The 117651-nt window shown below is 42.4% G+C and overlaps 7 protein-coding genes and 1 non-coding gene across 11 annotated transcripts; 4 read left to right on the top strand and 4 right to left on the bottom strand.

The window, feature by feature from the left end:
- The first annotated feature begins 1663 nt into the window (after positions 1-1663).
- On the top strand, positions 1664-8454 carry LOC138613061 (methionine aminopeptidase 2-like). 2 transcript variants are annotated; one of them, XM_069686636.1, is made up of 11 exons: positions 1664-1838; positions 2591-2704; positions 2920-2982; positions 3596-3698; positions 3993-4154; positions 4418-4599; positions 4918-5012; positions 6150-6246; positions 6326-6429; positions 7538-7653; positions 7826-8454. In XM_069686636.1, the coding sequence occupies exons 1-11, from the start codon at positions 1664-1666 to the stop codon at positions 8076-8078; spliced, it is 1464 nt and encodes a 487-aa protein (XP_069542737.1). In that variant the 3' UTR covers positions 8079-8454. The 2 variants fall into 2 exon arrangements, with proteins under 2 accessions (XP_069542737.1, XP_069542738.1); XM_069686637.1 differs by having other exon boundaries at positions 1694-1838; positions 3999-4154.
- A 437-nt stretch (positions 8455-8891) lies between these two features.
- Positions 8892-19225, bottom strand: LOC138613065 (netrin-4-like). The gene is made up of 10 exons (XM_069686641.1): positions 19165-19225; positions 18374-18930; positions 15697-15969; positions 14581-14707; positions 14158-14346; positions 13164-13371; positions 12925-13037; positions 12713-12781; positions 10815-10988; positions 8892-10381 (listed from the first exon to the last, which is right to left on the bottom strand). The coding sequence occupies exons 1-10, from the start codon at positions 19223-19225 to the stop codon at positions 10239-10241; spliced, it is 1914 nt and encodes a 637-aa protein (XP_069542742.1). The 3' UTR covers positions 8892-10238.
- Positions 19226-28042: 8817 nt separating this feature from the next.
- Positions 28043-28131, top strand: trnay-gua (transfer RNA tyrosine (anticodon GUA)). Its single transcript is given in 2 exon segments — positions 28043-28079; positions 28096-28131. It is a non-coding gene; the product is annotated as a tRNA-Tyr (tRNA).
- Positions 28132-29832: 1701 nt separating this feature from the next.
- hal (histidine ammonia-lyase) lies at positions 29833-35908 on the bottom strand. The gene is made up of 20 exons (XM_069687010.1): positions 35662-35908; positions 35435-35495; positions 35185-35212; positions 35033-35107; positions 34876-34948; positions 34711-34777; positions 34586-34623; positions 34354-34479; positions 34074-34213; positions 33848-33895; positions 33555-33702; positions 33351-33446; positions 32699-32757; positions 32479-32559; positions 32232-32297; positions 31981-32146; positions 31647-31781; positions 30279-30387; positions 30082-30151; positions 29833-29964 (listed from the first exon to the last, which is right to left on the bottom strand). Exons 1-20 carry the CDS (start codon positions 35906-35908, stop codon positions 29833-29835), a joined length of 1965 nt encoding a protein of 654 aa, XP_069543111.1.
- A 2037-nt stretch (positions 35909-37945) lies between these two features.
- On the top strand, positions 37946-45394 carry LOC138612414 (ETS domain-containing protein Elk-3-like). Its single transcript, XM_069685633.1, has 5 exons — positions 37946-38255; positions 40514-40722; positions 41086-41868; positions 43520-43642; positions 44456-45394. The coding sequence occupies exons 2-5, from the start codon at positions 40516-40518 to the stop codon at positions 44552-44554; spliced, it is 1212 nt and encodes a 403-aa protein (XP_069541734.1). The 5' UTR covers positions 37946-38255; positions 40514-40515; the 3' UTR covers positions 44555-45394.
- Positions 45305-81245, bottom strand: LOC138612413 (cyclin-dependent kinase 17-like). 2 transcript variants are annotated; one of them, XM_069685632.1, is made up of 18 exons: positions 81056-81245; positions 68843-68991; positions 64334-64498; positions 63349-63482; positions 58211-58336; positions 52962-53018; positions 52692-52806; positions 50499-50593; positions 50222-50284; positions 49714-49837; positions 49334-49454; positions 48914-49011; positions 48640-48745; positions 48482-48532; positions 48219-48261; positions 47944-48034; positions 47693-47770; positions 45305-46542 (listed from the first exon to the last, which is right to left on the bottom strand). In XM_069685632.1, exons 2-18 carry the CDS (start codon positions 68967-68969, stop codon positions 46505-46507), a joined length of 1632 nt encoding a protein of 543 aa, XP_069541733.1. In that variant the 5' UTR covers positions 68970-68991; positions 81056-81245; the 3' UTR covers positions 45305-46504. The 2 variants fall into 2 exon arrangements, with proteins under 2 accessions (XP_069541733.1, XP_069541732.1); XM_069685631.1 differs by lacking the exon at positions 48482-48532 and having other exon boundaries at positions 81056-81128.
- A 2673-nt stretch (positions 81246-83918) lies between these two features.
- On the top strand, positions 83919-89611 carry ucmab (upper zone of growth plate and cartilage matrix associated b). Its single transcript, XM_069687110.1, has 5 exons — positions 83919-83976; positions 84085-84147; positions 84230-84325; positions 89297-89395; positions 89489-89611. Exons 1-5 carry the CDS (start codon positions 83919-83921, stop codon positions 89584-89586), a joined length of 414 nt encoding a protein of 137 aa, XP_069543211.1. The 3' UTR covers positions 89587-89611.
- A 1519-nt stretch (positions 89612-91130) lies between these two features.
- Positions 91131-117256, bottom strand: camk1db (calcium/calmodulin-dependent protein kinase 1Db). Of its 2 annotated transcripts, XM_069686715.1 has the most exons (12): positions 117055-117256; positions 116773-116909; positions 106124-106255; positions 103695-103769; positions 101303-101441; positions 100356-100482; positions 100020-100095; positions 97934-98046; positions 95357-95435; positions 94568-94655; positions 94264-94426; positions 91131-93054 (listed from the first exon to the last, which is right to left on the bottom strand). In XM_069686715.1, the coding sequence occupies exons 2-12, from the start codon at positions 116856-116858 to the stop codon at positions 92906-92908; spliced, it is 1227 nt and encodes a 408-aa protein (XP_069542816.1). In that variant the 5' UTR covers positions 116859-116909; positions 117055-117256; the 3' UTR covers positions 91131-92905. The 2 variants fall into 2 exon arrangements, with proteins under 2 accessions (XP_069542816.1, XP_069542815.1); XM_069686714.1 differs by having other exon boundaries at positions 116773-117256.
- Positions 117257-117651: the final 395 nt, after the last annotated feature.

Here is a 117651-nt window from a genome sequence, read left to right as displayed (position 1 = left end):
TTTTTAAGTGCACTGCCCCTGCAGTCAGCTCGTGCCATGAGTAATTGAGAATATTTACCATCCCGTGAGGTATCCGCCCCTCCTCAGTCCACTTATGTTGTGAGAGTAGTAGAGACAGTTCGTTTAATAAGTGAGGGGCTGCTCGCTTGTAGGCGTCCAGTGGATTGGAGTCTGGTATGTTCGAGGAGGTCTCGGGTTTACATGTTTCAGGTGACAGCCTCTGAGGGAGCTCATCACTTTCACCTTCTGTGATGTCATGTTGTGGACTATAATGAGAAATATAGAAAATTAATTAGACTTTATAAAAACTTAAAAATAAATGAATTTGTAGCAGTAAAAAATTAGAATTACCTTTGCAAATTATCTTCCAATTGCACCTCTTCATTAACAAAATGCAGAATATTGCTTCGTGTTCCTTTAATTTGGGTTCGTTTTGTTGGCTACAAAGTGGTAAATTACATTATTAGTTAATGCCCTCCTGTTTCTTTTACACTACAATAGGGATGCACGATGTTGGATTTTTTGCCGATATCCGAGATGCCAATATTTTCCAACCCTTTTTACCGATATGCCGATATTTTCCAACCGTTTTTGCAGATTTAGATATATTAGGCTAATTTTTTTCCACCTAATTGCAGAGAACATCAAGTCTCCCCTGTAGTGGAATTGGTATCATGCCTACTCTTGGCCATGCACACTCGCACAGAGTTAATGTCGTAGCATTACCTCAAGCATTTTTAGGGAATCATCGAGCATTTAGGCATAATTAAAGTTGTTTTAACAGCAGAAAAGTGACATATCTGCCAATGTCAATATGTCATTTTCAAGCCATAATCTGCAGATACCGATAATGTGCCGATAATATCGTGCATGCCTACACTACAGTAAGCATCACGAATCATTCGCTAACCTGATCAAAGAAATACAAAGGAGCAATCCTGGATGGAGAGGTCATTATTTCCTTTGATAAAATCCAGTTGTACTTCTTCTAAAAACTCCGCACATTTAGAGAAAAAACCCAGAAAACGTACTAGCAACAAAATATCAACAAAACCAAAGCTTTGTGCTTTAAATTTCCCCTTTCCCTGTGTTTACATGCCCCTGTCCGATCAGTGTGTTGGGCTTGTTGCTGGGTTACACAGTTCTATACTCCCGTCTGTAAACACTCGCGATATGGACCGTTACAGATCTGCATCATATATGAATGCGAACTAATACACAACAAAAAATTACTCACAATAATACAGTGTGGATAGTTTGGGACTAAAGTAACACACAAGGAGGAGTGACACACAAGTTTAACTGCAGTCACAGGTGTGCGACAGGTAACCGGAGACTCACTCAGTGACTGGATGTTCAGTGAAAGTGATGATTCCAGCATTCAATGCAGCTTTTACAGGCCGTGTATCAGGACATGAAGGCAACACAAGCACGCACAGAGAGAGTGCAGTGGGATTGTGCTGCTCTACTGTTACAGTTTGTCCTCAAATGAAGAAAAATATCTGTTTAGAGTTTAAAGTTTTCCTGCTCAAAAAGAGAGAGGAGGATCGTCTTCCTCTCCTCGGGTCAAGTCGTTACACAGAGATCGCCTAATAGCTCATTATTGGCTCAGCTTCCTCCAGCACACTTTTCTGCTCTGACCACTGGAGGCTCCCAGCAGCTTATGCGTCACTTCACCTCTCAGTCGCTGATCATGGCGGAGCTACAGCTACAGCATGAAGTGCAGCCTCAACTTCTTAATGGGGACGACTTGAACGAGGAGCGAGAGGATGCAGACGCGTCAGAATCAGTGAAGAAGAAGAGAAGAAAGAAGAAGAGGAATAAGACCACCGCACAAGGTAAGAGGCATCACTTTACGATCAGAGAAGCGTTGAGGAAAAATAGCGTTAAATTGTCTCCTCTAGTGTCACTCGAGATCGAGCACGAGCGGTAGAAATATGCGGGACAGGAGACTTTTCAACCTGTCAGAGGATATTCCCGTCCAGATGTCCCAACTCTGCCGCTGCACCTGAGGGGGCTCATCTGGAAACGGGACAGTCTTACAAAAACAGACATCAAAACTGATTGAAAGCTTTCATTTGAAGACATGAGTGGAATAAAAATGTAGTTTTACTCCAGATTAAATATGTTCTATCCTATAAATCCCCCTAAGCTGCATGAAATTATGTAATGGAAGTATGAACAGTTTTAGTGAGATAAGATGACAGCCACTCATGCAAAAAAAATAACATCAGGATAATTGCAGCCTTACTGCCTCAAAATGTTGAAAATAAAAGCCCCAAAAAAGGCTGAGTTGTTGAAGCTGTCTTAAGTTAATTGTGGACCACACAGCTGTGTCTTTGAAGGGCTAAATGTCATAATGCTGCATGGTACATATGCCCTTGAGGATATTGACTCCTAAGGTATAGAAAGAAATTATGCACACACTCTGCCAAGTTGAGACCACAGTGGATGGTGCACTTTCTTGAAATGACTCTCTCCACCTCAGATAATTTACTCACTCTGCTTGTGTGTGTATGTGTGTGTCTTTGCGTGCGTGCATGTGCGTGTTCACCTGCACATGCATGCACGAGGGTGTGTGACTTTGCAGCAGGGACAAACGAGGCTGAGGGGGATGGAGAAGCCGGAGGTGTTGGTGATGTGACAAAACAGTTGGAGCAGCAAACGCTGGAGGACAAAGAGAAGGAGGAGGATGGAGAAGAAGGTAACTCCTCACCACCACCACCACCATCATCTTCTGCAGTGGTGACTGTGTTGAACTTTAAGCTACCCTGAAAGCGCACGGCGGAATTCAGCCTGTCATATCTGCAATGTGATATCTGATTTTCAGTAGCACACTGGGAATCGTGCCCAAGCCTCCAGTGCTGTCGATATTTCTCACTTTGCAAACTGTATTGAAACTAATGATGCTTTCAACAGATGGAGAAGAGGGAGAGAACTCAGCTGGAAAAAAGAAGAAGAAGAAGAAAAAGAAGAAAGGATGTAAGGCATTCCTTTTTCTTGGTGCAGCAAACGCACCTTTTACAGCCTACAACAGATTACTCTCTGCATCCACAGAGACAAATTACAACCCATGACATTTTCTTTACATACTTAGTTTTGTGTTTGAATTTGAACACTAAATTGAGTGCCTCGGAATCACCTTAAATCATCCGTTTAATACAGCCTGTGCAGTTTGACTGGGTTAATTAGTGTCATGTTGGTTACATAATGCAGCGCTGACACAGAGGTGTAGAACAAAATGCACCAGGACCTTACACGTCCAGCAGACAGCACAAAGTAAACGCCATCATACTTATCACAATCACATCTCAGTAATGCAGCAGAAGAACCGAGTGTTACTGTGTTTAGGGAGGGAATTGAACTCAAACTGTGCTGTCTTTATGTAATTATAACTCACTCTATGATACTTTGAGTGCTCTATATTGTAATTCAATGAGTTTCTTTTACTCAAGGGTGTCTAACTTAATTAGATCTGTAAGTCAGGAGCTGCACTGCATTCTCTAGCTGAGTTAAAATATTAATGTCTTTAACATCAGGAGGATAACTTGTGTTTTCTTTCCTCTGCTTCTCCTCCTCTCTATCTGGGCCACAGTGAAGGGACAGACTGACCCTCCCTCAGTCCCTATTTGTGAGCTCTATCCCAGCGGAGACTTTCCAAAGGGAGAGGAGTGTGAATATCCACCATCGAAAGACGGGTGTGTGACCTCCACATCGTCCCTCACACTCAGCAGTAGTCTTCCTCTGTGTGACAGGCTTAGTTTTTATTCAGGTCTCTCTTCATGTTGGACAACGTAATGAGCTGCGGTGTTTACCGTGTGGTGTAAATAAATCCGTTTTGTCAGATTTGGCTTCAGTTGAAAAGTATCAACAGCACTTTCACCTGTGCTGTGTTCCTACAAGAGAGTGTCATATCCTCACAGCAAACATTTGCATAATGAGAAAATAATGAGTGCCTCCTCTCTGCGGTGTGCCTGTCTCCCTCCTGCCAGGCGCAGTGCAGCGTGGCGGACCACCAGCGAAGAGAAGCGGGCGCTGGACAGGGCCAACGAGGAGATGTGGAGCGATTTCAGGCAGGCGGCCGAGGCGCATCGGCAGGTCCGCTCCTACGTCAGGAGCTGGATCCAACCAGGGATGACCATGATTGACATCTGGTGAGACGTGCACTGAAATATTGTCCTTGAGCCCCTTTTCCCTGACTTTTATCATTGCTGCTCACACCGACATGAGCTCACACGAATCTGAAATTGATACGACTTCAGCATTTCTTTGTCCCAGCAAGAGACTGGTTTAAATGATGAAAGAAAGCAGAGCTGCTTTGTGGTTTCATCCTCTTCTGGACGCCAAATCTGCCCTGAAAACAGACTCATTGTTTCTGTCATCCTTTGTCCCTCGTGCTGCTTTCTGCTTCTGGCAGTGAGAAGCTGGAGGACTGCTCCAGGAGGCTCATCAAAGAGAACGGCCTGAAGGCAGGCCTGGCCTTCCCCACCGGCTGCTCCATCAACCACTGTGCCGCCCACTACACCCCCAACGCAGGAGACCCCACTGTGCTGCGCTACGACGACATCTGCAAGATCGACTTTGGAACACACATCAACGGTCAGAGCTCGCTAATAACTTTTTAAATGCTTTCTGGAGTTATGCTGTGCCATTTCACTCTTGGCATTTATTAGGAGACGGTGAAATTTATGATTACATTTTAATTCCTACTGCCTGGAATAAACTGGTCTTGTAAGTTAATTAAGTTCCACTTTTTAAAGATTAATACAGGCTGAATATTTCTGTGAAATAATCACCTCACAGGAACTGATGGAGGGCTTCTGTCCGTGGCCTCTGTTCCTCTGGGAATACAAAAGCCTGAGTAAGTAAGAAAGGACAGAAAATGTTATGCATAACCAAACTTTTTTGGTCTTTCAGGTCGAATTATAGACTGTGCCTTCACCGTCACCTTCAATCCAAAGTTTGACAGGCTGCTGGAGGCTGTGAGAGATGCAACTAACACCGGCATTAAGGTAGTATCATATCTGGATTGCAATTTATTATGATTATAAAACCTCGAAAGAAGAATATATTAAGATCAATATTAAAGTAAGGTCATTATAAAGTGATGATGAATTTGTATTAATGAGACTAAGAACCTTAGTGAATACAAAATAGAGAATTTTATGGGCTGGATATGTGCACAAATTTAAGCCTAAAGGGCAAACATGAAGAAAAGAGGAAACACACAGAAGAGATGAGCTATATGTTTTAAAACCAGTGGACCCCTTAGCTTTGATAAGTGACCTTTACACACACACACACACACACACACAAAGCATAAAAACATGTCATGACACTGACAATTATTGAGTTATTATGTTTTAAAGAAATAACTTAAAGTGCAACTCAAATGATCAGGAGGCTTGAGAGTTTAAATACAAAAATGTAACCAATAGCTTTTGTACCTCTGGTTCTTTCTATCTATTAGCAGCACGTCCGTAAGTTAAGTTACTTTAAAGCTTATAGATTAAAGGAACAATCTGGAAAAAGCCGCTGTCAGTCAAAGCTGGTGTTCTCTGTGATCGATAGAAGCAATAATATTTGAAATTGGTGCCATAGCTGTGGAGAAAGTTGTACAAACAGCTCGAGGAACGGCCCAGCGAGAGACGCTGGAGAGAAATACTACCGTTTTCCAGTCAAGGACATTCATCGCTGCAGGCGACGGCTCAGAGCGGTACAGAATCCAAAATACGACGAGAATATACCGGTGGATTGTCTAAAAAATCTTCAGGTCTGCAGTCTACATTTCAAACCTGACGATTTTGAACGAGACATGACATCAGAGGCGGGCGTCCTAGAGAGAGGAAGTGTAGTTTAGCAAGCTCCCCAGAATACGTAAAACGCGCCATCTGGCGGAGGTTTTCCAGGGCCCATTGGAGAAGCGGATAGCGTCCTCCAAAGTTCCCAGAACGAAATAGCATTTTTTCCTACCATAATGGCACTAGCTCCCCATAATAGCATGATAGGACTGAGGTTGAAAATCGGGAAAACTGGCCCTTTAAGTACATCACAAAATAGGTGACAAACCCTCCCTCGTATCCAGACTGTCTGTTAGTGAGAAATGTGATGCTGTATACTGATGTGAGTGTAAACAATCTCTGCCCCAGTTTGCAGGGATTGATGTGCGCCTGTGCGATGTTGGTGAGACCATTCAGGAGGTCATGGAGTCTTATGAAGTGGAGATAGATGGGAAAACATATCAAGGTAATGTGAGGTCATTAATCTTCTTCTCTCCGTGCACAGGCGCAGTGCTACTTCCTGTTTACCTCTGTTGTCTTTACAGTGAAGCCAATCAGGAATCTCAACGGCCACTCCATCGGACAGTACAGGATACACTCAGGGAAGACGGTCCCTATTGTGAAAGGAGGAGAGGCCACGAGGATGGAGGTTTGTGCAGCTGCATCGACTCAGCTTTAAATATTATTTCACCCAAATGTGGATGTGAGCAGATTGTGGAGCAGGAAAACAACACTGCAGCCTCATTTTACCAGAGAGTCTGAAATTAAACCTTTATTAGCTGCTCGACCTTGCGTATAAATAAACCCTTTTTAATTCTTGAGTGTAATTGGAAGAACACGCTGCTGGTTAGGGTTACGACGGGGTGTGGAGAAGTGTTCCAAGTGAGCGCTCTAACAGCATCTTAGTCACCCTCGTCAGCACTTTAATTACACCTTTTAATGGAATTACCAGCCGCATCGAGAGCAACACGTGTTCAAACTCTCCGGCTCCTCGTTTCGGCAGAAAAAGCACTGAATTGTGGGTTTCCAGAGTTCATTAACGGGCTGCGGCTTCACAGGAGGAGAAACATGGCTTTGCACTGTCTTACATTCCTGCTGAAAACACAGAGATCAATGGCTTCCTCACACCCGCACAGCTGCAGCACATGACTGTATTTGGACAGAACTGAGCAATTTAATTGGCAAGTTGCTGCGTCGAGCTTTTCACCTGAGTGAGAGGTGGGGTGAGGGGGGGTGCTGCTGATGAGGCAGATTTGCGTGTTGTATTTTTAGCTGAAGTGTGTTGGTGTAACGGGGCCATTACCCTCTTTGTGATCAGAGAGCGCACGGCTGGAGTGGCAGCTGGGCGTGCGACGGGGCTGCTAGCACTTTGACTGATTATCGGTGCAGCGAGAGAGGGTGTCGCAGTGTTATCAGCTAATACCACAGGGACTCTAACAACAGCCGCGCGCTGATAGAGACACAAGAAGCCAATGAAACTCGGCTAATCAACTCGCACGAGGCGCCGCTCCAGAAAGGACACTACTGTCCTTAATAGACTGCACATGAATATGTCAGCCGCTGGCATCCTGAGCTTTTTGTTAAATTTACTCTCAGTCCCTCTGGAGTGTTTGTGTCCTTTCAATAACATCAAACACACGCAGCCCTTCATAGAGGTGTTCACATACAGTTTGATGCCATGACTTTCTCTAGTACATAATATTTTATATTTTACATCAACATAAAATAAAACGGTGTCTTTTTGTGCTGCCTTTCAGGAAGGTGAAGCATATGCCATTGAGACATTTGGCAGCACAGGAAGAGGTGCCGTGCACGATGACATGGAGTGCTCGCATTACATGAAAAACTTCAATGTTGGACACGTACCGATAAGGTGAGCTCTGCTGTTTCCATTGTATTCCTTCATTGTAAAAACTGATTCAGAAGCTTAACTAGAGGCTGATTTGCTCCTCATATTCTGCAGATCAATCCTAACAAAAGCAACTCATGTCTGCGTGTTAGTTAAAATGTCTCCACTTGCTGCCTCCATGTCGTCTATACTGCAGACTTCCAAGGGCTAAACATCTGCTGAACGTGATCAATGAGAACTTTGGCACTCTGGCATTCTGCCGCCGCTGGCTGGACCGCCTTGGCGAGAGCAAGTACCTGATGGCGTTGAAGAACCTGTGCGACCTTGGCATCATTGACCCGTACCCGCCTCTCTGCGACATCAAGGGCAGCTACACGGCCCAGTACGAGCACACCATCCTACTCAGGCCCACCTGCAAGGAGGTTGTGAGCCGGGGGGACGACTACTGAGCATGCGCCGTAACTCGAGGCGACACCAGGAGGAGCATGACAGCTCTGAGACAACAAACCTCTGCAGACTGATAGCAACTTATGCAATATTTCTCTGACCTACATTTCCACTGCTTCAGTACCTTTAGGTGATTCTTTTAGCAAGAGCAAAAGACTAGTGTCATGGCAGTAGCTTAATAGTGTTTTTTTCCAAAAGGATCAAGCCAATAATCAAAAGACATATCTTAATGTAGTGTTGTCATTTTAGTACGATATATTTATGTGCTGCTTTTAGGAAATATGCAAAAGAAATATATGCAAAAGGATCATGCAAAAAAGATTTTGGCGAAGAGCTTGCCTAGCAATGCTCTGCTTTATTGCCTTGTTAAGACCTTGAGAGGAGAAATAAGTGCAATGAAATATTTATATTTCTATATTTCTTTGCTCTATTTTAATTTGAGGCAGTTTTATAAGAAATAAATTGTTATAAATCTTGCTTTGTTTGCTGTGTATTTATATTTATAAAGACTTAAGAGCTCAGCACTTACATGACCGCTAACTGATGATGTAGGGGTGCATTTCTCTCCTTTTACCAAAGGAGGGCGGTACTTAAACACGGGTCACACATCAGTCAGGCTCCTCCACAAGTGAAGACGTTACAGTACGACACATCGGGCTATTCATAGCCTCGTGCCTCAGCATAATGGCACCGTGGAATGAAATCGATGTTTCCCATAAGCATTAAGAACGAGCACGGTGACATGTAGTTAGAGCAGTTTAGATTAGAAAAGAACATACAGGACACACAGGAAGAGCTTTACATATCACACTGACAGCACAGGACATTCTTGCACCCTAAATCACCGCTTTGTCCTTTACAAGGAAAAAAAAATCCGGCCCATTCTCTCTTATTTTGGTAAAGTCTTTGGGACAAGGACACGGGGCGGTGATGTCACAGTTGAGGAATGCATCATGTCTTCTCGCAGAGTTTGTCCTTCTCCTTGGAGACAGCGGACCCGGACTATTCTTAACTGAGCCCGGCTCAAAAACTGGCCCACGGACTCTGTATCTGATCTGTGATGTCAGTGAGCACCCGGGCTTTTAATACGTATTTATTTTGGGGCAGCAGGAGTCAACGGCCAAAAAGAGAAGCATATGTTCAGAGTTTGTGCTTCCTTTCTCTCTCAAACACACACACACACTCCCACAGGGTCAGACTCAGACCGTCCTCTTATAGAAGCAGGTCGTACGAGGACAGCAGAAAATCCTCACAGAATCAAGTCTGACAACACCGACAATGATCCTGTCTTGAAACCGAACCAGCTGTAAGAGAACAGTCAATCCCGAGTGTTTTAGCCGCTCGCGTGCACTCCACACACTCCAGAGAGGTTAGAGCGGTGTGTGTTTTGCTCTTGTCAGACAGCGAGCAGGCGAGTGTGTGCCGGGGAGAGCGGAGCGGCTCAGATTAGCCCTCCTGATTCCTTTAATGTTTTTTTCATCCTCCTCTCTCATCCCGGGGTTTCTTGTTCTGACCTGCACAGTCCCACACTCCCTGCCAAGGACATCAAGCATATGCACACACACACACACACACACACGCACACACATTCCGACTTTGACTCATTCATGATTTATCTCCAATATCTGTGAGAAGACAAGGATGATTCAGTCTGCGCCTTTGCAAGAAATAAACAGCTCTTAAATGAAATAGATACAGCAGGATGTGAGTGTATTTTGGCTCATCAACTTTGACAGCCAGGAAATAAAAGATAATTGAGCATTTAACACCCATTCCTTGATGGTTTATAAATAACCTGGAAAGAGTTATGAGCTGAGGCATTTCAAACAGTAACACATTAATGAAAGTCACGCATAAAGTTCGTCCTTGTCCGGATTCAAGTCTCATAACTGGAACTTTAAGTGACTGTAGCTCTAGTGAGGTCTCTGCTAACAGTTTGTGCTTATTTCTACAAAAGGTAATCAACCACCGCAGCTTTGCAGTGTCGTAGATAGTCTCTTAGAACTGTCGAGTCCACTTTGGCAGGAAGAGAAACAGTGATATTCCTGCAGCAGGCATGAGGTTTAGCTTTCATTACAGCGTCCAAGCAATGCCTGATTCCAACAGTCCCTCTGTTTATTGTCTTCCTCCTCCTCCTCCTCATCGCGGATCTTGGCGATGCTCTACCAGTGACCGCAGTCTTTTCTTAAGATGTGGAGGAGTTTGCGTCCCAGGCTCGGCTTCCAGGGTTTAACCAGGCTCTTTGTGTTGACGATCAGCCGGCCCGTCCTCCAGTCCTCATGACCGGCCACGACGTACTCAGATCCTAGAGGAGAAAGAGGAGAACATAGGACTTATTGAGTATTAAGTCTATTTAGAAATGTCACTAAAATACACAGCGCTGGAGGAAGACACTGAATAGAGAAGCTTATGTAAAAAGAACGCACATCATTATATAACCATAATAAACCGGTTAAATACTGTGCTGCTGTGGCTGGCTTGAATGGAAGTTGCCAGAAATGATTATTGGGAAAGTGTTGGAAGTGAAAAAGTCTCATAAACGAGAGGTGGCTTTAATCTCTAAGCTGTAAATGCCCGTTTTAAATGAGTGATGCCAGGACGTTGGCACACACTCAAGCCTCTGTGAGCAGCGACAAAGATCCTCTATTCAGCACAAAGCTGGCAGTTTGTTCACTCGAGAGCTGGCTGATTATAAGCTGCTGCATCGGGAGCGATAAAGTTTCTCATTGGAAGCTGACCTGGGTTGAGGATGGGACAGGTACAGCCCTGTGTGGTCCAGGACTCTGGGTAAAGGGTGACGGTTCCCTTCTGGAGCTTCATCTGAGGGCTCTGGTGAAAGACCTTCTTGACCTTGACCTCAACCTCTGCATGGGAGCCTTTATCGTGGGCTGACATCACCCTCACCACCAGCACTGCAAGGCAACACAACCAGGCATTCAATGAATTAGCAGCAATTAAGTACAAAATACAATCATCAGTATGACCTTCAACTAATAAGCTTTTTGCCTTTATTTATAGGACATGTTGGGAAATGTTGGGAGTAGAAAGTGGGGGGTGACATGCACTAAATGCCCAGCGGATCAGGAGTCGAGCCTGTGATCAGTGCGAAGAGGGCTGTAGCCTCTGTATATGGGGTGCCTGCTCTCCCAACTGAGCTAAACCAGCGCCCCAACTTTTAATCTTTTGCACCATATGTGTTTTTACCGATCCAAATCAGTTGACTGGTCAGGAGGAGAATTACTCTTAGCATTTCAAAGGGGACATATTTTAGCTATGCAATCAATTTTCTATTATTCTAATGTGCCTTTGAATCCTGTTGGTAAAGTTTGTTTCGTTTTAAAACTTGTATACATATTTTTGCCATTCAAAGGTCAGACCTTAGCCACGATTGGCTGACAGTATTTGGAGTGACCGAGTAGCCCCTCCCCCACGTGTGCAATCCCACCTGGGGGAGCGGCTGCACTGTCACTCCAAAGTTGTAGAAAACATGGCTGCTATAGGATCGGTTATTCGGCCATACGTTATACGAGCCAGAATCGCCGGGAGGTATCGGAATGGTAAGCTGAAATCCTGATGATGACTTGACTACAAGCTAGTGCAAGAAGGCCGCCTGAGGTGAATGACGGTGAATGACGATTGGTCGATTTCAGCGAAAGCAAGGTTCTACGTAGAAACCTGCAGCTTTGCTGAACGGCTCGTTTCAGAGGCGACCTATTTGAAACAATAGGTGAAAAACTCCCGCACACTGTCTCGCTTGTTGCTGATTATATTTATTTGATATCATCAACGTTTCGGTCGTACCGACCTTCATCAGGTTATATAACCTGATTTTTAACCTGTTTTTCACCTTTTGTTCCAAGACTGCACCTCCCTCCGACACACCTGTCACAATTCAGGTGTGCACAGGTTTCTTAAGAGGCTACCTTTTTAAAAATGTAATTCTGGAAAAACACTGAATTATGCAGTTTTTCACTGTGAACAATAAACACCCCAAAATGTGAAACCCATGGTAAATATGAGAACATCCATTTAAAAGATATGGCCCCTTAAGGCAGTTGTATTATGTCCTCTATGGCCCGAAACAAGGGTCCAATCCAAAGAAAATAAGGGCCTTAAATAGACAGGGAGAAATGAAAAGTAATAAAAAGTGCAACATGGGAATTGTAGGATGCAGTTTGAGCCATGGTACAGACTAAAAGTGCACATGTCTTGGCCTCTGCTGAACAGATTTTGACCATTATTTTTCTCAAAACTTGGGGAGTGCAAAACAAAATTTCACTAGCACTTTGACAACCAGTGGAAAGTAGTAGTAAACGTTTTGTTTGTGTAATTTTTGCATTTATTTTTCTGGCACATAAGCAAGAGGATGCAGTTGATGAGATAAACATCACCTCTAACGTTTTCATACAAATCTACTGATCTCCTGGTAGCAGGAACACGGCAAGTAAATGTGCGAGCAAAGCTACGACTGCTGAATGTAAAGGAAGTAAACATGGATATTAACAAGTTCTAAAAATGTCAAAAAAATCAGCCTAGGCACGTTATAAGAGAGAGATAATGCATTTTACCCATTTGATGAGCCTCAAGGAAACACATGATGGCCTTAAGAACAAAAACTTTGTCCACCAGCACTTACCGTAGTCATACTCTGCAGCACAGAAGAGTTTAGGGCTGCCGAGCGTTACCTCCACACACTCACATTTCTCTGCAAAATAAGAAACATTATGAATAAGACTCGCGTTAATCACTTCCTCATGATGAAGTAATTGAAAGGTCAAAACAGCTGCGTGTATTGAAGTGGCTTGATGAGAGTGCAGGGTGTTAAGAGTAATATGACCTGTGACTCACCAGAGTGGTGCAGTGCAGAGAAAAGCTCCTCTACCCTAAAGAGTGCCATCTCACTATTATTGCTGCTGAGTCCCATGTGACCAGCGGCTGTATAGAAGACCTCCACATCCGAGCTGTGCCGCAGAGGTAAAACCAGTCAGGGGCTCAGTGTTAATCACCCAGAATGCACTCTGTCTCTACACCATGCATCACTTTAAGCACACATACATATGGATATGGTATAAAGTCCTGGCTCTCACCCAGAGACGCAGTCGCCGGTGTAGGGGTCACAATCCCCTGTGCAGTCACATGGACGGCAGCCGTATTCATGAAGCCCCCAGTATCCCAGCATGCAGCTGTCACAGCGGGGGCCTCCGACACCGGGCTTACAAGCGCACTCCCCACTGCTGGGGTTACAGAGAGGGTTCCCACCTGAGAGCACAGAGCCTACAGGGTGGCAGGAACAGGCTGCAGAGGAGACAGAACAAGAGCAGCGCATGTTAACATTTCTGTTTGTAAGCCAAAAGACGGGTGACCTTTTCTGGCAGAGCACTCGGCGTACATTATGAACCTGCGTGTATGCTGAGGACAAACACACTTGTGAAGGCACGAGCAAGCACATTTTTTACACGGAGAACTCCCGTGGCAATATGAAAGTTAAACGTGTTTTATCATCCTCCTGTAACAAGCGACAAGCTGGGAGTTTGTACTCGACATGCTCGAAGCAGCTGCAGCAAAAACAAACAGTAAATCACTCTCTCTCTCTCTCTCCGCTGTCAGAGCGGCAGCCCGATGCTCCTCTGTGATGACAGATGGACTTTTTGTTACAGACTCTCTTCATCCGTTTCCAAAAACGGCATGTTTGGTCTTAAAAATGCTGTAGCATGCCTGGCGGGGGCAAAGGGCAAGAATGGGAAAAATGCGCTCGCATGGTCCATGGGAAATTCCTCCATTGTTTGCAATTACAGTCACATTCCAAAACAGTCTCCGTCATTCCCGCTAAGGAGCGAGCTACAGTCATCTCACTTTCTCATCACTGGCAGCGCAGAGACTCAGAAGGGTGCTGGGGGAAATACCTTATCAAGAAGATCAATCGGGAGGGTAAAAAAAATTCTGATCTCACTAGCTGTACTCAATATATCAAAGGCTTTCCTTCTTAATTGGAATTCCCTGCTGGCATCCACACACACACAGAGGTATAGTTTATCGACTAAAGAAGCTACGCTCAGAATAAAAGGAGAGTAAGGGCCTTACGTCTGCAGGAGTCAGGGGCGGTTTTCGGACGGCTCGTGTCTCTGAAGAAGCCCTTCTTACAGTTCTGGCAGTGACGGCCCTCCGTGCTGTGGCGGCAGTCATCACACACGCCTCCGCTCCGCCGTCCCGTCGCGAGCCACAATCCACGACTGAAGTGGCAGCTCTTGGCGTGACCGTTACACTTGCACTCTAGGTTTAGACGAAACAGAGTCAGAGTGTGAAATGTTGGACATAAGAGGCCTTAAGTGATAACAGTGACAACTCACACAGCAGCTGACATAAAAAAGAGGAACTGCCCCTGTGATCCATCAGGCACGAGCGTCTAAAGGTTACATGTGATTTATGAGGCTGAATTCATTCTGGAGATAAGTCTACACGCTGTGTGTCCTACTCTGCATTTGACTCTCTTGCCCCATCACTCACTCTGGCACTCATGCGGCGTCCCTGTGATGCCGTTGGCAGCCTGCCAGGGCCGGTCATTGTAGAGAGGAGCGCAGCGCTCGCAGTGGTCACCGGCTGTGTTATGTCTGCAGACACACTTGCCATGGACCTGCCGGGCAAACAGCACAGACGGGAAATTAGTCGGAAATTTGTTGTATCTGGATTTATGCTAACATTGTTGATTCATATATTTTTGACAGAGACTTAATTGTATCCTTCTTGAACTGTTCATTGTTTCAAGAGGTTTATCCCCCTGCACAGGTTGTATAATTAACCACCTCTTTGTCATGACCTCATCTGATGACCTCAAATCACTTGATCTTAGTGTGCACTTGTTTTCGCAGAGAATTGTATGATTTGATTCGTTTAATCCTGCATTTTTCTGTATCTCAACATCACTGCAAATGAGGGAAACCACATGTTTTTTGAGGCTTAAATAAAGGCTTAGCCTATTGGTGTAAATAAGGGTGTGGTGATCATTTTAAAAACAATTTGGCTTTCTGAAAATCCAGCTTGGATTTAAAAATGATCCACTTAAATAAAATTGTAGTCTGTAGACGGTGCGTCAGCGTGAACTTGGATGCTGATTTCCAGCAGCCGAGCACCCACATGTGATGTTGGTAAATACCACTTAAGCATGGCAACATACCAACATCTACATGCACAATCACAGTGGTTACACCTCTGGTCTACACCCTCTCAGAGTTAAACAATTGCTTCTATTCTCCATTTACAGTAAAGACAATACAATGACAGAGACTTAAGCATTATGCTGAATACCATAATTAGGGTTTCCACCTCCTTAAATCCCTGTAATGGTAGGTAAAGCTGTTGCCTAATATCCAGTCTTCACTGCACTTCACTGTTCAGCTTCAGCAGCACATACCAGCAAACAGCTGAGTAACGAGGGAGCGGTGGGAACAAAACCACAAACCTTCTACTCCTCACCGTGTAAACAATTAAAAAAAGAAGACAAAATGGAGCAAAAACATCTCAGTAAGTTTTCACAACAGACAAAACTGTGCACCAGCTTTTCCATGTCAGATCATTGTGCACCTGAAAGCTGTGTGTACATAAAACAAGCTCAAATTCACTCACAATGTTGTTGGTCTTCTGTAGGCTGGGTTTGTAGCCCGTTGCTGGCACACAGTGCTCAGCATGTCCGTTGCAAAGGCAGCTGCCTTTCACGATAAAATCATAGATGGCATAATGCTGCGTGGGGAGGCTGGCGACGGCAGGCTGTTTGGCCTGGCAGGGGCACGGCTGGTGCTGCAGGAGGCGCACCCTCAGGTTGGTGATCATGAGCTGGTCCTGGGCTGCAGGTCCGTACGGGTCCACGGAGTTCCAGGGCGACAAGGCTCGATAGATCACCTGGAGGGACGACATACAAAAAAAATCTCTTTAAAATGTGTTGTCAGCTTTAAAAAGCCTCTCAAACAAGTGAGAAAATGGAAATTAGAGACACTGATAGACCAAGACTGAAACATACACTGTGTCTGTTTCTCTTTTTTCTTCAGGCTTCAATCTGGTTCCCCTTTCATGCTCGTCAAACCGCTGCTTTTCTAAGATATCAGACAAGCCTCTACCTCATTCAGTTTGTTTCAGTGTTGGTCAGATACACCCTCTCTGCCTGTATTTCACCGCATAATAAAATCAGGGATGAATACTTTTGCAAGACGCAACAAGGATTAGGATTTATATGGAAATAAGACTGAAAGTAGGAAGCATGAGTTAATAAATTCTAGGACTTAAAACTTTAATCTTGACAAGCATTCAAATTAATACATCCATTTTACTTTTCAGTCAAAACATCATAGCAGTTCAGTGTTAGTGTACAATCTCCAAAATGTCCTTCAACATCTTTCTAACTAAATTAATTAGACTCTTAACTGATGTACAGCATCATTTGTACTGTATTGTTGGAGCTATCTGGCACTATAATTTCCTTCGGGATTAAGAAAGTTCTATCTTGTCTTATCTTAACATTATTTCCAACAGCCCACATGTAAGCTTAACTGAGTTCATTGTTATCGTCTACAATCCATATTTAATACATCTTGCATTGTGTGAGACTAAATGCTGTTTCATAAGGGATATATTTATAGGTTTATTGGTACTGTGCAGATGTAAACAGACAAAGAACACTTTGTTTTTACAAACATGCTACACACACAAAGGCCCGAGGACATGCACAAATGGGATCCGATGGGCATGCATTAAGGGAGAGATGTCAGAGTGAGGGGGCTGCACATGGACATGCACCCCGAGCATTGGGGGATTCGGTGCTTTGCTCAAGGACGCCTCAACACTGCCCAGGAAAGGAACTGGCACCTCTCCAGCCACCAGCCCCAATTCCCTGCTTGGTCCGTACCGGGACTTGGACCTGCTACCCCCACGCTTCCCAAGCCAAGTCCCTACAGACTGAGCTACCGTCTACCCCACTGCACCTGACAATTAAGCTATTTCTGACCTATAATAAGACATTCACTTATGGTGGCCATATACTGCACACAGAGAGTTTAAACAAAACATATGTTTGAAGTGTTTTTTTATTGCTGAAACTCTTGAGACTATAATTATATAAAGAGTGAGGGGCTTACACAGATAGCTGACGTACTGTAACAAGACACATACTTGAAACAAATACACTGCAATTATGAGCTCAGTCAAAGCCATATATTCATTCAGACGTTCAGCCAGAACCTCCCAACGTGGTCTGAGCCTATTCGGGTCTGTTTTACACCGTTTATTCACAGTTATATCTGTGTGAATGGACGGTCAGCTCATGAATTAAACATAGCGGGCTAACTGGCTCAGACCTCCCTGTGATGATGCAGCAGGTCAGAGAAGAAAAAAAACGCTTTGAGGGAACATCAGAGGGAAAGAGTGAACATTGATATTCAGGCCGTGCATGTCGAAGCAGTTTGCGGCTCAGAAAGCTGGCCTGACAAAAAAGGGTCTCCCAGCTGATCAGAGGAGATCAGTTTACAAAGCCTGGTCAACTGTTTGCTCAGTGTGTTGTGTGATATCAGCTTATAGAGCATCCTGCTGCCAATACATGGACAACAAGAGCAGAGCAGATGGTGAGTGTTGTCGCTGTGAAGAGAGGGGGAGAGTGTTTTGATGTGGTCACTCTCAGATGTCAGAGATGATATAATAATTTAATAATGTAAACTTTGTTTTGTCCTTCAAAGCCTCCTCTGAACAACTCATTATCATATCAGTGTATAATAAAGGTTTAACAAAGTGAGGATTAGGGCCGGGAGTGAATTCTATTGAATGAAATTATGACAGAATGATCATATCATTTAATTGACTTTCAAGTTCTGTTATATATGGCTTATATATTGCTCTTTGCCTGCATTTGCAACATTAGGATATAAATCTGTATAAAAACCAGAAACAATATAAATGAGGTGTTAAATTCCGTCATTTCAAAGAAGATATCCGGAATATATATACATAGATCCAGATGCACATTGATCTGAAAGGTGTTACATCTCATAATACCAGACACAACACCCATGGGTGGATGTACAGAGGGGCATGGAGGGACAGCTAGCTTGATAATGCTACCTCCCGGTATGTTTGCTTTGCTGATATACTGTATATTCCAATTAGGTAATATACCTTTTTAGTCATGTTTTAGTTGTTATATAATGTAATTTTTTTTTTTAGCATAAGTAGTTTGTAATCAAATAAATCCATTGTGGAATTCACTTCCGGTTCCTTTGCCACCCCATGTAAACATTTTTGGACCAGCCCGTGCACTCACCTCTCCTCTGGTACACGGCAAAGCTCCTGAATACTTTGAGGTGCAGGTGGCTCCACTCTCCAGGCCTGGCGTCCCCTCTGCCAGGCCAAACACCTCCTCGCAGTCTCGGGCAAAGTACCTGAGGGCCTTCCAGGTGTGCCCATGGTCCTGGGAGCGCTCGAGCACCATGACAGCGGGGCGGGGGGAGCGGAACACGAGGATGAGGTGCGTGAGGAAAAACGCTGTCTCCAGGTCGAGCTGGAGCGTCTCCTCCTTCACCGCCTCCGCAGACTGCCACCAAGTGTCCGGGTAGCGGAAAGGAGAGTCGCTCATGGCGGAAGGAGGGTGCGCCTGGCTGGGGACGGCGGAGTTGCACTTGCTGCATTTTGCTGCCCGGCAGGACCCCCTGCTGCGGGAGGCAGAAGTCTCTTTGTAAAAGCAGAAAGGCTCCGAGGAGTTGGAACCACACACCGACTGGGTGCTCAGCACTCTGCCCTGGGCCAGGTTGCCCATGCGGGGGTTGCAAGCTCGTCCGGAGCAGCGACTTTCAGCTTGTGGAGCTTTGTGTTTAGACGTTTCTGGTAAGAGAAATGTTAGAAACAGAACATTTGCAGTTATAATCTACTTTGTATTCTCAATAGACAATGTAACTAAGATTCCCGCTTTCTAAACCGTTTCTTGAAATGTGTGCAAAATGTGCGCTGTAAGGCACGTGGATAAACATCTCTCCACAATAGCAATGTTTGGTTTGTTCATGTAACTTTATAGAAAGCGCGTGCGGAAAAATCTCAGTCACACAAGTTCAAACTCACCGGCTGGAACAGGAGAGGATGCGCAAACAGGGATGAAGACAAGTAAAGTCCACAGTCTCATAGTGAAGGAGTTGTTCTAACACTACTTCTACATAGAGTCACCTGTTGTAAATTCCACAGAAGAAGGCACGCGCCCTCAACAGCTTGCTCTAATGCTCACGCGTGAATAAACCAACATGTTGCCTTTCCATATAAAACAATTACTCTCCAACGGTCGCGAAGCAGATACACAAACGCACAACACACTGTAACGTGAGCGTGTTTCTGTTTGTTATGGTGTAGAAATGTCTCTGGAATTAACTCGTATTATCTGACAGCTCTGCAGTCATTATCCGTGAATTATTCCATCCCACGCACTTCAGGGTTCAACTTGTTGTGGGGCGTTCACTGACATTTGGGAACATAAAGACGCTAGCCCCGCCCACTTCTTGTTTCTTCCCAGACCCCTCCCACCATAACTCCTGAAATCAGTTTTCTAAAGTAGACAGAATCTGAAAACAATCTCAATATAAAATCTATATTTTAAAGCCGACGTATTTCAGGAAATGTTAATAAACCAAGCTTTTACTTTTACATTACTTTGCTTTAAATGAACACAAAATGAGAGGCTACCTTATAGATATGGATATTTTTATTTCCAAGAAACTAATCAATGCATATTTTTCCACTGATCAGAATTACTTTTTCTCTACATCACTCATTAAGGACCAATCATGAATGAAGCTCCTTGTCATCAGATTAAGAAAGACATTGGTCGAAAACAATAAAAGTAACATTCAAATAGTTCTAAGAACCAACCAGGTGCTGACCGACAAGTAGTTCTTTGTGTTGCATTCCTGCCACACATCAGTACTTATTTCTAACTGCCACTCATTAAGCACGCTTTACCTGCCTCCTCAGACAGACAACAGCCCTGCACCTGAGGGGTCACACAACCCTTGACCCCAATAATCATCCTGCTGCACGCCATTTTCTTTAAACTTTAACGATGACATCACCTCATAGAGATGTGTCAAGAAAAAAAATGGGTGTATGATATTACAGGTAGCTTTGCCAGTGGCTAAGATACATCATAATCACTGGATAGCATGTGAAAGTTTTTAAATGGTGGAGTCGACGGGACAAAGACAGGACAGGATGAGTGAAGATGAAAGGGAACAGTGTAATTGAGAATATACATCATACCTGTGAAAACATGAGGTCAGGAGTAATCTGCTCTCACTGTGAATAAGGCCTGTCATATGAATCATCCTCTCATATGTGTGCGTGTTAATGTTAAAGAAAAGTGCGTGTAAGGGGGGGTAAGCATTCCCAGTCTCTTCCCTAAGGCATCCCGGCCCTGACGGATCAGGACATTCCTGGAATACTGCGACTCTCGTCACAGTGATGGCCTCCTCTGTTTAAAGGGGAAAGGGTTCATGTTTGTGTGTTTTTAGATTTGCATGGGTTATTTCGGTTGTCTCCAGATGATATGCGGGGGCAAGGGGCGATGCACCTTGAGCTGTTCCCTTTGTACATCACTTGCATGTTTTCCGATCCTTAAATCCCAGGAGTCACCATGAAAAATGCTGCAGGAAGGATGTCTAATCTCGGCCAGTCTGTGGTGTATTCCCCCGGCTGGATGAAAGCGACGCTCATTACAGACAGATTCCTTTGTTCTCTTTAACTCCAGCTGTTTGTTGTTTTCCTCAGTTCCACAGCTTGATATCTACCGAGCCATATCATAAAAGGAATTGTCTGTTTTGGGCGGTAAGCTTGGTTGCTTTCTTGTCAAGGTTTCGATCACAAGATTGATGCCACTCTTATTTCTGTATGGTAAATAGGATATATATAGACAGCAGCTGGTTAACTTAGCTTAGCATAAAGACCAGAAACTGGAGGAAACAGCTGGACAGAAAGTCTACAAAACCTACCCCCATCGCTTAGTCTCACAAATGAACACATTTTGTCTTGTTTTTATCTCTACAAAATGCAACATTACCATTGAGGTTGCCAGCAACCAGCTGAGACTCCAGGAGGTCACTGCACCTAGCCAAGAAACATATTGCAGGTGGCAATGGTGCACACTTGGGCACACTGTGATCTAGGCCAATCTGCCTTTCATGAAGGAGATCACTGTTCATGTCACACGGCAAACCAAAGACATATCGAAGAACAAAGTCAACATTGATGTTTTATTTCAGTCTAAATAAGTCTGAACATGACGTTTTGGTGCTTGAACTGAACTAAACTGATTAAGAGAGGCAAATGAACTAAAATCCTGAAATATTTTGGTTTAATAAAAAAAATGAGGAGTTGGGCTGAGTCGCAAAATATGGGCTACTTGTATTTCTAAACCTTGGAAAACCAATAATCTGACTAGATTTGTGTTGCTGGACATAATTTAGTCTTAATCTATATGTCAATATATTTTAGCATTATTTCGTTATATATTCCAGTGATACGTTACAATAGTCAACTTGAGAAGTCTGGTAAAAATCATATTAGGCCAGGAGCCAGGTCCAGCCCTCAGGATGTTTTTTGTTCCCTTTTTTCCACTTTTATTTTGTGTTAGCTGATACCTTTGGCCACCACAAGATGATAACAACCACTCCCGCCCCTTTTTTTAAAGATGCTTTTGGCTACATGATGTCAATGCACATTTAAAGGTACTACAATTGCATAAATAGTCTTACGAGCATGAACTTGGCAGAGAGTCTCCTGAAACTTATGGGAAAGTAGCAAAAGAGGATTTAGGAGCTTGCTGCCATTGTATTTTGAAATATTACCCACATCTTCAAAAACTCTGATTTTCAGAACATTTTGTTAAAAATCACTGTTTCACATGTATGTAAAAAAAAAACTTCAAAGTTCATAAGCTTCAATTGAAGCCCAAGATGATCTTTCTGTCTTCGAAATTACTCTTGCTGTGACCAAAATACTTCCTTGTACCTCGAATCAGAAGGAACAGAATTGTCAGTTACCAACCTTCCAGATGAAGGAAAGCATATCTCTTGCAACGTTTTCATCTGTACTGCTACTACTGCTATCTGAAGTTAAGAACATAAAACAGTAAACGCTGAATACTACATTAGGAAAAAAATCCCTAACTGAATTAGAAATATTTTATGTTGTATATATACAGACAGCTTGTCCCCCCTCCCAAAACCTCAGGGTTTAGGTAAAGAAAAAATAGGTCAATACGCAACGTTTTGGTCACTGTTTTGCTAGCTTATTCAACCCATATGCACAATGTGTAAGGTCCTGACCCCAAGTGAAACACCGTGTTTTTAGGGAACCCACTCGGACAGGGTCGGGCCAGCTGTTTTCCCATCTTTATACAAAGCTAAGCCAACCAACTTCAGATTACAGTCAGAGGGGTTAATTCAATAACACGTAAATGAATGGGAATAAAATACCCCTCTTATTTTAATGACCACCCTGCCTGCCACAGTCTGGTGCTGGACCTCCACACAAAGTGCTGCTGCTGGTGGCCTCGTCATGTTATGACCCAATAAGATGACAGACGTGGGGCCATTCCACCGCCGCTGGCCTGCTTTATTTCCAGACTGTAAAAGGATATGGTTCCCTCCCCCCTCATGCTGCCATGACACCTAGTACCTTCAGCTCACTGAACCGTCTCAACCCTTGCAAGTAATCTGTCTGCTCTCCTGTAAAAGCCAGACGGGAAGCCAGACACGCTCCAGGCGAGGAGGGAAGGTGCCGTGCCCACAGGCCAGGCATCAAACAAACACCCTCACTGTCACTGGTTTCCTTCTCTTTGCCTCCATGTTTATGACGTTTATCTCCGCTATCTGTCTACTTCTTCCTAGCCATAACACTGCGCTCATTCACATTTCATCACATGGTTTAATCTCAAGTGACAAAAAAAAGGAAACAGGGTCTGTGTTATGTAAATATTAGTCCTTACTCTTCCCATGATGTAGCTCATTTGGCATTTGTGCTGGAAGTTATCCATAAAATACTTTGACTGTAAAAGAGAAAAAGCCTCCCCTGCCCCTCCTCACACATTTTCCTCATCCTCCCGTCCTTCTCCATCCAGACACTTAAGGTTATATTCTATATTTTACATCACCTTTTGACACGCTCTCTTATTAAAACATTACAGACTCAACAGATGACTGAGCACAAGCCTGATGTGAAGAGTGGACAGAGGCGAGAGGAAGTGTGGGAGTTAAACCTTCATAAAAGCCAGACAGACAGGATGTGCCCCATTTTTCGGTTTTAGTGGTTTAGGAGGGGAACGGAAAGTTAACAGAGAGCTGTACCTGTGAGCTGTGTCATGTCACATAAAACATACAGTATCATTAACAAAAAAAGGAAATAATGTTTTTTTTTCTAACACAGCTGAGAGTTTTTATCTGTCTCTTATGTATGACAACAGAACAGGAATATTACAGATTATACAACAGTTAGTTCTGACCAAGGAATCTGATTGGACAAGAGGCATTCCATGGGTGGCAATATAGAGTACAGCATGACTTGGACTTTTCCACAGAGTATATCACTCCGCCTCAGCCAGGTGTTCTGAATACTGTTAATTAACATTACAGCAGACTGTGTATGTCTACATTAATCAAGCTGGTACCTCAGAATTGGTTGTTGATTATTACTGTTTACTATTTGCTGGTTGTTTAACTGTTGTATAACTGTTAAACAAGCTGTTTAACAGTTATACAACGATAACTGTGATTATCTGCGGCCTATAACCGAATCACAGCCGTGATGATATTCAGTACATCACTCCCTCTCATATGATATTACTTAATCATGATTACATAACATTATAGCGGAAGGACCTCTGATGGCATTCGCTGTATCCTTATAGCATATTATAAAATGACATAACTATACTGTTAACTTTAAGGTTAATATGGCTCTTGTCCAATCAGATTACTTGGTTGGAACTATCTGTTGTATAATCTGTAATACTCCTGTTCTGTTGTAATACATAAGAGACAGATAAGAACTCTCAGCTGTGTTTGAAAAAATATTAACCTTAATATATGGTGTGTTTATCATTGTGTGCTTTATCATTTGTATGTTTGGGTGTGTAAAGAGGAGTGGGGAAGTTAAGGGTGTGCACTTCTGTGGCCTTTATCTGGAATGGAAAGTGCCGGACAAATACATTTGGACTGATTATTTGTCACCACTCATACAATAGTGGAGAGCACCTCCATGTTTTACATTAGGAATAATTATATGGAGCTTTACATTCTATTTTTCTTTTTCGTGTGTGTCTAATTGAGGTCTACTGTAATAGAGTGGTCGAGCTCCTTTTCATTGTGGACAGAGGCAAGGTCATTCTACTCCTGTTGATGAGAGAGGTCTAGTATGTCTATGGCATTTAAGATTTTAAGGACTGCAGAATATGAACTGGTTGACCTGTAAACAATCTTTTTTTTAATTGTTTGTTTTTTCAGAATATTTATTTGATTATTGTTGTGTCATGTTTTTTTTCTTGCGTAAAAGGTGTCCCCTTTTCATGGTTTGTTTTTCTTTACTTGTTTTGTTGCACTAGAGGTAAATTTTAATATTTCTGTTTGACAACTTTCTAGTGCAATTATTGTGCTTATTTTTTGCTTATGTTGAAAATTCAATGAAAAAGGAAATAAAAATCTGATGCTTCCAGCAAATACATAAAAAAACATTAATCAGTCAAGGAAAAGATAATGTAATTGAATATTTATATATATTTTTTATTAAGAAACTGGTCAAAGTGCTTGACATTATCAGCTCAATTCACATTCATGATTTTATTTTCGTTGTGCGGGGCTCATTACGAAAGACATTCCATTGTACCTCTTTCAAAAAGCCACCGTCACATGGGATGATCCATTAGCATTTGACCGTTTAGGTGACCTTGGACGGCAGATTGATGACCTCTGGGAGTTGTTAATCATGGAGATGTCTTTTGGCTGTTCCCAGCTGAAACCTTTCATAGAAAAAATAGTTCCATTACTTCGGTAAAGTTACGCCTACGGTGCAATTAAGTTGTCATATAATACACTTTAAATGAATTGGGAAAAAGCTATAAAACATTTTAAAGTTGGTGTTTGAATGAGGAAAAACCTTGGTGTTTGTGTTGTGAAGCCTTCTATCAACGATAATGATTGATGGTGACATGATCCACCCTTCAAACTCTGCCATGCATTATGAGAGGAATGTCCGATGCTCCATGTCTGATCCCATGTTTTGTTACGTAATGTATGTTGGAGCAGCTACACAAGTAACACATTACCCTGCCGTCTAACAGAATATAACATGAATATATCTTCATTTTGGATGAGTGGGGATGTACACAGAAGCAGCCTGACAGCAGGTCTATTTATCATTACAGGCCTTTAATATACCTCACCGAGAGCAACTATTGCTGTCACTTTTCTATTGCTGTCATAGTTTACTATGGTAAACTAGCAATACTAAGATGTGCAATATGTCATAGGGTTACCATTATGGATGCAATAATGGGTAAGCAAAATTTTAATGTAATTTAGTTGTACATTTTTGTGGGGCTTATTTTAGCTATTATTTATAGTAGGTATGTTGATTCAAGGAGACTTTTTTCATTTCTTAAAATGAAGGAATATTGCCACCTAGTGGTTAAAGTTTGAATTAGGATCACAGAAGTGTGATTTAGTTTAGAAAACTACTGTAGTACAGAATATTGCATTCACTATTAAAGCGGACAGAAATGACCTTTTTCATAAAAATTCATTATTGAGGTTTTAGTCAAATTAAACAAATACAAGTCATGCTCAAGCTGCCCATATTCAGTTTGTTGTGTAGTTCTGAGTGCTTATATTTCTGATTGTTCATAAACATGAACCTGTCATGTTTATGTTCATTACTAATAAACTTATACTAAGCAGATCTCATTATTTCGCCATGTTTCTTATTGTCCTAACAGTATCTGATACCATGAGATCCTCAGTAATGCTGCATTGCTAAAAAGTACAACAAATGTGTGACTTCACAGCTAACCAGCAATAATATTTTGACCACAGTAGCTAACAGCATGGCAGAAACCGACACCAAAGCGCTTTCTGCACACAAGAGATAACCCTGCTGCAAATGTAACAGCAACAGTACTATTTCCTGTTGTTAAAGGCACTGTAAGAGATGGCAGTGACGATAAGAGGAGCTAAACTGCCCTTTTTCAGTTGCTTAACAACTACTCAAATGTCTTCAAGGTGTTCAGCTGATGCCTAATGGCAAAATTACTTCCTTTGAAAAAACATCTGTAATTACTGCTTTTAAAACCATCCTGGAATGATCTATTGGTTATTTTTTGTTGATTACACTTACAGTACCTCCCACATGATGTTGTTATGCATCAACTGTGATAGTCAATCATACCTGTCTCCTATCATAACTGTCTCCATCAATAAAGATGCAAACTTGCATAATTGTTCCATTCTTTTGACCCATGATATAGAGCTAGCTGCTGTCTGTTTTTTGACTGTTTTTGTTAAGTATTGCAGAAAAAGATTGGCAAAACTTGTACTGTTAAATCAAATAAAGTAATAGCTAACTCGGCAGGTAAAACCTATTGCAGTGGGAGGGGCGCAGATAAACCCATCATTAACGACAGCGGAGGTGCTTTTCTTCCCCAGAGGAAAGTATGATAAACACGTAAAAATTCGTGAAGTTGATGTTAATTACCCCAAGAACTTACAATGACACCTGTTTGTGTCTGTGTACAAGGAGGGACAGAGGTACGTTTTGCTGCCCATCTATGTACTAGTTTCCTGAACTCTAACTAGACTTGTTACTTTGTTAAAATTGTGATGGAAGGGGTCTGTATTTTTATATAAAACTGTTTTCCAGTCTTTGTCTTGTTTGTCTTTATGTTTTTGAGGCATAGCGTCGTGCATACTTTTACCTGACAAGAAGAAAAGGTAGCGCTAGCTAGCTCACATGATCGGCACTCACCTAGCTATAACATTTACAACGCTTTTAGGACCGGGTGTTTTAAAGTGTGTTAGTCAACACCTTGTAACTGAGGGACATTTAAATTAGTTTCCAAGAGTTTGAGTCGACTCAGTGCAAACTTTACTTTAATTGAAAGCTAACGTGAATGACTTTAGTTAGCTAGCTAGCTAGCGTAAGTTAGCTAAATGTCATTAGCTAGCATACGGCCGCACCTCCGTCATGTAGCTATTAACTATGTTAAGAGGCTAACGGTGAATACAGAGTTTAGTAACCAAATATATTGTACAACATATTTAACGAAATAGAATTTGTATAGAGTATCGACCCTCTCGACTATACCGTCCCTTCGACGAGCCTCCAATCGCGTCCTCCCAATTTCAGCTTTGAAAGCCAATTGCGTCACGGGGATTTCAGAATTTTCATTTTTTTCCAACCAATGGCGCTCAGGGGATTTCAGCCGCACCTCCGTCATGTAGCTGTTAACTATGCTAAGAGGCTAACGGTGAGTACAGAGTTTAGTAACCAAATATATTGTACAACATATTTAACGAAATAGAATTTGTATAGAGTATTGACCCTCTCAACTATACCGTCCCTTCGACGAGCCTCCAATCGCGTCCTCCCAATTTCAGCTTTGAAAGCCAATTGCGTCACGGGGATTTCAGAATTTTCATCTTTTTCCAACCAATGGCGCTTCGACGAGCCTCCAATCGCGTCCTCCCAATTTCAGCTTTGAAAGCCAATTGCGTGACGGGGATTTCAGAATTTTCATCTTTTTCCAACCAATGGCGCTCAAGGGATTTCAGCCGCACCTCCGACATGTAGCTGTTAACTATGCTAAGAGGCTAACGGTTAGTACAGAGTTTAGTTACCAAATATATTGTACAACATATTTAACGAAATAGAATTTGTATAGACTATCGTCCCTGCTGTCTGTATCGTCCCTTCGATAGCTCAGTTGGTAGAGCGGAGGACTGTAGTGGCGTCAATGCTGATATCCTTAGGTCGCTGGTTCGAATCCGGCTCGAAGGAGACATGTTTTTTTTTTTTTTCCTTCGGACCACTGACCCGCTTGACACCGTGCCGTCGGCTCCATAGCGCCTCCTATTCGTCAACGTTTGTATCGTCTCGTTTTTTCTGTAAACGTCAGTGCTTCGCTCTTTCTGCTTCTTGTCCTGGCTGCTCAATACATTTTCCGGCCATATGTATCGATAAACGACTACTTGTCTAACTATTGAAAATGTACAATGGCGTTTGTATATGAATGTAGTGTTTATACATTTCAAATGTCACAAATTAAAAAATAATTTCCATCACCACAAGGTTTGTATAGTCTGCCTCCGCGACTCTGTATGGGTTTATTGGTTCGTAATATGGGCGCATACATATGTTTGTGTGTGTGTTTTTGGAAACACATTTTTAAACGAGTTTGAGCAGAAAACTGAATTCATCTGTTGTTGTGTTTGAGGTTATGTCGGGAAGAGGCACAAATTGCAACAATACAAATGAACCTGTGGTCATCTGTCGTTTTCATCAGGTTGAACTATTTCTGTGCACAACAGACTTCTGCCCTTGTGCTATTATCTGTCATGAGCTGTTTGTTTAACCTTTGAATTTGTTGACCAAAGCTGCCTTTAGCAGGTCTGTGACATTAACCACTTTATCTTCTCAGGGTTTTTTCTTTGCAGCACCTCAGGGGGGCAGAGTGGCTCCTCAGCCTGGACAGGTATGTGCTGTTTTACTGTGGGAAGAATGTAAGCCCCAAAACTCACCTTTTGTTTTTGTTTACACTGAATGTTGAGTGTAATTTAGACACTGGGCTGAAAAAACATAGCTTTTGGTAAATGAATGTCCTCCCAATAATACAACTGGATGTTATCACAGGCTTATATTCAATGTTTTATTGTTCTGATAGTCGCTTATCTGTTAATAAGCAAAAAGGGCAACTTTCACTTATTCTGTCATGTTGTAGCTGCATGGTATTGTACATTTAACTTATATAATATTAATTAACATCTTAATGGCAGTGAACAGTGATAGAGGAGATCATATCTCTACTACTACTATCAGTCCTTCAACCACTGCTGCTACTAAAGGTAATCATAATAGTAACATAAGGTAATAACAAAATAGAAATAAGCTAGTGTATCATTCGGTAAAGTTTAAACCACTAACATGCCCTAAATATATAGACAACAGAAATAGTTAGCAGAAAGCGAGGAATGCCACTTTAAAGATTAAATTTTGGGAAGTCTAAGTTGGAAATGTATTTATGACAATCATTTAATATGTAATTGAATTACACCAGAAGAAACAACATTGAAGTAAGGTATAGTTTGTGCTACATCATTAAAAATATTGATATCCAACGGGCACAGTGGCTGAGGTAGTCATGTGGCAATAAAAACTAAATTAGGCACGTTTTAAAGGGACGACAAAGGTTTAGATAAATACAATCTTGGTGCACAGGTGTAGCACACGTTTAATACCTCACAATTAGAGAAATATATAATAAAGTAAACCCAATTCTGAAATTAACCAAGATATCCTGAAGGATTATAAAAATATCAGAAATTTCAGTGTTAATTTCATCCACAGTGGTCAAATGAACGTTGCATCTTCAAATCAATCTTTGATCTTCTGACTTATTTCGGTTGGTTTCCAGTCAAATCCACAAAAGTCTTAATAAGGCTGTTTTTAATTTTAGTAATTGCAAAAAAAACGGACATGCTTTCACTCATGACGGACTCGCTTCCTAGGGGATGCTGGAGGATCCAGAGAGAAGGCTGTAGGAGAGATGGGACGGGACTCTGGGATGTACTCTGTCTGATACTTGTCAATATAAGGTTTGGCCACGTTCCACACCTGTAGGTAAAAATAAACATTCAATAAAAAACATCACAGATTTCCATCCTTGATCAGACACTTTTAACAGTCACAGTAAATAGTAAGTTGGCTTCCTTCACCAGATTTTGCACTTGCCTTCTGGTCGAGTAGAAGGCGGTGAACAGCTTCAATGTCCGGAGACATGAATCTGTCTTTAATCCACGGCCTGTTAATGGCAGAGCGGTTGAGAGTCAGAGCCAGTCAGAGGTGGAACAGGGGATAAATATTAACTTTCCTGCACATAATTTCAGTAGACAGAAGTTTTGTACCTTGGCCACATCTGTTTGACTTACCTGACCACACTGCGCACAAGTTCATAGACCTTCTCCAGCGGAGTGGTGGTACGAAGTGGGCGGAGGAACTCAATGCCCTGACAGGCCGCCAGCAGCTCTATAGCAAGAACTGATCACAGAAAACATCAATAAGATCTTTTTTGTAGTTCATTGGCTGTAAAAGATAACAATTTTTAAATGAACTTCTTGTTAGATTAGATTAGAACTTTTTCTGGTGATATTTCAGTCTGAATATTAAAACAAGGGACATGTGATTTTTTTTACTTTGGCGTGTTAAATGTCAATCCGGTGATTGATGTAAGGATACATACTGATCACATCTGAATGGATGTGAGAAGTTGGACTAAATCTTAGGTGTCCTTGACATTGAATAATAAGCTTATCCAAACACGAAACGTTTTATGAATGCTTCAGCACTCCTCTGAGTTTAGTCAAAAGTTTTAAACAGTGTTTCCCTCATGGCAAATACACGTAAGCGTTAAAAAGGTCATAGAAATCAATATGTCTAAAACATGAAACACGTCACTTATCTAATTCTTGTGCAAATTGTTGATTGATGATGCTTTACTTTTGCAACATGTCAGTGTATTAAAATATTCTAATATTTAAAAACTCTCAACAGAATATCACGTAAACTACAAACATGTCCATCTATCGTCTGTTGTACTCAATAAAACCCACACTACTCCTTAAATACCATGAAGGACCCACCACCATTATAAACAGACAGAAACAGACACTCTGGTTTTAAGGGCCTCTGTCCTCTTTAAAGCAGTTTGTGCCTAACACAACCTACCTAACACCTATTGCAGCTATCATTATTGGTATTTAATTGTAATTCCTTTAACAGAAAAAATAATAAAGAAAACATTTTAACTTTAATTCATTTAGTTATACTTTAATGTAGTTTTATGTTTAACTGCAATATCCTCTCTACCAGCTTTGATTCACAACCATGCAAATCTTTGCTGTTGCAGTTTAACCAGCATTGGTTTACACTGGCATCATTTCCAACACTTACCTTTGCACTTTTTTTTGGCACCTGTAACTGGACATTGCTTCCTGTTGCTTTGAAGCTTACTTAAAATTAGGTTATCAGATCTTTTTTGTTTATTATTGAAAAACTAGGAGTTTGTGTAACTACTCATCTCTTATCCTTTTTTTGTGTGTTTGTCATTTTGGCCTTTTGACTTAACAAATTATTTAATGCCAGTGTGAAGAACTTCATTGAAGTCTTACTGTACCTACATCAGAAAAACATGTTTGCTTTAATTAAATTTGGGTTATGTAATCAGTGCATCAGTGTGTTTAGCATTTTGATGCCTGTATTTGCACCTTTACATTAAAATTCATACTCAAAGGTTTTACCTTGTTCCACATGCTCCACGACCCTCAGGGCCTTCCTAGCAGCCCAGCCTCCCATGGACACGTGGTCCTCTGTGGCAGCACTGGTGGACAACGAGTCCACAGAGGACGGATGACACAAAACTTTGTTCTCTGAAACTACACAAATTAAGATGAGAGTCAGACTCATGCTAAAATATTGAGGAAAAACTAGCTTGCATATGGATTAAGCAAAATTCATAGCACCATATTTTATTGTTTAAAAACATTTTACCTGGAATTCAATATGCAATATTAACACCTATTTGATTCGACCTACAAATGCTCCACTTGTCATGTTATTTGTTTGCACACTAACCCAGGGCAGCAGCGGTGCAGTGAGCAATCATGAAGCCTGAGTTGAGTCCTCCCTCGTTGACAAGGAAGGCTGGCAGCTCACTCAGCGAGGGGTTACACAACCTCTCGGTCCTTCTCTCGCTGATAGATGCCAGCTCATGGACGGCAATCGCTAAAAAGTCCAGAGCCTAAGAGAAAGCAAAGTGTTAAATAAAGGGAGGACAAAATCTACAACAAATACAAGACGTTTTAATGAGTCACAAACATACACACCTTCGCTGGGTATTCACCGTGGAAATTCCCACCTGAAATGGTCTCACCTCTTTCAGCGAATACCATCTTGTATGGCCGTTAAGAAAAGTAAATCAAGTCTGATATCAAATAAAATCCTGTTTACAGTTTCCAGAAGAATCTAGAATTTGTTTGAACAAATTTCCAATTTTCAGCGCTGACAAAATTGGCACATCTAGATTCAGGAAAACAGTCAGGTTGGTGTCATATTTAAACCAAGGAAGGATACAGGATTGTCAGTGGCACTGTTGATTTCTGTATTGATGATGTTCTGCACAAATTTTATTGTGTCATTGGTGACTCCATGAACCTGTGCACAGAAACATATACTCAGAAACATCAGAGTAATACTGAAGCACTTGTGTGAAAGCGTAAGAATTGAGGTATAATAAAGTCTTAAAGGGGAAATCTGTGATTTGGGATGTATAAATAAATGAGCCTGAGGTTACCTGAGGACAGCAGCGCATGGTGTAGGCATCCTGTACTCTGTCGCAGAACCGGTGGCTCTCTGGAAAATCATACCAACACCACATGAACCTCGTTAAGTAGTACATGTTTAAGGGCGCTCAATATTACCAAAAGTTATACTTTATTTATCCCCCAAGGGAAGTACAGCCTCTTAATTTGACCATTTCTAACTATTTATGAGCTGTGGGCAGCCGCAGTGCCGTGATCCAGCTCTGAGACCTGTGATTAAGGGCAGTGGTAAAAATATTCCTTATTAGATGTTTGTGTAATAGATGGGAGGAACGTGTAGACACAGGCTTGGAGGCGACAGTGCTGCCCAGATGTTAGAGTAGAGCTGAAACGGCATTTTATGGTATCTAGCGTCTGTTTGTGGCCAATTCCTGAGTGAAATGCTGGCAGGACATAATGTTGGGAGGAACTTGATTCTAATGTTGAAAAGTGGGTGAACACCTGCAGACATTGACATCCCAGCTGTTGCTAGCGAGCTAGCTAATGAGTGAATGAATCTGAGCTCTCTGCTACTTAAAGATGAAGACTGATTCATCAATAGATGTCTAAATATTATGACTTTGGGATGTTTAACTAAAACTGTGTGTAATTATTATGTAATATTGTCTGGGCCTGTCCTCTGACCTGCGATCTGGGATGGATGGTGATCAGAGTCCAGCAGCGAGCGGAAGCGCTGGGCCACCTCTATCTGTCCCGGGTGGGGACGCAGCGTGTGGATGTCTGCGGGAGGAGACTAGAAAGTTAGGATGGATGGGACAAATGCAGGAGCTTCAAGTTTGAGGTAAATATGTCCATCTCGGTTTGTGATTCTTTATTGCTGCTGCTCACCGCTGTCAAAGGCCTTGGTGGTTCCCTTCAGGACCTCCAGGGTCAGAGCAGCAATGATGTCCGCCTGCCGAGCTATCGCCTGGGCTCGCTCGACGGCCTCCGCCCCCAGGGAGGTGATCATCTGGGTCCCGTTGATCAGAGCAAGACCCTGCAAGGGAAACAATGACGATAAGATAGATAAACACTCTTCCTGCTCTTCTAAATTGTGTACCTGTGATGGCACAATGCGCTCCCAGTGAACCCTCGGTCAGGGAGATCAAATATGAGGGAGCAGGCTTGTTTTTAAACATTACCTCTTTAGGCTTCAGTGATATTGGCTTCAGTCCATGGGCCTCCAGGACCTGGCCACAGATGAAAGCAGAAAAAACATGTAAAAGGTCAAGGGTCATCAAAAAGCAAACATGTTGTCCTATTGGACCTTGCAACCTTTCGCTCTGTCAAGCAAAAGGCACATTTCCTGCAGCATTGAGCCAGTTATTGTTGTACAACCACAGAAAAGTCTTATGTATAAGATCTTACGTATTTGGCGTCTGCCCATCCGCTCTTTGGAGACCACATTTTCCCCTCTCCCATCAGCCCCAGGGCCAGGTGAGAGAGGGGTGCCAGGTCTCCACTGGCACCCACTGTTCCCTTCTCTGGGACGAAGGAGAGGCAGGAAGCTGCAGGTGAAAAGTGAGTTAGAGATGAAGATTAGTTTTATGACAGTCAGCTTCCACTTTACTGATCCCAAGAGAAAGTTATCAGCAGTGGACTGCAGCTGATATCCAGGTCAGCTCAGGTGAAGAGGCTGGTGGTTTACCGTTGAAGGCTTGGATCATGGCATGAAGGGTTTCCAGGGAAATTCCGCTGTGCCCTTTGGCCAGAACATTGATCCTGAGAGCGAGCAGCATGCGGGTTCTTTCCGGGCTCAGCGGGTTTCCCACACCTAAACACCAAGTCGTAAAAACTGTTATAAAAGCAGCAACCTAAAACACCGGTGCACTGAAATGTCTGGACTAGACTTGTAGTTGAGCTTTTCAGAGTTGTAATACCTGCTGAGTGTGAGCGCACCAAGTTCTCCTGCAGCTCCCTGTGGAACAAGACGTGCATGGCCATCAGTCAGCACATATTAATAACTCTTAAGTTGGCAAAGATTAAAAAAATGTTTTGTCTTTACTTGAGCTTGCTGACAGGAATGACTGTTCGGGCAAATTTGCCAAAACCAGTTGTGATTCCATAGACAACTTGAGGAGGGGGAGATACAGAGAGCAGGAATATGAAGAATCAAGTGTTTTGCAGTAGAATATAATTAAAAGATCTTTATTCCGAAATGTGTCCTAACCTTTGTTCTCTTTGACAATGGTGTCCAAAAGCTCTCTGGCTTGCACAACTTTTTTTTCTGCCTCCAGACTCAGCTGAAAATGTTGGGAATGATTATGTTAAGTCAAAGATTACCACAGAGCAGCAATGACAACCAAAACAATTTGGTCGATCATTACCTTTATCTTGTAGAGTCCCCTTCCCAAGTTGACCAGATCTGTCGATGACAGGCTGTTACCGTCCAGGCAGATATACTGCACATGGAGACTGGTGTTACAAGCGGTCAGCACAGCATGTTTGAAATGTTAACATTGAATTGTAAAACACTTACGTCTCCGGGTTCTTTGTATGCTGCTGTACTTTTTCATAAAGTTTAATTAAGGACAACAAAATACAGTGTTACCCTATATGTAATTACTTTATTACAGAATCAATAAAACCTTCATATATAGTCTTAAATCTCTGGGTTTGGTTTTAAGCTTTCATGCTTTCACACAATAATGTAACATAAGTGTTTTTTTTCATTACCAACTACCCACTATAATTATCATGGCACATATAGTGAACAGGTTTAAGGATACAGATGAGAAACTCCAGGCTCACAGGGGATAAAGTCAGGGGACATGGTATCACCTGCAATAGCTGTAAGTACAGGACAAAAATACACATTGTTAACATTTCCTCTTTATGTAAATATAACTTCATTAAGTGTCCCGTAACTAACATAAAGCAATACTGTGAAACATCTCCACCGTCCCCAAAATGTGATGCCCCCATTTCTTATATTTTAAATGCACTGGGTCATTACCAAGCTCGACAAAGTCATTATCCTCCAGTACATCCTCGATGGTGTCATCCGCGTCCAACAGACCCAAACCCTGGCACCTGCGCACAACAAAGCGAGTGTCTTTAACCGCCACAATGCCGCCGTTGTCCGGTTTGTTCTTAATGTAACGTTTGAGAGCTTCATATCCGAGCCACTGGATGCTGTTGCTGGTGTCCCGGCAGGGCACCGCCAGCCACTCATCTCGGATGTGGATGGTATAACGAGGCATTGCGCTTCAGCGGGACTCTGCTGCAGTGAGCGCTGCTCGCCGCTCTCCAAGTGACCACCTTCAGGCGCCTGAAGTTCAGCCGCCAATCAGGCGCAGCGGCCCGGAGGCACGCCTTTCGGTGAAACACCTCAGAGGACCACTGACCCCCACTGGTCGCTCACACAGATGAATTTTTGGACCGATTGACCCAAATGTGTTCCCGTGTGAGGTGTGATGAATGAAGTCTGCTTTTCACGTTGACCACTAACTTTTAAAACACTTGTTGACTGGAAGACTGTGTTTACTGAAAGTGTAACAGCTGAAACAAGTATTGTTTGAATACAAACGACGAAATGAAGACAATTGTATCCATAAAAAGACTTCATAAATAATCTTTTAACTACAAGTTAATTGGAAAGAACATTGATGCGTTCTCTTGCAGTCAGTCATTACAAAAGCAGGTAAATGTTATTGCAGGTGGACTTAGTATTAAGATCATTTGTAACTCTTTGCACTTTGTTCATTTAAAATAATATTAAATTGTTGCACCCTTACCACTTACCATTATGACACAAATACATCTGATCATTATTTAAAAATTAACAATTTTATCTTAACTGTATTTAAATTCATTATAACCAACTATTCCAATTGATCAGACAATGTTATTTGTAAAAACAACTTAAGTTTCCGAGTAGATAAAAACACTTTGTTAGCAGACAAGTGTCCTGCCAACAATGTTACCCTGACTTCAACCCCATACTAAACCTTAACTAATCCCGGATTACTCTGCTAGATTAGATTTCCTTTGTCAGATTTCCCTGAAATTAGTCTTAGATCAACATAACAAAACAGAACTTTATTAATAATACACTTCACAGAGGTACTGTGGGTCCTCAGATACTTGCTGTGTGTGTTACATTAGATCCTCTGTGAGCTCATTCTGTGATTTAACGAACTGACCGCCTAAAGAAAAGGGTTGAATATTTGTTCAGTCTAATCTGTCGGACCAAATAATTTCAATAGCAAAGGCTGATATTATCACATAAATATGAGAAGGACCTAAATGTAACCATCTCATGGTTTCCCTTCGGTCCAAGCGGTCTAATGTGTACCATGAATTGGCAAGGTACAATACCTGCTTAGGGATGTTGTTGATTGTCTGTTTTTTTTCTTCCGGTTCATCCCAAACCTTAAATACAGACCAAATAATCTTAACACAGGATATTAACAGTAGCATCTTAAAGCTCATACCTAAACAACTTATCATCTTATGCTACACTTCCAAGTTTGACCGGCCATGTATATCATAGTTCTTCGGCCCTGCATTGTAATACTAAAAGGGCTATTAATTCGACATGCAACAACTTAAGGTAACAGTGATTTATCATTCTATTTTGACAAAATATCCAAAATACCTTGTCAAATACATGCACTTCCCGAATGTACATTTTTTATTTAATATATTTATTGATTTTCATTTTTTCCTAAATTTAAATCACTCAAAATACATACATGCATAAAAAAATCGATTAAAGTTCTACTAATATATTAGAATATTAATAACAATTCAAATAAATGTAAATAAATATAGTACAAAAAAAGTTTAAAAAAAAAAGTCATTTCCGCATTGGACAAATTCTTACCAATTTTTTTTAACAATTCATGAACATAGTTGTAGGTATTTATGTAGTCTATGAATATATCTATAATAACATATAATGTATATTTAATTTCTTTAATGTTTTAATTTCTTTTAAAGTCTGTTTGTTTCCTCTTGGTCTATTTCTTGTGCTCTTCTGCTGCTGTGAAATGTTCTTTATAAATCATACTAGACCTGAGCTGACCTGGATATCATAGAACTAGTTGGTTAACTTTACCCTGTTGCAGGTTTAAACTTATTCACTGCTCCGTAACCGCAAAAAAACCATCACGATTGTGAAACAACAGCTACACAACTTTCGCCTGTGACTGGAAGTGTTTTGAGTAACAAGGCGCACATGAACGCACCACAGTAGGCTGCGGTGTGATGATGTCAGTTTAAGGGCTGTAGGAGTTTCTGTATCTGCATGTGTGCCGACACAGTAGGCCTACTGCTGGCCGTCAGCGGGCAGGCAGAGGAGAAGAGGAGGGGAGGAAAAGTGTGTTTACACAGACGGCAAACTGCCTGGGGAATCGTAGGGGAGAGGAAGTCAGCCGGCTCTGTGTCTGCCTGCTCCAACTTCCTGCTCAGAAAAAGAAAAAGCCCAGGATCCTATTTCAGTCCAGCACAACGGTGTAGAGCAGAAGTAAGCATGGAAAAACAAGGAATCACACAAGCTTCACCGTAAAGTTTCACGGAGGGAAAACAACGAGGCAGACGTCGCAGGTAACGTAAATAATCTGACATCTTTGTATGAACGGCGCTTTGTTGGCTTGTAGAAGCTGAAGTACCGCTCGGATAAGAGTATTTGAGACTGTATATTCACACTTAACATGAATTCTCTTTGCTGTTAAGTTTTTGTCTCGTGTTAATCTCTTCCTATCGAGTGTATTAAAAAGTTTTAATCAAGAATAGTTAGAGTTTTAGACACATTTGTGCCGTCTTCCGGTCCGAGCAACATCTTGAAAATGAGTCAGTGGGGCAGAGTAGTGATCCAGACCTCTGTGCGTAACAGTTAGTGCAACTTTAAACTCCCGGATACAAATGTAGCCTTCCTGTAAAAGAGGCAAACAAAAGACGAGTAAAGCAAGAACAGCCTCAGAGTCCATGTCCGCTGTTTGGAGATGCTTTTTCTTATGGGCCCATGTTGAATTTTCCACCGTCTGCGAACAGGAAGAGAGCAGATTTAGTCATGGCTAAGTAATGTCTGCACACACACTCCATCTAATCTCATTAGGAGTTTCCGTTCAGCCAACACACTGGATCGCTTTGTGCGCACGGCGAGACTTCTCAGTCTGAGCATCCGCAACAGGAGTCCTGATCCCCGACCAAAACCACCACAATGTCCGGGAATATTCCTGGAAGGAGTTGTACTTTATCTGTAGGGCTGATATTAGGGATTTTATCATTTTGTGGAAGGCCTTTCACTGTTATCTTCATAAAATGAATCAGCATTGAGGTTATTATGATTTTATTACACTTATTGATGTATAAACTCTGTAAGGAAACTGCTCTGTACTTTAGTGGACCTCTGCAGCATGTTGCAAAGGTGAATGTTTATGAGTCACACTGGCCTAATTGTACAGTAGACCTGTCAGCTCAGCCGCTCTTTATGGGCCAGCTTTACTTTTGCTTCAAAGTGTTTAAGAGACTATCTGAAGTCTGGGTTCAGAGTGGGTTAAAGGGTGGAGCTGTGAAAAGGAGACAATGATTTGATCTTTGGACTCTCTCTGTCTCGCTTTGGGATTTTGATGGGAAGTGTGGCAGGACCGGGGGAAACGCTCCCCTGCTGTGGGATCCCCTCTCCTCACCATTTGTCCTTGGAAGTAGAATAGGAGGAAGTCCTGAGTCTGACAGGTTTGTAGTTTCACATGGCAGATAGAAAGCTCAGGGGAGAGCGAGTGTCGGAAATGAGTTCAGCCCTCTCTCTTCTTCGGACGGAGATATGTAGAGGTTTAAAGGCCAGAGTGGTGTCTTTGTTTTTTAGCATCAGGGTCCTCCCAACCATAGATCAGAATAGTATGTAGGTACCCAAGATTTACCTTACTTTGAGGATATGTTTCTTTTAGACATACTTTTTATACAACAATTCTGAATAAATGAGTCTAAAATTTGGCCAAACTGAAACAGCAAATATCTAAAAAGTTATTGAGGCATTTTGAAACTTGATGCTAGTGACTTGCTAGTGATTTGGCGGGGCTTAAACTCACCGACTGAAGCTAATTATTGTTTTTTTTTAATCTATTAATCTGTTACAGGTTTTTGAAATGTCAGGAAATAGTAAACAAACAAACTGAACAACTGAGACAAACTGAAAAAAGTAGCTAAATCTCACATTCACTACAAATTGTTTTGCATTTCAGTTTCATAAATGACTTAACTATTATCATCTAGATGTTATTATCTATCATTTGGCTACTAAATGAATCCCCTCAGCGTCACCCCCTCACACTACGGCTGTATGATCTCCTCCGAGGCAGACAGGAGCTCCGCGGCCGCACATTCCTCTATTAAAGGAATAACCCTCCCCGGCCCGTCATACTTCCTGTGGAGAGAGGGCCAGGTTGAACCGCAGCATATTTCTGGCTTGAGCTGTTGTTCCTCCTTATACTTTTTTTTTTTTCGCTGCTGCTGCTACATTACACTTCAGTCTTTAACACTGTTCTATTCATCACCGGCCTGCTCTTCCTTACACCACATGTTACAGCTCAGACAGGCCGTTCCCTCCTCTTGAACTAACCTAGTTTAGTGTGTATGCAGTGAAGCCCATTGAAAAGAGAGAAAACCGCCTTTAAGCATCTTGCAGGTTTATGTATCTGTAGTGCTTTTTCTACGTCAGCTGACCTCTCTGAATGTGGGCGTTCCCGGCTACAGGAAGAACACCTCAGACTTCATCATATGACATATTTAAAAATAACCATCAAGGGCTCTGACGTCAAATTTAACAGTCAAATGTTTGGTTCCCTCCTCTCACTCTCCTGCAGTTATGGACAGTGCCATCACTCTGTGGCAGTTCCTGCTGCAGCTGCTGCTCGACCAGAGTCACAAACACCTGATCTGCTGGACGTCCACAGACGGAGAATTCAAGCTGCTGAAGTCGGAGGAAGTGGCCAAGCTGTGGGGGCTGCGCAAGAACAAGACCAACATGAACTACGACAAGCTGAGCAGAGCGCTGCGCTACTACTACGACAAGGTGAGGCGTGCAGGGTTTATGTGCAGGAGCTGGTCTGACGAGTCCTGTGGCAGATTTTATAATTTATGAGAGGACCTGGAGGCACGTGAATGGAGTGAAAAAACACGACAAATTCTTTGTTGTTCTTCTTATTCAAGCCACAACCTCCACTGATAGGCACTTCCACTTCCTCTTTCTATTCAAGCACACAGTAGAAATGGCTGTGATGTAGCTCTCAGTTGTTTCAGTATTTAGCGTACTCTGGAAATGAAGTGCCGTCATCATCCTGGATAATCAATATGTGTTATTATTTTCTAGAATGATACCAGTCAGAGTAAATGTATGAAGTGTTCTCAAGGTTAATGCTGTTTGTCTCTTGTGCAGAACATCATCAAGAAGGTGATTGGCCAGAAATTTGTCTACAAGTTTGTGTCCTTCCCTGAGATCCTGAAGATGGACCCGCAGGCGGTGGAGATGGGCCTGGCCTCTGGAAGGTTCCCCCTCCAGGAAGGAGAGGTCTCTGAGCTGGAGGTGGAAGATGAGGAGGAAGAGGAAGGGGAGGAGGAGGCCCAGAGGAGGACCCTGGCAGCCCTGGGTGCACAGCAGTGTCGGAACGACTACCTCCGCTCCGGTCTCTACTCCTCCTTCAGCATCGGCTCCCTGCAGGGCCAGCCCGAGCTGCTGCGCGCCCTGCGGGAGCGCCAGGAGGAGCCGCGCTCCGTCATCCGCTTTGGCACCAACGCCAATGAACGGAGCCCCCCTCCTTCTGCAAAGCCTGAGTCCTACGTCACCTCCCACCTGTCCAGACTTCACTCCCCGTCTTCTCCCCACACCAAATCCTCCCAGTCCGGACGAAGCTGGAGCCCCGCAGCCGACGAGGAGGAGGAGGACTCTGACCAGAGCGCTCAGCCCCTCAACCTCTCCTCTGGGCACAGGGAGCGAGCCCTGCAGCCTGCGGAGAAGAGGAGCAGCAGCAGCAGCATTAGAAGTAGCTCCAGTAGTAGTAGTAGTAACGGAGATGGACTCCCATCAAAAAACAAAAAGCCCAAAGCTCTGGAGATCTCCGCCCCGTCCCTGCTCCTCGCAGGGACCGACATCGGCTCCATCGCCCTCAACAGCCCCGCGCTGCCGTCTGGCTCCCTCACTCCAGCCTTCTTCACTGCACAGGTGATTAACCTGAACACAAAGTACTATCATTTCCTCTGAGCAGCACAGTGCAGATAATAGTGCTTAGTGTTTAAGTGTGCCTTCCCGCATTCAAGAGAGTGTCCTTCATTTAGAGACTCTAAATTATGATTGGAGCACTTTGAGGTACTTGTTATGTACGATATGATGAATGCTCTTTACGACTGTTAGCTGAGACGTTCCCCTGACACTTGAGACCTCTCCAAAACCTGCTTCATCTCTTTCTAGTCGAGACATGTTTACACACCCCAAAGCTTCCCTCTGACACATTTTTACAAGTTCTGTTGTTTCTGCTCTCAGTCATTTTAAGGTAGACTATAAGAGACTACGTGCCGGCCACAGCTGAAGTACAGTGAGCCTAATAATAATCAAACTTCACAGAGAAAGACTAATTCTGTGATGATATCCCTTTCCGTGCCCTCTGAGCGCTGGCCTGGCCGGCCGCAGGGAGATGATGGGATTTAAACAGAGTCTGATGTCAGTGTCCTTAAAGAGACATCCGACACAGCCTGGCATGTACTGGTGGAAAGTCTACAGCTTTATTTATTTAAGTCGCCGAAGAAACAGACAGAGTGAATGTACGAAAAAGGTAAATTGTTATTATTTTAAGGGGGAAAATGTGCTCATGCGCTCGTGTCATAAGGGAGACTTTACATAGGTTTGGACAAATGCAAATTTAGACTCATTAAGTGAGTCACTGTCTGTGTTTGGTTTGGGATTTAACCTTGTAAATAACTTCAGTAAGCAGTTCTGTCGGGTAGAAGCCAAAATTACTGCCAGATTGTGCTGAAAATAACAGGCCTGCTGGAATCATTTCTATATTCAAATTAAAGTTTCAGAAATCAAAGCGCTTGTAGTGAAAAGTTGCGCATGCGACGTACAGTAAATTCAGTAGCTGCTTGTATGACACAAGTGAGCCACATTCATCCAGCCGTGATATTTAGGTTTGTTTTGATCTTTGCCATCACCCCCACAGGCTCCGCTCCGAGCATCCACGGGTGTTTAATAATCTATTTACAAAGGCGAGCGCCTCTGCCACATCACAGGCTTCCACACATCCAGAACGGCATTAATGCAGCGCTCACACTGTCTGTTTATGAGGGGCCAAGGAGAGAGATCACAGGAAAACAAGCGATTTACAGAAATCTTCTGCGAGTCCAGCCTACGAGAGGGGGGAAGAGGCCCTAAGTGATGCCATATGCTCCAATAATTCCATTAATAATGGGAGCGAGGCCGAGTCCCTCCGCAACACTGGCTCACTTCTCTGAGGTGACACAGGGGAAAGTAAGGGGGGGGGGAGGGGGAGAGAAGACCAGGGGAGAGAGGCAGAAATTGATTTCATATGTTTTCCCTCCCCTTCCCTGTTTCTCCCCCCCCAATCAACAACATCCCCCACCGTCCACCTCCTCCTCTCCTCTGCACGTCACCCCTGTATTCTCGGGGAGAAACCGCAGACTTCCTTCCTGCTCCGTCAGTTTGTTTTTCCAAACGCCAATACTCGTCCATTTACCATTTCAGCATGTTTCGCATTACCAAAAACCCTCAGAGCAACGCTCTGCGACCGATGTTGTCTCCACTATTTTCCTCTTATTTACACGAAATCTCCCCCACTCTGTGTTTTTCCTCCTCGCAGACTCCCTCCGGTCTGCTGCTGGCTCACAGTCCGCTGTTGTCAGGCATTCACTTCTGGAGCAGCCTGAGCCCCGTCGCTCCGCTCAGCCCCGCCCGGCTGCAGGGCCACAGCTCCCTCTTCCAGGTAAGAAACACACGCAGGTGTGAGCGCAAAGAGGGACAAAAAAAAAAGCTGCAGATGAGAACAGAGGGTGTGCACAACAGGTTTTTTGTTTACTAGTTGTGTTTGAGAGCAGATGAGGAAGTTGTGCAGGTGAAATTTAATGCTGCAAAAGCCCCGTTCTTCTACGTTTTTTTAAGGGAGATCTTTCAAAGAGATCAGGTTGAACCAGTTTATAAACATTTACAAAAGGTAATTCATTTGTTTTTCGTACCCAATATGACTAAAATGTACATTCTTAACACACATCCGTCTACATCTTCTAGATTTAGTTTTCCTGCAGGTTTGCACTTCACAGAAATGATATTTAAATCTTAAAAAAAAATGTTTTTGAGGTCTGCTGAAGTAGAAGACACAAACGCGGTTGTGAAACTGGTTGAGACTTAGTAAGCAGAGGTGTCCTGTTTCAGCGCTCATGAGAGGGAGAGGAAATCCTGTGAATACTTCCTGTTTGAGCCCAGGGGAGCCGGTCTGAACAGGGTGGACTGGTTTGAGAGCTGCTCCTCACTTGCGAAACACACACACACACACACCACACCCCCTTTACAGTGCATACACACACACATGCATACACCATACCGGATTCTTTGTGCACAAATACTGTCGACTTCTCCTTCTGCAGTGGAGGTACAGGGGACAGAGAAGGAAGAGGCACAATGAATAAAAAAACAGGAAACCAGAGCGGTGACAATGCTGCAGTTCCTCACCGGAAAGCAGCTTTCAGAGCACCTCCGTCCCCTCCTCGCTAACTCTCAGCCCCTCTCTCTTCCTCCGCAGTTCCCGAGTCTAATCAACGGACACATGCCCGTCCCCCTGCCCAACCTGGAAGGAACACCCTCCTCTCTGCTCCTGTCCCCCACCACCCACAAATCCTGATCCAGGATCTGCGAAAGAAAAAAAAAAAACATCTTCATCCATCTCACGTGAAAGTTTCTCTTCATTCTCATCATCTGCAGCAGCGTCTGTATTTTTTTACATTTAGCTTCAGAAAAGTCCTACGAGACGAGTGTGTGACCTCACTTTTGTTTTTGCACTTGAGTTGCTTCAGATTTCAGTGGTTGAAAGCACTTGGTTAAAGCCATACGATGAGCCGCGATGTCTGTGAGACGCCTGTGGCTCTTGTGATAAAGTACAGCACATTTCCACATGACCCTGTCCACCGTGGACAGTAGTGACGTGTAGCTAGCCGCTAAAGACTAGCCGGAAGCTCGCTCTGCAGAGAGAGCCGGGGTTGTTTTAATCATGTAAAAAAATCTTTCTCTTCTTAAATGTTCATAAAAATGTGAAACTGATTGTTTCACTCGTGTTGTATTGTATGTATTGTATGCACTATGCTTCTCAGATAGTACCGGCTGTGCCTTGTTTCTCTTTGTCTTTTTTTTCTAAATCTTTTAATGAAGACGAGATTTCAAATCAATGAAAAACCTTTGTAACACTTGTAATGTTCTCTTTTTTTATACTGGACTTGGTATACAGTTTGTATTCTGTATAATTTTGTATTGTGAAGAATGTCTGTCATTTTCAATAAACAAAGCATTGAATGCTTGAATAAATGCTTTAAATTAATTGTACAGTTGCTACAACAATGTAGAAGAAGAAGAAGAAAAACAGTTCATGTCGTTTCTGTTTAAACTTTAAATTTTATTTTCTTTACTCTGGAAAAAAAGCTCAAATATGGGAGGGTATCTGCAATGAAATCCCACACCAATAACAATTATCCACAAATAAAGTTAAAGAATATCATACAAAACATCTGTTGTAACACTGTTAAATAGACTTTGACTCAGTATCATGTTCACTAGGGGCAGGACTATAGCTAGTGCTCCCTGAAATAGGAGTTCAGTGGCTGTGTGCTTCCTCATACAACAGAGCAGGCATGCAACACAAAGATGGAGGCAATCCAGAAAAAGAACATCTTTACAGCTGATGGGGAGAGGGGGAATGGCAGAAAGGAGATGCAGGAAGGCAGAGTCTCGTTTCCAACACCGGGGATTCACTTCGCACCTCGCCCGTGTAACAGACTGCGGCAGATTACGTGTCAGATTGAGGTGGAAAAGGATGAGAAGGTTGTTCACGGCAGTTTAATCTCTTCTGAAGAATTTAGGAGGCGTAACTAATCCTGTAATGCCCTTGTTAATAATCCTACATTGCCTTTTCCTTCCCCCTGCATTTGTTCATTGGTCACGACAAGAGACCACAGCATCCTGGAATGATACGCCAGCATCTGACAAGAACGCACTTGCTCTCGTAACGGCCTCCAGTTAGGATAAAATGATATCACAGAAAAACCTTCAGAGCAAATGGTCGCAAACGATGGGTGCAGCTGAGAGCAGCGCCGCGGCATCGGAGACAGAAAATCAAACCCCCTTTGACTTGCTACAGAATCGTCCTTCTGCGTGTCTCGCACACCCACACACCGAGGAGCTTTGAGGTGCACTTTTGTTATGAAAATGGAAATAATGACAAAAAATATCACGTAAAATATCACCACTTCAAAAAGAAAAGAAATTAAAAATCTATACACATTGCATGTACTCATTAAAGTGACCGAGCCAGTTAGAATTCTAGACAGTAGTTGTATTTAGCAGCAAATTCTCTTCTCAATAAATATAGATGTACAGTATATAAACGTCTCTTTTGGGCCCGCTTCAGGCCAAACCTGGAGAGAAGGGGGTCGGTCGCACTGTGGACGAGTTTCCCAACGAGTTTCTGGGGAGTGATGATGATGATGCTGCGCGCCAACATCCGTCTCAGGTTACCGATCCATCGGCGAGACTGTACAGCGAGGAGATCCTTCCCAAATAAAAAAAATACAGTCCAGAGAATCTAAAACAGCATGCTTTGTCTTCTGCTCTTTCCGTTGCCTGAGGGGAGACAAAGAAGAAGCAGAGTTTATTCTGTTCAGTTTAAAGTGGGAGATTTAAGATTACAATTAGATTCAGTTTAATTCAGTGATCTACACCTGGGGCTGTAAATTGAGCCCCTTTTTCTAGCCCTTTATTTGTTCACAGTTTGGCACTCAGACACCATTAAAGTGTGCTGAATTAGCATTTAGCAGTTCTTCTTCAGACGTAAAATAAAAGTAATAATCTCAAAGATTTTCATTTTAAAGAAATGTCCGTTAAGTCACAATCACGAAGGTGATTGAGCCGATGGCCAACTGATGAAAGCCTTTACATTTGCAGTATTACAGACTGGCTGTCTGTGGGGACTTGTACAGAAAAAAATCACAAGCGGCGCCCAGTTAGTGATGCGTTTTCCATCACCCAGCAGTGGTTGGTCGGCCAGAGAGGGTAGGCGGAGCTAAGCGGCTGCTTTTCCGCTCTCTGCAAGTGTTGCGAGTAAACAGTAATCTATTATGGCTGAACAAACAAAGAAAAGATCGATGTCTACAGATACAACTTCAAAAATAAGTGAAAATTCAAAGAAAAAGAAACAAATTCGAAGCTCAGATGAAGCAAACAGTCTGAAAAGGAAAGCGACCGTCAGCGAGGAAAATCAAGAGTTACAACCGGAGCCAACCGTGGACGTCACACATGCGACACTGTCTGGATATCTGGGAAGTGTGCTCCCGTAATTACCGTTTATTGCCATAAACTGAAATCTTCGAGATTACAACTTTATATAATGGTAATTCCTAAGCAAGCTCTGTACATAAAGAATCATCTCTTTTCTATATATCTAAGCAGATTTATAGATGTTTTTCACTTAATAAACATCTAATTTAATCTATTATAAATAACATGATATAAATATTAGTATCATCTCTGTGCGTTTCTACTTTTGACATAAAATGTTTTTAAGCTGCTGCTGCAACTGTTGAAATATCAGTGAACAGGCGAGAACAGTCCAAACTACAATAGCTACTTCCTGTTCCTGTTTGTTGAGAATGTCTGTCCCTTTCACCTCATGCTGTACTTTTACCACAGCTTTTCTTCCTTCGGCCCAAAACTTCCCTGCACCTCACAGCTTGAAATACTCTTTCTCCAAGACAAAACACACATTATTCCTCACCTGACTCGGGGTACGACGAGTTCCGGTAGCCCGGATCTCTTTGCAGCTGGACCTCCTTCAGTGTGAATATGGATATGTCTGCCAGACAGAAAAAGAGTCAGTCAGTGCAGCAGACATCACATCTTGCCAGGAGAATAGCGTCTTTGTTATGAGGCTGTAACTGATCCTCACTGTACACTGCAATATCCTTCGAGCTGTACCTAGAGGAGCCTGCCAAGTCTGCATTACTGCGCTGCCATTTCATTACTCACTCTCTGGCAGTGTGTGCACGCGTGGCCCCAGGCTCCTGAAGTACGGCTGTCTCATTGCTTCATCAGCAGAGGTCCTCTTTTTCGACTCGTACTGAAGTTTGGGGGAAGAAAAAGAAACACATTAAAGAACGCAAAAAAAAACTGGGTCAGCAATGAGAATGTGTCGCCGCGCCTTGATGCACTTCTTTCCAAAAATACAGTCCGAACATAGCTGCAATATGTGTCGCGCTGCTTTTAACATCCCAATCATGCCGGGCAGATTTAGTGAGACTCACTTTTAGGAATGACATCAGCAGGTCGATGCCATCGGTGTCCAACCTGGAGAGAAAAGGGAGGGGGAGAGGGGGAGGTCAGCAGAGGTGGGGGTGACGCACAGATGCTGGTGAGTGTAAGGAAGGAAACTCGGTCAACTATTCCACAGGATTTCCTTACAGGAAGTGACACAGCGCACACACTTGCACACTAACTAAACAAGCCAATAATGTCTGACTCTAAAACCTAAAAAGCTCTACATACAGACGCAGCTCTCGTCTTATACCTGGGTCTGTTTTCAAACAAATTCTCACTTCCATCTTCAGTGATAAGCGGGCTAACAAGAGAGGGAAGGGGGGGAGTTTTAGATACCGGAAAGGAGTGTAAAAGATGTTCAAATATATAAATTAAAGTGATAGTAGTAGAAGATGTTCCCTGTCTTACCTGGGTGCGTGGTTGATAAGTGGCTGGGCCTTGTACTTGGGGAACTTGTAGGACTTGAACTCGTCGATGGAGGATATTCCAGGCCAGCTGTCCTCTGAGGGAGTGCCTGTGGAGGGACATTCAGTCGGTCCAGTTACACTCGGGGTTTACAGGGCAGCTGAAGCTGCTTTTTCACGCTGCAGCAGGGGGGCTACATGCCAGGGTTAATGCGATTAAAGGATCATATTATAAAAAAAGTTTGAGTGCATCCCTGTCAGCAGGGGGCAGTACTGACCTAGCAGCCTGAAGATGAGGTGCAGCTCGTCCTCCACTGTGGAGCCTGGGAACAGGGGTCTGCCGGCAGCCATCTCGTAGAATATACAGCCCACACCCCTGACGGAAGACACGCACAGGAGGGATCAGGTCTGACAGTCAACTCAACAGGTTTTCTGTCTGATCTACCACTAACGTCTGGGGTTAAACTCCTTGAGTGGAGCCTCAATGAATAAAATATCAAAGGAGGAGCAGCAGGGGAGTTTGAAGCTCAAGAGAAACCATTCAGTTAAACACAAAAAACACCTTCTTTCTGCCTGAGGATTAAATTTGCCTCTTCATCTTCACAGCGCTACAGAGAAACATAATGACGAGAGGAGCCAGGGGTCCACTCAGTGTTTCCCGCAGTTGTAATCACCCCCGTAGAGAGAAACCCACTCACCACATGTCTATCTGCGTGGAGTACTCGGAGGAGCCCAGCAGCACGTCGGGAGGCCGATACCAGAGTGTTACCACCTCGTTAGAGTATGTTTTAGTGGGCACAGACTTGGCCCTCGCCAGGCCTGTGGAGCACAAACATGTGAAATTAAAACAGATCCAAAAGACACATTTGGCAGAAAGTCATGAAGACTCATCTGAAGGATTTTACTCCAAAATGCCAAAGACTGAAATGTGGCTTTATTGTATCACAGTCTTTGAGAAATAAAAAGGATTCTGCATTAACAGGTGTTACTCAGCTGGTAGAGATTTTATTTCAAGACAAAAAGGACGTTTAATCGAACACAGATGAACAATTGAAGCAAGTAGTGTTTTTGTTTTTACCAAAGTCGGCCAGTTTGAGTTCCCCTCTGTCGTTTATGAGCAGATTCTGGGGCTTCAGGTCTCGGTGGAGAACTTTCCGCCTGTGACAGTACGCCAAGCCTCGCAAGATCTGGTACAGAAAGATCTGAGGAGAGAGATATTCATCGAGAATAGAGAATAATTTTAGACTATTTTATGCAATTAATCAAAACCAAGCTACAATGTAGATGTGGAAGTATAAAAAACATGAAGTCACAGAAGCACAATATTTACATTCTCCTTCTTATTAGCCTAAGTTGAGTTTCAGTCCTCCTCAAAGGCACATTTAACCAAATGTACACAAATGTACACAAAGTGGTCAGGTAAGAAGAAGAAGGTTGAGACAACACATTTCAGTTTCCCCACACTTGTCTCCACTCCACCACCAGGGGGCACACTAACAGTGCAGCTAGTGTTGACACCAGCAACCACAGAGCCGTGACAGTTGATGAAGTTGGCCCGGGCCAGCAGGCTGCCTGCGGAGGCTCACCTTGACATTCTGCATGCTCAGGATGTTCCCGCAGTCGTCCATGTACTGCTTCAGGTCTTTGTCCTAGATGAAGGAGAGAGGGGAGAATTAGAGGAGTAGTGAGGCTCACAGGCTCACAAACTGTTGCAGTTGAACAGTTGTGCTGCCGTATTATCATCCTCATCTCTGCAGAGGGTCATGAATAATAATGAGGTGAAATATATTCATTTTAGCATCTGTGCACAGAAAAACAGGTGAGTAACGCAGGATGAGATAGCAGAGGGTCTGCTGGACTCACCAGGTACTCGAACACCAGCGTGAGCGACTTGTCTGTGTGGATGATGTCGTGCAGCGTCACAATGTTGGCGTGTTTCAGGTCCTTCAGTAACGACACTACAGGAAAAGAAAGAGGAGACAGCTGTCACACTGACGGAGTGATTATACTTTAGGCCTCTCGGTATCCACCAATCAAGACATCAGTGTTATTTTTATAAAGCTCATTATAAAACACAAAGAAACCCGTGTAGACGTTTGTGATCAGACTACAAAATCAACAAATCCAGAGTATTGTAAGAAAACCAAAAACCAAGGACAAGCAGAGCACAAGATACCGCACTGCAAACATAACTAATAATGCTTTCATGTCGTTGGTCTTTCGTTTTCACTCCAAAACCACAACATTACTCATGGAGAAGTTTCTGCCACCTGCAAAAGTTATGATGCACTAAAAAAGAAACACGGGTTGAATTCTAACCTAAATCTGGTTCCATTTTCTGGGAAAAGTACTTTAGGTATTTGTTTTTCTTGCTTTTTGTAAGAGTAAACTGGATTTACTTTTCGACTGTCACAGTTTCTTGCATTTACTTTTCATACTAAAACACAGTTAACAACTCAAGTGTGCGACAGGGCTGCCCCGAATACCTTTTTTTGGACGCAATTTGTCGATTATATTTGAAGCTTCGCTACGACGACGGGGGTATGACGAGTAGATGAGAGGGATAGCATTAAATTGGTAGCGATGCTTTCTGAAAGTTACAGCCTCGTTAGAACAGATGAATGTTCATAATGATCAATGTTAGGTTATTATTAGAGCCCGACCGATACAAGATTTTTGGGGCTGATGCTGATTCCGATATTAGGGGGAAAAAATTCTGATATCAAACCAGCCGATACACATATACAGTACGTATATATGATATATATATATACAAAAAAAGAGATGCAGTCTGCCAGCGATAGGGACCTCTTTTCCCATCATGCCTGCTGCCTAGTGCTGACTGAGTAGTTAAGTTAAGTTGCTGTTTTATTTTTCAAAATGCAAATAATAATTTCTGTTAGTGTTTTTAATGTGTCTGTTTAGAACGTATGTTGGTAATTGTTATTTTTGTGCTGGTTTATAGTTGTAACCATGAGTGACGTGGCTGTTACATTTCTTGACTCCAGCTGTATTTTGTTTAAAAAGCTTTGGGTCTGGACCACGCGATGAAAAATAAGCTCTGTCATACTGACACAGCCTTACACTCATCCAGGCATCTCTTTATGTTTTACATTTTGCTGAAATGTATAGAATAATATCGGAGCATATCAGAGGATATGTTGGCCGACATGCCAGTACCTGCTGATGAAATCGGCTGACCAATATATCCGGCTCTACTTATTATTTCAATAAGCTTATTCTTATTTACTGGGCTAATTCTTACTTTGGAGGGCTTCAAAAGGAATTACCATGGCAACGATTGAGGCTGCGAAGTATTCGGGTCAGCCCTGTTTTTTTTTTATTGTTTTCCACAGGTGAAGCATCAAGTGCAGATTATCGCCCTCACATTATAACCACATCATGAGCAAGATTCCCTCAAACTAACAAAGCATGCGACACATCTACCTCCCACGCTCTGCATGCAGAAATGACTTATTTCTGCATGAAAGAAATATTTTTTTTAATGGTTAGAATTTGTTGGCTTTTAAAGCTCCTGTGAGTCTTTGCTGGTTATGAAACAGACTGAAATTAATTCAGATTACTTACAAAAGCAAACCAGACCATCAGCGACAAGATTGATTATTTCTCTATAGTTATTTTCAATGCCTGAAACCTCTGGCAGGGGGAAGCGATTAACTGCACGCTGAAGTAGGGCTTTGTCCACAGGGGGCGCCAGAATCAACACAAACAGAAAGTTCCTCACGGGGGCTTTAAACTTTAAGATGACATACTTTAAGTAGGAACTTCTACTTTAACACAATGTCAGGAAAAGGAAAGATCAAAGATCAGAAGGTGAATGAGTTCTGCTTTTTAGAAATGCCTGGACTTCCTAGGAAAGAGTGACATAATTCTGGGGAGTTCTAAGTTTTAAATCACGGGGAAATCCTTTAACCACACTAACAGCTGAACTGACTGAACAGCTGGTTATTATAAAACACGAGAGTCCACATTAAATCCTTCTGGGAGCACTTGTGAGTAACAAATGAGGTTCATGGTGCATTGCTGAATAGATACCTTCTCTGATAGCCGTGCACGGAGCCCCCTCCTCATGCTCCAGTCTGATCTCCTTCAGTGCCACCAGGTTGTCTGTCAGCTTACTCCTCCCTTTAAAGACTGTAGCGTACGTGCCCTGGAGGAGCAGGAGAGAGGAGAGGTGTCAGAAGCTGCGACACAGTCAGACTGTGAGGGGTTAAACGTAAACTGTATGTGTTATATCACTCAGTATGAGAGCAGAAGCACCTGTGAAGAAGTCAAGGTCAACAGGAAACACACACTCCAACATACCTCCCCCAGTTTGTCCAGTTTGATGTAGGTCTCCAGCTTCCCAAATCCAATTTCTGACTGGAGGAGAGAAAAGGACAAGCGGCATTAATGAGGGTGTTGTTCTTATTAGCACTGACAAGCTTACAGACACTACAGCAAATCCTTATGACGGCCACGCAGCAGAGGAGGGGGCATGTAAGGAGGTCACACACCCCCAACCACCATCAGGGCTAATCTGTTGTGACAACCGACCGCTGCCTTTTGGCTTCTACCGTGTGTTTGTTTACAGGAGTGCTTTATTTTGAAATCAGGTTAATCACACGGGGGAAACTCTAATGCGCTTTAAATCAGGGGGTCAAATCGCTGGCTGCGACCTTTTCTTTGAAGAAAAATATGAAAGATTGCACAGTAACACTTTGTATGAAGACCACATCTATAGTTCGTTATAGGGGCATTCAAAGAGAATTATAATGCATTCATAATGCTTTATGACTCCACTCATAAACACACAGATGCTTTCTGATGCACTAAATCAACAGTCATAAAACATTATAGATGTGAGTTGAAGGGTCTTACAGTGTGGATGCATTATAACTCACTATGAATGCCCCTATAATGACCTATAGATGTGGTCTTCATAGAGAGTGTTACCGGTAAATTTACTTTAGTTGTATGTTGTCATTCACAACCACTCACTTACAAGAAGCTCGCCTACAAACTGCTTCATGACTAACAGACAATGCTCTATAAAAGGCCGACTCAGAAGGTGTGATGTGACGTGGTGTGACACTCGTGTCATCTCGAGTCCTGAGGAAAGTTTCTGTAGCAGCTAGTACACGGCTCGACAGCAACAGCTGCCATTTTAAGAATTTGGCAGTTCTTCGCCTTGGGGTGTCATCAGTGGCAAACAACAATATGAAGTGTGATAAATAAACAAATACAAAACATATTAACAACACCTGTTTCTCTCTGAATCCAAAATAAAAATCCATAAAATTCTTTTTTCTCCAACCATAAATTGACACCAACTATTCCAGTTGAAAGGGTCACTGATCGCAAGTTTGGGCTTCATCTGATCGCATCAAAGTGGTTTGAAATGACGACCATTATACCCAGGGCTCCATCCAAAAGGTAATACTTTCACTAGTTTAATGAAAAGTGTGGCTTGTTTATATATAAACAAAATCAAGTTTATATCATTTTTACTTCTGCTAGAGTTGCTCCTTGTCATCTTGTCTTTTATTAATGTTTGTACTGGATTATTGGAGCTGTCTGGCAGCTAAAGTTCTACTTTATCTTATAATTTCTCTTATTTTTTGCAATCAATTCAGACATTTGCGATGTGAATATTCTGAATGCTCATGTTGCTTTGACAATGAAATTGCGATTTATTGTGCAGCCCAACTTTAAACATAAAAAGTGACAGCAAACAGCAAAACTTTCAACCCAAATATTTTTAGGATATGTCAAATGAGTGGTTAGCGTCACATGAATAATGTGAACTTGGATGAACAAGCCAACGATGAGTTTCTAAATTCATTTTGAGGATCTGTGAAGAATATGACAACAGCTGCACTATGCTGGTATTTTGTATACTTGTGCAATAAGTAGCCATGGCGACAGTGCGACAACATTGACGTTACTTTACTTGTGTAATAGATTTAATATCGGTGCAATGTGCAACAACTATTATTCTATTAATCTATCAACTATTGAGTCATCTAATTCTGTCCTCTCTCTCTTATAGTAAGCGAGAGCAACGCTGTAATTTCCCTCTGCAATCGATACTTATGATTCTGATTCTTCTGAATTGAGGGTGGAAAAGTTAGCAAAACACTTTCTCATTAAATTCTTTTAAATATTAGATATCTATATAGATATCAGATTTGTTCACTTACTGTATTACAGCTTTAAAACATTAAAACATAAATTGATAGTTGGTCTGCCAGAGAGGGTAGGCGGAGCTAAGCGGCTGCTTTTCCGCTCTCTGCACGTGTTGCGAGTAAACAGTAATCTACTATGGCTGAACAAACAAAGAAAAGATCGATGACTACAGATACAACTTCAAAAATTAGTGAAAATCCGTGGACACATGTGACACTGTCTGGATATCTGGGAAGTGGGCTCCCACATTACTTCCTCCAAAGAGAATGAAACTGAGATAACTTTAATTACTCAAATTAAAAGGTGACTAAAATGGAAACCGTATTTTCAGTCCAATAATAAGAACCGGAGTGTGCATGCAAATACATTTGACTTGGTGAAGCATTCATACTTTTTCTCTGTTCTGCTTTTGACAGATGCACATTCAAAGTAAAACCACAAGCCAATTACTGAGGCTGCTGACAGCGTGAACGCATGACAGGCCGAGGGGATGAGATTAGACCCAGGTCTCAGGCCAAGGTGTGAGCTCTCTCACTCTCTCACTTCTGTTTCATGCTGCCTTTAAATAAAACACTAACTCTCGCTGCTATCTCTCTGTTATGTAGCCTCTCTCTGCTGACCTTCCTGTGTCTGTTTCTCTCCATCTCTGCCTGAAACTCATTTCAGAAGGGCTCGCTCTGACGTGGGCAGAGAGTGCTGTACATTTACATAAGCCAGTTTGGAGATTTTAGCACTTTATTGCTTTTACAGGGACATATTGTAGTTTCTGTTCTACTACATTTATCTGAGAGACGTGGATATTAGCCACATTATTGCTGCAGAATTAGGGGTAATAAGGTAAGAACCAGAGAGCAGGATGTGCTGGAATTCAGTATCAAAGTTATCCAGTGAGAGTGTAGTTATGTGAACGACCATTCATAGACTGCAAAAAGGAAGTCTTACTGGCTAATTCAACATTCTCAACATTCATCATACTCCTCCTCTTCTTAGCTTTGTCCTGAGACAAACATCTGGCTCTTTAGCAGCTTAATATTCACCACTTTCTCCAGCTGGTCACTAAATTTGTCTTTGTGCTGGTCCCTGCCGGGCGGGTCGTGTTCAGTGGGTTAATTAGTGCTTGAGGACTGAAAAGAGCTCCCGGCTGTGGGGTGAAACAACGCTAATGACAGCAGAGTTTAAGACATTAAAACGCTCTGTGGAGCTGAAGGGAAACTGTGGAGGCAGCTAAATATATGCAGTCCAGGACAAATTTACTTACGGGGACAATAAAGCGTTGTATCATATCGTGTCGTATCGTATCCTGACGTATGATCTTGTGTCGTATCGTGTCGTATCCTGACGTATTTTATCATTTGTTATCGTGTCGTATCGTGTCATGTCGTATGGTAACCTGTCGTATCGTATAATGTCGTGTCGTATCGTATGGTAACGTGCCGTATCATATTGTATCATGTCCTATCGTACCGAGGCGTATCCTGTCGTGTTGTGTCGTATCATGTCGTATCCTATCCTGTCGTATCGAGGCGTATCCTGTCGTGTTGTATCGTATCATGTCCTATCGTACCGAGGTGTATCCTGTCGGGTTGTGTCGTATCATGTCCTATCGTACCGAGGCGTATCCTGTCGTGTTGTGTCGTATCATGTCGTATCCTATCCTGTCGTACCGAGGCGTATCCTGTCGTGTTGTATCGTATCATGTCGTATCATGTCCTATCGTACCGAGGTGTATCCTGTCGTGTTGTATCGTATCATGTCGTATCATGTCCTATCGTACCGAGGCGTATCCTGTCGTGTTGTATCGTATCATGTCGTATCATGTCCTATCGTACCGAGGTGTATCCTGTCGGGTTGTGTCGTATCATGTCGTATCATGTCCTATCGTATCGAGGCGTATCCTGTCGGGTTGTGTCGTATCATGTCGTATCATGTCCTATCGTATCGAGGCGTATCCTGTCGGGTTGTGTCGTATCATGTCGTATCATGTCCTATCGTACCGAGGCGTATCCTGTCGTGTTGTGTCGTATCATGTCGTATCCTATCCTGTCGTACCGAGGCGTATCCTGTCGTGTTGTATCGTATCATGTCGTATCATGTCCTATCGTACCGAGGCGTATCCTGTCGTGTTGTGTCGTATCATGTCGTATCCTATCCTGTCGTACCGAGGCGTATCCTGTCGTGTTGTGTCGTATCATGTCGTATCCTATCCTGTCGTACCGAGGCGTATCCTGTCGTGTTGTATCGTATCATGTCGTATCATGTCCTATCGTACCGAGGCGTATCCTGTCGTGTTGTATCGTATCATGTCGTATCATGTCCTATCGTACCGAGGTGTATCCTGTCGGGTTGTGTCGTATCATGTCGTATCATGTCCTATCGTATCGAGGCGTATCCTGTCGGGTTGTGTCGTATCATGTCGTATCATGTCCTATCGTATCGAGGCGTATCCTGTCGGGTTGTGTCGTATCATGTCGTATCATGTCCTATCGTATCGAGGCGTATCCTGTCGGGTTGTGTCGTATCATGTCGTATCATGTCCTATCGTATCGAGGCGTATCCTGTCGGGTTGTGTCGTATCATGTCGTATCATGTCCTATCGTATCGAGGCGTATCCTGTCGGGTTGTGTCGTATCATGTCGTATCATGTCCTGTCGTATCGAGGCGTATCCTGTCGTGTTGTATCGTATCATGTCGTATCCTGTCCTGTCGTACCGAGGCGTATCCTGTCGTGTTGTATCGTATCATGTCGTATCATGTCCTATCGTACCGAGGTGTATCCTGTCGGGTTGTGTCGTATCATGTCGTATCATGTCCTATCGTATCGAGGCGTATCCTGTCGGGTTGTGTCGTATCATGTCGTATCATGTCCTATCGTATCGAGGCGTATCCTGTCGGGTTGTGTCGTATCATGTCGTATCATGTCCTATCGTACCGAGGTGTATCCTGTCGGGTTGTGTCGTATCATGTCGTATCATGTCCTATCGTATCGAGGCGTATCCTGTCGGGTTGTGTCGTATCATGTCGTATCATGTCCTATCGTATCGAGGCGTATCCTGTCGGGTTGTATCGAAACACAGTCAGATGATAATTCTCTGTGGGTTCATAACTAAAAGGGACTCCTTTGACATTAGAAGTCAGTTGATCCTTTGTAAATTTGAAAACAATGTGTATTTTTGCAGCTTTATGTAAAGAAATTAGAGCTTACATTTCCTGACATTATAAGGATAATTGCTTCCCCTGTGGAGGTAGCAGAGAATCAGCACATTCAAACACATCAGCAGGTGCACCGGCTGTACACTTTGTATGCATTATCCATTTGACAGCTCCTATCTCCCTCTTCTACCTATCACACACTCTGTCCCTCTCCTCCTCCTCTCTCTCCGTCTCACCAGTGAAGCTCTGCGGGAGCGTCGGCTCAGCGGTTGGTCGAAGGGCGGGCTGCTCAGCTGCAGCTTCTCCAGGTAACCGTCAGGTATCCGGATGTCGGCCGGCAGGGAGAGACGTTTGTTTAGGTCCTGCACACAAACACACAAACACACAAGTTGTTAAAAACAACCGAAAACTAATTTAAACAAGCGTCAACATGGTGCAAAACCCCGAAAAAACAGGAATGAACCCTCCGCAAAGAGCATAAGCTCTGAATAAATACCAATGATTGTCAACAAAATGGCAGAAACCCAAAGTAAACAAGGAGCATGTGTAAGAAGCAGCCAGCTTTAGGCCCAACAGAGAGGGCAGTGTGTGTGTGTGTGTGTGTTTGAACACACGTGTAGCAGCATACAGTTGTATGGAGCAGACTTGTGTACATAACAGAGGCTGCCTCTGGATTCCTTTAAGAGTTCGGGGTTAAAGTCTCTGCAGAGTAACAAAGGATTAAAGCATGATCCTGATGATTGTTACATAAAACACACGCTTTCAGAACAACGTCTGGATTCTTCCCATCATGCATTTCCTCTATTTGTTAGATTACTGTTAATCCTCTCTCTCTCTCTCTCTGCGTTAAATCTACTTCCACTCCCTCTGAGGTAACACTGGACACTCAGTGACACCGCTCCCCCCCTCCCTCTGAACCACCAACACACAACAATATGTAACTTTGAATGTTTCCACATTTCAACAACAGGCTCATTGATAAATCAGTAACTGAAGGTGATTGACATGTGGACGGGTGAACCGACCCTTCAGCCTTTCATCCAAACAACAACAGTGACTCAGCTTAAAGCTGAGAGATGTATATATACGGCCAGTTTTACAGGAAGTGACGTTTTTATTACAACTTGAGAACATAAAAGATGCTGTAGATCGCATCTAGTTAATAAAATATTAATATAAGGATGTAATTATAGCTTATGCAACTGAATTTTTGATGCATAAACACATATTTTAGTTAATTTCATCAAAAGAATAACTGATTTAAAGCAAATAAAGAGGTGTGCTTTTTACCTGATCTATATATATATTATCTCATTGTATTCTGCTGTGAAGCTGAAATTATTTGATATAGAATAATAATCAATAAGGGGCTGCAATAAGACATTTTATTTCTCCACTTTGGCTTTCTCACCCCGCTGTGGCTTTTACATAACAAATTGGCCCACATGCACGCACACACGCACGCACGCACGCACGCACGCACACACACACGCACACGCGCGCCTACTGAAACACGTATGCACTGCTGTTTCATAATCTATGATGAATATTCTTTTTTCTCCTTTTCCACTGTTTTTATTTTTGGTTTGTCTGTCGTTCGTTTTATTTGACTTTTTGTAAAGTGCTTTCAAGTGTCTTCTGTTGCCTCGTCTTCATGTTGATCAAATGTACTGCACTACTTAAACATAGTTTTCAATATTTTAGTATTATTATAATTTTATATTTTTTGCCTTGACATTTTGTCGTTACAATTTCAGAAAATAGTTTTCATGATAATTTCCATGAGCCTGTAGCTGAAGCAGCCAGTTCTCACATTGGAAAAGGTTAAATCAATTACATAACGATTCTCTGACGATTAAGGCTGCATGATATGGGACTATTTTTTTATTTTATTTTGTAAGATTATTTTTTTAGGCTTTTTCCTTTTTTTGATAGGACAGCTGAGGAGAGCTGTGGGGAGGAGAGAGTGGGGGAGGACATGCATGATCGGCAGACCAGGAGTCCAATCTCAATCAGTGCGTGGAGGGCTGTGGTCTCTGTACATGGGACGCCTGCTCCACCAACTGAGCCAAACCAGCGCCCTGTATTGGGACTATTCTGACAGATATTTTGACTTTGATATGATTCACAATTAGTGGAAATTATAACTTTGCATCTCTATTCTATTTTCACACAATGAACACTATTCAGCTTCTGATGATGTGACAGTTATTGGGATATAAAGCAAGCAAACATGTTTTCTTACATCTGAAAAAGGAGATCCCCTCTCACCCATATTTCCTGTCTCTCTTACTCTCTCTTGTCAAATAAAGGCAGAATGCCAAATAAAATAATCTTTACAATCAATAAATAAACTTGTATAAATTGCAGCCAGGCTGATGATGTAAACATTTTTGCCTGTCGTTCCTGTGTGCTGTGTCAGGATTGGCGGTTTGTCCCCAGAGCAAGCGATGCCATCCATCACCTGACCTTTGCCCCGGCTCCGCCCCCCCCTCCTGGTGTCCAATCAACCCGTCCTAATCTGTTACAACAGGGGCCCATCTGGACCGTATTACAGTAATCCTTGTGATGTAATCCCAAAACAGCACTGCCTCCTCCTCTCCCGTGAGAGACGCTCAATCCACTACCTGACCACAGACGGAGGGATTTCCTCACTCCTCCTCCGACGCTTCCTCCTCCTCCTCCTCTTCTTTCTCTTCTCCTTTTTTTAGTGTCCCGTCCCACAGAGATTTAATAGTTAGATTACTTTATCAACAAAAAACCCTTCTGTCAGTCCCATTGCTAATACCTGACTTGCACAATGCACTTTTGTTAGACAGTGAGAGGAAGTGAGGAGAGCACTGCTTGCACACTCGATACACAGGGAGAGGTGACTCTGTGGGGGAAGCCCTGAATGGAGTAAGCTTCAAGGTGCTTCAAGTTTAAGGGGGTTTTTGTGTGTGTGTGTGTGTGTGTGTGTGTGTGTGTGTGTGTGTGCAGCCTTGCAAGCTTTGTTTGTCTCTGTGCTCGTTAAATGCCCAGAGATTCTGCAATCAAACCAACCAAGAAACAGCGTCAGAGGGAGGGAAGTGTCTGTTCCTCAATCATAAGACCTTCCCTCGCATGATCACACAGCAGGTACTGTAGTGACAACATCAACCACACATCAAAACACACAGTCAGTAGAGTTTAAAAGCACTTGTCTGAGTGTTTTTGTGAATGTTGGAGACTCATTTCAGTGCTTTTTATGGAATTAAGAACCAAAAAAATGGTTTCTCACATCTTTAGCTGATCAGATGTTATGTTTTGATTGTGTTTATGAGTTTCAAACTGTATTTCATTGTACAGTGGGTGTCACTATAAAAAAGATCACTTCAACACCAATAAAAAGCTGCTGATTTGATTGTAGGACTTTGGAAATGTAGATTCTGAAAGAGTGAAAAATTACAAATGATTTAAAAGGGCCACGTCTTCTGAATGGATGTTCTCATATGCACATGTGCTTCACATTTTTGGGTGTTTATTGTTCACAGCTAAAAAGTGAAACTGCATAATTCTGTGTTTTACATTAAATTTCTAAAAAGGTCGCCTCTGAAATGGGCCGTTCAGGACACCTGCAGGTTTCTACGTAAAACCTCGCTTTCGCTGAAATCGACCAATCATCATTCACCGTCGTTCACCTCCGGCTGCCTTCTTGCTCGAGCTTGTTGTCAAGTTGTTCTCAAGATTTCAGCTTAACATTCTGATACCTCCTGGCTCGTACATATAAGGCCGAATAACCGATCCTACAGCAGCCATGTTTTCTACAACTTTGGAGTGACAGTGCAGTGCGGCCACTCACTTGGGGGAGGGGCTAAGGTCTGACCTTTGAATTGCAAACGGCATGTTTGTTTCAGGAGGAAGGAGAGGCTCCCAAAAATAATTAATTAAAATATGTATACAATTTTTTTAACGAAACAAACTTTACCAACGTGATTTAAAAACACACTAGAGTAATAAAACATTGATTGTATAGCTGAAATATGTCCCCTTTAAATATATGTTCCAAGTAAATCTTTGATATGTTTCTTCCAGAAGTTTGAGAATAATGTGTAAAATAAAAAATAAGATATAAATGCAGAAGGGAATAGTAAGTAAGTCATTGTTCACTTTCACTATGATCTGGGAAAGTCATCTGTACTGACTCGTGGAGGTCGAACATCCTCAAATCCCATTAGTCGCCATTACGGTGGATTAAAGGGGCCACGTCTTGGCTTTGTTGAAAAGAAAAGGAGAAATTGTTTCACACAGTTTCAGATATTGTTGATAAAATACAATCCGAATGTCTTTAATGACAAAAAATTACTAAGAAGCATCAAACGTTACTCAATTTGTCCCTCTGATTCTCTTTAATTGCCACTTGATCCTCCAAAATCTGATTTAAGTCCACGTCAGAAATCTGCAGCACTCAAGAAAACCCCATGAAGCTCAACGTAATCTGTCACCTGAAGTTAAAGCAGCAGTTTCTCCTCTCACTTCATGCTGCCTCTCATGAGTCCCTATGAGCCAGCTGGATTAAAGCGTCACTCCTGATCTGCATTGGTGCGCACGTCTGCCTGTCCATATGCTGAGATTCGTGGTGCGAGCCACGACGGCATTATCTTTACAGCAGCATCGCTTTGTTCTCCAACGGTTAAACTTAATGAGATGTGAGTAATAACGCTGGATTGTATTTAATATGAGAAAAATCACACACCCTGGATTCAAAGAGTTCTTGTGGTGAAGTTTAATCCCATTTTGACACCAACAGAGAAATAATAATCATCACAGCGAGAGGTCTTTCCATAATGTGGTGACATTATGTAACCACAGGAGGAATGTCAGAATCTGCCCCTTACTGACTCCGTGTGTCTGCATGTGTGTGTATGTGTGTGAGAGAGAAAGTATGTAAGTGGGGGGTTGGGTGGGTGGCACTGGTGGCAACTGTGAGGCCTTTGTGAGACCGCTTTTAAAAGTATGTTCAGCATTACAGTATGTGGAGTCACTGTGTGCATGTGTGTGCGTGCTGAGGCAGCTGGGGACTTCTGTGTGTTCAATTCACACTACAAGAACACCCTTGGCGCTGCAACACACAACACTAATTACAACCTTTTGGAGAAGAACGAGGGTCTGTTGTGAAATGTTCAGGTTTCTGTGCTTTGCAGTGAATCGATTAAAAAATACCTTTAAAGACAGAGCGGAGGATGAACGTCTGAGCCAGGTACGACCTTCAGAACCATAAATATTTTATGATTCATAACAGCAGCATATTCAAACGTCAAAGCCTGTTATTAGCAGCCAGTGACTCATATCCAACGACATATGTAAAAAGCAGAAAGACAATGAAGGTCTATAAAGCCAGAGAAAGAAATCCCACCTCTGCAGAGATGCGTCTGTTCCCTCTGTTCCTCAGACAAACACCCGTGGGCGACTGCACCTCATCGGAGGAGGTCCCCGACGCCTGGTCGCTCTCCCCGTCCGACCCCATCTTCAGGTTCTCATGGACGATATCTGGAGTCCAGACAGAAAGAAAAACAGGCGGAGAAAGGGAGGATGAGGGGCTGTGTTTGACAGATGGAGCAGGTCTGTGGAAAACAGGGCAGGGCTCGACACCGGCTGATGACTTCAGCAGGAAAGAAAAACAGTGTGTGTGACACTTTTACGAGCCCCTCTGTTCTTATCCAGCTCCAGGCTGTGTCGAGCAGAAGTTACACACGAGCAGTATATTAGGTTTAATAAGTTTGACTGATACATCCCATTTGTTTTATTACCACAGGGCCTTACAATATAAATCAATACATCACAGTGTAATTTTCCCATGACTAAACAAACTCGGGTTTCGTGCATGCAAAACAGGTTGCTGTGTGCTCGGGGCTTTAAGCTGATATCAGGGAAGCTGTGAATTTAAATACTGTATGTGGGCTGGGATTGCAAACTGTGGGTTTGCTGGAAGCGTACAAAATCCTAATTATAGTCTAATTTTTCTAAACAACTGGCTAATTGCTTCCTAAACTGGACTTATTGTGTCGATATTTATGTGTGTCTGCGCTAACATTTGCCTCTGGCAGTGTTTCGTTTTAGCACGTCTTACACACAGTAAAGTTCACTGTGTGTGTGTGTGTGTGTGTGTGTGTGTGTGTGTGTGTGTGTGTGTGTGTGTGTGTGTGTGCAGGCTCATCTGACTGAATAGAAATGTGTAAGAGGAGGATTTTACATGTAGTTAAAGGATATTCTACATGTTGACATTCATTGGAGCAATTCTACTACTACTACTTCTGTTTAAAGTCAAAGGAAATAAAGATATCAGCTGCGGTCGTAGAGTGTGTGTTTGGGTGTGGTAAGTGTGTGTGTTTGTGTCTCACCGAGGCGACTGCCGTTGCGGGGCATGACCATGAGCGAGCCCAGGCCTCCTCCGATGACGCTCTGAGGCCGTCTCAGCGGCGGCTTCTTAAAAGAGCCTGTGTACTGGTGGAGGAAGGAGTGGACGCTGTGTGCTGACGGAGGGCGGCCATTCCTCACGATGGGCTCTGAGGAAGATGAAAGAACTTTATTTAACACGGTGACAAATAACCCAACAAATGTATATATGTTAGCTCAAAATATGTGCTTTAATAATAATAAAAAAGATGTTTAATTATGTCTCAGATTGTACGTTTCAATCAACATGTTTTGGGCTTAAAGCCTTTCATAATCAGAAGGCTGTGAGCATTTTAGCAACCTTGGTGTCTAACTGACTAAAAGCTTTGGGCGGACTAACCATACATCTGTGGTTACATAGCATAACACCACAGTGCATGAAATAATCACCGTTACATAAGAGGCTTTAACTTTTAATCTACGGATGCACAGATTGGCATGGATCATTTAACTGCGTCGACAAAGTGACATAGCAGATTGCATGATAAACAAATACTACATAACTTCAAGCGTGTGTTTACATAAATGGACTCAAAGTGAATTTTCTTTTCTCACACAGACAAATGAAAAAGGTCAGAGTGACTTTTCCTGGCGGTGAAGAACACCCAGTGTGATTTAGTTAAGTTTAATGCGCTTTAATTTTCCATAATATCGCATTCCTACAGCCTCCAATTGAAACTCAGGTTACCTAACCGTAAACATTGCTGGGGCAGTCACACTGTGGTCTCTTCTCTTATCCAGTGTAACCCTTAAACAGTAAATAGCCGATACTAAAGCAGAGGAGTAAGAGGGAAACATAATGTCTTGTAGTCTCAGCAGTGTATTTTGGCTTTGGAAAAGACTCCGCGACTGGCCGACAGAGCAGCATTTGTTCAAAGGGCGAGAATGGGGCTGACAGAGGTGAAAGATTTATTATGTGTAGAGTAGCACCAACTAAAGCTCCAACTGTGAAAGTGTGGAGAAAATGGAGCCCCAGAGAAGCTGTTTACTGCAGCGGGCGGTGAGATGAGACGGAGTGAAACTGGAGGACGGTGTGTGTAAAAAGGGCAGAAGATCAGGAGGAGGTAAAGGCAACATTTATAGAGTAAATGATGCCATCAATGAGTTTGCGAAAATTACATTCTTAAGCACCTATAACCATTTATGTGTATGATAATAATAAATGTTTTCCTTTAAAGGGTTTACCAGTTCAGAAGAGGGAGCCTGGATTGAGACTGAGCCATTACATATGTCTGAAGTCAGGAGCGTTAGCCGTGGTTGCTGTCCCTTTAATATCTCTGGTTTGATCAGGCGTTGAGAGCGGTATACTGAATTAACAATCAGGACTGATGAATGGCAGTTTAATGTAATAATTCGATTTACTTTTCAAGATTTGTTTTACACTTAAAGGAGCAGTTATTCCCTGGAAAAACCGTCACTCAAAGCTGGTGTTCTCTGTAATCGATAGAAGCAATAATATTTGAAATTGGCACCATAGCTGTGGAGGAAGTTGCACAAACAGCTTGTGGTTTCGCTCGTTCTACATTCTACAACACCCAGCGTGCATTGCACCCCTCCCTCTGAAAGGAACGGCACAGCGAAAGATGCTGGAGTGAAATACTACCGTTTCGCTGCAGGCAACGGCTCAGAGCGGTACAGAATCCAAAATACGACGAGAATATACCGGAGGATCGTCTAAAGAATCTTCAGGTCTGCAGTCTACATTTCAAACCTGACGATTTTGAACGACACATGACATCAGAGGCGGGCGTCCTAGATTGAGGAAGTGTAGTTTAGCGAGCTCCCCGGCCTCCGCCAGATGAGGCGTTTAACGTAGTCTGGTGGAGGTTTTCCAGGGCCCATTGGAGAAGCGGATAGCGTCCTCCAAAGGCACAGAGCCAAATAGCATTTTTTTTTCCTACCATAATGGAATTAGCTCCCCATGATAGCATGATAGGACTGAGGTTCAAATCAATTGGCCACTAGCAGATGTTTCAGAGTTGTTAGTGTTGTTGGCATTTTTGTTAAAGTTGTTTGTTAGCTTGTAGCTGAGACAGAAACATACAATAATGTCTGCTGCATAATTGCTAAAAATGTATGCAAGTCCTTTCGGGAATAGTTGTAGGAAATGCCAGGCAGCTGTTTACATCTTATCGCTTCACTTAACATTATGGCAGTTAAAACTTTCACTATGCTAATGCTAACTCTTGTTCTCTGTACTGACAAGTCTCCTCTTGTCTACAATGGCGGTTTCAGGTTTCTTCTCTAGTTGTGTTTTCTATTAGAGCAATTGGATTTCAAATTTGTTACATATCAAATCTTAAAAACCTTGTGTGGATAGGTCCGTTTTGTTGAGGTCACACATTTTAGGGGACATAAATATATCAGCTAAGTGACATCTGACTGAATGTGCTTTCCTTCACTGAGCCCTCACTGCATATGACTTGACCCACAGACTGAGCTGTCATGCTGGGAAAACATGGCAACTAATCTGTCAGATGTTTCAATTTGAGGCAGGAAATAAGAGCCGACAATAAATTGTTTACAAGATTCATGAGCTTTGAGAGGAAGAAAGACACATCTCCATTTATACCGCCTCCCATGGCGCTCTGATTTATCTAGCTTCCAGTTTCCAGGGTCAACCAACTCCATGCGCACTTTGTAGACTTTAGGTCTTATTGATAAAATTAAGCTCACAGGTTCAGGCTGCCTCCTCAAGGCTGATTCAGAGTGCTGTGGGAGTGCTGGGCTAAAAACAACTGATCTGTCAGGACGGACGTCAATGCTTTGAACCATTCAGTTTGTCCGTTATAAATATTCATGCGGAAAACTTTTTTGTTGCTTTTGGCTTTTTTCTTTGCATTTCCTCGATTTCCCATGAAAAATGCAAAATAAACATCCCCCATGTAACATCCAGGCCCTTCTGTCACTTCTCTCTTATCTGTGTGCAGCTGCTGCTGCCTCTGGCCTGAGTTATGAGTGTTATATAATCAGATCAGAACCAGAATGCTTTCCCCAATCACCGGGGTCAGATCACATCTCATGTGGCTACTCCATTCTGTCTCCTCTCCACCCTACTTACTGTTACACAGGCTGCTGAAATCCCCCCACTCACGCTAGCTCAAACACACAAACACAACATGATTCTGTGTACCCCACTCGCCAAGCACAGAACACTCTGGCCAAACCTGGCGTTAATCATGATACAAAAAGCTCTTTACAAAGCCCAGTTAGTTCTCAGAGGGTGAGGGGGACTGGGGGGGGAGAAGGGGCAGACTTGGACGATCTGATTGATTGAAGAAGGGGGGAAAAAAACGTCTCATTTGGACAAAAGACAAGAGAGGAAAACTGAGGACAGGCCTGAAAGAGGCTGGTTGGGAAGGGTCGGGGTGGCCAAAGAGAAGAAGAAGAGCTGAACGATGAAAAAAAAAAAAGAAAAGGGGGGAAATGGTTTCAGCAAGTCATCCAAGTTGCCGTGGCAATGTCATGGAAATTCTAGAATGTTTCCAGATTCTAAGCGCCATGGCAACATTGTGGTAGCACACCGAGCATGCTCCCTCCCTCGCTCCCTGCAGGTTTAGTGAGAATCAGCAGAGACGGGCGGCTGAGGCGCTTTCATTCTGAAGCCTTGAAGGCCACAACCTTCAGTGGGATCCAAACCAATGATGTAACACGGGGACGGGGTTTAAGATTGAGGACTGTCACATGTATAAAAGAGCCATATCAGACTGAAAAATAAAGATGAAGTCAAAAGAGAAAACAACGGCTGTCAGGGTGCATTTCGGTCTGTTAGACTTCGGCTAACGGTGCGCTAAAGCTTCTGGGTCAGTGTTAGATAAAATTTGGATTTGGATAAAAGTGTTGTATAAATGCCATTAAAATCCAGGCACTAAATCCCATCTCAGCCGTGCACTTTGTTACGTAAACGTGCTGGAAATTTTTCACTTGGGTCTGGCGTTTGATTAAACCGCTGAGTTACTTTTCTGTACAAGTTGTGACGGCACTCTCGGTTGCCAATGGCGACGGTAAAAACTACAGCGTCCCTGATTCACTTAGTGATGAAGTACAATTCAAGTGGAGTTTGCCTTTGAGATATATTACTGCTGTAAAAGCTGTCAGAACATCTCTCTTCTTTTGCTCCCTATTAGTGAGGTCGTAATGGATGTTGTGTTCAGTGCATTATATTGGACGGTGTCTCGAATATTCTGCCCCTCTCATGTATATAACTGGGTCGGGCCTCTCTATCACAGGCAGTCCAGTTCAACACTAGAACCTCAATATTAAGACGTGGTTTAATGACAGTGTGCTGTTGTATCACTTTAGATTAAACAGCAGGAGAGAGAGAGGGGACTAGGCCGTCACACATGGGGCTCATTTTATTCCAGATCCTCGTAGTATTACCTTGAGGAACACTGACATGTCATTAAAACACATTCAAATGAGACCCCGCCTCCATGTCAGCTCTTAAAACTCACCGCTGTCCTTCAGGCCGTTCTCCTCGATGGTCATCTGCTCAGCCAGCTCGGACAGCGACTCGTCGATGGTGTGGCTGCCTCGTAGCGTCTGAGAGAGACGCCGCTTGAACCGCTTCATTTTCTCCATAGAGCTCTCGGGAAGGGGAGGCCTGAGGATGCAAGATTAAACAATATTAGAGTTGTGGTTGTATCCTGTGTTAGACGACGAGGCAAACTGATACGGTTTGTTTTAGTTACAGTTAAATACTTCCTCTATCTGTAAGCTGTCTTGTTGATACAGGCCTTGACATTTTCACTGATTGTATCTGAAGTGTGAACTGCCTTTCATTCAAAAGAGTACTACTCATCCGCCTGCAGCCATGTTTCACAATCCCACAGCAGGAAACTGAAACCAAAGACGCTGTTAGATCATCAGGTGTCTGACTGTGCGAACAAAGACACGGACCCATTAGCACTCTGACGTTGATTATGAGTCAGCTCATTCAGGCACATTACTTCACATTCCTCCCGCTGGGAAAACATGACGAGGTGCTGAGAGATTCTTACAGATGAGTTTGGAGTACGGACGCTGGAAAACCGAACTGTAAAAGCAAATCCTAAACCGGGGGGATTTGCTGCTGAATGGAGCAGGACTAGCCCGGGCCACATCAAGTCCACATCACACATTCCAGCCGCATTTACTGTGTGCATGAGAGCCACTGATTGTGAGAGCTGCAGGCGGTGTGTGTGTGTGAGAGAGAGAGAGAGAAACAGGGAAAAAGATGTCAGATGAAGACAGAAGATGTTAGGGAATGTTTGGCAGATGCAGATTACAAGCAGCTTCTCTCTGTGACCTAAATGTAGTGATCATGACTCCATCACTGCTGCAGATCTGGACAGGAGTCTGTCTGCGAAGATGATGAGTAAAGCTAGCCAGACATGAAAGCACACGAGCAGTGCAGCGCCTCAGGACACGCAGCCTGTCAACACAACTCTGACAGTCTTTGTCTTCAAATATCACTCATAACCTGATTCTGCTCACAGACGGAATATAACTTAGTCACTCTGGCTGACACGGTGTGAATCATAACCTGAAAGGATGGGTTCACGCTCGGGGTTTTCAATAGCTATACGCACATTGGACTTAAGTGTTCAAAGTTCACTAACAGGAGATATGAGGCTTTAGCAGTGACAAGTTTAAGTATTCATCTCAAAGATTTTCATGTAAATAAATGTCAAGTCACTATCTATCGCTGAATGAGGTAACATAATTGTGATTGAGCCTATGGCCCACTGCTGAAAGCCTGGTGCGACGTTCGCAGGAAAAATCCCTAAGCAGCGCCCAGTTAGTGAAGCATTTTCCATCAGCCAGCAGTGATTGGTCTGCCAGAGAGGGTAGGCGGAGCTAAGCGGCTGCTTTTCCGGGCTCTCAAATGAAACTGAGATCTGCGAGATAACCGCTTTAAGTGTGGATCTAAAGATTAAGACTTTTTGGAAAGACTGTGGCAGAGGAGTAGCAATGTATATAGTACATTTTACAATTCTGAAAAAAAACATTAACATTGGAAAATATTTCTGCACTGAACGAGAGCTGGTCCCATCACCTTCCAAAAACTGTGTCACACGAGATATGGGAATGAGATCATTAAAGACGAGGTGAAATGAAAAATGTCATTTTAATCCTTTTAGATCACATCCCCGGTAATTTTGTGCATCTATTTGACAATATAGGCCAAAAAAAATACAGAAAATCAATTTCTTCGTATTCTTATATCAAAATCCGATATTTTTTTCTTCCTGTAAAAAAAAAAAATCCTGTGTGCTTACATAAGTTAGCACCAAACAATTTCCACCAATCAATCTGCAACATTTAGCCGCAGAGCACCAAGAACGCTCGGTCAGTTAGCTAGCTACTGCGCTGTGGAGAACGTCTGTCTACGCCCACTTCTCAACAATCAAATCAAATCCCTCTAATGATATGTCCCGCGTGCACGTCCTGTTTCACTCGGAAATACGTCATGATACGGAAGCTAGATACTCTCGAAATGCCGTTTCAGCTCGACTTTAAGACACACTTTAAAAGCTGTGAATCGATCATTTTACTTAATGTTATCAGCCAACACTTTCCCACCATTGTACACAAAACTACGCCAGATCAGAGCATGAAAGTAGACAACATTAAGGACTATTGTCATAAAGCAGGGCTGCAACCATATTTAGATAATGAATTTACCTGCTAGTTAGTCTAAAATCTCGATACATTATACTCTTATAAAACTGTGAGAAACACCTATCGTTAAGTTCCCAGAGCCCAATGTCATGTCTGCAAATTGCTTATTTTGTCAAACCAGCAGTTTAAAATACAATCCTATTAAATTCACAACACACTCTGAACCATAATTGCAGCAAATCATTACATTTGAGAAGCTAAAACTAATCATGCTTGGCATTTGGGCTTGACAAATGACCATAATTAATAACTCATTAAAATAGCTGATGATTGGGGGAACAGTCAGCCAGAACTGGGAAAGCAGATTTCACTTGAGAAAAGACAGCAGAGCGAGGGCAGCCAATCAGTGAACACAAATGGTTGTCAAACACACTGTCAAAACTCTTCTTCACAGAAGTAGCCCAGAAAGATTCAGTATCTGGGGTGAGAAATAGGTCATGCAGCTGCTGAATAATCTCTAAGTTCTGGTTTGAAAAAGTTTCTACACAGAGTTTTATGAGGCAGCGAGCGCGGCCTCATTCCCTCTACACCGCGGACAGCAGCGGCCGTCTGTCTGAACCGGGCCGAAGGCCAAAGCAAAGTGGGACAGGGCAAAGACGAAATATTAAACAGCAGATCATGAGGACTTAAACTGCACAAGAACACTTCATGTAATCACAGATTTAGGTAGCACGGAGATAGATGGAGTCTGAGCTTCAATATTGAGGAGCATGAAGGTAAAATGCAATAATATCCCTGTCGGATGAGTGGTTAAGGATGACTCTCAGGCAGCCTAATTACACTCGCTTGATTCTGCAGTTATCTCTCACCTACACTGATTTAAACCTTATTTTTTTCCCACCATAAACAGTGTTTCTGCTTAAAACAACATAATGAGGACAAGGAGAGTCAACCAAAACTCTAAGTGTCGGGATGGTTAACTAAACAACTCACTGAAAAGCTCTGTAAAGTGGGGATGTACAGATTCAGGTGATTATTCTGTAGGTTCATCGTTAGGAAGTCCTCCTTCACAGTGTTTTCACATTGTCTTTTCATCATTTACTTCTATGTTAATTTCATTAGAGCTGCTTTAAGATCATTCTAAAGACATTAGAGGGACTGTGTTTGATTTAGCAAGTAAAGTTTTTCTTGTTCACGACTTTTGAGGACACATTTTGAAATTTAAAATAACAAAAGACAACATTTGCTCTGGGTTGAACTTTCTGGGAGGGAAGAGAAGTGAACAAATCCAACATCCAAGTTTCATTTTGATAAATAAGGCAAACATATGTCGTCATAATGAACGAGGTAGAGAACTTTTCCCTTTACGGCTGTGTTTTTCACTCAGAACGGTCAGAATATCTATTTTTACTTGTCTTTTCTTGCCAATGCTTCCTTCTGCGCTCTCAGTCAAGCAGCAATCAATCTAATTATTCCGGGAGCCAAGATGAGGCAGAACATCAACTCGACTTGTCACAACATCTTGACATCAGTCCGCTTCGTGACGCATCGACCCTGCCGGGGCCAAAAGAAGTCGGTCACTTTCTCGCTGCAGCCTCACACAGCCTACAACATGCGCCCTGGATAGAAGAAGTGCACTCATAACTCTTGTGGAGAACTTTTCATTCACGTCTGCTGACAGGTGCCCTGAAGGAGACAAGTTACCCATCAAAAAACGGGTGATTTAATCGCGTCTGCGTTAGAGTTATGAGTTGGCAGCGGGAGCTTTCTGTTAATCCCCACAGCAAGAAAGTGGCATATAAAGCTGCAGCATGATTTGTTGATGATTTTCAGAATCAATCCATCATTTTGGAGGTTTTATACAGCAAAAATTGTTCATATTTGCTTGTTCCAGCTTATTAAAAGTGTGTTTTTTTCTTTTTATATCTTTGCAAATTGCAGATCTTTGGGTTTTGAGCTGTTAGTCAAACAAAAAAAAGACATTTTAAGACGTCAAATAAGGCTTTAGAAACTTTTAATGGATATTTTGTCTCTCTCTTTTTATAGGATAAACAATTAATTGTAATAAAAACAGGCAGAAAAATCAATAAAGAACACAATTCTTATCTGAAATCTGACCATCGTTATTCTGATATTATACTGGAGAGAAAAAAAATCACTATAAATGTTTTTAAAATCATTGGAAAAAGCAAATCAGGATTATTTTGGGATTAACTGACAGGCCATACACTGCTGGTTATTGCAGTCAATCTGTGTTCCCATGGTAATATCCAGCCTCTAACTTATGAGTGTATATGGAGGGGACATGAGGGGGCACATTAACATCTCATAAATAACCGGGATATGACCTACTGTGCAGCAGACTGTGGATACAAATCACTTTCTGAACGTTCCATGGAAATCTAATGGCAGCATTACAGAGGAGGGGAGGGGGCGAGGAAGGGAGGGGAGGGGGTCTGTCTACCGTGCACAGTATCCCCTGGCCCACGTTCCTGCTCTGGGATCGAGTGCGGAGCTTTGGACATGATCCCTGCACAGAGCCTTATCCCTGCTTCCCTAAGTAGGCCGGTCTGAGGTCTGAGCTCCACAGCCGCTGGGAGGTGGTCATAGGGGAGGAGAGGAGGAGGGAGAGAGAGGGGGGGGGGGGGGGGGGGGATGTGGGGAGGAGTGGAGGGGTCCGAGCGCTGCACTGATTCAAGATTTGTTGCCACAGTAACCCCGCTGCTTTTTCCATGCTGGAGATGCAGAGCACGGCAGGAGGCTGCATGCATGCTGATTTCCCGTCTCACTCCATCTCACATCCTATAGAATCCCCCCTCCTCCTCCCTTCCTCCTCTTACTACGTCTGCATTTCATCCCCTAACCCAGCCGTCTATACCCACCATAACACGACCCTAAATCACTGATACACTCTTACATCTCCAGCTGTGTGCTAAATTTCATTTTCCACCTCTGTTTCCCTGCAGTTCAACCTGCAGGAGCCCGCAGAAGCCCGCTGTAAGGATGCAGGGGAAACAGGAGAGCGGAGGGAGGCGGGGGGAGCATTATGGATGCTGCAGTGGTGACAATAGCCGTATGCTTCATATGGATTCTGTCCTTTCCCCCCTGCAGCCGCGAGCAAACGGCGACAGTGTTCATGACGATGAACAGAGGGCTGCTAAAAGGGTATGGCCAGAGTCCCTGCTGTGAAGTACCACCAACCCCCCGCAGCAGCCCTGCAACGCCAGACTAGAGCTCCACAAGCCGCCATCGCTGCAGGAGTCTGTGCAATTGTCCCACTTGTGCTGAATCAACCAATCACACCACAGCCACCATCACTGCTACGGGGTGAGCGCAGACCGGGCCACACACATAAACAGGAAAAAGCAAGGTCACAACCTCTGTGTTACCCCTACAGGGTTCAGTTAACCACCTAACGTCACTGCATGCAAGAGAACGGGGGTCCTAGAAAACGTCTGCCTCTCCTCCTCCCCCCCGAGGGTTACAGAAGAAGACAGAGAACAAGCGTGACTGTTGGCATGATTCACGGGTGAGCTCAGCCTCGCTTTTTCTAAAGAGCAGCCTTTTCTCATCCTGGCCAAGACAATGAGGACATGAGTGAAGGAGCTGGCTCCATTATGGAGGCCTTACATAAAGGCTGCATTGTGCACAGGAAAAAGTAGGCTGTTTCAAGAGACGCAGGAGGTAGTGGTGTGCTGCGTGGTGCTGAGCTGAGCTGAGCTGAGCATAACAACCAGGCAGGCATGCTTCCCCCGCACTCTGCAGCAGGTGAGGCTTCACTTCGACTGTGAGATCAGTTTGAACTTCAGGCAGGCTCACTGAAAAGTCTCATCATTTTTACCTCTTTCCCTCCTCGCTGACACACATCTTTTCTTCACTCTGCTCTCACACTTGTCACACGTGTCACCTGTGTCCACAGGGCTGAGTGCTGCTGACAGACAGGTCAGTGCAGTGTGTGTGTGTGTTTGAAATTCAACAGACACCTCAGCCAGAGCCAGCGGCCAAAGCAAGACCAGTGACGCACAGCCATAGATCACACAGGCAATAAGATTCAACACTAGCTGATTAACACTGTTGCTGTGGTAACAGCAGTTTGACTGACAGGTCAGCTCCTCTACAAGCTCGCTCCTTGGCCCAACAGTCAGATAGCAGAGGAGCAAGTTCAATACTGCAGGTCTGACATACTGAGCTTCGGCTGCAGGAAGAACAGGTGTTACAGCAGAATTAATCCATAACCTCCATCAGTCTTTATGATTGGTTGATTTATTGTTCCATACAAGGAATTCTCCTTGTGATTCTCACTGGTCAAAAAACCCACTAACACCCGTTTTTTTTTGCTAAGTAAGAAAGGTTACAATCGGCATTCAGACCCGGGTCAAATGACTCTGCAGTAGACCCGGTAATTATCGTCTCGGCTCCGATCGGCATTGATGGGAACACAAAACCCATGTCGACACGCTAACCTCCGCCCCCTTTTTGGCGCCATGCTATGCTCCGTTGGTAACTTCTGCGACTCCTCGTCAACTCAGCTACAAATTCTGCCCGTCTCCGTCCGAGCAGTGCCCGAACATCGTTCCAAATTCGTCTGCGCCCAGTTTGATAAACAGACTGAATGAGTAATAGAGACAATAAAAACCTAACCACTGTTACATCTTCACTGTACTAACCCTGTCTCCTGCGCATCTGTGACGTCAGACGGTGACGCAGCAGAAAAGAGACCGACAGCTGTATACTCCACTGGCAATGGGAACAGAGAGCGGGTCTTCCTGGGTCTGAAAAAGCCACGTCAATGCGCTAATTTCGGCAAGAAGTTAGGGGTATTTGGTACAATGTGGGCCTAATATCAGATTAATTGCCAAATTAAACAAGTACACAGAATTACCTTAAGTTGTAAAAACATCAAACAGCAAAAGTCAGATGAATTTCACCCTCATGAACATGTCAGAAAAAGTTAAACAACTACTCTGAAATCAAGCCTCGCATTAAATAAAAGCGATACATCTAAAACTCCTCTTACACTTCACACGATAACACAGTTTATGAATGGGATGAAAGGCCTGCATGAATAGTGACAGATAAGCCTTGTGGACCCAGCTGGGTTCAGAGCAGGGCGCTGAGATCAACAGATAGGGTCTGATGTTATCAGACAAGCAGCCGACTACTGTCGCTCCAAAGTAACACTCCGTTTTTCATGCTTCCAAATCCTATTTTAGGGAAACCTTCCAAGTTCTGTGGTGACAATGAGGATAATAAAAAAGCTACTTTCCAGGCTGGATCATCGAAAGTTTACAGCTGCAAGTTGTTTTTCCAATAAGTATATATATTTAGATTAGTCCTCATGTATTGTATCCCCGTTAACACAGACTCCTCTTTGGCTCATTACAGAGATAATCTCCCAGGCGTGGACTCATCTGATCTGAGCCTGAGTCAAGTCACCTGGCGTCCGTTTGTGAGCGGAGCATTAGCATCAGAGAGAGCGACAATTAGCCGTCCCCTCCCGGGCCGTCTGCGCTCGTCGGTCCTGCAGGCCTTTCATGGCTGTTTAAAGGGAGGCCAAACTGCTATCTGAGTAAGGGCAGACGGCAGGGGGGGGTTATCAGAATATCAGCGTCCATATTAAACTGCAAACACAAACAGCTCTTAGTGGCCTTTGAAGTGAATTGAGGCAGCCTGCATGCCGGCCACAGTTACAGCAAACCCTGCAGGGTGGTATCTTCCTTGTTCGTTCTTTTAAGAGCTGCATGAAAACAAAGATTATTTAACCTTTTATACGAGTCATTTTTTTATTTCTATTTGTTACGTTTTGGTCTTATTTTTGGTCCAACAGTCTAAAAATACAAAGACATGAACAGAGCAAATTGAAAACTAATAAAGGCAAATGTTTTTATCTTCTTTTATAAAAATGTTTGTGGACTCATCTTTTATGCATGTCCACATCTGAATAAAAACTAATTATTGTGGAAAAACACTGAGATTGCTGTTTAAGAGTGGTCTTATTTCTCGACGATTACGAAAAACGTCCGAGCTGAGGTTCAGCGAGTTCAGCGAGTCTCAAAATTCAGCTAATTGAAAAAACAAACACAGATTTAACATGTTTTTATTACACCAGTTTCAAGTTCATTATGAACACCTCGGCTCCTCTCAAATATGCGACGCTATGCTGGCTGTAACAACGTTGGTTTGGATGAAGTTGTGTGCGTGTGTGTGTGTGTGCTTCCAAAAAAAGACCAGACAAGTGTTGAAACAGCTCCTGCAAATCCTGCCAAGACTGACGGGAAAAAGGCAGTAGTCCATCACCTGTTTCAGACACTGATACCGCAGATATGTGCTGTAAGTTATTACTGTAATCAAACAGGTTCTTCGGCCAGCTGGCTCAGCGGCTGCAGCGGGGTCTCAACGACCAGCAGACCCTTCCAGATCCAGGGAATCTGGGAGTGGAGGCAGTCAAACCTGCAAGCCGCAGCATTTGTCTTGTGGGGCGAGTGCATGCGAGAGGCCGGGGCCGCATGCCGGGGCCGGAGCTCTTGTGTTAATGCAAGCGGAGAAAAGAGGAAGAGTTTGTATTCATGGCTATCTATAGACAGGAGCGGTGCCTGTGACATAGCAGCTGCTCCCCAGAGAGCTCTGACACATTAACCTTCAGCCAGCTGTCTTGCCCTGCCGCTTAAACATGAGCTCACAGACACAGACACACACGTGTATTAGCATTTAACCTTAGAGAAGGAAGAGAACTAAAATTGACCAAAAAGTACATGAAGTTTGGTTTGCTTTCGTTTTGCGTATCCTTGTCAAGAAGTAGAGACGTAATATCTGTCAAAAGTGCATCCATTTATAAACACACACACACACTTGTATTAGCATTTAACCTTAGAGAAGGAACTAAAATCGACCAAAAAGTACATGAAGTTTGGTTTGCTTTCGTTTTGCGTATCCTTGTCATGAAGTAGAGACGTAATATCTGTCAAAAATGCATCCATTTATAACACACACACACTTGCATTAACATTTACCCTTAGAGAAGGAACCAAAATCAGACAGAAAGTGTATGAAGTTTGGTTTGATATAATTTTAAAAAAGTGGAAAATCAATCTTACACACACACACACACACATATTACAACTAACCTTAAAGAAGGAATTAAAATCACCAAAAACATTAATGATGTTTGGTCTGAAATAATTTTGTGTAACATTGTTGAAAAGTAGACTCTCGATCAAAAATACATCCATTCTCTCTCTCTCTCTCTCTCTCTCTCTCTCTCTCTCTCTCTCTCTCTCTCTCTCTCTCTCTCTCTCTCTCTCTCTCTCTCTCTCTCTCTCTCTCTCTCTCTCTCTCTCTCTCTCTCTCTCTCTCTCTCTCTCTCTCTCTCTCTCTCTCTCTCTCTCTCTTACACACACCCTCATACACATACTGGACCATCATTTGATCTGCACTGCGACTCCAGGGATCAGCACCGCGTGGCTACAGCTGTTTCACAGCGGGTCAGGTTACTCTGCCACCACCATCCCCAAGGCCTTCACCAAGGGAACGACCCCCACGTCAACCAACACACACGGGCAACAGTGTCCTCACAACAGCTCCCGGCCCTCCTGCAGGTACCAGACGGAACACAGAGTACTTCAGGCCCCACACCTCCACCTGAAGCTCCCTGATGATTCACATCATACAAGGAAGTTCAGCAAGCTGTGGCTGTCAAACTGAAACCTTCTCACAGGAAACGATTGAGGGAAAATGCTTTGACAGCTCTTTGATTCAGCCGTCAGCAAAACAACAACAACTGTAAACAAGTTGAACAGGGTTTCCAAAACACAGCAGGTTTTCTGGACTTGACCAAATTGTTTGCGTAGTCACAAGCTGGCACTGGATGCTCGTTTTTACTTTAATATTAACAGTTCTGAATAATATTCTTTAAAATGTATCGAAACAAAGTTGTTCGGCTGCCACAGAACATTTAAGAGAAGTATTTAAAGGGGTTTTTTTTTGGTATCAGCACTGAACTAATGTAGTCTATTGAGACTAGTATGGGAAAAGTATAAAAAAAACGTTTTAGTGACAAGGTTTTCTTTCTCTAATATAAATAGAAGGCAGGTAACTCTAAATCACCAGAAACTACTGATTATGAGCAGAATCAATCATAATATGATCTTATATTATTGTCTGTTGAAAAAGTTGATAAATACATTAATCAATCAGCAAAACTAATCCAAAACCGTTTTATACAGTTAAAGTAATATTTAGAAAAACTCCCAAATATTTACTGTTTTTTCTGGTCATTTGCGGGTTTTTTTTAGTCCTCTGTGATTGTAAAGTGAATATTAGGAATGTTTGAGGAAAAATGGAAGAGGTCTACTTCTGCTTCATGAAACTCCAGACATTTTGTAAACCTTGATAAACATTAAACCTTTAATTTCATCTCTAATTTCAGTCAATCTAGGTCTGTTATCGTCTGGTTTGAGACACCAGGAGAACAACATGTACAATAAAAGGGATCGTTCCATTTCCACTTCCAAGTATTGAAAGATTTTTGATATATAGTATGGATGCACGTTATCATTATCTGCAGATTATGGTTTGAAAATGAAATAAATCAACATCGACACATGTCATTTTTCTGCTATTATTTTCCACCGGTAAAACAATGCTTTAATTACGCCCAAATGCTTGATGATTCCCCAAAAAAGCTTGACGTAATGCTACGACATTTACTTTTACTTTACATTTACCGAAACAGACAGCAAGGTTGCTATTTGCAATTGTTCCTCAGCATCTGTCATGCCAGGAGGGGCCAAATCCCATCATCTAAGTCTAAGTTGCATGAATATTACAGTTTTATTTGAAAGAAAACGATGAGTAAAAAATGCAAAACTGTAAAAAAAAAAAACGTGTCTAATATATCGGTATCGAAATCGGCAAAGGGGGTTGGAAAATATCGGCATATGGGATATCGGCAAAAAAACAAATATCGTGCATCCCTAATATGAGTGCTTGTGTTGATCAAAACCTAGATTATGTAGATTAAGCTTTTTTAACCCTGTACACATTCAAAACTGACAAAAGTAAATATAAAAGTTTCTGTTTTACACATATAAAGAGTTCAGTCTAATGCAAAGCATATCAGCAGTATGCAGTTGATTGTATTAGGCCTATATGTGATTTCCCATACTGGTGGGTGATTCAGCTGACTTAAAATAACAACAGAAGAATAACAAATGTAGCAATAAATATGTAACCACACTGGGTGCTTGGTGTTCTCATACCAAATGAACTTCCTCATCAGTGTGCAATGAGCATCCCTCCCCCTCTTCAGAACAATGATGTCTTCCTTTTGGACATCCTGCCAACTTCACACTCATCCCTCACCCCCCACACATACACTACCACACAGGTTAACTCCCAGTAGGAAGAAAGGCACAAGTACAGGAATTCATTGTGGTGAAATTCCTAGAAGCAGCAGGAGTCTGTCTTAAACTGTGTCCCGTGAAAGGCTCCTGTCCTGTCCTGTGCTGCCCCGGCTTAAAGCTCTTAATTCTGACTGGAGTGTGTTCACAGGCTGGTACAGTTTGCTCGGTGCTCTAAGTAGTTTGAGAAAAAATTGTACAGGACATCTGTGAAATGTGGGTCAGTGACTGTATGCAAGACGATACATGCAGAGCAGAGAAGTCAGCCCTCCCTTTTTACAACCAAACCCCATAGAGTTTAGTGACAAGAAACCAGCCAACTGTTTGTGTTGCTCCAACAACAAAGCTGACACAATGTTGAACTCACGAGGGCTGAAATGATAAAGCTTTAACCACTCGTAACTTTCATGTATGCTGCCTGTAGTTAACCTCAGTTTGGTTTAGTGAAATGAGCCCATTCACCGGTGAATGAGACAAACTGAATAGCTAACACAACAAACGGCTGCATTCACACTGAGGTTCTGTGAAGTAAACATTGCTGCATTGTTAAGCCCGTTTTGTGTCAACGAAGGGTGGTGGAAATCTGACCGGGGGGTTCAGCCGCTGTTTTACCGAGGTAAATTCACATAAACTAAGATACACAGTAAAATATTTGAGCTCCCTCACCAGAAACGATGAACGTTACTCCGACCGGAGTCCCCGACCTCGGAGCTTCTTCTCAGGCCGGATGCCGTCTTTCCCTCCGAGCGTGAAAAAACAAAAAGCACCGACTGCTTCTTCTTCTTCTTCTTTGTGGTTTCCGTGTGGTGGTAGCTACTTTCCTGGCTCCAGTGTCGCTTATATCCGCGGGGTTTTAACGTCCAGCAGCATGGTTGTGTTTAAAAGCGTTAAAGTTTCACTCCCGGGTAGAAAATAGCCAACGCTGTTGGTGGTTTTTCGTGTCGGAGCGACCATGGCAGTGTGAGAGACGATGGTGATTACTGGTTGATCTCTCTGCTTGCTGACGCTGCCACCAACACCACACAAGCCGTGTCATCAGAATGTCAGCGGGGAAACAGCGCCACCTCACGGCTGCTGCAGGAAGACACAGAGAGGCTGTCAGTGTGGCCCCACAGCGGCCCCTACTGGAGGATATGCTGCACTACTACAAATATACAGCCACGTAATTCAGAAAACATGCAAGTCGTTTATAGCAGAGTATAAACTACGTATATTTACTAAAATACTTATTCCCTGTAACCACTGTACTGTTACTGTACTAAGATAAGATAAGATAAGATACGCTTTATTGATAACCCACCCAGGGGAAATTTACACGTTACAGCAGCTCACAAAACAGGCAAATTAAATAAAGCACTCAAGTAATAAAAAAAAAAAAAAAAAGTGTGTGGCAATAAAAAGATTACAATGACAATGTAAATAATAACAGTAACAAAACAATTAAAAAACTATTCACACTATGTGCAAATTTTTCCTTGTCTAATGATATTCAGGGGTTATTTACAAAACACACATGGTAAGTAGTATTATGATTATATAAGATACACAAATATTGTTGTAATATTGCACAATGTAGCAGCAGATTTTGCACAGAATTATTGCATAGCATGTTGAACTATGTATGGAAAGGAGAATATGTGTAATTGTTGTATGAATGTTGATGATAGTTGTAGTACAGTTATTACACTATAATGAGGTGTTATAGAGTCTGACAGCAGTGGGTAAGGACCTGCAGTAGCGCTCCTTCTTGCAGGGTGGGTGTCTCAGTCTGTTGCTAAAGGAGCTACTTAAAGCCCCCACAGTCTCATGCAGGGGGTGAGAGGGGTCGTCCACGATAGATGTCAGTTTTGATAACATCCTCCTCTCACCCACCCAAATCCCCTCATTTGAGAGGCTGGAACCATCAAATGATTTTACATGGAAAATGACTCAAATAATTACATTACATTTTCTATCAGTTGACTAATTTATTACTATAAAAACATTGGGGCATCGTGTCCCCGGTGGTTTGGGGGCAGAAAGCCCCGGGGACATCTACCTCCACCCTGACATTTTGCTATTTAGTCTGATTATTATGTTAAAAATGATACAATCTTTAAAAAATAATGTTTCCAAAGACAAGAAATCAACTGATTCTGTGCTGATAAGAGCAATAAACTTTATTTTTATATCAGTGTTCGTCCATAGTTGCAAACAATTTTGAGCTTTTGTTCTTTACTTGATTATCTCCTTTTTGTTTGTCTTAATCGCTCTGCTGTTGTTAAGTGTGCAGTAGCCTATATGAACTATTATATTTTATCTAACTTTGAGCAGGAATATATTCTTTATACAATTTACACTAGTGTCTACTCCTTATTTCAGCACATGACAATGTTTTATCTACTGATAGCACCACAAATGTACAGTATATTGCTACAATCACTACACATGATACACAAAAAGAGACACCCTGCAAACGAACAAACAGGAAAACAAAACAAAACCACTCAGTTCCTCTTTTCTGAATTCAAAACGTACAGACTCTCCATTGAATGTAATTTGGATGATATTCAGATGGTGCAGGTTAGAGTGCTCTCCTCCTCTTCCATGTTTATCTGACTCACTCATTCTGAAACCCTGCCTTCAACTTCCTCACTCTCTTCCCAGAGCAACAATCCCTCCACCTCGGATTGCCCCGTAAAACAATTTCAACATTCAGTCTTTTCTGGGGCACAGCCAGAATTCAGGTGGAGGGAAAAAACTCCGGCAAACAGAAGTCTGCATACTTTCCGGGTGGATTTTAAGCAGAAGCACAGAGCGAGAGAGAGAGCGGCCTTGTTGAGGGGCCTCCTTCAGCTGAATCTGTGAGAGAGAAACAGCTCCAGCTCTTGGCTTTGGTTGTTTTTTCTCCTGTTTTTGTTGTCTGTCAGCCATCTTTTCTCTATTGTAGGTGTTAACCAGGACAATTTAACTCTAGAGCTGCATTGAGAAATCAAGTAGTTGTCAACTTATAAATTAATTGCCAACTATTTTGATAGCCAAATAACCCATTGGAGTAATTTTTAAAGAAAAAAGTCAAAATTCTCCGTTTCCAGATGCTTGAATATGATTATTTAATGGCTTCTTTTCTCCTGTATGACAGTAAACTGAATATATTTTGGTTTGTGCACAAAACAAGACATTTAGGAATTTAATAGTTAGTTTGGGAAACTTAAAGTGGCAGTCCTAGGGAGGACTTCAGGTTTCCCCTTGTATGACTGGCAGGCCCTGATACCTAACAAAAAGTTCCTGGTGGGTCCGGTCTGTCAGCTGGTTCACAATAACTGATAAATGGTTAAAGGAGCATGAGGAGTTTAAATCCTCAGCACCTTTCTGTGCTGTATCCAAGGTTCAGCTTGTTATCAGATCTGCACGGTCACTCCCTCCTTCTCCTCTGACATCAGTCAATATTCCTCCAGGCTCTCAGCCCACCTCTCACATATTTCTTCTTCACCTCTCCTCCAGGTCTGCCTCACCGCGTCCAAGCTGTTCAGACACAGAGCGACTGAAGATGTCCTGGACGTACGCGACCCTGCTGGCTCTCCTCGCAGTGCTGCTTGCACTTTCCTGTGAGTGTGATGCAGCAGAATATCTATCAGGAGCATCTTTAAAGATAGAGTGATGATGCTGTTTGTTTGAGCAGATTCTGTGTTTGTATGTTTTGTCCTCTGACCCAGTGTCCCCGGAGGCCGACTCTGCAGCTGTGCCCGGCGGCAAAGGCAGCGCTAAAGACCCACAAGGTGAGGAGCTGCATCTTCCACATCCTCTCTCTGTACTCTTTTATCTTGTGAGCTGAGCCTCCCCCTGCTGCTTCCCCTGCAGGTCCGATGAAGAGGATCTTCATGAAGGAGAGCGACGCCTCAAACTTCTTTAGGAAACGCAGCAGACGAGGGGCAAAGTCTCAGGATGAGATAAACGGTGAGTTCACTGGACTGAAGAAAGTTCAGACAACTATGCAGTGTGTTGGTGGTAAATGTTGGCATTGGGTCTTATTAAAGAGGACACTTTGGAGCACAGGTAAACTCAGTAGCATTCATTTGTTCATTATGCACAATGGAGATCATATGTTGCATCCAAATTAGTAATAACATCCCAAAAATGTGCAAAGTAATTTGTCCTTAGAAATAATAACTAACCAAAATAATCCTTTACATTGTTGATCAGGTGTTCTAACTTGTTTTTAGTGATTTATTATTACTTAAAAAGTCCATTTTAAGTGATCGACACACTTTTCTTTAAAACTTTATCATGTGAAAAACTTTGGCGCAATTGTTTTGTCTTGAAATATGCAACAAATTCTGCTAAAGAGCTGAGATAAATCCAGCAAACGTTGAGAATTTATTAGAAATATAACTCTCTTCGAACAAGCAGACGGGACAGGTCAGCCCGCTGCAGGAGCATCAACCAAATGACATTTGTTTCTATATGAAAAGTATATGAGATAAACCTGATTGACACTTGCCTCCCCTTCAGAAAAACTGTTTTGTCAAAGACCAAGACAAAGCATTTTTTTATAAATTAAAAGACAAAAAGAATCAGCACCGAGTCAAAGTTTGTTAAACATTTATATACTTAAAGCGTGAAATAGGAGATCACACCTCATTTGTGCCCGTTCTGAGCCCTAGGAGACACTGTATTATCAGGTTACAGTCGTACAGTATCACCACACTGACAGACTGATTCTTCTGGTGTTGTGGTTTGGATGTTGAGCGCCAAGATGCTTTGTAAAAAAACAAACAAACAGCGCCTCTATTGTCTAAGGAAGCTGGCTTAGTTTGGTGTTGACAGATCCCTGATGACTTTGCTCTGAGTCGATTTTCACTTATGGTATGCTTCTCTCGATCGTGAACAGGAATATGCATACATAAAGATGATGAAGGGCTTTAGCGGCATCACACAAAGTCTGTCTGAGCTGTGTGACAAACAGAATCCATGCTGTCAGACAGCACGCACACACACACACACACACACTGGGCGAGAGATGTATGTTTCTTATTCCTTGTGATAAGTTATATTTAATTGCCTCGTGTGTTGTTTTATCATTAAGCATATCCTGTATTTTGACTGTTTTAATGACTAATAAAGTTCCATTTGAATCGAGTAGCTTTAAGAAAAATTACTGATATGCAGAAAAATACTTCCTCTTGAATTGAATATTTAGTGTTTGCAGTTTAAAAAGGCCGTGAGCAAAGACGTTAGCGACAGCCTGCTTGTTTTACGACGCTGGCAGCTGTTCACTGTTTGTTAAACCTGGCCTGAGCAGAGACCACCTCAGACCTGCTCACACAGCAGCTCTGCTTCCTCTGCTGCAGCAGGAGTCACAGGGCAGCATGGAGCTCACACACACACACACACTCTCACCTCAGGGTACATTAGTGATTATCCTCCTCGAAAGTGTTGTGAAAATTCCCATACAGTACAATGTCTGACATCCCTGAGTGATTTAACGGCTCTGTTCTGCCAGCAGGAAGGTGAGAGCACACAGTGAGACGGCTGCTTTCAGTCTGAGTTGTGTAACACGCTGCGGTTCTCCAACAACAACTACAGACACTCTGTTGCAGCTAAAGCAGGGCTGAAATGAACACAAAGCAGTAAACAGAGTGAAAGCACTGAGGTGGACGAGCGAGTGGGTGAGCGGCTGGGAGTTGAATGAGGAATGTGCCGACACGCAGCAGAGAGAGGTCAGAGAGGAGGCAAGTAAAGAAGAGAGACGGATGAACTCGCTTTGAAGAGCCTCTAATGCTTATGAGGACATGAAATCACGACATCTCGCCCACAGGGAGATGAAATTTGAAAAGTTAAATAATTGATATTAGATGTTTCAGTGGGTGGATGAGTTTTTGAGCCGAGTTCAAACGCAGACATCAGACTCTCTAAACCAAAGCTGCTGTTTGACTTTGTTGTTGGAGTTGCTGAGGCGTAAGGAGCAGGTCTGCTGCTCTGAACGATGATCCCTCCTGCTGTGCCGCGTTTCAAACAGATAAAAAAAACAAAAATAGCTGCCCTTGAAATCCATTCTATTAAACATATTTGAGTCACGAATACTGATCTGCTTCTAATCTCTAAATCTAAGTGACTGGAATTCCCGACATGAGCTGCGTGCACCGACTCGTGCGGGGAATCCTGCTTTAAAGGTCAAAGGTCGAGACCTCGCGCTGGAAAGGTTAGCCCGGCTATCCCAAACCTTTCCTGTCTCAGCTAATGTCTCTTTCTAATGTTACAGCAGTCAGTCAGTGTGGGAGCTTCACTGAGACGTAACGTGTCCTGGTCTTCTTCATGTGTCCAAAGCGGCAGGTCAAAGGTCACACGCAGGCTCTGTGAAATCCTCAGCCTCATTTCTCTGTATCTACTCTACTCAAAAAAATGAAAAGAATACTTTCTATTTAATTTAAATAATGTTTTTCATTACCAAAATGGTACGACCAAAATAACTATGTGTTTGTTCTGAGACAGGAGACATTCAGTAATCACTCCTTAAACGTCCTGTGAGGATTTTCTAACTGGTAATGAAACCGTCTCAATTTAATACCATTGCCTTACACCTATGTAAACTATAAAAGCAAACAGACCATCAGCTATCTATTAAATTAGAATTAAAGATGTAATCTGGAAGATTTCAGTTTCATTCTCTTTGGCGGTACCTTATGGTGATAGACGGTAATCATGGGAGCACACTTCTCACATATTGAGACGTCCACGGTTGGCTCCCTTTGTAACCGTTGTAACTCTTGATTTTCCTCGCTGACGGTCGCTTTCCTTTTAGATTTTCACTTATTGTTGAAGTTGTATCTGTAGTCATCCATCTTTTCTTTGTTTGTGCAGCCATAGTAGATTACTGTTTACTTGCGACACTTGCAGAGACTGGAAAAGCAGCTGCTTAGCTCCGCCTACCCTCTCTGGCAGAACAACCACTGCTGGGTGATGGAAAACGTGTTACTAACTTTCTGCAAAAGTCGCCACAGACACCCAGTCTGTAATCCTGCAAATGCAAAGGCTTTCATCAGCGGGCCATAGGCTCAGTCACCATCTTGTTACCTCATTCAGCGATAGATAGTGACTTAACAGACATTCATTTAAATGAAAATCTTCAAGATTATCACTTTAAGTGTGCATGAGTTGTCTTTTTGTTCTGGACAGAAAACATTAGTTTAATCTGATAGAAATCTCTGAGCGTTATCCTTTATAACGTCCATGTGACTTAACAGACATTTATTTAATCTTCGAGATTATTACTTTAATGCCTTTCACTGTGCCTGTGGGTTTTTTCTGAATTACCCAGAACGGGCAGACAATTAAAGGCCCTCATATCTGCTTTAACAAATAAAACTCACATAAATTCATTTTTTTATTTGATTTTTTCACCCAGCTTGTCCTCTAGGCATGAATTCTTCTCTAGCTAAAGTTATCTCCTAATCAGAACAAAACTGCACCAAACCTTCTTTAACAGTAGACCAGGTTTCTGTTGTGAACATGCCTCTGTTCACATTTTTTTAATAGTAGGCTATAAGAACCAACTTGGAACCTGGTTAAAAATAAAACCCGCTTTCAGAGCCTATCCACCCTAAGGAGACGGTAATGCTGAATTTCGAGACTAGTGAAGCCTCATATGAACTTCTGTTGAACTTAAGAAAGTAGTTTTGGATAGACTGAGGATTTTGTCCTCCATTAATTACATTAAAATCTTTCAAAGTCCCACTCCTTTTCGTTTTGGTCTCCAATAAGAGGTTAGCAAGCTTCTCCTTCAGTCAGCTTTCCTCTTTCCTGTTAGCTAATTATGCTAGGTGCTAGCCTCGCCTGCATCCTGAATACGATCTAATTGATTTGGAGATTGTACTCTATTATCGGACCTTGCTGAAAGACTTTATTTCATTTCCAAGGTTTAAAACATAAAATATGGTTGCGCTGGTTACATTTAGCTAGCACACAGTGTCATAGCTTGCAGGCGTCTTGTTAGGTGTGGCTAATGACGTAGCCTCATTTAGTGTTTTTTTGCCTTGTTCATAAAAGTTAACAGAATAATTATATCCCTCTGTCGCATACTGCAGTCATTACTGTCGGCCTTTTCAAGCTGTCTTGCCTGAAACAATGCCCAGAAACTCTATCTCCAATAAATATTTAAGCACCCAGCTAGAAGTAAACGCTGTCACCATGTTTCTTTTTGTCAAGTTTGTGAACAACAACAACTAAGTGGGAAGTTGCTTTGGATCGGTCAGATCTCGAGAAAACAACTGGAGATTACTCATTATGACTGGCAAACGGAGTAAATAAAATGTATGGATACATGTGCGCTTAGGGCTTCTGTACACCCACATGTATCTCTCTAGTAAAAACACAATAAATACCGACTTCTTGAAGGTCACAGAAAGCAGCTTTTGTTCAGACACGGTGATTCAGCTCTGTGGTATTCTTTGAGGCTGCAGTTTGTGATGTTGAACAGTCATCGTGTTGAGTTTGTGTGTGTGTGTGTAAACTTGTATGTGAGCTCTGCAGGAAAACAGTTTGTTTAGATGATGCATGTTTGTTTCCGGACTGTTTCCCCAGTCATAGTAACAGCCTTCTCAACGTTTCTATAGAGCATATTCAGAGGTAATATCTCGTTGATAAATGTGTTGCACTTATCTCAACCTGATTGAGTGGATTGAAGTGCGCTAGGCCCAAAAAATCCCCAGGGTGCACTGGAGTGTTTACAACCTGACATTTCAGGTGGCTTCCATCAGTTAGTGACAGTGAAATATATCTCCCTCTGGGCCTGCCTCTGGATCTAATTTCTAATTTCGAGTTTTCCCACTAAAATGTCAGATTCATTTATACATAGTGATCTTAATTAATGTTAATGTTGCCAAAATTGTTTACCAAAAGTGTTAATTCATCCTCTTGTTTTTTTTGCAGCTGAGCAGAGGCAGGTTCTGGCAGCAGACGAGCGAAGGAGAGAGTTCCACGAGGAGAAGAGAAACGAGTTTGAGAACTACGCCGAGGAGGACAACGATGGTATGCACACCCTGATATCTGAATTAGATGAGACGGACGAGTTGATTCACTCGACCGGCTTCTTCACCCACTAAACTTCTCACAATCTCCCAGAACAAAACGAGAGGACCAGAGAGAGCACGGAGCAGTGGAGGGAGTTTCACTACGACGGGATGCATCCTCCGCAGGAGTACAACCGTCACACCATCTGAGACTGAGAGGAGAGAGAGAGAGAGAGAGAGGGAGGTGATGCAGGATGCCGAGTTTGAGAAAAGCATCTTTAACTGCAACAACAAGGCTTTTAAAGCTAAACCGAATAAGATTTTCAGCATCCTTTTTAACCCTTGTGTTGATACTGGCTTTAATTCCTCTTGTTTGGGACACTATAGACCCGACGAGCAAAAGCAATGGTAATAGTATGCGTATATATAGTTTATAATTATCCTAACTGATAACACTTTTAAACATTTTTAGTTAAAGTTAAGTTTTAAACTCTTTAAAACCAAAAAAAGGAGCAAAAAAACCTGCGTTTATATACTTTATGAATGTGAAACACAGAAATAACTATTAAACTTGTTTATTACTTACAGGAAATATATATATTTTGTATATGTTATGGACTATGGATAAACAAATATATCCCTTTCCTCTAACTGATTAGTTTTGCTATCATTTATTTGGTCTTTAAAGTGATCACGTAAATAAATGTTTGTTAAGTCACTATCTATCGCCGAATGAGGTAACACAATGGTGAATGAGGTAACACAATGGTGATTGAGCCTGTGGTCCACTCATGAAAGTCTTTGCATTTGCAGTATAACAGACTGGGTGTCTGTGGTGATATTCGTGGAAAAAATCACAAGCGGCGCCCAGTTAGTTACGTGTTTTCCATCACCCAGCAGTGGTTGGTCTGCAGGAGAGGGTGGGCGGAGCTAAGCGGCTGCTTCTTCGGTCTCTGCAAGTGTTGCGAGTAAACAGTAATCTACTATGGCTGAACAAACAAAGAAAAGATCGATGACTACAAATACAACTTCAAAAATAAGTGAAAATCCAAAGAAGAAGAAACAAATTCGACGCTCAGATGAAGCAAACAGTCTAAAAAGGAAAGCGACCGTCAGCGAGTTACAACCGGAGCCAACTGTGGACGTCACACATGCAACACTGTCTGCATATCTGGGAAGTGTGCTCTCGCAATTACAATCACCACAGGTGTCGCCAAAGAGAACAACAACTTTAAAATGTCAGAAAACATAAAAAAAACTGCATAAGTTTCCCAACACCAAAAACTACTTTATCATAACGGTGGATGCAGAAAAAATATTTTTGATACTTTTGCTCCAAAAATAACCTCTCAAGTCTTTTACCAACATAGAAATGTCCAGTTCTCCTTTATGGTAAAGTTACTGATGTTTGGGGTCAGGAGAGCTCTTATGAAAAAGCTCTAATATCAGGAATACACAACTACTAAAAATGGATTATCAGGGTGTAATACTGCATAAAAAGTTCTGTCTAATCCAATCACAGATATGGAACAGATTAAAGTAAAGTAAGCATTGAGTCCATTTATGTGGGGTTTTTTTTAGCTGTTATGTTCACCTGGCGTAAATATATGGGCAATGCTTTTGCAACACATTAACAAAAGCAGAATACATCTGAATGTTCCTCCTATGTATTTACTGATTTGTGATGAAATATCTTTAGTCATATATCTTCAGACATATTAACAACCTGTCAAAGAAGCAACAACACGTCCAAACAAGCCTCTTTTTTAATACATGAATCTCTACAAGTCCAAAGCACATTTCTGCAACAATATGTAACACATGCAAACTGAGGGGCGTCCAATGCTTCTGATTTCACTTCAGATGTTTTTTGGGTGGAAAAAAAATAGGGAAGACAAAAATAAAACACTCAAGACTCCAAGCTAACTGTGTTGAGATTTGTATTTACACTAAAGAAGAGGCTCAACGTCAGTATTCACCACAACAGTTTTACATCATTTAACTTGTGTTTTGGTGCAGTCTTATTTCCCCCCATTCGTGTCGAGTGAAATTAAACAGAGGTACGACAGAAGAAAATACAGACAGATCCCGTCTCTCTTCTGCGTGAGAGTCTCTAGAGAGCGAAGGAGAAAGAGTATTCCTGCTAAATTCAACAGGCTGGTATGAAAGCACAGTGATTAAACACAGAGAGGGAGCTGTTCTCAGACCAGAAGCAGAGCACGATATTACAACTACTGAACTGCACACTACTGATTTGCCGATGCTGCAGTGGGAGCGATCGTTCCCCCAGTTACATTTGCATTCATATGTCATTTTACATTTTACAGAAGACATGAATGCACACTTCACTGATAAACACTTTCTTTAAATCCACGATATAATTCAAGGTGTTTAAAGGGAAAACAATGCATTCAGTGTGAGTTACTCAAACTGTCAATAATGATGGATTTAAAGAAAGAAAGCATCTGTCAATCTCTCCTCATGGCACATTAGAATAATATGCAGCTTTTTGGAGGTTTTTCTTTTCCTCTTTTCCTCTTTTCCACCGTCCTCATCTGCTCTCTCTGAGATGGGGTTTGGTCAGCTTCATGTTGGAGCACATCCCTGAGAACTGGTCACACAACAACAACACGTGGTTGCCCTCCTGTGGTCGCGGAGGACTTCACAGTCAAGTCAAAACTACTTAACCAAATAAAACAGCGGTTACAAAGCAACAACTAGTAGATTATTATATCAGTATCATTCAATTCAGTAACGTTTCAGTCAGTCTAATAACAAATGTACACATTTCTGCAAGTGGCAATCTTACAAAAAGTTGTGATATATTGTAAGAAAATAAATAATCCATTACATTAGTGCAATGCACCGGCCCTCTCAGCGCTCACAGCTGTGATTAAAGCACACCGTCCTGCTCGTGTTTCATGTCCGCACACTTTAAAGCAAAGAGATAACACACACTGTCACTGGTGGGACCCTGTGGAACCATTGTAGCAAATACCACAGCAAATTAACAAGAGCTGTCAAAACGAGTGCAGATGATGTCACAATGATTTACCACAGCTTAAAGCTCACTGTATATTTCACTTGCATAACATGACTCCACTCAACAGCTCCAGGCAGGATATTTACACAAGGCAAACAGCGGAGCGTCCTGTCTCCAGACGCTCGCAGTCACAAATGATAGCAGCTTCGGTAATGAGTTCCTTACAGTGTGGCACTTCGAAGATCAGCTGCGTGTTTATCTTCCAGACAACGATCCAGGCTGAACACGGCCTCTTCTGGTGAGCATCCTCCCCTCTGTACACTTCCAGGTTTCTGTGACAAAGAAGGCAGCAGGGGGGTGCCGTGCTGAGCCAACGTAAATGGAGCTGAACCAACGCTCCTCAAATACCTCCCGTGGTTGGCAGAAACAGGTGGGAGGTTGCGGGATGGGCAAACTGGGCGACGTTGAATCACAAGGCTTGGGATGGTTTAAACCCCCGTCTCAAAGCTCTGTGGTCTCCCAGCTCACCTCCCGCGGAACCTGGCGTCATTTAGTCCCAGTGTGGATGACCGTAACAGTGGAGGGTCGAGGCCGCGACGCCTCGCCCACCAACGGCTCCTCTGGTACAGGAGAGGTGGCGTCAGAGTCCTGATTGTAAACCTTAACAGCAGAGGGCAAAGGAGCGATTGAAGCACCTGTGGGAGGAAAAATAAGTTGAAAGGAAAGGAAGGTGCACGTCGAGATATGAGACAGAGTATTAGTCAGGACTAGACTAATGTGAGGCCAGTTTCTCTTTCAGTAGTGGATGTTCTCAAGGCTTAATATAAAAAATCGATCACCACAACTCCTTGCCAACATTTTCCATGTTTAAACGGCGGCCATTTTCCTCTGACGTCAGACTCAGGTTGGGAAGCTCAAATGCTGTTAAACGTCTTATTCTTGTGTTTCAGATTTGAAGTGTTATTTCAAGCCAACCTCACTGTTAGCTAGTTAACATTCCCATCAGCTTGGAATTTACATCTTTCCTGTTGTATCATGAAATACTATCAAAAATTAATGTTATCCACAGAGTGGTTTAATACTAACATTAGCTAACTGTAGCTTAGTCTCATAAGATATAATTTATGTTGTTTAACTTTGATGGCTCAAGGTCTCTCCAGATTTTCATTATCCATTGTTTTTTTTATTATTATTGATCATTTAATTTATGAATCAAGAAACACCAAACATTTAGTAAAGAAAATCCTCACATTTGCAAAGCTGGAACCAGAAGACGTTTGGCTTCTTTGTTTCATAAATGATTTAATTGATGAAAAAAGTAAGAACTTAATTAAAGTAATAATCTCGAGTAATCTCGTCTAGTAATGCGTTTTCCATCAGCCAGCAGTGGTTGGTCTGCCAGAGAGGGTAGGCGGAGCTAAGCGGCTGCTTTTCCGGTCTCTGCAAGTGTTGCGAGTAAACAGTAATCTACTCTGGCTGAACAAACAAAGAAAAGATCGATGACTACAGATACAACTTCAAAAATAAGTGAAAATCTAAAGAAAAAGAAACAAATTTGACGCTCAGATGAAGCAAACAGTCTAAAAAGGAAAGCGACCTGGACAGAATATCTGGTAAGAGAATAAAACTGAGATCTTCGAGATTAACACTTTAATATAAAAGAGATCTCTTGTAAAGGACCTTCATTTTGACAAGATCTTTAATCAAACAGCTTCAGAGACCGTTGTGTCAGCATGGCTTGGTGTCAAACTCACTTCAGTCTGTTTAATTGAAAATTACATCTCTAAAGCTGTTTAAGCATCAGCTGAGTGGAAACTCCAGCAGAGAGAACAAAGCTCAGCTGAGTGCAGGACTAAAAGTTGGACATGTCTGCATCTACAGAGGGCATCTAAAGTGTCACTCACAGTCCTTCAGGGAGAGCGGGGCACAGTCCACAGACTGGCTCTTGGCTGGAGCGCGGCTCTGCGGGTTGGACACGCTGTTGTTGCCTTGAATGCTGCTGCCAAAGCTGGTACCCAGCTGCAGGCGCCTCATGTGGCGAATCACAGCCGTCGCATTAAAGGCTTGCTGTGAAGAGAGGGCGCACACAGACAAGTGTAACTACAAAGGAAGATCTCTGGAGAAGGAAACACCACTGAGATAGGGAATACTGTGTTTGTGTTTTCAGTAATATTTGATAACAAGAAAGAGGAAGTCTTCTGTTCTCACCCTCCATTTGCTTTTGGCAAAGTTTTTCCGCATCTGCCGACTGACTGACTCATGAATGTTCTTGCAGAGAGCGGTGTCTCCAGCAATCCTGAAAATTAAAGTCAAGTCCTTTTAGATCATGTAAAATTCACACATACAAACACAGCATTTACCAAATCCTACACATTTGTATGTGTTATACCTTGGCTGTCACCCTCATGCTGCTGGATCATAGATTTATTTATTTATCTTTGATTGATGGGGCTATCTTTTCTCACTTCTCTGTCACATTCATCTTAATTTCTGAGTATGAAAGCTTGTCAATGAAAGCCATTTCTCTCTGTTATGTTGCCTGTAACCGCTGTCACAAACCTACATATTTGTATTAGAACGACCACCTGCCAAGGACCCAAAAGGCCCATTACTGGCTAACAGACCGATTCATATTGGCCACCTCAGCCGGAGACAGCAGCCCACGCCAGCTCGCTCTCGTTAGCTCCGGCTCAGGCCTGGGAAGACATCCTAATTGTTCATTAAAGCTTCCACATTCTTCGAGGATCCTTCAGGACGCCAGCCACTAATTGGCAGCCATTTATTCAGCAGATTTCTCTCTGAGGGCCGGCGGTGCCGAGCAGAGGTGGGTTCGCGGCTCGGAGCCATGGCGACAGATGACAGTGGGAGGACATGCTCTCCATGACAAATGTGTAAGCCTGGCAATCTGCGTCATACTGCTGTTTAATCGCACCAAGATGTGTGGTTCCCAGTGATTGTCTGGTTGGGAAGCAGTGTGGCGGCGGTAAGTTTTCTCACCAAGGGTGCTCAAGAGCCTGGTCACATGTAAATCTCTTCTCCGGGTCCTTCTCCATGAGGCAGCTGATGAAGTCTTTGGCTGTGGAGGGAATTGAAAAGATCAAAAAACACATCCGGCTGAGCACATCCCTCACTCTACTACAGCAAAATTATTTTTTTGTAGCTTTATTTTAAAAGACAATTGTTGAAATAATTATAATTTAGTAGTGATTAGCAAAACAGAGAGACATCGTTCTGAGTCAGCACACAAGGCTCGATTATTTTAGGTTTAAGGAGGAAGAGGCCGGAAACGTAACAGTGGGTGTGTTGAGTGAATAAGAAGTGGATGATTTCCAAAAGAAAGACTGGTTTGAATTAGATGACTAGAAAAACTGGCAGGGATCCCTTTCAACTCAATAAAATGTAAAATCAGTAACATAATTCTTTAATAAAAATGGAGGAAAAATTATTAATGGCAAGTCTCACAATCCAGGATCTTTCCTATGAAACTGTATCAGGCTCCATAAGGCAGTCAAAAGTTAACACACAAGTCAAAAACCAAACTTTCATATAAGAAAAGTACAGTAAGTTACATATTTTCAAAAAGAAGTGCAGGTAATATAGAAAAGATGTAAACTCTTCGTTATCGCTTAGACTTAGCTAAATAAAGGGTCAGCAACAGGGTCTGTAAACTTAAGCTAGCTTACTTTGTTAGCATACACCTGCTCAGTACTGTTTACATTTTCCAGAGTTTACAGAGATACTAGAGCATAAAGGATGAGTTCTTTACCTGCACAGACTTGCTTAGCTTTTTATTGATTTATGTTTAGTTAGCTCTGTCAAGGTAATGCTAGCGCTCAGTGTTTTTAGCTGACAGCGTTTCAAGTAAGCTATCAGTAGCTTGTTGGTAGCTCGTCATCCTGACTTCCATCTCTAGTTTTACACAAGTAGTTCTCAAAGTGGGGTCCGCAAAACCATAGCCTGGGGGTCCATGAAATAATTATAATACATTGATAATAAATTATAAATTGTGCTGTATCATTAAAAACTGCATGTCTACAGATGAGGATCATTTGCGGCAATGAAACAAGCACACTGTGTCTATCACTCGCGTTAGCTTTGGGCCAATAGAAACTGATGATTGTGACACGTCACATCAATCTGTCATGAATCTCTCAACTCACTCAGGTCACAATGAACCGTTCCTGCGGCTGTCTTGCTGCTGTTAATTTTCTGAAAGCTTTTAAGATCAATTACTTGAGAAGTATAAATGCTGTCAAGTAGAGTCCACAAGCAATATGAATAAAATGACCCTCTGTTTTAAAGTATGTAAGTGGTATTAACATTATTCAAATTTAAATAGGTCTGAGTATTTAGGTTGATAGCTTTTACAAAACAAATAGTTCCAATGGCATCTAAGAGTGCAAATGGTAGTAAGCATTATGATTATGAGGGGGTCTTGGAAAATGTTCTCCCTGGCCCCAAAAAGTTTGAGAACCCCTGTTTTACACAGAGGCTGTGTCCAAAATCAAACCTTATCGCTATTTTAGTGAGTTGCTGTCCAAAATGAAAGAGAGAATTATTAAGTATTTAACCGATGTTTACTGAACACAACCATATACTATCATGTGCTGTGCTGAAATTAAATAACAGCAATGAAGGAATTTACAGTGCAGTGAAAATGACATGAATGTTACTAAATATGACTAATGAAAACGACCTACACATGGGTCTGTAAGTGACTGACTGACTGAGTGAGTGACAGTACTTTCAGAGCCGTAGAGAGAGAGATTTGCGTCATTGCAATGGCAGATCATGGAGCATTTTGCACTTATGCAACTCTCTGTCTACATGGCTCTGGATACTCTGTTCGAGGGGTTGCCGGGGCTGCTCGTCTACTGTCCTCACCTATGTCCGCAGTGCGCACCTGCTTTCAAACATGTTGTCATCGGCCTCATAAGGACAGTCCTTGTAACACATTGCCCACAAAAGCGCACATTGACCTGATGTGGTCAGCCACATACTAGGTTTTTACCTAGTCTTGTTACTATATGGCCTAACTGTATAATCCCCTACATAGAACTTCCTAGATAGTGAGTAAGGGGTAATGAATGGGTTTATCGTTTTGCCACAGCCATTGATTTAGGTGACCACGACTCTCCATTTATGTTCATAAATAAGGAACATTTTAAACATGGAGAGGAAGATATTAAATGTTGTACTGGGACAATAAGGATTAGATAAAAGGTTAAATGTGTGCCAAGGACTTGAAAAATAAAGCATCTAATGAGAGAGAGAAGTGTAAAAAAAAAAAGATAGCTTTTAATTAACTTTTTAACTGATTGACGATAAAGGACAAAAGTCGAATTATTCTCTATTCACACCAACTGAAGGACATAATACAGCTTAAATGTCTTTTTACACTTTATTGAAACCATTTAAGGAACCATTTAGGTGTTTTTATTGTATTTTTGAACTGTCTAATAACGTTCTACTGCCTTTTAAAGTTTCAATACATCAGTCATTGACATTTACTAGAAAACACAGTGTGCGCACACACATACACACAGAGAAACAAACATAGATGTCATAGCTCACCAGAGTCTGATATGTCGTCCCAATACGGCGCGTCAAACTCATAGTCAGCCTTGAGGATTTGCTCAAAGAGCTTGGAGTCGTTCTCGTCGTAGAAAGGAGGGTAACCGCACAGCCTGAGAAGATGAAGATGGATGATTACACAACAGCGGCCCGTGTCTGTGCGTTCATCCAGCTGCTGTTAGAAATTTTAACCTAAATCTAAAAGGATTTGCTGTGGCCTAATCTCATTCACAGGCAGTTTGATGTTTCAAACAGGAGAAGGTTCAGGGGGATTATAGAGGCTACATGATAACTAAGAGAGGAAATAAAGAGGACAAAGCAAAGTCTATTTTCATATGATTCAGAAGAAATAAACACTATAACCATAGAAACATAGAAGCAGAGGCGCCAATTGTGAGGGAATCAGAAACTCTTTGTCTTAATTACTCAAAAACTCATCACACCTAACGAATGGATATAGACACCAGGGATTTCTCTCTTTGCTAACGAGCGTTACCAGTTAATTAGTTTGGCAGCTTTATGTGACACTTAACTCTCAAAGTTTCTGGGCTCTATAAAGTAAGAACGGCAGCTGAGGCTCTGCATTAAACTGTGTATAAAACAATCTGGATGTGGTTTAATTTGTTTTAAACATGATAGTTAAGACTGCTTTTATGTTTGCTTTTACGTTTTGTTTTTAGGATGTGGTCTTGTTTATTTCTTCTCATTACACAAGGGTTCGGCTCAAAGGATAACAAGTGTATGTCGATCTGTTGGTGACATTCACGACATTCCCCAGAGGATGAATCCAGCTCATCATTTGACGTTTCATCCAGCACCAACATGAGATACACATTTCTGGACTCAGTAAGAGCTAAACAATTGTAGGGTGGATTGACTTTTATGTTCCCCTTATGTTGAATTTTGACTATTGAGAAAAAATGTGGCCCACACTAGAGGGGAAAACAATACATCGCTTCTATTCACTTTGCATTGCATGAAGGTGCCTCCTTGTTACTTAAATCTGCTAGCAAACGGCAAAACAATCCCTAAAAGCTGCTGTGTGGTGGGATTGACTACCAGCAGGGAAATTAACACAGAAACAAGATGTTACACGCATCTGAACTGAATGGGTGATTGGATAAAGGCAATCTACATGAGACGTCAGCAGTAAGAATGGGAAAACTCAGGGATACAGACACGTATTTGGCTAGACAAATAGTATTAAAGATCAAAACCAGACCTTAGTTTGAACCTCTGCTTTCTATGGTCTATGTATGATTCTATATCAATAGAACAGTTGAAATTATCAAAGTTTATAATTTCCCCAAGAAAAACCAGGTCAGGAGAAGGGACACTGAAGGGACACTGTTCCTTTTCCTCTCTAGTAGATGTAGGGAGCTAAACAAAACACAGGCTGAAGTCGTGTTATCTTTCAGGTAGCTACACGTATTTTGCTAACCTTTCTAACTCTTCTCTTACTCGATAGTTTTCCTCTCTGGTGTGTTATGATACCTTGTGCTCTCTCTGTTTATGTTGGCGCCACCATCAGGTCGAATTTCAATTTGTCAAATACTAATATACAAATTCCTGAAAAACTAAGGACATACCTATATCGACCTAAGCTGTACTTGGTTTTTAGTGCTCCACGCAAAAGTTAGCATGCTAGCATGCATCAAACTGCAGCCGTTTTTTCTGGATCAGTACTACATATCAATTTTAAGCTAAATATACTTTTAGTCTTGGTTAATGTTTAAGCAGTTAGTTTAAAATGGTTACTATACTTACAGGAACAATTACAATAGTGTCAGTGGTCAACAAAACACTGCTAAACACATGCTAACCCTGCTGTGAGCATGTTAGCATGGTACGACCCCACTGAGCTAGCATGTCTGTGGACTCTTTTTTTATTTATCAATGCTAATCCTGTTATCAGCTTTATGATCTTTGTCTGTTAATCTCACTTTGGTGAGGTTTCTAATCGCAGTGCGGTTTTCCTGGTGGTGTCTGATTTGAAATAAAATAAAAGTTCATAAAATACGTGAAGAATCAAGCAGTCAAACACACAAAATAAGCTTCAGTTAAAGTCCATATTCAAAACACTTACAGAATATAAGCGATGACCCCAATAGACCAGCAGTCCACAGCTTTACTGTAGGGTTTCTGGGCTAAAACCTCAGGAGCTAGGACAATAAAATAAGAATATTAATGTTGATAAAAACTATTATTCATCAAACACAACAACGCAAACATTATTCAACCCTTCAACACGACAGAGGCTGAAAGAGAATATGAATGTTTGGTGTTTTGCCGGCAGCAGATGGCTAAAATCATCCTGTGGCTACTTGCAGATTAGATTAGATCATGTTTAGCCAACGAGCGAATCTAATTATATCAGACTAAGTTTCCACAAAGCTGGAAAGAGCTCAGAGGGCATCCTCACCCACGTATCCTGGAGTCCCACAGGCAGTGGCCATCACGTCACCAGTTCCCTCCATCTTTGACAAGCCGAAGTCACTGATCATGATCTTTGATTCGTCATGTGGACTGAAGTACAGCAGGTTCTCAGGCTGCAAATAAGAACAAAGAGTCAAAAAGCATGCTTGTGCTTGTTTGTCTTTGTGTGTTAATTTGACCTTGCCCCTGTTAAAATTAATGTCAGTCAGTTAATATCAAAAGAAATATGAAACAAGCTCCCCTGGGTTGTCTTTCAAGAGTTGGGAGGGTGATTACAGCTCACCAACGAGGCTTCGTTTTACAGAGAAGGAAAATCCCTGACATTTAACCTCTGTGGGTGATCCTCAGCAAGCTCTAACGTGATGACACGCACACTCAGGTTTCACAGCAGGGATTTCCCCCTCAGTTAGACTGAAGAGCCCTTCTGGATGAGTGGCGAAACATTTCAAACTCTTCGAGAACAAATGCAGGCATCTTGTCAGGAACTAGGTTGTTATGAGAATTTTTAAAGTCTAAGGGAACAGCTAACTCAACAAGTTTACCAAAAACCTGTGCCAAAATTGAACAAAAGCAACAAGAAAATGCTGCTTTAACACTTCGAGTTTCACAATGAAAAACATTTATATGCAGAAAATGATTAACAATGAAAAATCAACCAAAATAGCAAAACAAGAACACTTACTAGAGAATAAAAGCAGTACTAGTTTACAGAATCAAACAGAAACAAAACTGTTCAGAGAAACTCTGACATTTAACCTCTGTGGGTGACCTTCACCAAGCGCTTGGTACATAACATAACTCGCACAGGTTAAAGAGCAGGGATTTCCCCTCCCCCTCAGTAAGACCGAAGACTTTTCCTGGATGAGTGGCAAAGCCTTTTAACTCTTTCCAAACAAATGCAGAAGACCATGACTATTACATATAACACTATACCTTTAGGTCTCTGTGCACTATGCCCATGGAGTGCAGATAGTTGACTGCATCCAGAACCTGTCGAATGAGCCGGCTTGCGTCCATCTCTGTGTAGAAACCTTTCTCTACGATGCGGTCGAACAGCTCACCTCCAGAAACCCTGACAGCAACACAGAAAATAACACAAGACTTACTTCATGATGATTTGCATTTTCAATGGTGTGTTCATTGTAATATCAGCAGGATGGACATATGGGAAGTTCTCTTTATAAGAGCAATGTATTAATGCATACATTGTGAGCTTCAGTAGCTATCTATACCTGTACCAAAAATCCTTTCTCCTACTCTCAGAGCTACCAAACTCTGAATCTACCTCCTTGATGAAAGAAAACTTTAAGAGTCATTTTCACACACCTGCATTTCTGTTTTTGGTCGTCCTATTCGTGCATTGTCTGCTTTTAATTCATTTTAAAATGTTCAATTATCAAAATATTGTTTAAATTAGTTGCAACATGTATTTTCTTCATCTTATTTCACTGTGAGGCAGTGGATTTTTCGAAATATTAAGGGTTATTAAAGTAACGGCACTAGTATAAATACATATATGACATACATATTAATTTCAGTGCATGAGCCCACTGGTAAATAGTGATATGGTGAAGCCTCTCTTTGTTCTTTACTTCTATTGTTGGAGGTTTTGAGTGGATTTAAATGTAATTTTGAGCCTCTTGTTATCTTAGTCAGTGCTGCTAACGTTCTGTATTTTTCCAGTATTTATTAACACAATTTTTGACTCTTGTCCCCTTCTCACGTCATGTAACCTCGCAGTGTTTGCAACTCATGTGCCATCAGTTATTCTCAACTGCTTTAAACCCTAATTACAAAAAGACAAAGACACAACAAGCGACTCATTAAGTTGAGGATCTATAATGAGTGCGTTCCTGCTTTCACAGACGAATAGCACTCAACATTTGTGAGTGGAAGCGAGAGACAGGGCACAGCTTGCAGAGGTTCAATGAGGGCAGATAATGGCTGCCTCAATTGCGGGTGCATTAGTCACAAACACTGTGAAAAGATGTGGAGAGGGGAAAGGTCTCTGAAATCATGGCGACATATGTCACACAGGAAAATGGCATTACACAGAGGAACATTTGTCACACCTACACCACAATCACCGACCGAACATTTAACATGAACTCTGCTGCATCAACTGAAATTACTTCCTGGAAATTCACTGTTAAGTCTTAATGTATTAATGGCATTAACAGGTGTGACCGCCTCAGCAGAGGAGGAAGATTAAGCTGTAGGAGCTTCCTCTCCTTCTTAGAATTAGATGAGGAGATTGATACAGTTGGCTTAGCTTAGCTTAGCACAGTGAATAGAAACTGAGGCAAACAGCTAGTTAAAAAAAGAGGAGCAGCTCCTCTAAGGCTCACAAATTAACATATTTTTGATTGTTTATTCAGTGCAGCAATACAAAGCGTGAAAACAACAGTTGTGGTTTTATTGAGGGTTATATGTGCCTCACTGTTTCTTGTGCAGGTGCGTCTCTGCTTCTCACTGTGACGACAAGGCGTTTACCTCAAATGACATGCGGGCTCGCTAAATTTGTACAACATCAAGTGAAGTTCTAAAAAATCAAACAGATTTCTTTACTCATGGATTCTCTGACTTTATATCTTAAAGAAGACCCAAGTTTACCACTTAAATCCGAGAGAATGTCAATTTTTTTTTCTTGTTAATGTTTTAGATATTCTCGTAAGTTTACCACTTCAATCTCAGACAATACTTGAGTTATTTTCTTGTAATTTTTTATTGGTAATTTACCGCATTTAACTCAGAGAATATCTGAGTTTTTCTCATACATTTACAGGTTTAACCTTGGAAGATAGAAAAAACCGTTTCATCCAGATGGTTAGAAGAGTATGTGAGGACTATTTACATGAACTTTGTGATTTTAAAAGATTGCAAGGTTGTTAAAAAACGGATGATTAGCTCTGTGAGAGGAACATAACACTAATACCTAAAAAAAAACAACCTGTGGTTAGTCCATCACAGGAAACCACAGCTTGTTTTTTTTTTAGATATTTGAATAAGTTAAAAATGAAAGCTAACTTTGAGCAGAGCCAGGCACGCTCTTCATGTGTGCCAATCTGAGCTAACCTGCTTCTGGAGGTAGCTTAAGATAAAAGACATGTTAGCCATATAAACATATACTTCACTCTGTCTCGAGCATTTCAGATTCATCTCGCTCACTTTTACCACACCTATTTTTAAAGCGTCACTGTATTCACTCAGACATTCATCTGAGGGAAATGAAGGACATTACAGATACACATTTTTTAAAATAATTGTCAGACTGCGCAACAAGGACTCAACCTTAACAAACAATGTGGTGGGTTGATGTACTTACAGTTGCATTATAAGGTACAGGTGGTTTGAGCTCTCGTAGATGTCCTCCAGAGCCACGATATTCTCATGTTTTATCCTGGAGAGAGAGAAGAGAAAATTCACTTTGCAGGCTGTCTGCTTCTGTTCAATTCAGCACAGCCCACTAATGAGGTGCTATTAGCCTTTTCTGTTATTAAAATGATGTCCTGCCAACCGAACACAAAGCATTTTCTTACTTTCTGTTACAGCACATTGCCTGTGTTTAGATTGTGTGCATGTTTGTGCGTGTTTGTACGTTCCTGCTCGTCAAAAATGAACCTGGCAAAGTGTAGAGAATAGCTTTTGTGTGTGTGACGGAGAGCAGGGGGGATTCTTAGGGGATGCTAATCAATGAGTCATGAAGCAGCAACCCCCGTCAGCAGGAGCACCTGAAGAGAAAAATACACGACGGATGAAGATGCTGGGAGTCTGTGTCCAGGCAACCAACCATCAAGGTTTTATTAGTAAAGGGAAAAAAAGCCTCTGCAAGGAGATATGCAGATGACAGAGCGTGCTCACAAGGGCAGGTGGCTGAAAGGAAAAGGTGGGGGTGGAAGAGGAGGAGGCGTCTCAAAGGACCGAACAACCTTCACAACTTGCTTTCTAAGTCCAGAAAGAAAATGAGGTTGCAGGCTGAGAGCTGTTCGACAAACAGATTGAGCAGAAAACAGGATGAGAAATCAAGATAGGGGTAAAAAAACAGGAGGAAGTCAAAGGATAGAAACTGTAACCAAGCAACTACACCCAACAGCTGGCGCGCTCACTTCAGGAGTGACTGATAACTGAGCTTCTTGGGGGAATTACCCATCAGACCCTGGAGGAGGATGGAGTGTCACCTGGTGTCAAAGCAATCCTATCATTCACTGTGTGGTTGAGTGTGAGTGTATGTGCGCTGTTAAGACCCAAAATGGTGGATAGATGGGATTCGACAAGGAAGTCACTTAAGCCTGACAATGGCTCTTAAATAAACTGAGCGGCACCGGCATCCAAACCCTGACTCATTCACCATTTTCACACAGCGGCTGTAGTTTTCTAATACCACGCTCAAGATTGGATGCTAACATGCTGTTATAATGACATACTGCTGTGTGTTTAGGTGGTAAAATGTATGAACGAAGGGAATCTGACAATTGCTACTACTTATCATTTCCGGATTGATTAGCAACTTACAAAACGTTGGACTGCATTAATCCACAGGGACATTTTTCAATTTAAACAACATATCTAACAACCCTTAAGCTACCAGACAACAGCTAAGTAGCATTCTGCCACTTCCTAGCAAAAGTAACTGTTAGCTTGAGTGGCTGAGTACTGATATGAGCTACCTTTTGAATGAATTGTATGATATGATAGGAGAGGTGTACATTCCTTGCTAGCGGTACTGTTAACAAGGAAGTGGTTAAATGCTAACATTTTGCTAACATTAGCTGATGTCTTAGAGGCTAATGTTGTTTTTACAAAGTTAGGTCTGCACCTTCCCTATGGTATAATATAACTTTCAAGAAGTACATTTTTATATTCAGCCACTTCAAACTAACAGCAGCTAGGAAATGGCTAAGCTAACATTAGCTGTTGTCGTATAGCTAATTGGTCAAATATGTTGTTCGTACAAAGCATATCATACAAAACTACGAAAAGTAATGTTAGCAGTATGCCACTTCAAACCTAGCGGTAGTTAGCTAGGAAATGGCAAATGTTAACATTAGCTGTTGTCTTATAGCTTATGGGTTATCAAACACTGTGTTTTAACAAAGTTAAGTCTGTCTACACCTTTCCTATCATATCATATAACACTTCAAAAAGTAATGTTAGCTTTCAGTCTCCTCAACGTTGACAATATTAGCTAGGAAGTGGCTAAATGCTGACATGAGCTGTTGTCTGTCTGTGGCTATTGGGTTATTAAATACGATGTTTTATAAAGTTAAATCTGTTCATGCCTTTTCTATGATATAGTATAAACACTAACAAAAAGTAAAGCTAGCATAAATCCACTTGAAAGTTGAAGATAATATTAGCTAGAGAGTGGCTAAATGCTAACATAAGCTGTTGTTTGCTGGTAGCTAATGGGTTATCAAATGTGTAGTTGTAACTAGAAAAATAGCCTACTGAGCCTTCGAGTTTAACTGTTCATCTGGAAGTGTTGAAATGATATTGATTAGTGAGGTTTATTTTTACATTTAAGCGACTTACAAACTGAAACACAGCAGTATGACGTAACAGCATTTGAACTTCAAACCCCGAGCATGACGTTAGAGGAGAATTGCTGCTGTGTTCATACGTGCAATTACTCAGGAAGAGACACACCCATGCACATTCTCCAGCTTCCCCGAGGACGCTGTGAGGTTATGACCCCTTCTAAACTGTGCTTCTTCTTCTGCAAACTCCCCAGCGGCTCAGTAAAGCGGTACCTACTTCCTAAGCACGGCAATTTCATTCTCGATGCTTGTCTCCTTCCCCTTCAGTGCTTTTTTCGGGATGCACTTGATTGCGACCATCTTTCCCGTGGACTTCTCCCGAGCCATCACCACCTCAGAAAACGCACCTCTGCAAGAGAGAAAGAGAGAAACATGTTAGACCTGCTTAAGTAATATTGACACAAAAACCTATGGAGTGTGAGTGGACACAGGGCACTCAGGCCAGAGTACACAAACGGCATATTGTGAATATTTACTGAGAACTGGTAAAGACCCTGACTGTGGGCGACTTCTTTCTGTGTTGGCTTACGCTTGCTGCTCGTGTGTGACCGAAAGCACGGCAAACACTCTTAAAACCACTAAAAAACACCCATTTAGGACAGCAGATAGCGTGTCGTCCTCAACCATCTGTCTCCATACACGAGAGCCTTTAAAAACAAATACCGAATTAAGGGAATATTTGCTCAAGCAATCTGTATCTGTTGCTACGATACCACATTCAGTCCACCTTAATAAATCTCGCTGAGCAGGCAGCATGATTGCTTTTTTCCCTCCCCCCCATCGTCGTGTTTTCATTACGCACCTTCGCAGGCACCTTTAACCTACATGCTCCCTCAGCAGTGCTGGATGTGAAGATGTAAAAAAATGAAAAAAGAGGATTGATGATTTGAAACTCCCTGGGCCATGTTCACCAGACCAAAACAACAAATATGATCTTATCGACTAAAGCAATCCTTGATCCACTGATGACCTCATGCCTCTGATGAATACTTAACGTATGAAATAAAAAAGTAAACTGAGCCTGAGGCCATGATGCTATCATACCCAATTCAGTCTTAATCAAATCTTCTGCTTTCAAAGCCGGCTTTTTTGCCCATTTATAGAGTACAAAGAGAGCAACAAACTTCTTAGCCAACTATTTTTTATTATCTCTTGCCAATATAAAAATATGGAACAGAAAATATGCCTCCTGCATTTCTTTTCTCCCTTTCTGACATTTAAAGGTGTTGGCTCGTCATCAGTTACACACAAATAAAACTGAACACATCGAAAGTGATCCAGCGCGGTACAAAAGCAAGACGGCCACCATCAAAGGGTCCATTATGTCCTCAAAGTGTAATCAGTTCCTCCCAACAGGCTCTAAACTCAGTTCCGCTCGCTGCGCTAAGTCCCACCAAGGCCATCAAATCCATGCTAATCCCTCACTCCACCATCACACAGCGGGGGGGGGGAGGGTCAGACAGAGCCACAACACATAAACACAGACTGTCACAAACACGCTACCTGCTGGTCACAAAGCCGACCCTAGGTGTTATGAGGTGGAACACACACACTGCTAACAAACACAACTGAGAGCAAACGCCCCTCTGACTTTGACCTCGTTCTGACACACGATGCGGGACAGTATGTGAATTCATGAGAGGGAGTTGGTGCTCTACTCGCTGGCCTGTTACAGCACTATCTTCCCACTGCAGCTGCTGCCGTGAGGACAATGAGCATCATTTCTATTCAGCTCATGCAACCGATTCTCACAGCTGCGTGGACTTCAGGAGAAGCAAAAAAAATTCCTCCACCAGCAGGACGAGTCTGACAAGCAGCTCTCTAGCACGTTTTTTGTAAGAGCATGCTTTTTTTTTTTTGCTCTCTGCAGCAGAAGACACGCGATGACGAAAACCACAGGAAACCTGTGGAACCTGTGAGAGGGAGGTTAGCGCTTACAGCACCATTTCTGTACCCCATGCTCACCACACTGACAAGCAGCAACATCACTTCCTGTGAATGACAACATGACAGAATCCAAGCCTGTGACTTTCCATGCTCTGCCGATGCATCAGGCATGAGAAACTGCCGCATCTCTGCAATCTGTTAATACTTCATTCACAGGAAAGAAAGGGTGTGATATCTGCGAAAGGCATGCATATGGTGATGCCACTGCCCACCTGCTCTATCTGCACATACAAACACTACATACATACAAACATACATGCATAAATACATACAAAGTAGTACAGTCGCACATGCATCACATGAACATAATGCTCGAGCTGAAAAATAATCTGTAGATATTTAACTACTCTGGTAATCGGCGTTCATTTTCAAGAAAATGCCAAACATTCGCTGGGTCCTTCTTCAATTAAACATCTTTGGACTGTCAGTCAGATTAATTAAGCAAGTGGAAGATCCCTCTTCCTGGACAGTTGAACTGAGCATTCTTCTCTTTTAAATATTATATAACTGAATGATTAACTGATCATGAAAATAATGGTTTAGTTGCAGAGCTTCTAAACTAAAGAAGCTACAAGCACACCACATTCATCTCTGGAATAATCCTTGATGTGATCTGAAGCAGCATTAAGTGACGAGGGAAGGATCCATCTTAATTGGACCGTTACTGAAGCTCATCTATTATGCAAGATAAATATGATTGTATGGCTGCAAAATGTTCCTGACCCAGTGTCACAGACTGTACAGTCAGCACACTTACTCACTGGTTGAATAATAATAGTTGAATTTTAAGTTCCTCCCAGAGACACAGAGCTCCCTCTTCACGCCTCTTGGATGACAGAATGAGCTATGTGCGTGCATATGTGTGTGTTAGTGTGTGTGTGACACTCTGCAGTCACACAGCACCACCACGCTTGCAGGACAGTGAATCTAAACCGGCTGACTAATGTGAGATGTGAATGTGGGCTGCTCTCTGTGCAAAACCTGCTGCTGCTGCTGCAGATGCAGAGTGAAAAGCTGTATCAAATAATCATCCAGATAACTTTTACAGGCTGCGACCTCCACTGGTCAGCCTGGGTGATTATGAAACTCAGGGCACTGCTAATGGAAGACTTTATTTTTCATCTAGAAAGTGGAGGTGGGGGTCTCACGACTGATGCTGGCTTATTGACATTAACAGGCGGTGCAGGTATCGATGGTTGCGGAGTAATCATAATGACTCATCTTGTGTAAGATGCATTACAGCAGCCCGTTACGCAACATATGGGCTGCAAAAGTAGAGACTTGATAATCCAGGAAGAGCTACCGGCAAGGTAACCTGCTGTGTTCAAAGTCACCTTTACACGTGGCAATGACAGCTTCACGCAGAAACAGGACAACGGATGTATGCTTTCAGAAACATTATGTATGCAGTTTGTGAAGGAATTATAATAGTAGAAGAGTAAGCATTTGCCTTGTTGTGTTTAAGTATGCACTAACATCAATGCAATATGTAATGCAACTCATCCAACGTTATTGTCATCACTTTTTGACATGACTCTATGCACACTGTTTTACTATAAATACTGAAAAACTACCTCATGTCATCTGTGACATAATTATATCTATATCGTAGCTTGTACATTAGTTTAACATCTAATGTAGGCTTGTAGTTTTTAGTTGGTGGTTAGCACTGTTGCCTCCCAACTAGGTCACTGGTTCAAACCCCGAGCAAGGGGGCCTTTCTGTGTGGAGTTTGCATGTTCTCCTCGTGCATGCGTGGGTTTCCTCTGGGGTCTCCGGCTTCCTCCCACAGTCAAAAAACATGCTTGTAAGGTTAATTGGTGAATCTAAATTGCCCATGCGTGTGAGTGCGAAAGGTTGTCTGTCTCTATATGTCATATGTGTGATTGGCATATGTGTGACTGGCAACCAGTCCAGGATGTAACCCCGCCCTTCGCCCAATGAAAGCTGGAATAGGCTCCAGCCCCCCGCGACCCTGAACAGGATAAGCGGTATAGATAATGGATGGATGGATAATGTTTAATGCTTGTGCATAGAGAGCAAAGTTAAACCGGAGTGTGTGTGTACATAATTGGCCAATAAAGCTGATTCTGATTCTGATTCTGATCATCAATTTACCAAAAATGAGCCCAGTGCGGATGTATCAAAAACTGCAGTTCCTCAAATGGCCATTGGAGGCTGCCTCCAAAAGCGAGTTAATCTTGACAGACTCCAACATGTTTGTCTCTATGGCTAGTTTCCTGCATTCAAGACAAATGTAGAGGGGATTCATTTTTATATCACAGCAGTTTAAATGATCAGTCTTGAAGTTCACCTAAGGTTCTCCTGAACTCTGAGTCACCAAACTTGGTTTCTCTGGTATTTTTTATGCAAATATGGGACACAAAATAAGGCTTGCTGTGCGGTTTAATGTACTAACAGACGATCAAAAAAGTCCAGTTATTTTGGTGAGTGAAAATCTAGTATATTTTTATTAATGTGAAAGCTCTTATTAGCATACATCGTGTCCTTACTCAAAACACCTGGCTTATTAGCTTAGCTTGTCAATGTGCTAATTAGTTAGCTAACAATTCAGTCTTGGACACAGCCTGTTTAACTGTAACTTTGAAGTCAGCATTTTCTAACCCTCTGCCCTCTCAAGCTCTACCCATTCATCCCAATATGGTCACTTCTGGTTCCCGAAAACACACATCACAGTGGCTATGTCCCAAAAATATGATATATCAATATTCTCACTTCTAGCACCAGTTCTCTGTTTGCAGTAAAAGTCTTTATAAGGGCAGTGGCGGAAGAACTTTTCAGATTTTTCAATGATCTTAAAGTAGTGACAGCAATGTAACAATCTGCCATATTGTAGCCAGGCTTATACTGACTCTTTTAGGCCACATCCGACCAATAGAGCGAGAAATAAGAATACATATGGAGATATGTACAATATAAAATAATAATGATGAACATGAGCCAAAAATGGACCTCTGTCCTTTCAGGTAGTAAATAACATCCTCTCCAATTACATGACAAAAATAATATCCAGCAGCTCGATGAATCCACCACTACCCATCAGCACACTGGACCTAATGCAACTTTCCAGGATCGTGCCCGTTGTGATCACCTGACTGCTGATCAGACAGAGACCGATGGTCCGTCAGGGACGAGCTAATGCCACTCATACAGCAGTAAAAGATAAAAACATGTATCGCTTGAGGGGAATGCTTGGCAGAAAGCTGTCCGAATCCACCGAGCAGCCCTGTCAGAGCGAAGCTGAATTATTTTAATGAGGGTGATTACCGCCTCCTGTGCTTTGATACAAGGCAGTCTGCTGCACTTCAGCTCTTTCAGTGCAGTGAGGCTAGTTCACTAAGGCTCTGTAGGCATTCACTGCAGTGAGTGGGACAGGAATACAAATGGAAGCTGGGAAAATTACACAGAAAACATACTATGCCTCATATTTGTGAATTATTTGACTCGACGTCGTTAAAGTTAATGACGAAATCTCTCCTCCTGCAGTGGATGTAGCGGGAGGACAGTGGTAGGTGTCTCCTTCAAAGGGAGCAGCTAAGGACTAACACCATCCTAGTTGCCTAGCTGCCATTTTCACTGAATCAAGGACCCAACTAGTCAATACGCAGAAAACGGTTTTAAGAAAATGATCAATGCATGGAGGCAATGCAACACAGACGAGTAGGAACCACAGTCCGTTAAGTATCTGTTGCAGAGGCCTGTTTTTTAATTAATATCAAATTAAATACGACAAATATTAGGCTTTATGGGGCCAAAAGAAATGACCTGAATGAGTCAGCTGCAGCTATGTTTTGGCCAGGAGTGGGGGCTAACAGAGGACAACTTTGGCACAATAATATTCGAATATAATACTTGCTCTTAAAAGGGATGGAAAGCATCATTGTTGGAGGAAAAAAAACTTAAAAACTCACTGTATACAGCCTGCTGAACACCAAACATGAGACAACTAGCATGTGAACATAGTGAAGCATTTAGCATTAGCGTTTAGCATTAGCGCTTAGCATCTAAAGAGAAGAGACATTTCCTTTTGGAGTTAGCAGAACCAAAGCCAGAGCTAAAGCAGCGTTATTGGACTCATGTTCATCAGGTGGACAGAAACATGAGAACAAAAGTATGATAATGTTGCTCTGTAAGTATTACAGGTCAAAATAAGCAACCGTTTGGCTAGCAACTTTGGTATATCAACTGAATAAGTGTCTTAATTCTCAATGTTAGCTTGTTTCTGAAGAAATGTGCTGACAGGAGTGTAGCTATACTCAGCTCAATATCTTTTTAATGACACATTTTCTTTTTAAAGACCCTTTCAGGAGTTTCCTTAGGTGTAGTGTTAGTGTAGTATAATATTTGTTTATAAGGATCCTAAGATTAGGCATTGTTAACTGCACAGTGGCTGAATTGATTTTTACCATTCAAACTGCATTTGAAACATCCAGCTCTGTTTTTGCTCCAGTCTCTTTTAATAAATTGAACATGGTAATGGTTAATGGTAAATGGACTGTACTTATATAGCGCTTTTCTAGTCTTTGCGACCACTCAAAGCTGCTTTTACATTCACCCATTCACACACACATTCATACACTGATGGCAGAGGCTGCTACGTAAAGTGCCCAACTGTCAGTCAGATATCACATTCATACCCGTTGGCTATGCCACCGGGAGCAATTTGGGGTTCAGTGTCTTGCCCAAGGACACTTCGACATGTAGCCTGAGGGAGCTGGGGATCGAACCTCAGACCTTCCGATTGAAAGAAGACCGACTCTACCACTGAGCGACAGCTGCCCATAGCACATGGGAAACATTAGAATTAGCCTCGACTGACATTTTACAGTAGAAAGTACATTTGTCAGCTGGCATTTCTCTGCTATACTTTGGTCCCAAACACAAACATAACAATACACTGATGATAAGCTAACATTGGCTGACATTAGCCCAAATGATATTACAAATCAGAATCAACAGCCGTACTGACCTTTTCAGCATGATGTGACTCATGCACATTAAATACAGTTTCTCAACGTGAAAACCAAATTCTTTTTTTCTCTGTATCTTTAATTCATGATGTGTCAGAGACATCCTGTGTCACCTATTATATTACCAAAATATGATGCAAATGAGTGAAACATATAGCCTAGTGAGGACTAGAAACTGCTCTCTTATAGGTGTTTACCCTGAGGTAGGAAAACGAGAAGAGAATGGATAAGAAAGTGGGTTTGTTGCAACCTTTTTAGGCTCTGGACCATGTTCAGTATTGTAGGTTGCATCTCTTATAAATATAAAGAATCTGAAAAATCATTATAATTTTATCGCTTCCCGATTAATGAGCGACTGAAACAACGTGGAAAAGCCCATCAGGCCATATTTCAAAGGAAAACAACATCTCTCATAACCTGTTAGCTTAAGACAACAGCTAATGTCAGCATTCAGCCAGTTACTAGCTAACTTATGTTACATTACGTTAGCTAGGAATTCATCCTTTCCCTTTGTACTGGTAACCCTACTAAATTGTATCTTTCAGCCACTTCCTAGCTAACTGTAATCTTAGCCAGCAAGTGGCTGAATGCTAAAGTTGTCTGTTGTCTGAACGTAGCTAATGGGTTATCAAATATGGACAAATTTCCCTCCAGATTTTTAGTGGTCATTGTCTTGTCATTCGCGGGTCAGTCCAGAACCTATTCAATGATAATGATTTGTCAGATATCCTAAATATATTTAACTGACAAACTGGAACACAGCAGTATGACTTTATAACAGCATTTTAGCTTCCCATCCCAAGCATGACGTCTGAGGAAAATGGCCCCTGTGTGCATGTGTTCGACTGTGTTTGTATGATGTCTAAAAAACATCAAAACTCCCCCACGGTGAGTAACAACCCTCCTTGTGTTTTACATTTGCAACCCTGTGTCCACTGGGATCTGTGAAGGTGCTCGTGTGGCCAGGTTACTAAATTTACCTCCACAGAGTATCAGCAGCTTAAGGGTCTGAAATTAGCCACGAGGCGAGCGGCAGTGAGGCAGGACGACTTCAGGCCTCAGCGGGGAAGATCTCATTAGCTCACAACGGCTACCGCAACGAAACACAGGGAAGAAGTGTGGAAAAGCATTACCGACACTGCTGCAGGCTTCTTCCTCCAAAACTCCTATCAATATCTAATCATAACGCTCACACACATGAAAACATTGTCTGGCCTCCAGCTGGTGGTGGTGGTGGTATCTTTTCTTTTCGTAGCATGTGCACTCTCGTTCTGAATTTACACACTCAAATGTTTCAGGAAGCCAAATATCAGCGTTTATGTAACTGAAGAAAAAACATTAAGCTGAACAAATTTGTCTCTCAAAATCATTTTATCTCCCAGGTGTGACTGAGGTGTGCAGCACTGGCAGAAAAACATATTAGGCCTGTTGCTTGGAGAGAGAGGCAGTACTACAATATAAAATGATACAAGTTGAAGCCCTGCAGTCTGAGTCTTAAAGTAAGGACAGGCTCAAAAACACCCCACGAACCTGAACAGGATAAGTGGTATAGATAATAGATGGATGGATGGATGTACTTAAAGTATAACTGAACAGTTTAATGATATTGATCTTTTTAACGATTATATTGATCTTTCTGCACAACATTTAATATCCCTCTTTCCTAGTACCTTTGCATGGCCTTTCACTATTCGTACATGGCTGCACAGGGGCACTTTGTGGTCTTTCGTATGTGTCTGTAACCAGAGTTGGCTCTGTGTTCTCTCATGTGGCTCTGTGTTGTTCAATTTAGCTACATGGTCTTGAAGGAACGCTGCTTCACCTCACTGTGTACTAGGTGAAATTGGTTGAAATGACAGTAAAGACAGTCCCTACAATCAAAATATTTCCAACATAGTCAGTAAAATTCACTTAAAGTACACAGTGCACAGCAGAATCGCCTGTAATGTTTATATCTGATCATTTTTACTGATTTTAATGTTGTTCCTGTTGGATGTAAAAGTCATTTAAACTACTTTGACTGCTTCATCTATAAAAAATGCAAAACTACTTAAATGTAGTATTAAGTAAAAGTACTTCCACCACTGGTGTGTGGAGGACAATTAATGAGGTTTTTTTTGGCACACAGACTCCGCACAGAGGAAGATCCCAAAGGGGAAACCAGACAAGGGACCTACAGTTGAAAGGTGGAGCAGCAGCAGCAGGAGGAGGAGGATAATCTACGTCTCTTCCTCTGACCAACAGTCCTCCCCCGTCCATTTTTAATCCTCAGGCAAAGCTGCAGGGCTGCCGGGCTTTTCTGTCCCAGGTGGCCTGTTTTGAACCCCGCTGAGGAGTAACAAGGCACTCCCTGAATAACACAAACAGGAACTCGTAAATGGGACTTACTCAAAGTCAATCAGGACGAGTACAAGCTGTACAGCGTGTAACAGAAGGCCCCAAACAGTGACACACTGGCACCGGAGATGTGGGCGAGGGATGTGTGTGTTCCTCCAACCTGGCCATTGTGTGGACAGTAAATCACGATGATTCACTGGTGTTATTCAGAGGCTCTTCGCACATAAATGAAAGCCTCGGGGAAATCAGAGCTGCCTCCAGGTAGGAGCGTCTGACTGTTTAGAGCAACAGCTGAAGTGTCGAGTGAGCTTTATGAATCACCATCTGTATGACAATTTTATGAGGCTGCTCCTTAAGAATAGGAAAACAGGTATGCAGTGATTCCAACTGCGCTGTTTCACAAAATGAAGATGATGAAGACGACCAAGATCCCAGATTGAGCAGATGAGGTGGAATACATCAAAACAGAAAACCTCTGTTTAATGTTTGAATGAGCAGAGCACTAGAGACTCGAGGCCCATTTTTCGTCTCTCAGTCCAAATTAAAAAAACATACATATTTCCCCAGGGAGACTCCTTCCTGGACTCTTTCAAACAGAATTTCAAACAATACAAACATCCCCACATTAAAATCCTCGCAGTCAGGACAGGGAGGACAGACGTGTCTTAAGGGGACGAAGAGCGGCAGGAGAATGAGAAATCAGATCTATTAAATGTGTGATAGCACCTCGCAGTTGGTCAGAAGACTGCTTGTTTCTGTCATAAAAGCACGACCCAGCTGTGACCAGGCCTCCTTTATCAGGGGAACTCCGATGCTGTTTCTGCGGCGTAACTTATTCAAAGAAGAAAAAGACGTGAAGTCAAGCAGCACTAACAGCAGGACCAAAATAAACTCTGGAATTTGTCTGCTCTGTGATCCAAGGGCAAGAGAATAACTTAAACCAAAGTGGTCCCTATACGACACCCAACAAACCACATGAAACCAGGCTGCGGATCAGTTCTTATAAAGAGGGTTTACTGTATAAACAGTCAGTAAACCCAGACATAGTGTTTCTCTGCTAAAATCTGCTCTCTGTTTGGAGAAGAAAGGAAGAGATTGAGCACAAGAACACAAAGTCATATCACAGATGGTGCCTTAATTTGGTAGCTCATTTTATCATTTGTGTATGCAAATAGGCCCTGCTGTCTTTGTTGGAGTTGTTATGTTGTAGCTACAAAACGAGCACAAATAAATGACTGCCTGCACAAAGCAGCAGATCTGATCTGTGGAGAGAACTGAAAAACACGCTGTTGCTGCAGTACTTTCTGAATGAACTGAAAGATAACGACGCGTGTCTGACTTCACACGTTTTTGTGTCCCTTATTTCCGCTCCCTGAACAATTGAATGCTCATTCTGAATTTCAATAATGCCTCTTTTTAAGGGCCCTGTCTCTTTCTCTGTCACCGTCGAGCAATTCTCAGTGAATTCAGCGAATATTCAACAGCTGTCAGTCTGCTCTTCATTTCCGTTAAATCGGCACAATGTGTGATTGTAGTCTGACTGCATACAAAGTTTGTTGTCGCATGCAAGGCTGCGTTTTTTAGTACTCACGTTCCAAGGACTTCCTTGAAGTCAAATATTATCTTGATATCATCGACATGCTTTTTCCAAGATCCATCGCCGTTTTCTTTCGCCATTTCGCACCGGGTGGTGGGGGGAGGAAAAGAAGAGGACGCTACCGGAGGATCCTCACCCAGACAAAAACAAAAAAGAAAAGAAAAGTAGTGCACCTCTCTTTTTCGTCAAGGGCTTCCTGGGTATTTGTCAGCGCAGACTATCTTGCTCCCTCAGCCCCCATGCATGCAGCCAGGAGGGGAGGTATGTATGTCCTACCCCGAGAGGTTATTTCACTAATCTCTTTGACGTAGCGGATCCCGAGTCTGAGCTTCCCCACTGTTCAGATCACTGTGACGGGGGAAACACAGGCACTCCCCTCTTCCTCCTCCTTCTCCTCCTCTTTCCCAGGCGGGTTTCAGTCAGAGTCAAGCGGCGATGCGAGGAGCTCAGGTCGGGCTGCTTGCTGGAGGATGACACCTGGCAGTCGCATCCGAGCTGTGCTGCTGTGCCATGGAGTCACACCGACCGCCCTGTGGTTGTTATAGCAATAGGAGGAGTGGGAGGTTGCTGCTCCCGCCTGTCTATCTGACAGCGCGCACAATGAACCATTTAAGTGTTCGCATTGCACCAAATCACCGGCCCGGTGCAAACTCCATCGGACTGAACAGTGTCAGTCTGTTTCTGCTGTTTCACATCTAAAACAAGTCCAATTTTCGTGCCTGGTTGTTGCACGAAAAGATGCTCTCATTCAAGTGTGTGTTGAAATTTAATGGCAGGGGCGTGAATAGGGTGAAAGGGGACCCGTGGACAGCAGGTGACCCTTAGCCCCCCTCCACTTTCTTCTGTTTATTGTTTGTTTGTTGGCTTGTAGAT

Source organism: Semicossyphus pulcher, unplaced genomic scaffold (genome assembly GCF_022749685.1).
Source record: "Semicossyphus pulcher isolate SPU_LCO1_2020_fin unplaced genomic scaffold, fSemPul1.0.p SCAF_8, whole genome shotgun sequence".
Lineage (NCBI taxonomy): Eukaryota > Metazoa > Chordata > Actinopteri > Labriformes > Labridae > Semicossyphus > Semicossyphus pulcher.
The sequence above is the reverse complement of the archived record's forward strand: the minus strand, read 5'-3'. Positions and strand labels throughout refer to the sequence as shown.

Bases quoted from the DNA above. Each gene is read 5' to 3' on its own strand.
- LOC138613061 (XM_069686636.1), top strand. From the start codon at position 1,664: ATGCGTCACTTCACCTCTCAGTCGCTGATCATGGCGGAGCTACAGCTA. The intron at 4,155-4,417 runs GTGAGACGTGCA...TGCTTCTGGCAG, and splicing joins ATGACCATGATTGACATCTG to TGAGAAGCTGGAGGACTGCT. The intron at 5,013-6,149 runs GTAGTATCATAT...TCTCTGCCCCAG, and splicing joins CAACTAACACCGGCATTAAG to TTTGCAGGGATTGATGTGCG.
- LOC138613065 (XM_069686641.1), bottom strand. From the start codon at position 19,225: ATGAGACTGTGGACTTTACTTGTCTTCATCCCTGTTTGCGCATCCTCT. The intron at 14,708-15,696 runs GTGAGTGAATTT...TTTGCCCGGCAG, and splicing joins TACAGAAGACCAACAACATT to GTCCATGGCAAGTGTGTCTG. The intron at 14,347-14,580 runs GTGAGTGATGGG...GTCTAAACCTAG, and splicing joins GACGCCGCATGAGTGCCAGA to AGTGCAAGTGTAACGGTCAC.
- hal (XM_069687010.1), bottom strand. From the start codon at position 35,908: ATGCCTCGTTATACCATCCACATCCGAGATGAGTGGCTGGCGGTGCCC. The intron at 34,949-35,032 runs GTAATGATCGAC...CAACATTTTCAG, and splicing joins GGGGACTCTACAAGATAAAG to CTGAGTCTGGAGGCAGAAAA. The intron at 30,388-31,646 runs GTAAAACCTTTG...TTCTGTGATCAG, and splicing joins CGTGGAGCATGTGGAACAAG to TTCTTGCTATAGAGCTGCTG.
- LOC138612414 (XM_069685633.1), top strand. From the start codon at position 40,516: ATGGACAGTGCCATCACTCTGTGGCAGTTCCTGCTGCAGCTGCTGCTC. The intron at 41,869-43,519 runs GTGATTAACCTG...TCCTCCTCGCAG, and splicing joins CAGCCTTCTTCACTGCACAG to ACTCCCTCCGGTCTGCTGCT. The intron at 43,643-44,455 runs GTAAGAAACACA...CTTCCTCCGCAG, and splicing joins GCCACAGCTCCCTCTTCCAG to TTCCCGAGTCTAATCAACGG.
- LOC138612413 (XM_069685632.1), bottom strand. From the start codon at position 68,969: ATGGAGAAAATGAAGCGGTTCAAGCGGCGTCTCTCTCAGACGCTACGA. The intron at 52,807-52,961 runs GTATGTTGGAGT...CTGCTCCTCCAG, and splicing joins AACTGGACAAACTGGGGGAG to GGCACGTACGCTACAGTCTT. The intron at 49,838-50,221 runs GTGAGCCTCCGC...CTCTCTCCTCAG, and splicing joins TGAGCATGCAGAATGTCAAG to ATCTTTCTGTACCAGATCTT.
- ucmab (XM_069687110.1), top strand. From the start codon at position 83,919: ATGTCCTGGACGTACGCGACCCTGCTGGCTCTCCTCGCAGTGCTGCTT. The intron at 84,148-84,229 runs GTGAGGAGCTGC...CTTCCCCTGCAG, and splicing joins CAGCGCTAAAGACCCACAAG to GTCCGATGAAGAGGATCTTC. The intron at 84,326-89,296 runs GTGAGTTCACTG...TTTTTTTTGCAG, and splicing joins GTCTCAGGATGAGATAAACG to CTGAGCAGAGGCAGGTTCTG.
- camk1db (XM_069686714.1), bottom strand. From the start codon at position 116,858: ATGGCGAAAGAAAACGGCGATGGATCTTGGAAAAAGCATGTCGATGAT. The intron at 94,656-95,356 runs GTGAGAAAACTT...TTTAATTTTCAG, and splicing joins CAGGCTCTTGAGCACCCTTG to GATTGCTGGAGACACCGCTC. The intron at 93,055-94,263 runs GTGAGTGACACT...TTCCTCCCACAG, and splicing joins CCCGCTCTCCCTGAAGGACT to GTGCTTCAATCGCTCCTTTG.